The following is a 141,994-nucleotide window of genomic DNA, read 5'->3' as shown; positions in this document are numbered from 1 at the left end:
ACCACTTAAGAGTCAAGATTTCACCAGCAATAACATCTGACTATATTTATTTATTCATTTATTGGTGCTGGGCATGGAACCCCAGGGCCACATTCAGGCTAGCAAAGAGCTGTACCTCTGGGCTGCACCCCAAGCCCTGCAGTTCCTAGAATTCAATATCTCTGTTTTACTTTCATTCCCTTTATAATATGGTCACATTCTATCGAGGCAAGTAATACTAGTTTTCAATTTACCATAGCAATACGAAGTGGTCTGTAAAGAGGAATTAACTTCTATATGAAAAATGATTCAATATAAATAAATCATTAAATAAACAATCGTGCTGGTTGCTATCAAATATGGCAAAAATCATATGAGAACAAGGGCTAGGAAACACCGGTCAGTACCTTCCCCGTTCCTCAGATCACCTGTCCTCTGCAGCCCAACCCCAGAGCTCCTTCTGACCCCGTGAACAATCCAAGAAAGCTCTGTGGCCAGTGCCTCCCAGCCCCCTCCTGTGACCACCTGTCTGAGTCCCTAACTCACCCAGAACTGAAGCAAGCTCCTGAGACAAACCCAAGCCCACGCCCCCCAGGACGAGTGTCCCTTATACCTCTTTGTGCCCCCCTCAGATTTGGTCTCCTTATGTGACCTCATTACTCTGTCTCCTGTGTCCCCCTACAGGCCTGGTGTCCCTGAAAACCCGCCGGGTGTCTTCCATATAATGGGTGCTCCTCTGGCAGTTGGCCAACTCTGGTTGGATTTGGACATTAAAATGGGTTGGCATAACCAGGGGGACAAGCTGAGGTGGGAGGGAGCCACCTAAAAGGCAGACCATGCACTAGGGGGTGACATCAAATGAGCTGTTGTTCCCGGGTAGGTGGATGTTTGAGTGGAGGTATTAAGACCCCAAGTGGCTGGAATTGTGTCCCTTGGGGAGAGCAGTGTAAATTCCCTCTCTGGGGTCTGAGAGTCAGCACGTGATCATCACTGATCACCGTGTCCAGCCACTGGGGGGGCACTGAGCAGAGCCAGGCTCAGCTAATCCTGCTCCTGAGGTCACCACCAGCCCCATTTCAACATGGAGTCAGTACCTACGGAAGTGAATGGAGTCTCTGGCTGGAAAGGAAGTGGCTTCCTGGTCCCTGCTCCTGCCTTTTGAAAGTCGATATTTATTTGCAAGATGTTGTCCCCTTTTTCCAATTCTAAGTCTGTTCCTAAGACCTGGGGAAAGCACTGTGGGGATTATGTTCTTTCTGGAACTTGCTGTGGCCCAACAATTTCCCTTATTGAGTCTCTCCTTTTTCAAGTCAATGGTTATTTTTAAATACGTCTGTTTCAACAAATATTAACTGAACGACCTCTCCAGTGTGGAATTTGAGAGCCAGGCTGTGAATCAGACTGGCTGGCTTCAAGTCCCACTTCTGCCATCTGCCGTGTCCACGTCCCTAAGGCTGATATTGCCATAGCCGCTGAGTGGGGATAGCAACAGCGGCTGCCCCAGAGGGGCGTGAGTGGTGCTCAGCTGAGCTCTCTGTGGAGGTGCTAGATGGACAAGGAGAAAGGTGACGATGATGATGGCATGTGTCATGCACCATGGTAGGTTCTGGGGACACCAACAGCAGTGAACTCTGGCTTGGTCAGATGTAGCAGGCGGTGGTGGAATAGAGAGTGGGCAGTACAGTGAGGAATCCGTCCCCTGGTGTGTGTTCATAGGAGGGCAAGTCTGCAGCAGGAGCCCCCCAGCCTCTCAGGAAAGGAGGTGTGACCTGCAGATGTCCTGTCCTCGGCATGCTTCTCCTGTCCTCTGCTACGATTGGGGTTTGGAATGTTCCAGGTGAGCAACTTCCTCTGCCACATGCTCCCCCCCATGACATTCAGCCTCACTGGGGCCCAGAAACAATGGAGTCAGCCGGCCATGGACTGAAACCTCTGAAAATGTGAGTCTCTCTGCTAAGCTGATTTCTATAAAGGATTCCGTCACAGCAATGGAAAGCTGACTCCCAGCCCCTCCACGCATGAAGCCTGCCTGGCTCGCTGTGGCTCCCCAGCCCCACCTGTGGCCAGGTGGCTCAGTGTGTCTATTGCAGGGTCCATGTAGTAAGAAGCCCTCTGTGGCTGCACATCTTGTATCAGTCCTTTAATAACACGTTTTCAGCTTTAAAGCCATCAATTTGTTCTCTGTCTTTCCAGTTCCCTGTCTATTAGGTATGTGGCCTCCAAAATGGCATATGATAATCCTGGTCTCCTGGTATTTGTGCTGTATGTTGTCAAGACCATTGACACAGGGCAAAAATTATGGCACATCACTTCTGAGTGTATGCACTCCCCACCCCCATTGCGCCCCGCCCCCCCCGCCCCCCCCCAGCCATTGATCTCTGGGGAAGTCAGCTCCCATGTTGTGAGCTGGCCTCTGCAGGAGCCCAGGTGGGTTTCCTCCAACAGCCAAGTGTGCTTAGGAGCAAATATTTAAGCTTCCATTGAGCTCTGAGTTGACTGCAGCCCTGGTTGACACCTCATCTGCAACCTCATAAGAGACCCTGCCTCATAGTCACCCAGCTAATCCATGCCCAGATTCCTGACCCTCAGAACCTGCACGACAATTAATATTTATTGTTGTTGTTTGAAGTTGCCCAATTTGGGGACCATCTCTTGTGCAACAACAGATAACAACAACAAAAAAAAAACCAGTATCTTTTCTATTACATCCGCACTTCCAAGGGGAGACAGGGGTGTTATTGATCGGCTTTCCACAAATCCCACGCATGATTCAAGCAGAGGTGTAACAGCTAGTGGATTCCACAGGAGAAAATAGCACAGGGTGTCTGAGCAGCCCTGAGTGTGAATCCTGCCCCTGCCGATCCCACCTCCAGCATGGCCATGGCTGAGTCACTGAGCCTCTCAAGCCCAGGAAAAGGGGATAATGTAAGGCTGTCCTAAGGATGAAAGGAAATCGTGCTTGTGGGGGGCCTGAGGCAAGCCCACCTCACAGGACCTCTGTTAGCGTGAATTACGCCAACCTTATCATGAAGTCACAGAGGTGTTGCGGGGGGACATGACGTGGGGGGACGGGAGGACCTTGGTTCTGAGAGCTAAGTGGGATATGTTTACAAAATTGCAAATGCAGATTTGCCTTTTGGAAGTCACCCTAAATCTCGTGTTGATTTCAACAAAGTGAGCTCACATACAGCAGCTCTGTTCACAGATTTGGTTGAAGGGCATTTGGGACAACGGGTCCCTTTCAGAATGGGCCTTTTTAATTTTTCTCCCAGGATGGACAGAGTCTGATTATTTTATCAAGAGCTCCCCACCACCACCCCACAAGTGACACGTCCCCGACAGACATTCAGGCGCTTGAAAGCAAGCGTAATGCCCCAGTGTGGAGTTTACTTGGCTAATTTTAAACCCCTGGGCATCCATCATGTACTTAGCTCCAAATTATATGGTGGACCTGGGCTTGCTTTTCTTAGGCTTCATCTGTGCAGCAGGTAAATAAAACCTCCCTGTCTGTGAAGGAAACATGACAGGTCTTATGAGGCCTCCGCGTCTCCATCCTCCTCTGGCAGGGCTGCAAGTCACCTGTGTAGGCAGCTGTCATCCAGCTATGGGGCAGTCTGACAGTCCTGGGATCATGAAGGGACCCAGGACAAATAATAGTCCAGGTTAATGGAGGCCACCAAACCGGGAGATAGCCTCTGGGTAAATCATTGCAAAGCCAGCCTGCTCGCTCTTCAGCCTTTGGAAATAATGGCTTAGGGGCTTAATGCAATGCCCATTTCGGCCACGAGGGGGCAGCAGGGGAGCACTCCGCCGGCCGGGCCGGGGCCAGGCAGGGACGGTTTGGCATTTTCCTGCCTGTCCCCCAGGAAGACGCCTGGAGACAGGACAAATATAGAGTAAACAATTGTCGGAGCCTGCAATTTGGGTGCCACAGCTTCAGATGTCAGCTTCTTCTCTTTGTGACTTCTTGTTTTTTTAACATCTAATGAGAGGGAAAGGCGCTGGTGTTTGGAAATAGAAATCTCCTTTTTCAGGTCAAGGTCTAGGCTCAGATTTGCCTGCTTGGAGCGGCGCCCTGTTCCTTCTCACACGAATTAATAAACGTGTTCGCTCACATGACAATAATGATGGAGCCTCCACCCCTATGTGCCAGGCGCTCTGTGGGCCACTGGAGGGCCAAGGGCACCTGGTGGAGTGGGGAGGAGGTGCTCCCAGGGCCTTGGGGAGGAACTGGGTGGGTGGGACTGAGTGGGCAAGGTGAAGGTCCCTGGGCACTTCAGAGCCCAGGGCAGAGGGGAGGGCATGAGTGGAGGCTCTCCGGCTGCAGGCAGCCCAGGCCTGTCCACCTCTACTGCTGTCACCAGGGCCAAAGCCACTATCACCTGGGCATTCTCACCCGGCCCCCTGCTTCTCCTCAGACCCCCTTAAATATCTGTCTTGGTGACAGCTGGCTCTTTGAAAATGTTAATCAAATCAAGTCTGTCCCTTATGTAAACCCCCTCTGTGGTTTCCCATCCCCCCCCCCTCCTGGGCTCCCAAACTCAGCCTCCTCTTCCTCTCCTGGACACACCATGTTCTGACAGCCTCTCATGCCCTTTGCCTTCCAGGCACCCTGTCTTCTTTTTAACTCCAGAAATTTTCTGCCTCAGGGCTCTCAGATCACTCTTCATTCTACCAGGGCCTGCTTCTCCCGCAGGAGCCCACGCAGTCCCATGGACCCTCAGCGTAGGAGGGCGCCTCGTGGGCTTCAATCTCTGAAGGCGCCATCTTGAAGCGCTCAGTAGATCTGGACTGAGGCCCCATGTTTTCGTTTTGCTCTGGGTCCTGTGAATCGTGTCGTGGGTCCTGCCTCTGCACAAACCCTCTGTTCTCTGCAGGTCTGGGTCCTTCAGGTCTCCTCCACTCAAACCTCACCTTCTCAGAGAGACTCTGTGTGGACACCTGGCCAAAGGAGCCCTTTGGTCTCCCTTTGGAGTTGTTCTATCTCCTAATGAAGCCACCCCTGTGAGAAATGGCCTTGTCCTTTAGCTCTCTGCTGTCTGCCCCCTCTTGTCTGCCCATGACGGTGTCCCCATTCAAAGCCCAGAACTGCCCCCTGCCCCTGTTGTGCAGGTACCTGAGCTGAGTGGAGGAGACAGAACGAGGGAGGAGGGAGGGCTGAGACTGAGCCGCAGGGGCCTGTGAGCCCTGGGCCTGCAGCTCACCCTCTGTGGCAGCTGCCCTCCCTGAGCGCACCCCACAGCTAATTCCTTGTCCCTGGTACTCTCAGCAGATTCCTTCTGGGATCTGCATGTGGGTCATGAATCTTTTTGCGTGTTTGTTTGTTTTCTTGGTTTGCGGTGCTGGGGCTTGAACCCACGGTCCGCCTGCACATGCCAGGCAAGCGCTTTGCCATTGAGCTACATCCTGCCTTTCTTCAGTTTTTCTTTGAAACAGGTTTCCAGGATGTTGCCAAGACTGGCCTTGAACTTGTGATTCCCCCTCCTGCCTCAGCCTCCTGAAGCCACCAATTCTAAAGTTTCCTATCCCAGTTGGCTGATGGCTAGAACAAACATCAGCAGCCACCTGGAGACTGGTTGGCATCAGCGTCAGTAACATGTGGGGACAAAGGAGAAACGAGTCAGAGTGATCTCTCTCTCTCTCTCTGTATTTATGGTGCTGAGGATGCAGCTCAGGGCTGTGCACATGCCAGGCAAGTACTCCACCACTGAGCTGCACCCCCAACCCCATCAGAGTAATTATCTGGTTTGGGGAATGGGGCCTCTTTATCCTCTAGGGGACAACAGAGCTGGGCACTCTTTAGTCTCACCATGTTGCCTAGACTGGTCCTGAACTCTTGGGCTTGGGACTCCTGGGCTTGGGGCTCCTACTCGGCCTCCTGAGCAGCAGGGACTGCAGGGGCACCCAGCTCTTCCCTTTTCTCAGCACCCGTGTGCAGACTCGGGCTCCCCCATTCCATGCCAGCATCTGTCTGTCTGTCCTCTTAGGTAGCACAGACCTTCCTGCCACGGATGAGCTGTGAAATTCTAGACCAGAACCAGAAGGAGCGAATTCCTGATCCATGGTTGATCCCACCCAAGTCCCCAAAGCCAGAGAAGAAATGCCTGGCATTTGCCCTCCCCCTGGGAAATGGCCCTGCTAAGAGGCCGTCCTGGGGGCAGGGAGCAGGCTCCACAGAGGCAGGGCTGATCCTGGCTTCCTGAGTCTCTCTCTGGAGCTTCATGAGGATGGAGTTGGGCTTGTTACTGACTAAGCATTCGCAGGATCATCTCCAGGTTGGAGTGGCCCCGGGCAGGGCCCTTGAAGGGCGTCTGGAGTCGCACAGCTGCTGCCCCGAGTCTGTTTTGCTAACAGATGAGGTTTCTTCTGAAATTTCTCCAGCGCAGAAAAAAATAGCTCGGTTAAGCCTCTGGCTTCGGAGACCAAGGGTTCAACCTGCGTTGCTTCGGAGTGTTCAGTTAAAATGTGACTTGATCATATCCACGCTGCTGCTTGTGGCTGACTTCCCAGGGCTACAGGGCAGGGCCGTCTCCCTCCTGGTCACGAGGAGGCTCTTATCCAATTTATTCAAGAAGACCTTTTTGACCATCCAGCTGTAACAAGCCCAGTGGGAGGCCCACCTCGGGGGGGGGACTGAGTGAGGAGAATACTTGCTGTCCAGTGTCAGGCAGAACTGGGCATGTGTGTGTGACTCCCTGTATCTACCACCAATTCGTGGGAGTGTTGCTACTAATTTCATTTGATAGCAGAGGAATTTGAGTCCTAGAGACAGGTGGAGCCACAGGCTGAGTCACCCAGTTCAGAGGTGGCTTGTGCCCCAAGGATGTGTGTGTTGGAAGATTGACCTTCAGGGTAGGAGTGTTGCTGGGGACCTTGAAGAGATGGAACCTAATGAGAGGTCAATGGAGACGTACCCTTGGAGGGACTAAGGCCATTCTTAGGGGACCCTGGAGTTGGTTCTTTTGAAAGAATTGTTATGGAAGAACAAATCTAGCAGCCACATCCAGGTCTCTTTGACTTCCTGTCTGTTGATGTGATCGCTTGCTCGGGTGACCTCCTGCCATGGCAATACCATCACTTTGAGGTCTTCCGTGGAGTCAAGCTGATATGGTGCATGCCCTGAACCTCCAAAATTGTGAGCTTAATAAACTTCTTTTCTTTTTAAGTATGCAGCCTCGGGTATTTCATTACAATAATGAAATACTTAATATATATAATGGATTAATATACCTAGCTAATAAATGCATCACTAGGACTGGACCCGTCCAACTCCAGTGCCCAAGTTCATGAGCATCACCCATCAGCCCCTTAAACACTTTTCTGAGACAGGAAGAAAGATAGTGACCTAAATCTTGGACTTTCCCTGCAGACTCAAGTAGGGTCCAATAGCCACAGTGAAAACAAACCACCTTATACTACCTATCTTGTCTTTGGAGGAATTTCCCCATTTGCTCTACCCAACCGAGAACCTGACATTGAATACTTTTTCTGGCATAGACTTGGCGGGGGTGTTGCCTGGAGATGGACAGGTTGTATACCACTTGCTTATCTGCTTAGTCAATTTTCTGTTGGCGTAACAACACCTGAGACTGGATCATTTAGACAGAGTAGTTTCTTTGGCTCATGTTTCTGGAGGCTGGAGGCCAAGACCATGGCACTGACTTCTTCTTGGCTTCCGGTGAGGGCCTTCTTGCTGCATTATAACTGGCAGAGGCGCAAGAGGGCAGGAGCAAAAGAAAGCCAAGGAGGCTCAACTTGCTTTTATAACAAACCACTGGGGCAAGAATGGCACCTCCCATGAGGCACCAGGTTCCAACACTGCTGCCTTGGGAATCCAGGTCTCAACACACAAGTTTTTGGGGGACACATTAAACCGTAGCACACGCTGTTCACATAAACCCCCCCATGCGAGGGCTAATTGCACTCCTGTATGCAGTGGCCCTCAGCTGGTATTCATTGCCTTAGTGAAGTCGTTCAAAATAAAGGGAGTGAGAGGGTGAAATGAACTGGAGAAAGGCGGAGAAAGATGATCAAGAATAAGTACAACCAGGCTAGATGTGGTTCAGTCAATGCCAACAGTAGGAAAGAAAACAACTTGTATTCGTTAGCTGTTGCTGCATAACAAACGACCCCCTCCCCAATTTAGTAGCTTAAAGCCACAAACATTTATTATCTCATAGATTTTGTGGCTCAGGAATTCTGGAGCTGCTCAGCTGGGTGGTTCTGGTTCAGGCTCTCTCTTGAGACCACAGTTCAGATGTCAGATGGGGTTGCAATTGTCTGGGGTAGAGAACCTGCATCCAAACTCACTCATGGTTGTTGGGCGGGGCCTCGGTTTCTCACTGTGGGTGGAGCTCTCAGCTCTATGCATATGGGTTTCTCCACAGACTGTCAGGTGTTTTTACCACATAGGAGCTGACTTCTCCCAGAGGGAGGAATTTGAGAGAGAGAAGAGAATGAGAGTGAGTGCCCAAGATAGAAGTTGCAGTCTTTTTATGACCTAGCACCAGAGATGACATACCTATGCTATTGGTTCAGGGACCACCCCAGCACAGTGGAAGAGGGGACTACACAGGGTGTGAATACCAGAAGCAGGGACCATCTTGGAAGTTGGATACTACCCAATACCCAACAAGAACACTAACATCCTTAGAAAATAAAATTTCATAGCCAGTGCCTGGATCCACCATCTTGGTTTTCTAAAGTCTTCAGGCCCTCCAGGAATTTCAGCCAGTGAACTCTCTCCTTCCTGATAGTTGACTGAGCCATCATGGATAAGTTCAACCAGGCCATATGTGGTTCAATCAATAGGGAAAAAAAAAACAACTTGTATTTGTTGGTTATTGCTGCATAACAAATTAACCCTTCCCCAATTTAGCAGCTTAAAGCTGCAAACATTTATTATCTTGGCTCTTGGTTCTTTCTAGATTGGCTTTGAGCAGTTGGACTTTGGTCTTATCTCCTCTTTTTTCTTAGCCAAACTCACAGATTTCATGCATGGGATGGACCTGAGGTCTGAACACCAAAATAAGCGAAGGCTTCTCATCCTCTTATGAGGCCTCTGAGAGAAGAACCTGCTAGAAACCAGGCCTTCCTTCTTCATCTAGCAAGTGATGTAGTTGTGTTTGGGTTTGTTGTTAGCTGGGCTTCTTATGTAAGATCCTTAAACCAGCAGCTATGAAGAAGTTTAAACCTAGAGCCACTTGAGTCTGGGTTCAAAATCCAGCTTTGACACCTCAAGGTCATGAGCATGGGAAAGCTAGGTCACTTATTTCCCTAACTTGCATTTTTAAAAAAAGTGAGATAATATCTAAGTCCCAGGATTGAGGAAAGAGTTCAATTAGATGCCACGTGAAAATGGTAGCCTGGTGGCCCCAAACTTAGAAGTCACCCAGTCAATGGTCATTAGCACTGAAACTATTGTACCACATAAAGAAACAACCTGAGTGCTTCGATTCCATGTTTTTCAATTTTTTTTTTCAGAATGTGAATTTTTAATATAAGAAAATGCTCAGTTTCAGCTATAAAAATGATAATGTTAAAAGATGTGCTGCAGCCTGAGCTGAGGTTTTATGACAGCCCAGAGCCTGAGAAGATTCTGAGGACCCATTTTTGCAAGGAAAGTAATGGGGGGGAAAATGATGGAGCTATAAAAATTCCAATTTGCAGTTAACTTTTCAGGAACACATTTTGTCCCAAAAGTGAGGGGCAGGTGCATCCCAGATGAGATGAAAAAGCCCCTTCACCCCCTCTCGGTTCATTCATTCCTTCATAATCGGGCAATTGGTATTTTTTTGGCCAAATAACTGCCTGTCTGCAGGTGTGATCTCTTAGAAACGATTGCCTCGGACTTCTTGTCTGAGGTTCTCATCTGCCCCGTGCTCGCTCATTAAAGGCACATTCTTATTTTCAAGGCAGCAATTTGACCCACCCCCACTCCCCCTTCCAATATGCATTGTCATTCTGTGCGGAGGAATCCATCCCTGAGTTCCACACTTCAGGATATTGAAAGTCTCTACAACTCCAAGGCAAGTGTCACCCATCGACAGCTCCCGAATAACTAATCAGGATAGGGAAATGGAGCGTCACAAGGCAGAGCTCATTTTCTGCTACAACAGGGCTCGGGATTAAGCTAAAAGGTCCCGTTCACCTTCTCTTGCATTTGAGGGTTGAGGGTAGACCAGATACCCAAGAGGACTCTGCCTGTAAGGCCTGGGAACGGGGTGGTGAGTGGGTCATTAGGTGCCACTTCCAATGAGCCATACCCCCTCAAAGGTGATGAAATCCACCTCTGCTGAAGTCATTTGCTTCTTAGAGGTCAGACTGCTGGCCTCCTCTTAGACACTGGAGAGACTCCAAATTCAGCCTCTCCAATCTGATTCGAGAGGCCCACATTCTTCTTTCTCCGTTAAGCCCCATGGTGACTAACGACATTTCCACGGGGAGCCGCCTTGTCAAGATCACAGCTCAGGGGCTGCTAAGAACCAACCAGGACTCAGGCCTGAAGCTCAAAATCTGGCTTCTCATTTCCTGTCTCCCCTCCTAAGCACCTGATTCAAGACCTTATGTGTACACAGCAAGTGCTCAATAAATGCTAACTGACTGACATGGTTTTTGCACATATAATTAGCTGGTTTTGCTCCATCGAGTTCTGTCCTTGGGTGATTTGAGGCCTGCCCAGGCCCCGCTCACTTTTCCCTCTGCCTCCGGTCACGTCAGAGGCCCAGCTGCTGCTAGAGAGAGCTAGTCGAGGACCCCAGGAGAGGCCATGGAGCTTGGCCTCCTTCCAAGCTCCAATAAACTTACCGAATTTCAAGAAGGGCCAGGGGAGAGCCTGGCATGAAGCCGAAGGTGGAGGTTTGGGGAAGCAGGCAGAGCTGTGGGCACAGGGACCAAACTGACTCCAGCTAACGCCTCTTCCTATGGTGTGTCCCCCAGAGGCTCATGCACTGGAAAGCTCGGTCCCCATAAGGCAATGGTGAGACTGTGGCAATTTCAGGAGGTGAGTTCTAGTGGAAGGTAAGTAGGCTCCGACCTCAGGAGGAGGACTAAGTCTGTCCCCTGGGAGTAGATCAGGTGTCTTCTGTGTTTGCTTGCACATGTGCCCCTCCAGACATGCCAAGTTCCCTTTTTGCTTCTCTGCCACATTATAATGCAGCCAGGAGTTGCCTGCCAAAATGCTAGCACCATGCTGTGTGGACTCTACAGCTGCCAAAATCATGAGCCAAGTGAACCTCTTTACTCTGTATTTCCCAGCCTCAGGTATCCTGTTACAGCAACACGAAACAGACTAATACACCTCTCACTGAGGCTTCTTTGAGGAGCATATTAGCCTCTTTGTGTGGAGGAAGGGCTAGAAAGAGATGGAGATTCGTTTGCCCAAGTTCCACAACTAGCAGGTGATGGAGTTAGGAATGAGACCAGGTCTACCTGACTCCCTGAGCCCAAGGCATCAGCCATTTCAGGAATTCTGGGCCTGGTCATGAGGTGATCTCCAGAGAAGAGGCAGCAGAGGCCTGCTTCCTGAGACATTCTGGATTCAATTTCTGATACCAAGAGCAGAGTGTAAGCTCCTAGTTATTCATGTCTTCTTTATTTGTCTCCTTTTGCTGTGAATTAGAAGTTAGGGAGGGGAAAGACTGTAATGGCTTGCTTTGCATCTCTGGTGTGTTTTCTCCATCACTTTGGGGTATCCAACGATGCAGTTGCCCTGTGACACTACCTACCTGGAGGTGGAGGCAAGTGCCACAGGGCTCGGAGAAGACTGCCCCACTCCAGGTTCCCCTCAGGAGTCTCTGACCACCCTTGCTTCCGACCCACGGGTTATGCAGCTGGGTTTCCCATGGCCCCTCCCCAGGGGTGGTGATTGGCTAGAACGGCTCTCGGAAGTCAGGAGAACATCTCACAGGTTGTTATGAAGGATGCAACCTGGGGCAGCCCAATGGAAGCCCTGTACAGGGCAGGTGGGAGTCCTGGGGACAGGGGCAGGGCCTCTGGGCCCTCCCAGCTAGTCTGCCCCCATGGTCTGGAACTCTGAATCTCATGATTCAAGACGTGTACAGACCCAATCCCAGCCTCCCTCCCTCCTCTGGAGGCCAGTGGGGTGGTGGGGCGTGGGGAGTCCTGAGGGTCCCCATCCTCTACCTGCTTGTTAGGGAACCCACCCTCAGCCACCTCCTTGCATTCTACAAGCTCAGAGCTGACCTAAGGGGCTCTTTATGAATCACAGAAGACTCTCCTGTCCCTCGGGCACTTCCAGGGGTTTGCAGAGCTCTGTGCCAGGAACCAGGAGCAAAGGGCCAATGAACCTTTGTGGTCCTACAGAATCCAAGGTGACCCTTTCAGCCCTCTGCCAGGGCAGCGCACACCTCAGGTGTCCCCAGAACTTCTAATAAAGACACTCAGCTTGACAGCAGAGGACACAGCAGCTCTGAGACTGAGGGCAGAGCAGAACTGGCCACCAGGAAAACTGTGGAGTCCAGCGAAGCTGCTGCTTCTCCGTCCTTGCTCTGGTTATTTTCCCAGGTGCAAGACCCAAAGCCTGACTCCGGCTTCCACAGAGTTTCAGCAAAAGTGGGACTTGATTGGCTCGTGGAGGGGTGAAGTCTCAGAGACCACATGTCATGGTTCCTCCCGGTTCTCACTCTGCCTCTCACCAGTTTGTTCCAGGGCTCCGCGCTGGTTCAGGGCCCTCCATGCACACAGGTGGTGCTTAATAAATACTCACCATGGTCACAAAATGGCCTTGGAGGCTGCAAGCACGATACCCTCACACCATGCATCTCAGTGGAAGATAGGGATGCTTCTCAGTGTCCGGAGCCTCATGAAACAGCTTCTTGCAATTCTTAGAGCAGCTTGGGTCACGTGCTGGGGTCAGAAGTGACCCCCAAGAGAGGAGGTGGGTCTGTGTAAGAAAAAGTCACGCGTATAAAAAGTGGTAAGGAAGGCTTTGCTCAGGCCCATGGCAACAGGCACAGGGACTACCCTGAGGGCTTTTGCAGAGAGGAGGCAGATTGCCTTCATCCTAACACAACAGGAGATGACAGAAAGGAACCTCAGGGGTGGGGGTGGGGGGGACTCTGGCTGAACTGACCTCGCAGGATTCCTGCCAAAGGCAGACCAGGGTAGCTAGATGCCACCTGGGCAATTTGAACCTGGTCAGATGTCAAGGGTTGGGGGGTTCTGGCTAAAACTGGGCTCTTGAGGGCACGCCCAGGACAGGGTCTACCTGAGAGCCCAGAGGAGCCCAACTGGAGTGTGGTCACCTGAGGAAAGGGGCCAGAGGAGGGCAGAGCAGAACTGGCCACCAGGAAAACTGTGGGGGTGCTGGGGAGACAGTCGAAGTGCCCACATGGGGATGGGATCGGGGACCCTAAACTGAAGGCGGAGGTGTTTCCTCTGGTTGAAGGTGGCCCCTTGCATCAATGTTGCAAGATGGGACCTTCGAGGGGTGATAGGGTACAAGGGGGCCCCCCATGACAATGGACTCGTGCCACATCACCCTGATAAGAGGATGGGCTGGGCCCTTACACACACACCCCCACACACACACGTGTGCTGTCTTGTCCTTCCATCTTCCAGCATGGGATGTCACAGCAAGAAGGCCCTCACAGATGCTGGCCCCTTTCTTTTAGACTTTCCAATCCCCAGAACTGTACGAAATAACCTCTGTGATTTCTAAATTACACAACCTCAGATATTCTGTTACAGCAGCCCCAAACGGACTGAGACAAAGCTCAACTCCTTGAACTGCTAGGTGGCAAATTTATGTGGGTTTGTTTAATCCCTGGACCCAGTACAGCCACTTAGTAAAGATTCCTCAGGAAGCATCCCTAGGTGTCACCCAGCCCAAGAGCCTCATTTGAGAGATGAGATAAAGACAAGAGAGGTTAGTGATTTGTTCAAAATGACAAAACGAGTTAGAGGCTGCACCAGCCCCAGGACAGATCTGCTGAGTTCAGGGCATAGTCGTCTGCTCAGAGCTATAGATGGTGACAGCCGGCCGGGTGCCGGAGCCCACAGTTGCCCACCTCTAGGAGCCCGTCAGCACACGTCAAGAATTCCACTTATCTGTTGATAAGCACAGTCCTTATAAAAAAATTAAATCATGTAACTTACGATTAAGGTATATTTAAAACAAAGGCAATCAGGCAATCATGAATGTTCATAATAGCTATGAGTAACAGCCAAAAGGTGGAGATGGCCCAAATGCCCAGCTACCAATGAACAATGGTGGGATAATATTCAGCCATAAGAGGAGGTAAGGGCTTGGGTTGTAGCTCAGTGTAGAGCACTTGCCCAGCATGTTTGAGACATTGGGTTCAGTCCTCAGCACCACATAAAAATAAATAAATCTAAACAGCTAAAAATATTTTTTAAAAATTAAAAAAAAAAGTTTAGCCGGGCAAGGTGGCACATGCCTGTAATCTCAGCAACTCGGGAGGCTGAGGAAGGAGGATCGAGAGTTCAAAGCCAGCCTCAGCAAAAGCAAGGTGCTAAGCAACTTGGTGAGACCCTTGTCTCTAAATAAAATACAAAATAGAGCTGGAGATGTGGCTCAGTGGTCGAGTGCCCCTGAGTTCAATCCCTGGTACCTGCCCCGAAAAAAAAAAAATTCTTAAAAAGTTTGAAAAAGGAGGTGAGGTGCTAGGCCACGCTGGTGGAGGGATGGACTCTGAAAGCATTTTCAGTAGAAGAAGCCAGACAGGAAAGGCTACAAATTATGTGGTTCTGTTTATATGAACTATCCAGAATAGGCAAATCTGTAGAGATAGAAAGCATATCAGTGTTTCCCAGGGGGAAAAGAGGCTGAAAGTGACCACTTAATGACCAGGGGTGTCCATTCTGAGTGATGAAAAGTCTGTGGCCATGATTACACAACATTGTAAATGGACTTATAGACACCAAGTTGTAGACATTAAAATAGCTTAAAATAAAAGGTAATAAAAACTCAAGGCTCATCGTTTCTTGGTTATTTTAATAATTTTAATATTCTTCTCTCTCTCTCTCTCTTTCTTTCTGGGCACTGGGAATGGAATCCAGGAATGCTCTACCACCGAACCACAGCCCCAGACCTTTTGATTTTTTATTTAGAAGCAGGATCTCAGTAAGTTGCTTAGGGTCTTGCTAAGTTGCTAAAGCTGGCCTCGAACCTGTGATCCTGCTGTCTCAGCCTCCCCAGTCACTGGGATTACGGGCATGAACCACTGCGCCCAGCTTAGCATTGTCTATACTCTTGAGGTTGTTTAGATTTGTTGTCTAAGTATGGTAGAAATTATGTAAAATAGTGAGCCATTGTACATCACTTCCTAACTCCAGCTCAGCGACACCATGTTAGGAGCTTGAAATTAGCCAAGGTGGGGATATTTACACACAGATACTGGAAAACACTTCAGGGCATACACTCCCCACCCCCTCATTCTCTCTGTTTCTCTCTCTCTCTCTCTCTCTCTTTCTCTCTCCACACACACACACACACACACACATACACACACACACACTCTTAAAAATTGTATAGATTTGAGAAAGTGATGGAGACAATGTTAATAATGCAGGTTAATCTGAAAAGGTGGGTTGTATTGTAGCAAATACACTATGATTTGTACCAAAAAATTAAAGGAATATTTTAGCACTTAAAGACTGTTATTTGATTCAGCAGAAAAGTTGCTTACATTAGTAATGAACTCCCAACCTACATTTTTCTTGCTTCTTCGCTCATGCAGATGAGGAGATCGATCAGCACTCATGGAACTACACTCACAAGCCAACCAAGGCAGCACCTCCTGGCTGAGTCAGATAGTGATCAGGACTCCCTTGCAGCCCGCTGGGCCAAGACATGGTCGAAAATCAACCCGAGGTGGAACATAGACATGATTTCTGCAAAAAAATCAAGAACATTCTTTGAGAATCCATTGGCAATATGAAAATTCCAGTCAAGAGTATTGTATAATTTATAATTATTTTGAAATTGTGTTATATGTCTGCAGAATCTACACACACACACACACACACACACACACACACACACGAGCCTGAGAACACTTATCAGCACGTTGCTGGTGGCATCACATTTCTAGACCTGATAGGGCTTGACCTAAATGGGTACTTGTGTCAACGATTCCCCCCAAAGTGACAATCCGACTAGAACTATCACTCGTCACTGTCAAGCCTTAGGAACAGGATGTTGGCAATGCTGAGAGCAAAAAGCACTGGTGCTTTATGGAAAAGCAGGTTCCATTAATTTCCATCGGCCAGAGGAAATGAATTCATTTCCACTCCGAGGACCAGCCTGCAGTGTAGTCTTCAGATCTCAGAAATAATCAGGGAACCCAGTTGCTGGATGTTTAGATGAATGAACAAAATAATCCTCACACTTGGTCAGCATAGATCGCAGAAAAACCACTCGGTGCCCGCATCACCTCCAGTCTCCTGGTTGCTCATCAAGGAAGCTCATAATCTTCCAGGTAAGTGATTTGGTGGGATCTACACAAAAGCCCCAGTATAAAGTGACCCCTTCCGGCCCCGTGGAGCTCTCCTTAGGCCACCCCAGGTGGAGGACAGCAAAAGACGGCATGTCCTGCTTTTCTGACCTTGCCTTCTGGGGTGAAGGACAACCTTGTCTAGTCCTCAGTGGATGGGGAGGGGATTTCAGGATGGTGAAGCACTTTAGAACTTCCCAGAAGCTTTGCAGATTATCCAGCCTAATCCTTACAGCCAATCTAAAAAGAATTTTAGAATATCGAAATCAAATTAGAATATTGAGATATTCTACAGGGCATGGGGAAGCTGAGGCTCTGAGCAGGCAGACTAATTGGTCTAGCCTCATACAACTTTAGGAAAAATCAATTTGCACTCCAGCCAGAAAACAAGCAAGGGCCAACTAACCAGTACAAGGAGGAGGGAAGCAGGGCTAAAAATTTGCTAACCACAATGGCTAGTGGGAAAATAGGACGATTATAGTCGTATGCTCTGCTGGAAGCTACGTGAATGTGCTTGCTCTCTCTCTCTCCCTCTCTCTCTCCAAAGATCCTCTTGTGCTGTACTCACCTTCTCTGACCTTGTGAGACAGTCCAATGCCTACAGGGTGGGAGGAGGCCAGGTGGGTGACGTGGCCCGGTGACAGCTACTCTGCAAGGTTATTGAAACAAGTGCCGTGGAACTGGGACAAGTGACCAGATGACTTCGAGGACTACGAGTCACCAATGGGGGTGTGGCAAAGGCATGAAGGAGCTGGACAGAGGAGTGATTCACATCCAGGGCAGGATGGGGCCGGAAGGCACGCAATGAAAACTGTGGCTTATTTATTTCTGGAATTTTCCTTGCAACACCTTCAGACCAGGGTTGAATTTGAGTCCCTAAAACGATGGGAAGCTAAACTGAACGAGGGGGTGACCACTGTAGCTTAGAAAAGAAAATGTAGGCTAGGTGGATGGGACCCAGAGGGAGGCACGAGCCTGGGGGGATACATAGCATTCCTCATGCCTATCTGGCCCCGAGTCGACTGAGAAATAAGAGGAGAGAGGGCTGGACTGTCTTTGTTGCTGAGAAAGCCCACGTGGGGGAAGGGCAAACGTACAACCAGAGCAGAAGTGGACAGGTGCACCTGCCCAGGTAGTGGCAGAGCTGGGCTGGCCTGGGTTGCCAACTCCTAGGGTAGAGCCGCCTCTGCAGAGCTGGCCCTGAGGACCACAGCCCCCAGGGGAAGTGCGGAGGTGGCTGCCCTGTGAGGACTCAGCTCCCCACGTTGCTCTGCTTCCCCGGGAGGAATGTGGGAAAGGCCAGGAGCCCCTTCCCCAGAGCAGGAGCGTTGTCACCGCAGAACCCAGGCTCTTTGAGGGTGCGTCTGGCGGCCTTGGCCTGGCCGCTGTGTGCTTGTGTCTGACTTAGAAGGTGACAAGCGCCCCTTCACCCAGGGGCTAAGGGCAAGTGCACGTCTTCTGCTTTTTCTCCTCCATGGTCCTGGGACAGCTCTGTCTGTCCCAGCCCAGATTCCAGGCCTTTGAGATACCAAATGGGGTCAATGATCAGAGAAGTGCAGGACACAGGACAGGAAAGGACAGGGAAGGTGAGTGGAATGAGGCTTCAAGGAGGGCCATGGTGCCCGGTGCAGCCATGCAGACCAAGGGAAACTGAAGAGAACCAGGGAGAGCCGCAGAGATTGGCAGAGCTGTTGTGGCCTGTGGCTAAGATCTCCTTTAATGTTATTCAAGAAGCACCAGCAAGCATAGAATTTATTATTTAATGACTTGATGTTTCAAGATGGCATTTCTTTGAACTTGACACCATAGAGACTCTTTGCATGTATTACCAGCTAATAACTGGGGTACCCACGATAGTAGGACAACAGGACTTCTTCACTGGGCACCTATACTGTGCCGGGAGCTGTGCTGGGGACGGGGGCTGAAAGCAAGTCACCATCCAGCCCTCACAGGGCTGGAGATAAGCACGTTAGCAGACACCCCTAGCTCAGTGAGGCAGGGTGCACCAGGCGAGCACCAGGCACTTGGAGACCGCAGGTGGGACACGATTAGAGCAGGAGAGAGTCCCACGTGGAGACCCAGCAGGGCAGAGGCCCGGAGGACTCGCCTGTTCCAGAGTGGGAGAGAAGGTGGCTGGAGAAGAAAGCAAAGGCCACATCTGGACACGGAAGCCCTCCACCCCTGCTCATGCTCACTCCGAGGGCAGAGGTGAGTTTTTAGAAGTTTTTACTTCAATTTCAGTCTGTAAAGCAAATTGGGGCTGTGCCACCTGTAAGGTTTTGCCCAGAGGTATTCATTCATTCATTCATTCATTCATTCATTCATTCATTCATTCATTCCTGAGCTGGGAATCAAACCCAGGGCCTTACACATGCCGCGCAGGTGGTCTGCCCCTGAGCTACACTGCCAGGCTGCCACCTGTAAGGTTTTGTAAATGGCTGATTTTTCAATGAATCATGTAACTCTTCATGTTACCAGTCTTTTGAAACAAAATTTCTTTTTTCTTCTCTCTTCTTCTTCTTTGTTTCTTTGTTGTTTTTAGGGCTGAACCCAGGGACACTGAACACAGAATCACATTCCCAGCCATTTTTATTTTTTGAGACAGAGTCTCACTAGGATGCTGAGGCTGGCTTTGAACTTGCAATCCTCCTGCCTCAGCCTCCTGAGTCACTGGGATTAAAGGTGTGCACCACGGTGCCTCACCCTAGTATTGATTTTAAAGGTTAATGAGTCTTTCTTAAATGTTCATAGCCCAATTCATTTCATACTGTTAGACCTCTATGCTTTTATGAATGCAGTTCCCTATTTCTGGAATATATTTGCTCTATCAGGAAGAGATTCTCCATCTACTTGAATTCCTATTCATTATTCAAAACCCTGTCAATCATCACCTGTTTTGTGATACCTTCTCCTGACCATCTCATCCAGATAGAATTATGCATTCTTTATGCCACTGGATTTTGTATATACTTTTTTTTTCATTGCTTCACAAGTTATTTGTGTGTGTGTGTCTGCCTACCACACTAGCTACTTGTCTGAGAGAACCATCTAAGTTAAGTTGTTTCATTATCACAATTCCCTGGCCCAGAAGAGCTTAATAGAGTATATATACATTTTTTAAAACTGAACTGAAAATTTCCAAGTCTCAAGTTCTTTTCTCATTGAAAAGAGATGGCAGGACCTGCCCTAGCAGCTTTAAAATATTTTTTAAAAATGAGAATGAAATAACCAGTAAATAAAAATACTCCAACAGAAGGCAGGAGGGACTCCAGGAAGGTCAAGGCCAGCACAGCCCTGCTTGGCCAGAGCCCCCTGCTGCTCGGCTGGATGTAAGGTGACCTTATTTGGTTCATGAAGTGTCCCAGGCTCTCCTAAGCCTTTGGCATGGGCACGGTGTGCACACCGGTGTGATTGGGGTCAGCTAGAGACAGTGCCTCGGAGCTGGTGGCATGGTGCAGACATGCGACCCCGTCTCTCCCAGCTGGGCCCCGTTGTTTTTCTCCCCTGCACTTTCCGCTCCCTGACAGCATCCAACAAACAGCACCCACTTGCCTGTGCTGCTACCCTGGCCAAGGCGCTGGCTGCCACCCAAGTCCAACCTCCTGGCAGGTTCCCTGGGCCCCCTTGAAATGAGACGTGGCCGAGGGCCTAGGTTTGTATGCACAGAAAGGAAACAGATGTGCCTCCAGGCCTAGGCTGTAGCATGCCGGTGCGGCCCCTGCTGGCTCCCTCCTGCTTCCTGCTGCCCCCTGGGATGCAGGTGACGACAGTGTCCTGGCTGCTTTGCAGAGCAATGAGGTGGAGGGAACCTGGGTCCTCCACATGACCATGTGGGGATCAGGGCTGCCTAAGCTGGGACACATACCTTGAGTTTCCTCTCAGCAAGGAAATCCACTTCCACGTCCTTTAATTCAATAAACTCTGGGGGTCTCTTTGTTATAGCAGCCAGCCTCACCCTGACTGACATCCATGAATGCTTCATGACAAGCGTTCTCTGTCCTTTTCATTCATTGTAGTGTGTCCTAGGATAATACCTGGCTCCTAGGAGGTGCTCAGACTAATACTGCATTTGCAAATGGAGCCAGAGGCCCATATTGGAATCCCTGACAAGCTGTGTGCACCTCCGTGTCCTCACCTGTCACACGGGGCTAACAACTGGACCTACCTTTTGGATTACCGAGATGAAGGTGCTATGCATAAAGCTCACAGGGCAGAGCCAGCCACATCAGTCATCAATAAGTCTTAGACACTATTATAATTATTTTTTATTACTGCATAAATATTGAGGGTTTTGCAGCCTTTGGGGTCTTCAGTAATGCTGAAATGATTTTTTTAGCAAATTAGAAGAACTTCAGGTTAGAAGGGTTGGAAGGAGATCAATGGAACAGAGAAAGGGGGTTGGGGGACGAGGGAGGAAGGACAGGAAGGGGAGCAACAGGGGAATGAAAATGACCAAAGAACACTGTGTACATGTGTGAAGAGCCCACTGTGAATTTCATCACTACCTACAGCTATAAAACACTAATTTTTTAAAAAGCTATAAATAAATAGAGAGGAGACCAGTAGAGAGGACAAGAAGGATGGGGTGAGGGGGAGGAAAGAGGAAGCGCTGCAGACTTAAGTGAAGCAAATCACCCCCCATGCATGTGTGGTTGCCAGAATGAACCCCAACATTGTGCATGACCACGAGGCACTAATAAAAACATCAGAAAGAGAGAAAGACGTCCAGACTGCGGGGACAGTAACCGCCACAGCTCCTGCCATTGGCTGGTAGAGATAACGGGGCTTCTCCCAGGAGTTGTCTGTTCCATGAACTCAGTGTGATGGCTTTCGGAAACACATGCAAATGTATGCAAATCACATGCAAATACACACAAAAATAGCCCCCTGTTTGCCTCCGCATTTACTAGAAAGAATTTGGGTGGCTTTATGCTATTCCACCCTCCATCAGATCAGGTTTTCTTTCTGCTGTCTCAGAAAGACGCACCTGGAAGGGGAGAGGTGTGCCCGTGGGTGTGTGCAGTTCTGTGACCCGGGTGGGGAGGGCAGAGGAGGCTCGTGAGGACACTTAAATATACTCAGCAATCAGATGTGACAAATCCAAAACCAACTGCCAAACGCCAGCTGGAGGCCCTACCTCTGATCAGCTGCCATCGAATTCTCCCTTCACCCCATGACCGGCAGCGAGACCACGAAGGGAGGCTGTCCAGTGATCTGGAGTACTTGGCCGGAGGTGGGGTGATCCGATGGCTCGGCAGCATAATTACAGAACCTGGACCCCTTCAGTTCAGTCTTTAAGTACTTGGTCAGTGATCATTTCAGATGGCGGGATCATTTGTTCACATGCGTGGTTACTCACTCACTCACTCATTCCCAGATGTCAAGATAGAGAAGACTCCATCTTTGCTCAGGAGGACTTCTTCCTGCTGTCCTTGCTCTTGAGGACCCCTTCTTCTCACCCTGGTGCTCAGTAATGACCCAGTGGTGGAGACCCACGTGCAGTCTCTAAGCATCACCCCCGCAGGCAGAGGCAGTCGAAGGAGCCTGGGCAAGGAGACACACAGAGGACGAGGGATTCGCTGCACCTGGGCAGGTCAAGGCCATAGGGAAGAACGTATGGTGTCTTCAAGGGTGAGCAGGAGCCTGCCAGGTGGACCAGCAGAAGGAACGCTGTGTTCCAGGCGACAGAAGCATGAAGCCATTCGGCCACGTGCTGCGAGATCTGATTTGGGAAATACGGTCAATGGTGTCGAGATGTACCTTTCCCCAGTTCATCCCACCCCAGCTTGCCGACTCCTGCAGATGCCTGTGACGTTTATTAGCCCACGGCACTTGTTTGGCAGTTGCCATATAGAGCAAGTCCTTGAATTGTTTGTCGCCTGCTCTGCAAGCTTGGCTCTTCAAGGAGGTTGTGAGTCACCTGAGAACGGAGCCTGTCTATGCTATCTTGGTGCCCAGGGACCCAGCCCAGTGCCTTCCTTCGGAATATTAAGCAGGTAAAGGATGTTGTTGCGAGAGGTGTCCACGTGGAGGAAAATGCTCCCACTTTCAGGATGCTACTATTTCCTGAGCACTATCCAGTGTTGTGCCAAATGCAGATTTGTACATTATTGTCTTGTTCGGTCCCACAATAGTTACCAAGCAGACAAGAGTCCTCATTTGACAGATGGAGCAGCAGAGGCCCAGAGAGCTTGCCTGGCTTGCAGAAGAGGAGCCGTCCAGAAGTGACGGGACGAGGCTCTGAGCGCAGGCCGAGTGGTCGGACCGATGCTCTGAGCTCCTGCTCTACCCACATTTCCTGCTCCTGTTCCCGTGCGCTTGGTTAAACAGCGTGCCCGTGAGTTTACAGACCGACTCGTGCACCCTGACCGGTGAGCAACCCCTGGTTGTTCTTCTCATGGCTCCTTCCTAAGCCAGGGCTCCTGAGCTTGGGGCTCGGCCTATTCCATACCTAGCATGTCACTTATTTTCCAGAAAGGAGAATAAAGGGGACCAGGGGATTGTTCAGGGTAATTCTGGAAGGACACCTTGGAGGAGACCAAGTTTCCTGAAGCCACCTTGGAAGGTGGTGCGAGGGAAGCCAGGAGGGGGTGTGTCTGACGGGAGACAGGGGAGGGGTAAAATCATTCGTGTGTGCTGTCTGCTTTCTGGGGAGTAAGAGGACCTAGACACGGGTTTGGAGGACCTCTCGGCTCCCAGGCAACTGCAGGGACCCAGCTGTAGCACTCTGTGCTCCCTGCATGAACCTCTTGCTTTCCATAGGACTGGAGCCAAGGCCACCTCTGGGGGGATGAAGGCCCTTGTCTCACTAGAAGAGGTAAATGAGGATCTCCAGGCGAGACACCTATCGGAGGCTGCTGCACACCTGGGAGCTAATGGGGAAGCATTATTTGCAGGTGGCAATGAGTCAATAAAATGAACATTCTTCAGTGTCTTTTAAGTTTGGGGATTGATTCTAGGAACTGGGATCAAGTATTGGTCTTGGGGGAAGGTAGGCTGAATAAGCTCAGAACCAGGTCAGCAAGGTCATGTCAGGTGGTGATGTAAAAATACTTTGGAAAAACAAATAAACAAGCAAATAAAGACCCAAGGAAATATAAGAAGTCAGGGAAAGCCAGTCAGAGGGGCTGACATTTGGGCTGAGAAACTCCAAAAGACCAAATGGTGCCAACCATACAGAAAGGTAGTCCAGACAGAGGGCACAGCAAGGACAAAGATTCTGCAGTGGGGACAAACACAGAGAATCAGAAAGACCAAAGTGGTTGGAGGGTGGTGAACCACAGGGAAAAGGGTCCAAGATGGGTGGGAAAGGCATGTAGGGCCACACCACATGGGGTTTGGTGGGATTTTATTCCAAATGCTTTGATGTATTAGTGAGCTACTGCTGTGTAACAAATCACCACATCCCTAATTTAGCAATTTAAAACAAAACACTTTTTTTTTTTTTTTAGTCTAATAGTCTCTGTGGTCAGGAATGTGGGCAGTCCTTCTCTGGGTCATTTACTTAAGGGTGTTTCACAGGGTGCAGTCCCAGCATTGGCTGGCCTGCAGACATCCCAAGTTCAGCCAGGGAAGACTCCACTTCAAGCTCCCGTGGTTATTGGTAGGATTCAGTTACTTGCAGGCCATTGATCAGACACTACCCTTACTTCTTGCCATGTCAGCCACTCCAACGTGACAGCGTGCTTCATGAACTGTGCAAGCCGAGGAGGTGACAGAACCTGCTAGCAGGGTTGAAGTCACCATCTTTTGTAACTTTATCACAAAAATGACATCCATCACCTTTGACATAATCTATTGGTTAAAAGCAAGTCACAGGTCCCACCCCCACTCAAGGAACCCCTGGCGGTCGGATCACCAGGAGCATTTTAAAAGTCTGTGTGACACAGGCCATTGGAGGTGTCTGAGAAGGGAGGTGACATGATCTGTCCTATATTTCAATGGGTCACCTCAGCCTCCTTGGGCACTAGGTGTGTGAGGGGGGCTGGGCAAGAGTGGAAGGCAGATGGCCAGTTAGGGGTTCCTGGGAGAGATGACACTGGATTGAAGGGAGGAGGTGACAGTGGAGAGGCAGAGAAGTCAGAAGAAAGAGCTGGGGATGACACCAGGGCCCGCTGAGACGTGCCTCCTGCCTGGGGGACGATGGTGCCTTGGACTCTTGTGTTTCTCCTCGACAGAGAGGGTGGCAGTATCCTCATTCTCCTCCAGCCCTCCTGAGGCCATACATTTGCTGGATGGCTGGCCAGCTCCGGAGGACCAGCCCATGAGCAGAGAACAGATGTCTCCTTGTGCCAGGTCAAGTGACTGACCCCAAATCCTCATTCTCATTAACCTGCACATGCTCGGACCAAAGCCAGTGGGCAAGGGGGAGGGAGGCCACTCACCTGCACCTGTGCTCACAAAGTCCAAGGAACTGGACAGGCTCAAGGGGGTGGGGTATGTATGTACCCGCTCCCATGCACGCAGGTGTATGTATGTGTCTGTCTCAGGTGGGCTGCAGTTGGAGTGGGGAATCGTCCAGCGCAGAGAGTCATCAAAACTGACCTGAGAATCTTAGGGCATCACTAACAAGTTCCAGAGTCAAGACTTTTCAATTGACATAAAGTCTTTATCTACTATACCTATCAAGATGAACCATTACTTGTTCACCATTTGTAATATGACTACATGGGACAACCTTACTGCTAAACATCTGATTGACATCTCATTTTATTCTCATAAGAGCCCCGTGAAGTTGACACTCAATTTGTTCCATTTCCTACTTAAGAAAACTGAGGCTTAGAAAGTTAAGTAACTTGCTCAAGGTGATGTATCACAGATCTGACCCTGGACTGTCTGACTCCATTGAAATCCATGTTCTCAATGGCTGCTATTGTCTCCCTGCCTCTGGTTTAGGTTGGTGGAAGATTAATTTCCTGGTTGCATAGAGGAAATCAGGTGGGTGCCACTTGCTACAGGGACTGGATTAGCTCTGACCAGAGCAAGGGGCAGGTGGTGCCCCCTGGTGGTAGTGGTAAGGAAGGACCAGTGGGTGGTAGCTTCAGTTTGCCCTTTTAGTGAGACACAGCTGTGTCCCAGGGAGCACAGAGCGGGTTCCATAGAGTCCAGCTGCCCCAGGCAAAGGGCTAGAGTGTGTCTCCTTTCCCAGGGCCCTGGGGATGTCCTCGTGCCTCCTGCCCAGGCAGCCAGGCACTGATCAGAAGTGATTCACACCAGTAACCCAAATGACATCACCAAACGCCACATTCTTATTCAAACCCAGGCTTTGCACCTCAGTTCTGACTCCTGCACATAGCACACTGGCATCACCTCAGTTACAACTCAGGGCCTCTGACTTTGGCTAATTTAGAAGTCATTGCTGGACTGTGTTTGCTACCAGGGTCCAGGTTTGTGGGGAAGGGGTATGTGCAGTGGCTGGAATTTCCTGGGGACCACCATGCCAAGGTGCCACCCCATGGGGAATCAGATAGGGTGGGGAGTAAGGCAAGATAGGAGGTGCCCTGAAGCTCAAGGAGCATGGCAGGGCCACAAGGGTTCTGGGGAGGGGCTTGGGAAGGTATGAAACCAGATTTTTAAAACATTAGGACAGCTAGGTGTCAGAGCCTGAGTTAGAACAAACTCTGGTTTGTTGCCTCTGAGCACAAAACAGAAGCAGAGCTAGCAAGGGGAGTCTCTGAGAGGTTCCAGTGGCTTCTCCTGCAGTGTCTGTCCTCCAGTCCTAAGAGCCCCCCACCCCCACCTGGGGAGGGTGCAGGGTGAGTGGGTGCGTGGCGCAGGTGGGGACTCTCAGTGCCTGTGTTCTATTTCAAGCTCCTAACACTGACTCATAGTGTGACCTTGCTGAGGTCATGGCTCTGTGTTTCTTGGGAGGGGGGCCGCAGGGGGATCAGAGGTGACAAAGTTTGCCTTTTCCCCAGGGATGGGAGTCCTAGACTATGGGGGACCTCCTGCTTCCCATGAGCCCCAGCTATGTCTGGTCCTACTGATAAAATTTAAAAAAATGTAGATTTGGATCCAAGGGATGGGGGGGGCACTCAAAGCCAAAAGCAAGTCGTCCCTGCCATTGTAAGAGGCGTGGCCACTCTTAGATGATGTTTCTCCCATGTTATATGAAGCACAGTCCCATACAAATAATTCCCCGCATGGGGAATTAACATCACTGCAAGGGGAGAAGGGAAGCCTTTTCTCCCTCACTTCAAGAGGAGGGACTTAAAGCAGTGGGTGGAATTGCAGAATCCTTTCATTACCAGGAGCCCCCTTTTACTATTTTGCTACCCCTCGACACCCCCCACCACCACCTGCTAGGCCCTCATTGACAAAATGCTCTGCATTTATTAGGTAGAAATTCGTGGTTTTCATTCATCAAACTCACTCATGAGTGACAGTTAAAGTTTCTGCCCAGCACAGAAGAACTAGTGCTATCTCGGAACTCTCTGCCAAGAATGACAGTGTCGACGCTGAATGACCTCTTCCTAGGTAAAAGACCAATGTTTCACCAGACTTCCTGAAATTTCGAAGAGGTCATCTCCAACAGACCCAGGCTAGGAAGCCCCCAGAAAGACTCTGGCTTGTGGTGGGGTCAGGATCAGACCTGAAGCTCAAGGAGCATGGCGGGGCTCATAGGCTAGTCCTTCAGCCAAGCAGCCCACTTGGCAGGGAGGCCTGTGTGCACCCTGAGACCCAGGTGCATAGGAGCATCAGTGCAAGATGGCAGCGCAACCAAATGCAGGCATCATGAAGCAATGGTGCTCAGGGCTCAGACCAGGAATGGGGCCCCTCAGTACTGGGCAGAGCATTCTGAACCAAGCCTGAGGTTGGAAAAGTACAATAGATCATTTGAAGGTGCTTCTGCAAGAAGAGTGGGGGTGAGGAGGGGCTCTTCTGCTACCCATTTGCACTGTGTGTGACTCTTGAAAACGGAATCACTGAATCTCACACCTGCTCAGGAGCATTCAGATCAGTCTTCCCAATGCTCCTTTTCAAGAGAGTGAGACCAGAGATGGAAGCCCAACCCTCCCAGCTGGGGTCCATAAAGGCATGCTGGGACCCTGGAAGAGTGGGAACATAGGGGACACCGGAGGTCCAGCTTGATAGCCTGGGTATAAGCAGGGGAAGAGCTTATGGACTCTGAGCACGTCAAAGCTCCCAGGGTGCCTCCTCCTCCTCTGGACTCCTGCAAACATTCTTCTCTTGGAGCCCTTGGCTCCATCCCAGAGGCTCAATTGTTTGATCCCAGGGCTCAGAGGCGTCAACAGCCTGTACCTTTGGAAAAAGACTGGGGGCTTAGCTCTGTGGTTTCAGAATCTCAGGCTCCACCAATCCCTAGCAGGGCCAGGGGCCTGGGCAGGGGCTCTGGGAGCCTGTTGCCCCCACAGCTGTTCCCTGGGCTATTTTGGTCCCCGGGGAGCTTGTCAATTCCAGGGTATTTGGACCAAAATAGCTGATAGCAGGACCATCCCCTGATGGCTCTGTGTGGACCTCCCCACGGGAAAGTTTGTAAAGTGGGTGTGGGGTAGCCAAGAGGGAACTCTCTGACAATGTCTGAGGTCCTCTCAGCCTTTGGACAGCCCTGGTCACCCACCTACCCGTCAAAGCTTGGGGTTGGTGGCAGAGGGAGGGAATAAAAATTTCTGAACATGGTTTCTTGGCTCCCTAGTCCTCCCACAGCCAGCTAGATACATAGCATCCTTTCCCATTTCACAGAAGGGGCTAACCGGGTTCAAAGAGGTGGGTTCACTGGTCCCACGCCACACAGTCTTGGACCTTGGGCCACCATGCCTCTTGTTAGACCCTCAGCGGATCCGTGCCGGCTGGATGCCAGTTCTATCACGAAGCTCAGGCCAGTATGGAAAGTGCTGACTGGTCCTGGCTGCCCTTGGGGCCACCGCGGGGGCCCTGGCAACCCAGGCTTCCCTCACTTCGCCTCACCGAGATGGGTCAACTGGAGGTGGGAGGAGGGAAGCCCTGTCACCCGGCAGCCCCTGGCGCGGCCCAGATAGCCTGTGGGGATTGTCCCGGGCGCAAAGCGAGAGTGTACCAGGTCACGCTCCCTTTGGCGAGCGGGCTGGCGAGCAGAGACCGCGCTTTGGCACCAGGCGGGCACTGGGGTGCGGGGCGCATGCCCCAGACAAGCCCTATGGAAGCCGCTCTCGGGCTCAGGAACTGAACTTAGGCGTCGAGTGCCGCTGGCCAAGTCTTACTTCCCGGCCCGAGTTGGGGCCCGCGCTGGCGACAGCCGCGAGGCTACCCCGCAGCTCCCACCTCCCCCGGGATTTTCCAGCGGGTTAATTTCCTGTGCCGGTAAATCCTTTTGCGAGCGCCTGGCTGCTCCCTCCCCGCCGCTCCCTCCCGCATCCTGCCGCCGTGACTCCCCCAGCCGGTCAGCGCCGCCGCGCTCCGTCGCCCCCGCGCGCCCGGGCGCACGCCCTCCCCGCCCGCCGCCCTCCGGCTCCCGGCGCCCTGCAGCCGGGGCCCTGCTGCGCGGCCACGCGCCAGGGCTCCCCAGAGAGTCGCGTCCGTGTCGCCGCGGCCGGCCCCGTCCCTGGGCCATGCGCCCCCCCGCCGCCCCCCGCCGCCCCGCCGCGGCGCTCGGACTCTGCAGCCTCCTGCTGCTGCTCGGGCCCGGGCACGCGTGCCCCGCGGGCTGCGCCTGCACCGACCCGCACACGGTGGACTGCCGCGATCGCGGGCTGCCCAGCGTGCCCGACCCCTTTCCCCTGGACGTGCGCAAGCTGCTGGTGGCCGGCAACCGCATCCAGCAGATCCCCGAGGACTTCTTCATCTTCTACGGCGACCTGGTCTACCTGGACTTCAGGAACAACTCGCTGCGCTCGCTGGAGGAGGGCACGTTCAGCGGCTCCGCCAAGCTCGCGTTCCTGGACCTCAGCTACAACAACCTGACCCAGCTGGGCGCCGGCGCCTTCCGCTCGGCCGGGAGGCTGGTCAAGCTGAGCCTGGCCAACAACAACCTGGCCGGCGTGCACGAGGCCGCCTTCGAGACCCTGGAGTCGCTGCAGGTGCTGGAGCTCAACGACAACAACCTTCGCCGCCTCAGCGTGGCGGTTCTGGACGCGCTGCCGGCGCTGCGCACCCTGCGCCTGGACGGGAACCCCTGGCTCTGCGACTGTGACTTTGCCCATCTCTTTTCCTGGATCCAGGAGAACGCGTCCAAGTTGCCCAAAGGTGAGCTGGGCAGGCTGGGCGGGCGGGAGCGGGAGCAGGAGGAGGCCACCGCAGCCGGGATTCCTGCCCGCCGGGGGGCTGAACCCGGAAGAGGAGTCTGGGGGCTCATCAGCAAGGGGCGAGGGCGAGTGGGTCTGGAGAGAGGAACTTTCCCTGATCTCTACTGGGAAAGGGGAGAGGCACACACAGGAGGGGGCTGGAGCTTCTTGACCCAGGTGCTTGTTTTTCTTTTCTTCATCAACTCACTTTCCCAAGTTTGGGACCCGCCAATTCTCCTGCCAGGTCTGTGCCCCTCTTGGTCAGATCAACTCACCAGGCCCAGGACAGCTGGGTTCCAGTTGTTTGTGGGTCCTTCCTAAGTGGAAAGCTCTCCCTCTGTGGGAAACAGCACATTCCCAGCACCTTGGAGAAGAGCCACCAGTTCTAAAGGCTGCTCAGCCTCCTTGGAGCCTAAGCGGGTGGGGTGTCTCTGCTTCCCAGCTCCAATTTGCTGCTCTGTCTAAAAGGGGAGCGGAGTATTCCTGGGGAGGAATACAGGCAGCGTCAGCCAGTCATGCAGTAATGATTTATGGGTTTGTGGTTTTTTCAGCCCAGATGTGAAAAAGCCGAACAAAAATGTCACAGCTTGTTGGATCCCCTGCTCTCCTGGTGACCCTTCCAGGGCCGACCTGTATGTACCTACTCACTTGGATGTACATACCAGGAATACAGGGTGCCCAGAGTTTAGGGGGTTTGGGAAGGTCGGGGGAGGGACACTAGGGCAGCGCTGAGGAGGGACGCCAGCATCCACGGGGGCAGACGTCCTCACGCTGGATGGATTCCAGCTTGTGAGCATCGTGCCCACAGTGACCTCTGAGCCAGATCTCGCCTCTCACCTTGCCTCCAAGGCTTTAGAGGACTGGGGACTAGCACCGTAAGGCACATGTTTTAAAAGGCGATATAGGTGCAGACTTGGCTGCAGTATACCTTTTATTCCATTTACTGAGAACTCAGAGATGCTGCTCACCTGGATGCAAAGTTCCTGGGTTCACCTGTTCGTTCTGCACTGCCATTGGCACACCTGGGTATTGGGTGGCCATTCCCCAGTAGGCCCCCCCAGCTGACATTTCACTCTGGGCTGGCTCTACCACATACACAGATCCTGAAAAGATCTGCTCTGTGAGGTACAGAGTCCCCAGCTTTAAACTTGTCCTGTGCTCCTGCCTCGCTCCCCTGATCCACCAGAAGGCTGTGCTGGTGACAGGAGTGGGCTGTGGGGCTCGCTGGGATGGGGGCACACCGTGGTGCTGGTTGCCCTGGCCCTTCCGTTTGGTGGGCTGGCCTCGTCTGCCCCATTGCTGCTCTGGTTGGTAGAACAGGCTCCCACTCTTCCAGAGCAGGGCGAGTGCTGGGGCAGAGGTGTCAGGGTCAGTTCTGCTGAGGGCGGCCGGGTCCTTGAACAGTCCACTTACTCTTTCTGTGCATCAGTCTCCTCATCTCTAGAGCCTCCTCATCTCTGGAGATCTCCACAGAGCCTTGGATTTGAGTCTGAAGTCATGGGTTCGAGTCCTGGCTTAAAATCTGGGCTAGTCGTGGTAGTCCCTAGCTTGTTTGGGTCTCACCTTGCTTATGGGTGACGCTGTGTGGTCCATCTGGCCGAGTAGCTGGCAGCATCCAAACCAGGTAGTGTGGGAGAAGGTGGAGTGATGGGAATGGGAACAGGCCCTCCCCCAGTGTCTGTCATTCAGGGCATAAAACAGACACGAGGGGCTACATGGGCTGGGGAGAAGGAAGGAGAGGCTCTGGACAGGGCAGGCTGGGGGAGGACTGGTCTCATTCAATCAGGATGGATAGAGGCCGTGTGAGGGCACCTCCAGGACACGGCGGCAAGAGTGGCTGTGGGTCCTCCTGCCCTCATTGTGTAGCCAGAGCAGTGTCCTGACCCTGAAAACCAGAGGCCGGGTGGGTGGTGGAGGAACTGGCACAGGCCTTAAAGGGAGAGACCCGAGTTCAGGTCTGGACTCAGAGGTATAATCCTGGGTGAGGATATAATCCCCGACCTCTCTCAGCCTCAGTTTTCCTCCCTCTTAATTCAGAATGTAGTGACGACATTCTCCTCCTGCCTGCTGTGAGGTCTGAACAGACCAGCTGGGCAAGGGCTCAGCAGTGCCCAGCACCCAGTGGTGGCCCCGGGGGGGCCCCCATCACCCCTTCCTTCCTGCAGGTACACTGCTTCTTAAATACTTTAAAAACATTTGTATCAACTCATGATAGTTGTGTGTATCTGTGGGTACCCCGTGATAACGTAACACACAAGGCATAGTGGTCCTATCAGGATGATTAGCCTTTCCATCTTGAGCACTTATCATTTCTTTGTTCCGGGAAACTTTGAATTCCTCTCTGCTAGTTCTTTATGAAATATATAGTAGGAGCTGGGGAGGTAGCTCAGTGGTAGAGTGCTCCCCTAGCATGTGTAAGGCCCTGGGTTCGATCCTCAGCGCCACATAAACATAAATAAACAAAATAAAGGTATTTAAAAAAGTGAATTACTTAATAAAATATACAGTAGGTGGTTGCATACTCTGGCCACCCCCTGTGCTGTGGAACGCTAGAACTTACCTTTGGACAACTGCATGATGGTGCCCCCTATCCCTGCAGCCCCTGCCCAGCCTGCACTTTTCCCAGAGGCCAAGGTCGAGGGTGGGATCCCTGCCTCTGGCACTGATCTGTACACCATTCTTCTTACTAGACGCATGGCCTTTTTGTGCTCTCAGGTCACAAAAAAATTCTCATCTGTGAAATGGGGATGATAGGGTCGCTCTTCCCGGGGCTATTGGGAAGGTTGGGAGGGTGTTATTTACCTATGAAGTGCTTGCAACAGCAGCTGGTGCCGCCCGTGCTGTCTGCTGTAACTGGGAGGCCCAGAAAAGTGGTGTGTGTGACTTACCCAAGATCTCACAGAGCCGGGGGGATGCACAGATTCTCCCCCCCCCCATGTCCTCCTGGCTCCCAGCCCTGCCATGCTGACCACCCACTTTCAGCCAAAGAAAATCAGCCTTCACAGGGGACAAGCTCCACTTTCTATGCTCTGCATCTTCCAGGGGAGGGATTTCAAAGAAAGAGCAAAGAGGATCCTGTCCTCTCGCCTCCCCTGCACCCTCCTCCCCCAGAGAAGCAGGAGGGAGCCGGCGCTTTCTCCCTGTGACCTTGACTAGCTCTGACAGTTGCAAAAATGTGTTCTTCTGCCAGGTAAGCCTCCCCTTGTGGCCACAGCACCGAGGGGGAGCATTTGGCCACAGAGCAAACCGGGGAGGAAGGGAAGGGCTTGGCAAGACCCTCTGGTCCCCTCTGCCCAGGCTGCGGCAAGGCAGAGTCAGAGTCCGAGGTGTGGGAAGGAACTGCCCTCCTGGAGGGAAGAGGCTCAGCGAGGCCGGTGTGCCCAAGTGCCAGTTAGCAAACCCCAACACAGCCTCGAAACAAAAACCCAGGACGCCCGATGGATGTTGAATTCCAGATAAACAACAAGCGATATTTTAATATAAACGTATCCCGTGCAAAATTTGGGGCAGACGGATACAAAAAATTATCTGTTGTTTTTCTGGAACTCGACATTAAAGGGAGCGTCCTTCACTTTACCGAGCAGCTCTGCCACCCGGCCCTCTGGGTGTCCGTCACGTGGCAGGGTACAAATGCTGCCTCTGTGACCACAGCAGCCCTCCCTGGCAGGTTCCTTCGTCCACAGTTCACCCAATAAGGGGAAGTGGCCTCACAAGGCCCCGTGGTCAGGGGCTGAGATGGGCTTGGACTCCAGGGTGTCCAGCCCTGGGCCTGGCCTTTCTCATAGATGTGGGAAGGGAGAGCGCGACCATCCCCAGCGCGTTTGCTCCCCTGTCCTCAGCTCCCCAGAGTGACAGTGGGCTGCCTCCTCTTTCCAGCCCCAGCTCTATGCCTGGTCTGATGGTTCTCCCGTGAGGTAGCGGGGTCCCAAGCCGTTCGGGGGCACTGGTCCCCAAGGGGACAGTGATGATCTCTCTTTAAGCAGAAAGGGCTCTAGACCTGGAGGCAGGAGTCCTTGGAAATCACTCGGGTGACCTGCCAGGGGACAGAGGGAAGGGTGGGGAGTTCTGGAGGAGACCAGGAGGCAGCAGGGATGACACTCACCGGTATGGTGCTCTTTGAGGCTGTCCCTTTACGGCAGCCCAGCAAGTGGGAAGGCGGCAAAGACACAAAGAACTGGCGCTCCAGGGTGGTTCTCAGAGCATCCACCTGGGTGAGAACCCCCTGAGCGCTTGGTTAAAATGCAGATTCCCGGGCTGAGGCTGGAGACCTGCAGGTGAACATGCCCCCACCGCCCGCGTTTCCTACGCACACACAAGCCTGAGACCTGCTCTCGCAGTGGGAAGGGCTAGTTGCTGGGTCTCTGGCTCTGCACTTCACTAGCTGTGTGACTTTGTGTAAGTTGCCAGCTGTCTCTGAGCCTCAGATTTTTCTTTTGCATTCAAATGAGTAATAGGAGGATTGGGAGGTGCGTTCCAAATCGAACACTATGTGGTTTGAAAGGGATATTATCCTGGTCCACTGGGGAGTTGGGGCCTGGGAAGGCCAGGGACCCTCTGAAGACCCCTCTGCTGGAATTCGGAAGGCTGTGGTCTCTTGTTGTGGGGAAGCAGGCGTAGCTTCTAGACCAGCTGGGACTCAGAGCTGACTGTCCAGACATGGAGGGACTTTCCCTACGCTGTCCCCAGCCTTGGTCCTGGAGCCACAGGGGGAAAAGGCCCCTAGGCTTGAGAAGTGGTAGCTGGTGGGCGTGGGGCTCCATGTGCTTTGGCTTTGAAAGTGGGTGAAGTAGGGGACATGCCCACTCCAGGCCTGAGAGAGGGGGACTGGATTCACCCAGGTGCCCTTCCCAGCCCTTGGTGGCTGGTGGGTCACAGCCTACAGCACCAGGGAAGAGATGTGAAGGGTCTTTCACCCTGTGACCTTGACACATGGAGGTGCAGTGCAGGCTTGGGAGGGGGACCTGGGCAGAACTAACAGGGCCACACGTCATGCTCTGTCTCTGCTGGCCCTGACCAGTGGGACAGCCTCCCCACAAAGATCCGCCCTCAGCATCAGGTCATTCAGGGGCTGGGGCCACACTAGACACTCCCTCTGGGCAGTCATTTCAGGCAGGACACACCTAGAGTCACAAAGTCACTAGCCCCACCTGTTTACCTGGCTTGACTTGCGGCTGGCTGGGGGACCCACCCCCATCTCCTAGCACCTGCTTCCCAGGGCCAGAGCTGTCACATGGGTGGGGATTTCTTGTCACTGACAAAAGGAACTGTTTCTCAGCCAAGGAGACAAAGCCTGCCCTCTCCTGAAGGTCACACTGGTACTTTCTCCTTAGTGACCCCCAAGGCACTCTATTTCTTCTTCTAAGAAATAAAAGCAATTTTCGCTTCCAGATTATAAAAATAACTGGCATCTGTAATCAAACTGGGGAATTGTAAGGAAATATCATGAAGAAAATAAAAACAAAAAAATGAAAACTCAGAATCCCATCACTAATCAAGTTCTACAGTTTTCTTCTTATGCTCATAGGTATTTTAAAGCCAATTGATATTAGACTGCACATGTTCATACTTTTTTCTCTCATTGAGTTGAAATGAAAGAACTCTCGTTATAGTTCTTTGGATTTATTTCTTTGTTTGTTTATATATTTTTGGTGCTGGGGATTGAACCAGGTCCCCATGCACACTAGGCAAGCACTCTACCGCTGGGCTACATCCACAGCTCTGAAATTCAACCCCAAGAGCCCAGAGGCGAGGTTGTTTCACAGCGACACTAAACCTGCCTGCTGTGGTTAGCCAGGCAGGTTGTTCCCATGTATTTTTGTATGTAAACAGCGCAGAGCTGGGGCTCCTTATGCATGTAACTAACTTTCAGCTGTTTCTTTGGATGGAAACAGAGGGTGATGGTTCAGGCCTTTTTAAAGCTGTAGATACATTTTTGCTTGGAGAGACCATTAGCAGAGAGTCTAGGTCTCAGGAGGCTGGTCCTTAGCAGTCCTTTTGAGGAATGTTTACATTGGACACTGAAGTTCAGAGGGCAGAGTGAGTGCACCTGTCATCACAGCTACTGAGAGACTAAGGCAGGAGAATCGCAAGTTCAAGGCCAATCTGGGCAACTTAGTAAGACTCTCTCAAAGTACAATTTTAGTGTTGCTTAATGGTGGGGCATTTGCCTAGCAACGCATGAGGTCCTGGGTTCAAATGCTAGCTCTGGAAAAAGAGGTTCCAGTGCTCAGAGTTCCCAGGCCCAGGACAGGAGGAGCAAGGAGCTCAGAAAAGGCCGAAGAAGGACCCCCGGGAGAACTCCTTAGAAAACACTAGAGGAAGAGACCCTCACCTCCCCCGGCTCTCTCGAGCTGTCTGCGTCCATGCACGCGGCTCCTGGAACACAAGTGTCTGCAGCAGGTGCAGTGACTTACAGTAAGTGGAGCCCAGAACTGAGGTCTGGAGCCCAAATGGCTTGACCTGTTATTGTTCTAAATGTTCCCCCAGGGGCTGGGGCTGGGGCTGGGGCTGGGGCTCAGTGGTAGGGCACTTGCCTAGCATGTGTGAGGCACTGGGTTCGATTCTAAGCACCGTATGTAAATAAATAAATAAAACAAAGGTCCATCAGCAACAACAAAGTAATTTTTTAAAAAAGTTCCCCCATTGGATAACAGCACAAAGACATCTCCTGGTCACTTTAACCTGCATTACTGTTTGGCCCCGTGGACACTGCATATGTCTTTTTATTTTATTTTATTATTATTATTTGGTACCAGGGACTGAACCCAGAAGTGCTTTACCACTGAGGCACATGCTCAGCCCTTTTTATGTTTTATTTCGAGACAGGGTCTCACCCAGTTGCTTAGGGTCTTGCTGAGTTGCTGAGGCTGGCCTTGAACTTTTGATCCTCCTGCCTCAGCCTCCTGAGTTGCTGGGGTGACAGGTGTGCGCCACGGCGCCCGGCAACGCTCTGTGTGTGTTTATATCCCTAAGGAATCGTGTTCCCGCGCAGGGTTGGTTGAGGTCTCAGTTGCTCTTGCCAGTGGCCTCTCCCCTGCCTGTCACCTGTTTGTACATGTCCTGTGTGTCACAGGCTGCCGCGTTTTCAAATTGTCTCCGAGAGGTGAGTCACCGGAGTGTCACCTTTCTTGCCTCTATTGGTGTCCAGGGGTTGGCATCAGCTTCTACGGGCACTGTGTCTGAGTTCCGGTGGAAAGCCACCTGCAGACACGACCTGAGGTGACCCCGGTGAGCCTGCCCGGTGCCCTCTGGAGAGGGCCTTTGAGTCCCGCTACTCTGCTCCCAAACCCCGGATGGTTCTAAAAAGGTTGCCTCTGTCATGTCACTCCGTCACTTAACTCCAAGGGACATCTTGTTGTTGAACAGCATGGGACGGTGGATGGACAGCCCCAGGGACACCCCGTGGGGGATTTTGCCAGTGGACTCAGATCCCAGAGGGTCTAGGCCTTCCAGCCACGTGGCCGTCTGGTCACTGCTGTCCCCCGTCTTGTGGTCTCCAGAGTGTTCCGGGAGATGAGGCGGCTGACGTGTCTTTTCAGCCTTCAGGTGGGCAGTGGCCGTCAGGATGCGTGGGGACTCCATGCTGTGGAGGCCGGGGGTAGTGAAGGGTCCATGCATCAAACTGTGTCCTGGACGCGACTAGCAAGAGAACGCAGCCGCCTCCTGTGCTGCCCCTGGAGCTGCTGACTGCTGCGCCCCCGGGTTCCTGCTCCCCTCCCCTCCCCTCCCTTGGATCGCGCTCTTCTGATCCTCTTACCTCCCCCTCTCTGGGCTCCAGGCTGGGCCAGGAGTCCGTCCCGTCCCGTGTGATCCTGGGTCCTGTTCTGCCTCTAGGTCCTCTGCTTGACCGGCAGGCCGTGTCTGGCTCTCTTTGTGTTTTAGAACAAACGCACTCCTCCTCCCTCCTGGCCACCAGAGCCCTCCTCTGTCCCTGGAGCAAGCCAAGCCCCAGCCTCTGGGCTCCTTCCCCCTCTGCCTGGTGACATGTAGCTCCAGGTTGTCCCATCACCAGGTCTGCAGCTGGCTTCACGCCCCCCCCCAGAGGCCATCCCTCACCACCTGACATCCCTCTGTCACCTGTCCTTGGTGCATTCATCATGACGCTGAGGTTGGCATGATCTATGGAAAGGGAGGCTCCTAGAGACGAGCAGCTTGTGAGCCCGGCCTGGGTAGACGGTGGACGGTGGGATGAGGAGAGGTGGCTGCACGGTCCTGGGGGCCTTCCTGGCACAGGCTGGCACAATTCTGGCCAGCAGAGCATGTCCAGGCCTCCTTCAGCAAGGGCAGGGGCTGGGGAAGCAGCTCCCCTGGCTTCTTTCGTGGGTCTGTGACCCTGGTCACATCCTGTGGCCTCCCTGAGCCTCGGGCCTCCACAGTGAAGGACAGACGGGCCAGTTGCTTCTGCCCCGCTGCCAGCACTTTGCTGGCCAATGAAGGAACGCTGGGGGTGGCAGCTGGGGATGTGTGGTCCTGTCTGTAGCAGCGGCGGAGGCTGGAGGGGGCACGGGACACCCAGGGCATGGATCAATAGCCGGTGAGCCCCGCCGAGTCAGACACCTTTGCTTCTCAAACAGAAACGGGAACCAACCTCAGGGGTGCGAGCAGACGGAAGGACGTTTGTCGGCTGCAGACGTGCCACCAGGAACCTTGGTCCTGAACAGCAGTGCCCAGGGAGTCCTGGGACTGAGGCTGGGGTCCCCCCCTCTGCTGTCCAGTCTTATAGTCTTCTCTTTATCCACGGATGGGCTTTCTCTGCTTTCCTGTCCCCTTGGCAAAAACTGTACCTTCCGTCGCTGCCACCCCGCTCCACTCACGTGGGGAGCTGAGGCCGGACGAGGCTGTTCTCCTGGGACCTGTGGGAGGCTCTGTCTGGCCCCCTCCTGGAGCCGTCCCTCTCCTGGTCCATCCTACTTGGGGAATGGATGGGGTGACATTGTCCATGATGGTCCCCAGGAGCTTTTCAGTCACTGGGGTATGGGATGGGGTGTAGGGAGTGGCACTGAGAAGGGAGTCTGAGCAGGCCACTCCCGAGGTGTCCGGGCCACAGCTGGGCTTCCAGTGAATGGACAGATAAGTTCTCTGACACTCCTGGGCCCAGTGTCCCTTTAGTCAGATGCAGGATCATGATTTTGAGCCCTTTGAATCCGATTGGTCCCTCAGAACTGCCTCTTAGTCTAAGAGGCTCCTAGCTCTCTCAGCGTCCAGACTCCCTGCCCTTGACCTTTGTCCCATGACCAGCGCGGAGCAGGGAGGGGTGGAATGCTGGGGAGCTCCTCTGCGGGCAGCTCAGAGCTGCTGGGTGGTGTGGTGTACAGCAGGAGACACTCCTCCCCGTGGGCACCCAGACATTGGGATTTAAAAGGCACTTATGCCCAAATCCCATGGCATTTGTAGGTCTGTACGCAGCCCTGGTCTCCTGACCTCCAGGGCACGAGTCTGCGTAGAATTGCGGACACGGCTGCGGGACGTCTGGGAAGAAGGTTGAGGCCCCTTTGAGTCACAGCTTGTGAGTAGGCACCTGAGCTCCGTGGCTGGTAGGAGGCAGCAGCTACTCTTTGCATTTGGAGAGTAAACATTTTAGGTCTTTCTGAAAATTGGTGTTTAGTTGTCAAAAATAGGGGCTTGGAAGAGTGTGGTCCCCGTCTCCAGCTGTCTGAGGGGCGGTCACTGAACACAGGAGACTTGTGAGTGGCTTAGAAGACTCACCTGTGGTTGGAACTGCAGGCTGTCAGGACTCTGTCATGGGGCTGCTAAGGGAGGTGACCGCCACTGGAGGCGCTCCCGCAGGGGCCTGGTGACCACCGTTCAGAGTAGCTACAGAGTGCCTATGGGGGAGGTTCCCCAGGAGGCTCCAGTCCTGGTTCTGACCTTCTGGGGTCCCGTGGTTCTATCCTGGTCCTGCTGGCTGAAGGGGCGGGGCCTGCAGAGGCTCTGGGGGCTGGACCTGCCTGACGCCCGGGACAAGGGCTCCCCTCCCGCTTTCCTCCCCTCAACACGAAGCCCTTAAGCCCTGCAGCTGAGAAGAAATGAAGCCACCTGCCTTTGTCCAGCTCAGGTCTCTCTTTACTCACACCCAGCCCCTGTGGGGAACCAGGTCACCTGCCGGCCACCAGAATGGGTTTCTAAATGTGGACCATGAACATCCAGTTCACGTCCAGCTGCCCCGGGGCCAGGACACTGACCCCCAGTGGCCCTCCCTGTGGGCCCATGGGACCCGGGCTTCCAGACATACCAGGGCTGTCCCACGGCCAGTGCCACCAGGCTCCTTCATTCATTCATGGATATTTGTCCTGCTTCTGCCTTGTCAGGGAGGCCGGAGTTCTGTGGAGCAGGGAGGCTCCAGGGCCTTTGTCACGTCCATTCTGCAGCCTGTCCAGTCTCATTTCAGGAACTAGAGTCCCTTAGGGGCAAGCCCACCCCTAGGGTCCATAGCACCGGCTTTCGGCTCAGAGCCAGGCTTGGCCATTGTGCCTCTGCATGGGAACCCGGCCCTGGGGGTTGTCAGCCAAAGGTGACCTGAACGCAGTAGCGGAAACCGAGCAGACTAACCCCCCGCCCCCCCACCCACCCAAGCAAACGCAGCGCCAGGTGCTCAGGACACTGTAGTGAATCTGACCACAGCTCTGCCCTCTTGGAGCGAACATTCCAGAAGATTCAGAAAAGCTAAGACTGTATGTAGGGTTATCTCATCTACCCTGCTTCATTTTTAGGTAGGAAACCATGGTTCAGAGACTAAGTCACTTGCCCAAAGCCACAAAGCAAACTAGGGAAAAGCCAAGACCAGATCCTAGCCACCCCCCCCCCCCATTTCCAGGTGAACATTAGTTCCCTTATCTTGCATGGTGGCCATTAAAGGGGTCATAGCACAGTGGCTGAGAGCACGAGTTTGGGATTTAGGTTCATCACAGTTTCAATCCAGCTTCTTTAGTTGCTGGCTGTGTGAGCCTGGGTAGACTGCTTAACTTCTCTGTGCCTCAGCTTTCTCATGAATAAAACATGGATGATAATATGTGTATTGTGAGGGTCAAAGAGAGAATCCCTGGAAAGTGCCTGGCACGGTGTCTGTCACACAGGAGGCAGGTGTTGAGTGCCTCGCTGTCATTACCATGGCAGTCAGTCAGTCCACACCTCCACAGCCACTCAGGGGACCAGACACTCACTGTGAGCCAGTGTCTCAATGTGGCGTCCCCAAAAGTGAAGGGAACTGAGAGTGGACACCTGGCTCCAGGGTACAGCTCTGCCACCGGCTCTCTGTGTGAAGTCCTTTGGCTGCTGGAACAAGTCACCATGAACAGAGGAGGTTAAAATGACCACTCAGTGGCCTTGCAGGACTGGGATGTGGACGGCCACGCAGGTCTGTCAGGCTCAAATCAAACCCTCTGTGTCTGTTCACCTTTCCTGGCCTCTAGAGGCTGTCCCCGTCCTGCAGCCGCGTCCCTGTGACCTCTCCTTTGCTGACTCTGACTGCCTGGCACCGTCTCCTAGGGACCCTGTGACAATCAGCCCCCCGGGTGACCCAGGATGGTCTCCTTCTCGAGATCCTAATAGTGACACATTCGCAGGTCCCAGGAGTGGGCTGTGGGCATCTTGGGGGCTGGTTCTGTCTGCCGAGGGAAGTCGCCTCCCTTCAGTTTTCCCACCTGTGAACCCAGAGGGGACACAAGGCTTGGGTCCCCTCCCCGCACAGCCTCCCAGGGTCCCCCTGCCATCAGCTCCCCCACAGAACCTCAGCTCTGGAACCGGTGGCCGTGGGGTCCTACCGCCAGGACCCGCCCAGACCTGCCCCTTGGTCTTGCCCAGAAGAAGGAGGTTGCTCCGAGCTGTCCCCGAGCTGCTCAGGACACGGGAACTCAGGGCCCAGGGGGACGGGCGTGCTCACGGGAAGGTGGCCCTGGAGTGCTGGGGGCAGGCCGCAGTGACGGGCACTGCTCAGCCCCAGGAGGAGGGCACTGGGGGGAGCCTCCGGGGGACAGGGGAGGGGGTGGGAGGGGGAGGTGGCAGCGCCGAGTGTCTTTTTTTTTTGCTTTTTGGTGCTGGATGTGGAACCCAGGGCCTCGGCCCTGCTAGGCCAGCTCTCTGCCCTGAGCGTCCGCCCGCCCCGCGTGCCATCTTTTATGATCAGATAGGGTGGATCTGCTGTGCGTCGGCTTGTCCACATCTTGAGATCTCCTGGGTCTAGAACGTCAGGGGCACAAACACAGCCACCCACGTCCTGCGTGTGCTGGGGAGAGTGCATGGGTTGCTGGGTCATCACAGGGCTTTCAGAACAAGTTTTTTTTTCATTAAAAAAATAACACTGGACACTATCCCTTATACCTGTAATCCCAGCGACTCGGGAGGCTGAAGCAGGAGGATCACAAGTTCAAAGCCAGCTTCAGCAACTTAGCAAGGCCTTAAACAACTTAGCAAGACCCTGTCTCAAAAAAAAAAAATAAAATAAAATAAAAAGACTAGACTACTGGGCACAATGACACATGCCTATAATCCTAGCAACTCAGGAGGCTGAGGCAGGAGGTTTGCAAGTTCAAAGCCAGCCTCAGCAACTCAGTGACCCTAAGCAGCTTAGTGAGACCCTGTCTCAAAATTAAAATAAATAAATAAATAAATAAAAGGGGCTGGTTTATGTATAGCTAATAAGAACAAATTTAATTTTTTTTTAAAAAAGGGGCTTGGGATGTGGCTCAGTGGTTAAGCCCCTGGGTTCAATCCCTAGTACCCCATGAGACCGGGTCTGTACTTGGAATGGAATATTACCTAGCCCTAAAGAGGAAGGAGATCCTGCCACATGCTCTGATGTGGATGGATCCTCAGGACATTGGCTGAGTGTAGTAAGCCAGTCACAAAAGGACAAGTCGTGTAGGGCTCCACCTTTATGAAGTCCCTAAAGTGGTCCCATTCATAGAAATAGAAAGTAGACTGGTGGCTGCAGGGCTTAGGAGAGGGGAGGAGGCCTGGTTGTTTAAGGGGGACAGAGCTTGAGTCTGGGGGATGGAAAGCGCACAGTGGTGCATGCCAGGAATCCCAGCAGCTTGGGAGGCTGAGGCAGGAGGATCATTTGAGCCCAGGAGTTCAAGGCTAGCCTGGGTGACCCAGGGAGCCGCTGGTTCAAGGGGAAGAAAAAGAAAAGACAAGAAAGAGCCTGGCTGTGTCTCCTTCCCAGCAGGCTGCAGTCGGCCGGCTCCTCCTCGTGGGGCTCCCCGTGCATCTGTGCTGTCACCCACATCCCCGGCTTCTGTCCCTTGGATTCTAGCAGCATCCACCCAAAGTGTCACTAGACATTAACAAACGTCCCCCGAGGGGCAGTCACTGCAGTTCAGAACCACTGCTCCACGTGGTCGTAGAGGGTCCTGAAGGAGCTGGTGACTGGGAGGGATCTGACACAGTCCTGATCTGGGACAGCATCAGGGGAGGGGGCCGCAGTCCCACACACCCCCTCCACCCTAGGTACCCGGCCTGTCTTCTCTCCAGCATACCAGCAAGCCCTCCTCTGCGGACAAGCTGGGGACATTAGGTGATTGGAAGGGCAGAGCTGTGTCTGAGCCCTCTGATGGCCACCAGGACCCCTGGGAGCCACCAGACTCCCAAGCTGCCTCAGAGTTCCCCATACCAGCCTTGCCAGAAGGTTCCCTGCCACAAGGTCCCTATAGTCACTTGGCACAGGTTGGCACCCTACTCAGCCCAGTCCCCCACGCAGGGAGATTGGCAGTGGTCAGGATGGAGGGGTCAGGTGCGGCCTGGACTTACAGTGGACCAGGTGGTGGTGGCGTGACAGAGACCACCTAGTGGTGGCGGTGGACCTGGGGAGGTGGACAACATGGCGGTGGTGGCAGTGAGGGTCAGGGTGGTGGCTTTGATGGTGATGTTGGTGGCAATTCCAGAGAATCCCACTTTAGCCCTCGTGACTGTCCCGGCTCAGACCCTGCCGGGGCGAAGACACACGAGGACACCCACATGGGGTCTCCCGGGCTTGGGGTAGGACTGAGGTCAGGGTGGGGGCCAGGCTTCAGGGCTGGTCCGAATACCCTGGGCAGGGCCCAGGCTGCCACAGCCCCTCTGTCTGCAGAGCAGGGCGAGTGGGGCGAGCCCTTGACCCGATGCTGCGGAGATGGCCTCCTCTTCATGAAATCAGCTTATTACTTAATCAGCCCAAGTGTCTGCCGGCTGAGATGGGGAGGGTGATTGGGAATTTTCCTCCCGTGAGGCGGCGGATATTTAATGAAAGTGACGGTGGAGAACAAAGGTCAGCACTATCGGAAATTAGAGGCAGCCTTCCCTGGCACCCCCACCCCCAAGCAGGAGCAGGAGTCTCCTTGTGCAGGATTCCTCTGCAGCACGAAGCGGCTGCTGCTGCAGCCACAGCACACACACCTTCTCCAGTTGCTCAGACTGGATTTAGAAGCTGGTGCCTGGAAAGAACACGAAACAGGGAATCAGGGATCTGTGCTCCGGTCCAGCTGCCAGGTGACCTTGGACAAATTCCCTGACTGCTCTGGGCCTCTCTGTAAAAACAAAAACAAACAAAACCAAAAACAGAAAGGCAGGCAGGGAGGGTGGGGAAGGGGGTTTCACCTGCACAGGCTGCGTCACTTTGGCCAAGGGAGCGGCAGGCAGAAGATGTGATTGGGAGGTGTAAACTCCTGCCAAGAGCAGGAACTAGTGTCCAGGGGTCCCAGGAGAAGAATCCTTCTTCCAGGATGAGCCCACCGTTCCTGGGAGTGGGCAGTGGAGGAAGGGCCTGGGTCAACACACTCCCTGCCCAAGCCCTTCTTGCCACCAGGCCCTTCTCACACCTGGGGAAGACTTGCCAAGGTCACAGCACAGGTCTCCAGCAGGCAGTTCACAGAAATAACCCATGAAGCTGGGGACAGTGGCACACACCTGTAATCCCAGTGACTCAGGAGGCTGAGGCAGGAGGATTGCAAGTTCAAGGCCAGCCTCAGCAACTTAGTAAGACCCTGTCTCAAAATAAAACATAAAAAGTTCTGGGGATAGGACTCAGTGGTTAAGCCCCTGCTGGGTTCAATCCCTGGTTCCAAAAAAAACTGGTCTTTTGTTGCATGGCAAGGTGCTCTCCGTGTGGTCCGGCACAGTGGCGGAAGCTCTTTCTCCTTGCAGATTTTTGGAGACGTACGCTCAGAAACAAACCTAGAAGGGCACAGAGCAGCTTGTTAACCGCGTGTTCATGGGCTTCTTTTATCCCCTTTCTGCTTTCTCGGTGTGGGGACAGCCTTTGCCACACATGTTTAAGGACACCAGTGCTTACCGGGGGCTGCTGTTGGTCAGGGTGGGACTGTCCCAGGAGCGCAGCTCAGGGAAAGGCCCCGAGATCTCCCTGGCCGCAGGCTGCTCGTTGGCGAGGGGCCGGTCGGGGCGCAAGAGATTAATCTCAATCTACCATCTGCTGTGTCACCATCTATTTATGGAGGGTGGCAGTTCGTCAGCCTCTCAGCTCAGGTGTCAGCTGCGGGGACAAGTCATCAGTCAAGGGGAGCGAGCCTGGCCGGGGGTGACAGGCAGGACCCTCGCAGGGGTGAGGCCCCATCTCCCCTGAGTGTGCCCTGGCGGAGAAGCTGGGTGGTTCTAAAGGGAGGGAGCCGTGGGCCTGTCCTGCCTGGGCCTGGGCCAGACGGAGCCCACTGTGGCTCTGGTGGATGTGGGCTGGAGGGGGACCCATGTGAAGGCCGAGGTGGGGAGCTGAGCCCACTAGGGGGGCCTGCCATGGGGCTGTTGCCCAGGAGGGGAGGCGGGCCGAGCTGCCTCATTCCCACTGCCTCCCAGGACCCTCAAGCCACTATGCACGGGGCTAGGACAGCTGGGCAGCGTTAGGTGATTTGGGGCAGAGGGACAGAGAGTGACAGGACAGGGGTCCAGCTTGTCCTTGAACTCCTCTGAAGTCTAGGCAGCAGCTCGAGCCACAGGAAGCCGGAGGACGTCAGGCAATTTGCAGAACGGACGAGGCTGGAGCCGGAGGCGCAGAACAGAACCAGGTGGCTCAGGGGGCCCAGGAAACAGATCCCCCTGGAGAGCTCTCTGGGGTGTGGCTGAATGGGCCCCGCCAGGGCTGCATCCAGTGCACCCGCGATTCTGTCCTGACACAAGAGATGCAGGTCCCCGGCTGGCCACGGCCAGGAAAGGGCTGTGTGCTATATGAAGGTTGCCTCAAAACATGCTCAATGGGGAGAGTGGTGACTGTCCCCAAGGGACACCTCCCAGTGAGGAGAGATGGAGGGTGAGAAGCCAAATGGTCAGGGGGGGACTATCACATAGATGTCCCTTGTAGCGGGGTGAATTGGGTGTCCCCCAGAAAGATTCACTCGGGTTTTAACTTCTGGCACCCGAGACACCCGCGAAGGTGACCTTATTTGGAAAGTCTTTGCAGATGTAATTAAAGTGAAGAATCTGGAGAGGAGCTCATCCCGGGCTCAGGGAAGGGCTGCTGAAATCCAGCAACAGATGGCCTCTAAGAGGAAGGCTGGGGGAGATTCGAAAGAGAGAAAAGAAGGCCATGCAGAGCCGAGCGGCGGCAGAGGCGGGCGGTGAGGCCACGAGCCAAGGACCGTCTGGGGCACCAGGAGGTGGAGGAGGCGGGGATCTAGCTCTGCTGACAGCTCCATTCCAATTTCAGGACTCTGGCCTACAGAGGCCTTAGGCCACCGGCTTGTGACAATTTGTTACCTAAGAATCAAATAGAACCTTCAGAAAAACCCGTTAGTGCTCCGGGTGCTGTGAGCCAGGGCCACCACCGGGGGCAGCATGGTCCAAACCAGCTCTGCCAGGTGAGGATGCTGCCCGTCCTGCTGCAATCCGGTGACCCCTGGGTCCTGCCTCCCGGAATAACTTGAGCAAGCAGGGGAGAGAGGCTTCCGGCCATTATTCCAAGTGGACAAGTTTAAGTAAGGAACACACCTGTTCCATCCCTTTATCTGTGACCCAGGGTCCCCCATAGTGCCAGCTGCAGAGTTTATTTTGCAAATTGCAGGGACAAAGGCAGCTCAGAGAGGCGGGGACATGAGGAGGCTGCAGGAGGGTCAGGTGCTTTGTTCCCATCCACCCGCCTCCAAAGAGCAAGGAGAATTCCCACCTCCCAGGAGGGAAAGGCGTCCTCCTCCTCCTGCTGACCAAGCTGGGGAAGAGCTTCTCTCCTCAAAGGAGGAGACCCGTCTGCAGGGAAGGTGGCCTGGGGAGTCACGTGCTCTGAGCCTGTCTTTATTTGTAGGTTCATTCACAAACACTGTTTGCGAGCTCTAAGTCCCGGAATGCAGCAGGGGGGTGAGGTGACATTTGAGTGGGACTTGAAGGGAGGTGGGACCTAAACACATGCAGGGATGTGGGTGGCACCGGTGGCGTGGAAAATAAAGCCAGGTTGGGGGTGGGGATGGAGAACAAGGGGAGGTCAGGAGAGTGGCTGCTTTAGATGGGGGAGAGGAGGCCTAGTCCATAAGGTGACATATGAACAGAGACCTGAAGAAAGCGGGGTGCACCCAGGCACAGTGGTACACACCAGTAATCCCAGCAACTCGGGAGGCTGAGGCAAGAGGATCACAAGTTTGAGGCCAGCACGGGCAACTAAAAACCAAAAACGGCTGAGGATATAGCTCCGTGGTGGGGAGCCCTGATACGTAAAATAAAATAAAATAGTGTGTCAGGTGAGGGAGCAGGTACAAAGGCCCTGAGGCAGTCCTCTGATTGTGGAGTTTGAGGAACAGCAAACAAGGTGACATGGAGGGGTTTGGGGATGGAGGTGGGGATTGTGGATTTCATTTTGAGAGGAGGGATGGGGAGCCCCCGGGGGTTTGGTGTTGAGCAGAGGGTGACAAGGATGTAGGTTTCTCTGTAAAAGATCCATTTCCCAGGGGAAATTGGGGCAGTCTCCAAGATAGAGGCTGGAAGGCAGCTGGAGGCTCTTACAGTCCTCCCCAGGAGAGGGTCCGGTGGCTCACCCCCCTTTTCCTGAATCCCAGCTTCTCCTTCATTCATTCATTTTTCAGTTCTTAGATTCAGAGAGGGGGCTGTTATCAATTGCTCTTATTTTTTTTTCACAAATTATCTGCAATAAATAGGAGGGTACCTCGCACCTGGGATGAGCTTCCATGAAGAAGGCAAGAAATCATAAAAAAATGGTGGTTCCCAATGTCTTTTCCACTAAGAACCCATGGTATCAGTGGGTCTCAATCCCAGGTCTGAAAGAGCTTTCCACAAACCAACTGCAGGGTTGGCAGCTAGCCGGGAGCCGGCCACGGGCGGGCGGTGCTGCTGACACACCAGGCCTCACCCACACTCCGGCCCACCTCCAGCTCCCAGCAGGAAGGCCGCCCAGGATCCTGTCACCTGGGCTGCTTGACTTGATCTGGATTTTCTCATTCCTGCAGCGTACCCTGACTGCTGGGAGACCCAGGCCCCCCGGGAGAGGGGGTCAGACTTGGAGGAGGTCTGTCAAGGGAAGGGGGAGCCCGGGAGCCACCTGGACAGGCTTCCCAGAGGAGGTGTTCTCTGAGCTGAGCGCTAAACATGAGTTCACACTTTCTCTGTAAAGGACCAGGTAGTCACTACTTAGGGTATGTGCCTTGTCACAGCTATTCTACTCGGCTGTTGGCGGTGAAAAGCAGCCACAAGGAACCCACCCAACCTGGCTGTGCACCAAGAAGGTTATTTACAAAACTTGGGGAGAGGGGCAGGAAGGAGGATGTGTCTATGGGCTGTTCTTTGTTGTCGTTGGTTTGTTTTCCAGATATCTTTGTTTTATCAACAAATAACAGTGTCTATTTCTAGGAAACAATGTGACATTTGATCTATGTGTACTTCGCACAGCTGAAGAGGTGGCTTGGGGAAGGGCAAGGAAAGTTAAGCAGGGACACTCCAGGGACCCCCGCACCCCATGCGGACAGCCTCAGGGCCTCCAAGCCTCCCACCTCTCCTCCCAGCTCCTCCTCTCCCGTGCCACCCTCCTCTTCTATCTGGGAGTGTGTCTGCCCAGGTCCTGCCACCTTTGCTGTTGGAGGCCAGGGTGACTGTGCCTCCCGCCTTGCTCCCTCCCTCCCTCCTGCTCTTACCTCTCCTTCTCTCTCTCCCTCCTTCATGGCGCCCAAAAGGAAGACGCACCTGTGTGTGTGATGCATGAACGCAGGGAACCGCCCAGTAACCCACATCTACTCAGTGTCCACGAGCAGCCGGCCACAGACCCGGGTCTTACCACGGCAGACACGTGGCTCATCCCACGTTTCTGGAGGCTGCAACCCGAGATCAGGATGCCGGCAAAGCGGGGCCCCGGGGAAAGCTCTCTTCCTGGTTTGCAGAAGGTTGGCTTCTCAGTGTGTCCTCCCATGGCAGAGAGACAGACAGACAGACACACAGAAAGACAGAGGAAGAGAAAGGGACAGACAGAGGGACAGCTCTGTGCCTGTCCTCATGGGGGCTCTAACCTCATCATGGGGTCCCCCCCTCCTGCCTCATGTAACCCTAGGCACTTCCCAAAGGCCAGTCCCCCAACACCATCACTTTGGGGGTCAGGGCTTCCACCTATGGGTCTTGGGGGGACACAAATTGTGACATCGTGAAATACATTTTTTATCTTACTCCTCATTTCCTGGCACACAACCCCTAAAATCTGTGGCATCTCTGAAGCCAGAGATTCTTTTTCGATGCTAATGGTAGCTGCAGGATGGGGACTGGTCCCTGGGAAAAGTCCAGGGTTGGAACTTTGAGTCCCATCCCCCAGCCCCTGGGGAGAGGAGAGGGGCTGAAGGTCAAGTTGATCGCCAGTGGCCAATGCTTTAATCCATCTCGGCCTCCGAGATGAAGCCACCACAAAGCCCCAAAGGTCAGGGTTCAGGTAACGGAACAGGTGAGGGCTCTGGAGAGGGTGCCCCCACCTCCCTCCCCGCATCTCTGCATCTGCATCCTTCGTCAAACCCTTTATAGTGAGCGGGTAAATCAGTTTCCTGAGTTCTCAAGCAAATTAGTCCAGCTAGAGGAGGGGGTTCTGGGAGCCCCAGTTCCCAGCCAGTCTGTGGGCAGCACAGGGAGAGCAACCCGGCCTTGAGCTGGCACCGGAGTCAGGGCCGACCTGGGCACCAAGCCTCAACCCTGGGACCTGCTGCCGCCTCCGGGAAGGTAGCGTCAGAACTGAACTGGGTTTGAGGACAGGCCAGCTGATGTCCACTGCAGAATCACAGCCTGCTGGCCGGGAGAAGCCCCTGAGTGTCCCAGGTCACAGAAGCCTTTTGTAATGGTGCAGAGAGAGCGGGAAAAGTTCATTTTCCCCTGTACATAAGCATTCAGTCCCTGAGAGCCACCTGCTTAGCAGAGCGGTCAGTTTCAAGCAGGGAGCTTTGTCTGCTCCCATCAAGGGACACTGGCACTCTGGTTGGGGCTGCTGTGGCATCTGGGGGGTAAGGGGCAGGGATGCTGCTAAGCTTCCTGCAGTGCATGGGACAGTGCCCCCAGACCAAGATGCCTCCTGCCCTCAAGGTTAGCAGTGGGGGGTCAAGCAACCCAAGATCCTGCAGGAGAGCAGGAGGAGACCCCAGCGTCAGAGACCCCAGCTCCAGAGTTCTGCAGTCAGTCTGGGCGCCTTTGCAGATGGCTCTAGGAGCTGCCCCCTGCCCCCCTCTGCTGGGCCATCTACTGGGTGACTCTCTTTGTCCAGCTCATCTTATTTCTCTGCCCTTTGTGAGCCACAGAAAGCCATTAAGTCAGTGCATCTTATCACGATAGCCACACAGGGCACCGGCCCGGCCGGCTGGTCCCCATGGGGGGTGGGGGCTTACGTGGCATTTTCTGAACAGGCCCTTTTCTCCCAGCCACAGAGAATGTGAGGTGACATTTCGAAAACCGTCGCTTTGTAAAAATGCCAAGACGGATCTCAAGCCACAGGGAACACTGTGGAAATCAGAGGGGACTCCAGGAGTCCAAGGCCAGCTCAAGTCGGAGCCCAAGAGTGGGTGCCCCGGGCTTTGAGGCTGCTCACGGAGGAGGAGGATTTCCAGGAAGATCCCCCAGCTAAATCATGACCTGATATGAGCGGAGGCTGCAAGGGATCTCCCGCTCTAGCACTTGCCAGGGCCTCACGCCTCCCACTGCATCTGACCTCCTGGCACCCCTGGCTAGGGTGGGCTGTTAGGAGGGAGGCGACTGGTTTCCCTGGTTTCCATTGAGGAAACCAGTGTCTCCAAGGGACCCCCAACACACTGCCTCAGGGCTCGTCTGTGTTATTCAGAAACATTTAAAATGCTCTTGTATGTACTTTTGTATACCTCTGAGGGTCTCCTTCCATTTCCATGCATTTTCCCTTCTCTCTCCCTTTCCCTCCCACCTCTCATCCCTGTTTAATGTTAATCTTCTTCTCATGCTCTTCGACCCTACTCTGTTCTTAGCTACTCTCCTTATATCAAAGAAGACATTTGACATTTGTTTTTTAGGGATTGGCTAGCTTCACTTAGCATAATCTGCTCTAATGCCATCCATTTCCCTCAAATTGTGAAATATGATATATCAAGAACTATGTAATGTTTTGAACAGCCAACAATAAAAAAAAAAAAAAAAAAATGCTCTGAAGTAGGCTTACGATGGGTTTCTTTTTCTTTTTCTGCTTTTTCCTTTTGGTACTGGGGATGGAACCCAGGGGGTCTCTACCACGGGCCACGTCCCCAGCCCTTTTTATTTTTTATTGTGAGACGGGTTCTCACTAAGTTACCGAGGGCCTCCCTAATCTGCTGGGGCTGACCTCGAACTTGTGATCCTCCTGCCTTAGTCTCCCGTGTTGCTGTGATGACAGGCGGGCTCCGCAGTACCTGGATAAGTTTGGCTGCTTTAAGGAAAAGAAAGAGGCTTGACATGGCAAAGCACCTTTGGGTTCAGTACCTTAGTACCCAAAATTAAACATTTTAAAAAGGCCTGGAGGGGTAACTCAGTGGTAAAGTGCTCCTGGGTTAAAAAAAGAAAAAGAAACACTCAAAAGCTGTAGCCAGGGGCTGGGGATGTGGCTCAAGCGGTAGCGCGCTCGCCTGGCATGCGTGTGGCCCGGGTTCGATCCTCAGCACCACATACAAACAAAGATGTTGTGTCCGCTGAAAACTAAAAAAAAAAAACAAAAAAAAAAACTATATATTAAAAAAATTCTCTCTCTCTCTCTCTCTCTCTCTCTCTCTTTCTCTTTCTCTCTTAAAAAAAAAAAAAAAAAAGCTGTAGCCAGGTATAAGCCAGGGAAGCCCACAGAGGTCTGGTCCACCTAATCCTTGGGTCTATAAAGCAGGCACTGATTCAGGGAGGAGAGAGTGCAGTCGGGTTGCTAGGCAACAGTTCCCATGGCGAGAGGGCAGCATCGGTGGGTGGGCTGTGGATCACACAAGAAATGGACAAGGACAGACACGCACCCTTCATCTTGTGCTTCTGAGCTAGAGGAAGAACGACACACCAAGAAGAATCCCAAGGTGGTCACCGGGGCTCCAGGCAATTAAAAGGGCAGCTCTCTGCAGGGTACAAGCTGGTGACGAGCAAGGTGGGAAGGTTTCATCTTGACTTTCAGATATGCTGGGAACCGGGTGAGGGTCAGCTCTGTGAAACTGGAAAGCTCTGAAAAACAGCTAGAGAAGTTCTTCCCGAGAGTTGGGAGGTAGTGAGGAAGGCGGGTGAGTTAATGTCAGGATGATGTCCTCACATCTCTCTGGCTACTTCCACTGCAGAAGTGGACCTTACCCTCCAAGGGTAAGCGTGGGCCTCCAGAGCCGAGTGCCAGGCCCAGATCCTCATTTTGCCGCTTCCACTATGAAGCCCTGTTGCCAAAGAAAGTCCTGCCAGCATACGGTCCTTTAGTTTTCTCATAAATGGGCCTCGTGCATTACTGTGAGAATTGAGTTAATAGATAGGTAGCATCAAGATTGAGATTTTTTTCTTTTTCCATGTTTTGGCAGTCCTGGGTTTGATGAACAGAGCCCCCCAACTCCACAAGCAAATGTCATAGGACCTGAACTAGAAATAGAGACTGGTGAAGTGCTGAGCCACTAAGGGTTACTTGTTACCAAGCACATTCTACCCATCCTGACTAATGCATGCATAGTATGAACTATGTACCAATGCAAGGCGTCATGAATCCTAGGCAAGCACTCCACTAATGAGCTATGTCCCCACCCTGTCCCCTATACATAGAACCATATCTGCAGGTAGTAAGCGTAATGAAACTGTTACAACTGCTCTATTTGTTTATCCTTCCTCTTCTAGATTAGAACCAAGCTCTGAGCTCTTTGTGCATTCTAATATCACATGTTCTCTTATACCTGAGGTCTGCAGAATCACAGCAGTCATTTGGGTTGGTACATAGTTCATTTTGTGCATGTGTCAGTCAGGATGGGTAGAATGTGCTTGGTAACAAGTGGCCCTCTAGTGGCTCAGCATTTCGTAGCCTGTATCTCTAGTTCATGTCCACTGAGGTTTGGTGGTCAAATGGGGGCTCTGTTCATAATATTCACTCAGAGGACTTGGCAGTCAGAGGCTTCATCTCAATACAGGTCCATTTCCCAGCTCAGCTCATACTAAATTCTCCTTTCTCATTCTGCTGGCTACGCTGTGATTCTCAGATGCTGAGCCCTGTCCCAGGCTTTCTGCTTAGAATGATCTCCCGGCTGGTTCCTCCTTACCCTTTAGACTGTTCCTCCTGACCTCCCCATCTACAGAGTCCTTTCTCCCACTCACCCTCGACTGCTTCACCTTGGTGTTACATCCTAACAGTTTAATGTATTTCTTGATCTACTCCCTTGTCATCTAAATTGCAAGCTGAAGCCAGGCGGTGACACAGGCCTGTAATCCCAGCTACTTGGGATGCTGAGGTTGAAGGTTTGCAAGTTCAAGGTCAGGCTGGGCAATGCAGCAAGACCCCATCTATAAACAAACAAACAAATAAATAAGGCACAAGAAGGCCAAAGTTTTGTTTTGTTCTCTGCTGCAGCCCCAGGACCTAGCACAAAGTAAGTACTCAAAATTTTTTTTGGTTGAATGATTGAATGAGTATCTGTCTTCTCCTGTTAGAGTTTACACCCTTGGGTGGTAGGGTCCTTATTTTCCTTGCTTGTCATCAATTCCTTGGCACAGGCAGAATCCTCAACACATTTGTTGAATCAATAAATAAGTGCTTAGAGAGCCACCTGTCACGGTGCTCGGTGTCTGTGCCTCGGGCAGGTCACCCATTAGGCTCATCTAAGTTGAGGGTAGGGACAGACTTCACCTGCCTGCCACTCTGACCGCCTCCTACTTCACTGATGGCAGACGGGGGGACCCCAAGAGAAACAGCTCACCAAAACGGGGGAGTCATCACAGATGTCTCTAAACATGCTATGAACCCTTTACCCATCACCAGGTGGCTTCCTGATGGCAGCCCTGGGGAGGAAGTGCCAGAGTCTTTTGTTCCCACCCTGCCCTCTCTTCCTGGCTTCTCTCCCTTTCTCTTCCTTTTGGAGGCATAGTGGCTCCAGAGCCAGGTTTCTTGGGTTTGAATCGGGGCTCAGCCATTTACTAGCTGTCCCACTTTGAGTAGTGACTTCACCTGTCTGAGCCCATTCCCCATCTGAAAAGTGGGGCTGATATCGACAAGGCCTTTCTACGGAGTTGTTGTAAGGATTAAATGAGTTCATCTAAGTCAGGTGCTCAGAACAGAGCTTGGGTGAGTCCTATGGAGCGATCCTTGTGGAGATGGTGGTTATTATTAGCAAGCCCTTACTCAGCATGGGCTCCGTCTTTAACATTTTTCTAGACTGGAGGGTTTGAGGCTTCTTCTTAAATTAGTCAAACACTCAAGTGAAATCCTACAGTCAACCCAATACAGAAAGCAGAGTTCAAGAGGCCTCCTCTGGTCATATCACTGGTGGGCTCAGGCCCCTTCCTTGGATGTTTGGATAGTGAAGCTTCTCAAAGTTGCCTCTGGCCACAACAGAATCCCCCAGTTATTAGAAAATGCAGAGTGGGCTGGCGCAGTGGTGCTTCCCTGAAATCCCAGCGGCTCAGAAGGCTGAGGCAGGAGGACCGGGAGTTCAAAGCCAGCCTCAGTAATTTAGCAAGGCCCTGTCTCTCAGTAAAATGTAAACAAAAGGGCCGCGGATGTGCCTCAGTGACTAAGCACCTCTAGTTTCAATGCCCAGTACTAAAAAAAAAAAAAAAAAAAAAATGCAGAGTAGCCCCCCCCCACCCCCCCCACCCCCGCCCCCAGGACCTCCTGGATGGATCCCCTGGGGAGCCTGCATCCAAGCACAGTCTTCTGGTGACTCTTCAGCCCATGAAGCTTCACTCAAGTTCCAAGTACCAAATACTCCATCTGGGTGTGGTGGCACATGCCTGTTGTCCCAGTGATTCCCTGAGGAGACTGAGGCAGGAGAATCCTAAGTTCAAGGCCAGCCTCGGCAGCTTATGAAACCTAACTCAGTGGAGGATTGCCACAGTCTGGTTGGGCAAAATAACTGGGAGGTGACAAGCAACTTGAAGGTTGAAGCAGGAACTGAGCGGGAACTCAAGGTAGCAGGCACCCAAGGTAGCCGGAGCCAATTTATTATGGAACAGCAGAGGTATATATACCTAACTGATTACACACAGCTTGACTCAATTAGAATCATCCAGATACAGCAATCAGCCAATAAGGAATCTCCACCATCTTAATGGCTCCGTGGCGTTGCCTCACAAACCACTCCTCCTGGCAAACTGCCAGGCGCCATCTTGACTTGATTTGTGGTCCCCACAGTGGATGACAACCTTGGGTTCAGTCCCCAGTACAAAACAAAAGTACCAGATGCCACAGGAAAGCCCCCTCCAGCTGCCTCCTCTTCCTCCCCTCTCCTGTGTTGGGGTGGTGGGGCTTTACACGGTGGCAAGCCTCTCTTCCTGTCTGCCCTGAGGATGGTGGAGAGGAGCCTGGCATCCAGTGGGGGGATGGCCCTGAAGCCTGGAGGGTCCTGCCACCGGGTGGGCACTGAAAGGAAAGTGACCACAACACTCGGAGCGACCAAGAGATCTTTTTGCAGCAGTGCAACAGAGGAGAAAAGAGAGAAAGAGAAAGAAAGAGAGAGAGAGAGAGAGAGAGAGAGAGAGAGAGAGAGAGAGAGAGGAGAGAGGAGAGAGCATGCATGCAAGGGAGACAGAGAGATCAAGAAGAGAGACAGAGCAAGAGAGCAAGAGAGAGAGGGGCCTGGCAGGAGGGAGTTTTTATAGCCCAAATCTAATGGGGCCTCTGGGTCTGCAAGCTGCCTTGTTGGCACAATGGGGGGTTGAGTGTTCAGCCTTGAGCAGGGTTGAATGTTCAGACTTGATGCAAACAGGTGATAAAGGACCAGACAGAAGGAGGTTTGAATGCATGGGCCATCCTGCAGCTAACATTTGTTGGCCTGCCCTGAAGATAACATAGTTCAGCCTGTCCTGCACCTAACATTCCTCCCTTTTTGTTTTTCTAAGTGACATGGGGGACATCGTAAAGTCCTCTAGCTACTTCCTGCTTAATGGTGGGCAGCGTGGAACCCAGGAGGAAAAGTGGAGGAATGTTCAGGGGACAGGTCTGAGAACACCAGGGCAGCCAAAAATAACACTCAGTGGCTATAGATAACTACTTTGGTGGGGGTAAAGTCCATAAAAGTTCCTTGAAGCCACAAGTCGTCGATGGCATCAAACCAGTCATGAATGGAGGAGATTCTTGGTATCAGCCATTGGTCCTGTAGCAGGGACTCTAGGAAGTATTGGAGGTGGCTTGGTTGAATCCAGTAATGTTAAGGGTGACAGCCTGATTGCAGCCAGTGGAAGGGCAATTGCCTTGACCCATAAACTGAGAGTGGGTGGTGTCATCCTGGTGCCATGTTACTTGGATGTAGAAGCGGCATCTGTGGTTTGAGATAAAAACTTGACAGAGAATAATGATTAGTAGAAGAAGAGGGTTGGTGAGAAATTTTGAGTTTCGTGGTCGTGGTGGAAGTCCAGGACTGGAAATTTGGAACAGTTGCCTTATTTAAGGCAGGAGACATAGTACCAGGGAGAGTGGCCCAAAAGCTTGGCCACCATTGGGGTAGTATCTATTACTGTATGGGGTCCTGTCCATTGAGGTTCCAATGATTGAGAATGCAGTTCCTGAAGTAAGACTGAGTCACCCAGTTGAAGAGGGTCCAATTCAGTTTGTGGTTGTGCTGGGATTGAGGCAATGAATGGAACAGGAAGGCACTGGTCTGTGTGTTCACTTAGGAGTTTGCATAGAAGTGTGAGATTAGGCAGGTAGGACACAAGGGGAGGAGGAGCGATTGGAAAACGTTGGTTGATTAAGAAAGGGCACCCATAGAATTGCTCAAAGGGGCTAAGGCCTGAGGGGGTCCTTGGGGCTGCCTGATTCAGGTGAGGGCCAAAGACAGGAAAGTGGGCCAGAAGAGCCTAAGTTCAATAGCAAGTTTAGTGAGATGATCCCTGAGAATGCCATTAGGCTCTCAACCTTATCCAAGGATTGGGGTTGGTAGGAGATGTGGAGCCTCCATGTGATGTTGAGGCCTTTGGAGACTAGTAGAACAACCTGAGAAGTGAAGGCCAGACTGTTGTCTGACTGGATGGAGGTGGGAAGTTTGAACCTGGGAATGATCTGCTCAATGAGGATGGAGGCAACAGTGTTAGCAGTTTCCCTGGATGTAGGGAAGGCTTCTATCCAACCTGAAAAAGTATCAACCAAAGTAAGTAGGTAGTGAAGCTTTTTGTGCCTAGGCATGTGAGTGAAGTTGATCTACCAGTCTTTGCCTGGCTAGTGGCTCCTCATCTGAGGTGTGGGGAGTCTAGGTTTGATGCTTCCTTGTGAGGATACTGTAGAGCAGACAGAATAAGCAGAGTGGACCTGCTGGAGAGTAGTTCTCATTCCTATGAAGTGAAAGAGGGGTTGTGAAAACTGGAAAAAGGGGTTAGAGAGGGTTTTAGGTGGGGGCAGAGTCTCTGGAGCTAGAGGAGTTGGTCATGAGTCGTAGGTCTCTGTCTTGGGCATCAGGGCTGGTAGTCTTAAAGAAGTAATTGATTGACTGACTGGTTGGTGAAGTTGTGTATCTGATCTTGCAGGAACTTCTGTAGGCAATTTAATAGACATGGTTCTATTAGGAGAAACATAAAGAGGACTAATAGGGGTTCTGTGAGGGGGAGGAGTCAAGGTCATACTTGACTGAACATCCCCCATGGAGCCTGTTGGCCTAGTTGCTGTCTCCTCTTTTCTAGCTGTTCTTGTCCTTCAATACTCCCAGGAATGACTGTGTTTTGGCTTAACTGTTTTTGGTAGGTGTTTAAGATCAAGCTGGTCAAAATTGACTTTGTTTTTATCTATTGTTAAGAGTCAGCTGAGTTCCCATAGGGGTCGCTCATGGGGGAACTTGAGAGCAGCTTCTTAGTTCTGCTAGTGCCATTTGCACCAGGATGGGTCCAGGTCTTGCTTGACCATGTGGCTTCCCTTGAAAGCATCAGGGATGTCTCCCTTCTCCGGTGACCCTCCTATTTACAGTAAGTGCACGGATTGGCTTTTCATTCTCCAGTGGTCTCATTAATCTCCCTGATCAGGAGGTTATTTGGCCCAGAGTTGCAAAGCTCTTTAGAGGAGTTCCCTGCTCCCTGGATTCAGATTGACTCAGAGGGTAAGAGCGAAATATTAGTTTTCTTGGCCATTTTAATTTAACTTTAAATCTTGATCATAAACATCCAGCATAAGTCAGTTTCACCTTAAATTAAGAGTACTGGGCTTTACCTGAAGTCTGGCCTACTTTGGAGTCATTCTGACATATAGTAAGATGGAAGGCAGAGCCTTATCTCAGGTAAGGCTAAGATTTATAAATCTTAGGTAAAGTGTTCTATTATTGAGCTGATCTTTGTTTTTAAATATCATTTTATAAAAGTTTACATATATTGTTGCTTGAGGTCACATGAATACTAATACAATATGATATTACATTTAAATTGTACCCAGTGTATAGAACTTCATATTAATCTTATTGATAACAGGTCCAGTTATACAACATTAAATGATATAAATAAATCTCCAATATGTTATTTTTATAAGTCTAAAATTACCATGCAACCTTTTGGAGAACACCAGCTTGATATAATTTTTTTTTAAAGCTTCTATCTTAAAGACTTAAATACCTGGAAAATATGAAGACATTTAATACACAAAGAAGAGTAATAGTACCACAATTACATTGATGTTTTATATTAATCAAGTTTAGCTCTTAAAGAAATAACATATTACAATATTGCAAAATAACAGTTGTTGTTTAACCATAGTTGTATACACAGACCTTCTATAGCACTTAATTACATCTATATAGCCAACGTACACAGACCTTCTTCATCACTTGCTTAAACCCTCTTATTTACTTAATAGACTCTCTTATCCAGAAACACATTTTCCTTCTATTAAATCCATACCTAGAACCTTCTAATTTCTCTTTCCTATCTGTTAACTCCTTCTTTATTCACACTTTGAAACAATCCTTGTAAATTTCTGAATTTAGGCAAATTATTCCATTTTAATAAGAGATATTTTGTTATTTGCAGCACACAATCAATCACATCTGTTGACCATTTCATGAAAACATGAACAATGTTTAAGTATATAGAATTATACTGTTGTAGGGACGGACAAGGCAAGGCACCTAAGATAGCACCGAAGATAGGGAAACAGTCCTATTTGGTTGCAACCGGATTCAGAGGGCACTGCTTCTGTTGTAATCAATTAATCCCCTGAACCCCAAGTTTAAGTAGTTTCAGAATTTTGTACCCAACATGTAAGGGGAGGGGCTCAGAAGTTCAGAGTCTGCAGAAGTTCACAAAAAGCAGTTTTTTTTTTTTTATTTTTTTAAAAATTTTTTGTGGGGCTGGAGATGTGGCTCAAGCGGTAGCGCGCTCGCCTGGCATGCGTGCGGCCTGGGTTCGATCCTCAGCACCACATGCAAACAAAGATGTTGTGTCCGCCGAGAACTAAAAAATAAATATTAAAAATTCTCTCTCTCTCTCTCTCTCTTTAAAAAAAAAAAATTTTTTTTGTTCTGGGCAAGTTAACTTTTCAAGGACACTTGGGAGGGGAGAGCTTTTTCTTCCCTTTCTTTCCTCCCCCTGACAGCTGTTACCATGGAGCCCAGTTGGTAACTTCCTTATCTTAGAAATGTAGCCATCTCTGTGAAGCCCCAGCTCAAGGCCAGAGGTCTTGTTCACATATTTTGTGAAAAACTAGTAAGGGGGTGTTTAGCTTTTGGAGTGCTGATTTTTCCAAGCAGTGGCCAAGTAAAACAGGGCAATATGAAAAGAGGAAGTTTATCTATGTTAAACTCTTTTGTAGAGATTTTTTTTTGCTGAAAGTCCTAAAATCAGCCATGGTGAAGATTTCTGGAGAAGGTCAGTTAAGACTTTTCTGGTAGGGAGGGGGCAGGCAGGAAGGTGGGGCTGAGAGCAGCTCCAGTGGATCTGAGAATGAGGAAGGAGAGATGTAAAAGAATAGGATTTTCCCTAGCAAGGAAAACTTGAGCAGAAGAACAGGATGGGAGTGAATATCTCAAAAAGCCTGTAAGGGACTTTAATTTTTAGTAACCTGTTTTCAGTGATGACAAAGCACCTTTAAAGGCCATTTTCACCAGATCTGGTTTGAGCTTTGGGTTAGCTGGTAAAAGACCTGGTGGGACCCTGTGTGGGTGCTGACAGAAGAGAGGAGTGAGTGGGTGGAGGGGTACCTTCAGTACCTGCTACCTCAGTAAGGGGCAATGGTCTGAGAACCAACCGAGGTTTGGGTTTTTGATCTAGTAATTGGAGGGGAGAAATCAGGTTGCTGAGGTGGGGGTGACTGCGGAGGGGCTGGGGCAGAAGGTTGAGGGTGAGGACCTTTTTGAGCCAGGTGATAGAGTGGAGGTTTCTCAGCAAGGTCAAAAGAAGTGGATGAGTCCAGAGGAGGAGAAGATTGGGGATCAGTGGTTGTGGGTGTTGGTTTGTAGGCTAGAAAAATTTGCAGAGGTTTGCAAGAGGTGCAGAGAGCAGGATTGGATCGGAGCAAGAAGAAAGCCTGTGCATAAGCCATCTTTACCCATTTTTCGAATGCTCACAGTAATTGTAGAGATCCCTTAGAATGGAGGGATCCAGGGACCCAAAAGGGGGCCATCTGTTTTGGTTGTTTAAGGGATAAGTGGGCCAGGCCTGGGTGCTATATTTGATCATTTTTTTGGGTTTGATGTCTGGTGTCAAGGAGAGGGATTTGAGGTTATCCAAGAGGCATTGTAGGGGAGAGTCGACCAGCAGAGAAAACACATTACCCATGTTGCAAATGTAGTATAAGGAGGAGGGAAGGGGATGCAAACGTAGTATAGGGGAGAAGGAAGGAGATGCAAAGATAGTATAAGAGAGAAGGAGGAAACTGATTTATTGGCAAAAGGGGCATCCCCGCTAGAGCCAAAAATCAGGAGTGCCTTAGTGGCAGGTTCGAGCTGCAGGGTTTGGTCGTCACCGAATCCTGACAGTCGAGGCTCTCGTTCTGGACGGAGCCAGAGCCATGGGAGACCTTGGCCAAGGCTTTTCGGGACCCCTCCTGGAGAGGCCGGAGACTCCCAGGGCCAGAAAGAGGGGAAAGAGAGAGACAGGGGAAGAGAGAGGAAGGGGAGGGTAAGTGTCTCTCTAGCGGCAGAGTCTTGAAGGTGAGAGGACTAGGACTTTATGAGAGCCACCGAAACCATGAAGGTCTAGGTGGGGTGATGTTCAGTTCTCTGTTGTGTGTCTCTGGAGATTACAGAGTCCTTTGAGGAAGACCTACAAAGCCTATGCTGGTAAACTACCAGCTGGGAAGGGAAGGGAATAAGTTTGAACCTAGGAGTCTATTCTGCCCTAGGAAGGAGTCCCTGAGGGCCACCGTGGCCTTGAAGGCTGTGGTGGGGTGTTTTTCTCCCCGCAGGTGGGCAAAGAGATTTGCCGGACAATCAACGGTCAAATTCTCTTGACACCACCATTGGGTTTAGGACTCCAGGGAGGGGAAACTCACCGGCATCAATGAAAGAAAAGTGACCACAACACTCGGAGCGACCAAGAGATCTTTTTGCAGCAGTGCAACAGAGGAGAAAAGAGAGAAAGAGAAAGAGAGAGAGAGAGAGAGAGACAGAGAGACAGAGAGAGGGAGGAGAGAGAGCAGACAGCATGCTTGCAAGGGAGACAGAGAGATCAAGAAGAGAGACAGAGCAAGAGCAAGAGAGAGAGGGGCCCGGCAGGAGGGAGTTTTTATAGCCCAAATCTAATGGGGCCTCTGGGTCTGCAAGCTGCCTTGTTGGCCCAAGGGGGGATTAAGTGTTCAGCCTTGAGCAGGGTTGAATGTTCAGACTTGAGGCAAACAGGTGATAAAGGACCAGACAGAAGGAGGTATGAGTGCGTGGGCCATCCTGCAGCTAACATTTGTTGGCCTGCCCTGAAGATAACATAGTTCAGCCTGTCCTGCACCTAACAGGCCCTGCTCCCAGTCCCTGCACCTGATGCCACCTCCTGCTCCCCGCCATGGCTGGCTGTGACCCGGTCTAGAGAGGTTCCCAGCCCTAAGTGGAGTGTAGCGCCCCCCATGCCACCCTAACTCCAAACCCAAACGGCCCCTAACCCTCTAAGAGCCCAGGAAGAGCCCCTGTCCTGATTCTCCCCACGATGGTGACTCTGAGGTCTAGAGAAGTCCCAGTTCTGCTCGGTCCAGCTCCTGTCCCCTTGTGTCTGGGGTGGGGCGGGACTCCCGCTGGGCAGGGCTGAGGCTGACCCTCTGGCCACCTACTCTCCACAGGCCTGGACGAAATCCAGTGCTCGCTGCCCCCGGAGAACCGCAGGGTGGCGCTGCGGCAGCTGTCGGAGGCCAGCTTCAGCGAGTGCAAGTTCAGCCTGTCGCTCACCGACCTGTTCATCATCATCTTCTCGGGCGTGGCGGTCTCCATCGCGGCCATCATCTCCAGCTTCTTCCTGGCCACCGTCGTGCAGTGCTTCCAGAGATGCGCCCCCAACAAGGACGCGGAGGACGAGGACGAGGACGAGGACGACTGAGCCCCCTGCTTGGGCCTGTCCCTTGCCAAACCCCAGCCGGCTGCGCCTCTCGGAGAGGGAGGGGAAAGCGCTGAAGACAGGGAGGCACCGGCCACCCTCCGTGAACAGAACAGAGTCTCCTTGGCGGCGAAGGGGACTGGGGCGCCCGCTGGCCCCGCCCATCGCAGCGCTCAGAAGCCCGGGGAGCTTGGGTGGGTCGCTCCTGAGCAGGGCCGACTCTCGGTGCAGGCTGCGGGGCCGGGGAGGATCCAGCCGGGGTCTCTGCAGGAGATGCCAAGACGCATCTTCCAGCCCTTCTTTCTGGGCCGGAGCTGTGCTTGGAGACCAGGATCAACCTCTTCCCCCCAAGGCCGGGAAGCTGCCCAGGCAGGGCCTCCAGTTCAGAGCCTCCTCCACGGAAGCAGGATTCTCTCCATATAATAGGCCTCAGCAGCCTTGGGATGTTGTATGGAGAACAAATCAATCTATGTGCAATAGACCTTTGTGACCCCCCCCCCCCACTTCCCTGTGTGGATTCCTCATCCCCAGGGTGGGTGAAGCCCTTGGGATGTCGTGAGGGTGGGACTCTCCTGATCGCCCTCAGAGTAGAGATGCCAGAGAACCCCTCACTCCCTCAGGAGGTAGGACACAGCCAGAAACCAGCCATCCATGAACCAGGAATCGGAGCTCAATCCTGACACCCCCATCTCCCAATTCCAGCTCCCAGAACTGTGGGAAATAAATGTGTTGTTTATAAATCACCCCGGTGTGGTGTTCTCTTATAGTGGCCCAAGCAGACTAAGAGACTGCGTTCAGCTAAGGTGGAACAAAGTGTATGCCTGTAATCCCAGTTCCTCAGGAGGCTGAGGAAGAAGGATCACAAGTGAGGCCAGCCTCAGCAACCCTGTCTTAAAAAAGGGAGGTGGAGCTGGGCATGCAGCTCAGTGTTAAAGTGCCCTGAGTTCAATCCCTGGGTCCTTGAAAAATTAATTTTTAAAAATGGTTATCAAGGAAAGAAATGAGAACTGGCCACAGGGCGTTCACTGCTGTTGTTTTGGTAAGTCACTGGAAAAACCTTCATTGGTATAACACAACCCCCAACCCTCTTCCTGAGAGGCAGCAACTTGCAGAGGAGGGACAGTCAGTTGTCTCTTTGGAGTCACGATGCTCCCCTTCCCCCAGCCCCTCCTGAGTCCTCCTCAGCCTGTCCCACTGGGCCATTCTACAGGCCCTGACTCGTCCTCTCTGGAACTTTTGGAAAACTTTTCTTGTAGTGGGCTGTGACAGGCAGCGATTTTCAGGATTTGGAACACAGCACTTCGGTTGGAGACCATGTGAGAGGTTGTGTGTCCCGGGGTTGATGCAAGACATCACATGAGCAGCATTGGACGGGCTGCGACAGAATCTTGGATGGAAGGCTCTCAAGAAGGTCCTGGGATATTTGGGGAAGACATTTCTCCTTTGTTACTCATAATAGATATCTTTTTATTTTCTCTTTGCAGCACTGAGGATTGAATACAGGAATGCTCTACCACCGACCTACATCCACACCCCTTTTTAAGGTTCTAAGTTGCTGAGTTTGACCTCTAACTTGTGATCCTCCTGCCTCAGCCTCCTGAGGAGCTGGGATTACAAGTCTGCACCAATGTGCCCAGCTTCATAATATATCTGCTATATTTCCTTTATCTCTCTATTTTTGCTTCCATTAGTAATTATTGAGTGATTGCTAAATGCCAGATACTGCTTTAATTAAGAAAGACAGTCCTACTCTCTTTGGAAGGCCTTATATTTTTATGGGTAGGACATAGGACCAGCAAGGAGCCAAAAGTATCATTGCATGTAGAGAAACTCTCCACAAAGAAAATCAATGAACTTCTGTGATAGAGAGTAACTTGGGAGCTGCTCTAGAGCAGGTAGAGGGCATATTCTTCAGGGGTCTCTGAGGAGTAGAGAAACAGAGTCAATAGGAGGTGTAAAAGAGATTTACTATAAGAGATTGGTTACATAGCTGTGGAGGCTGAGGAGCAGGAGCCGTGGCTGGTGAGCTGGAAGCCAATGGTGACATTCGATCCAAGGGTAGGAGAACCCTAGCTCAGCAGTCAGGGAGACAGAGAGCAAATGGCCCCTTTCTCAACCTTCTTGTTCTCTTCAGGTCCTCAGTGGAATGGATGGTGTCCAATACATGAGGGAAGGTCATCTAAGTCATTCTACCTGTTCCAATGTCAATCTCATCCAGAAACACCCTCAGTGGACATACAGAACTAACCAAATATCTGGGCACCCTGTAGCCCAGTCAAACTGACATATAAAACTAGTATTCCTGTGATTGGTAGTCTTCAAACCGGGTTCTGACTCCCTCCTCTCTCCCCTCCCTCCCTCTCTCCCTCCTTTCTTCCTCTTCTTCCACTCTCCTTCCCTACCCTTCTTTACCCTCATCAACCTTGAGGAGACTCCCGGTCCTGCATTATGGTCGCCAGCAGAGATCCTTGGCTCAGAGGGGCTGTCTTCTCACAGTCCCTGGGCAGGTAGAGAAGTGAGCAGCCTCCTCCTGGTCTCCATGGTTACCTCAGCACCTTAGGGAGCTGCCAAGTGGGCTCTGATGTCGGGGAAGGTGGCACTTCTGTTGAGAAAACCATGTAGGCACCCGGAAACTGGTCATCCCGAGCCATGAGATGCTGCTAGAGTTTCTGTCTGAAAGCTCCAGCCGACACTTACACCCTGATGGGAATGGAGGCTCCTGGGGGAAGGTTTTCACTCAGGACAGAGGGAGGCTCCACTCACATTGGGCCATGCAGGGAGGGGAGAAGACTCCAGAAGAGCTCAGTGGGAGGAGTTCAGAAGCTGGGAGTCAGACACTACTTAATGTCATCACCTCTCGGTCACCTGCTGCTCACAGCCTGACCACATACTCAGCCAGGCTTGTGTGGAGCAGCTGCCATCACCTGTTCCCCATCCCCAGGAGCACCACTCTCTGGGTCACAGCTGCAGGCTTGAACCCTTCTCGGCCCCGTTGAAGAATGTGTTTCTCCCAGAATCCTCCGGAGGTGGTGCCCAGGCTATGGACATGGCGCTAGGCCCTGTTCTAATGGGTTCTGGAGGATGAAGTTCCCACCCTGTCTCCTCTAGTCTTTCAACCTGCCTCCCGAGGGTCATGGTACCAGCCCTGTGCAGCAGTCCCTGAAGGGGTTCATGAGTGAGGCAGGGACAGTACTTTCCACATCCCACAGTTTTAGCATGAACATTATTCTGGGGGGAAAAAGAGGGGTTTTCACATAATGCTCAGGGAAACCATTACTTCCTGGATATAAAATTCCTTTGAAAAACTGGGAACAAGCCATGTGCGGTGGTGCACGCCTGTCATCCCAGCAGCTCAGGAGGCTGAGGCAGGAGGATGGCAAGTTCAAGGCCAGCCTCAGCAGCTTAGCAAGACCCTGTCTCAAAAAAAAAAAAAAAAAAAAAAAAAAAACTAAAAGAACTGGGGACGAGGCTCAGTGGTATTCCCTTGGGTTCCATCCCCACTACCACAAAAAATAAATGCATATTTTTTTCCTTATGCCAGTGTCTAAATATGTTTTAATATTGTCACTAGAAATTACCATTTTTCTTTTTGTGAGTTATATCTAATCACGATAAACTGGGGCAATAAACGGGGTGCGTGGTGATTTACCTTTTACACATGGGTGTAGTTTTGAAAAGCTGGTTTGCTCTTCTCTGTAGAGTTCCTGATAACGTGGCTTCTTCCCAGCACATGGAGTAGCCTCATGGAGATGCCTAGTAGTGATTTGTGCAAAGAAAAGAGCCAAACAAAGCACACCTGTTCCTATCACGAAGGATCAAAAGTTCAAGGCCAGTCTCAGCAATTTAGGGAAACCCTATCTCAGAATAAAAAAATAAAAAGGACTGGGGACATGGCTCAGTGGTAAAGCACCCCTGAGTTCAATGCCCAGCTTAAAAAAAAAGAGTGTCTTTTTTCCTGTCTTCTCATTTAAACTTTGCAACTTGCCTTGTAGGGAAGGCTTCAGATGTAGAACACGGTGACATGGGGCCATACATGGTGCCCCCACTTAATGCCACTTAACGATGTAGCCTGGGGTAAATTCTGATTGTTTTTCTACTTGCACTCTAGAGTTTTATCCATGAACATTTCCTTTATACGTATTGGAAGTTACCACTTGTAGGAACCGTCAGACCATTTAACATTTAACATTTTCTCCTTGGTTTTTTGGGCTTTTCTGCTTTAAAACATATATACCACTATTTATATCTTGTTAACTGAGGGAATTTTGAATCTCTTTTAATAGAACTGCATTCAGTTAATGGTTTTATAGAAATTAACTTTTGTTTAGGCAACTACTGGTGCAGATATTGTACTGAATTTTGACATTTTTGATTTTTGTAATAACAACGGGCACAGACAGATAAAATGTCAAGTGAAAAAAAAAACAATGTTCTAAGAGTGTATTAATATTTTGTCTTAAAACTATTTTTATTACAGCTGGGTGGTGTGGCACTTGCCTGTGATTCCAGCTACTCAGAAGGCTGAGGCAGGAGGATTCCAAGTTCAAGGCCAGCCTCAGCAACTTAGCGAGACCCTGTCTCAAAATAAAAATTAAGGGCTGGTGAGACTGGGATTGTGGTTCAGTGGTAGAATGCTTGCCTAGCATGGATGAGGCACTGGATTCAATCCTCAGCACCGCATTAAAAAATACATACATAAAATAAAGGTATTGTGTCCATCTACAACTGTGTGTGTGTGTGTGTGTGAGTATACACATATATGTGTATATGTATGTATGTATATATATGAGCTGGGGCTGTAGCTCAGTAGAAGAGCACCCCTGCGTCCTATCCCCAGCCCCAAACACCAACAAATTGAATAAAAATCTCTCAAAGTCAAAAAATATTTTTTACTAAGATAGCCACCATCTCTGTACCTTGGCTATAAACTCCTTTTTAGCGGCCTCAAGGTTTAAGTGACTCATTATTTGCATAAGTGATCTGTTCAAACCCTGTGCAGTGATCTGAGAAGGAAACCCCTTTGGGTCTTCTTTTCTTTTTCTTTTTTCTTTGTGGTGCTGGGGTAGAACCCGGGGCTCTGCATGTGAGGCCAGCGCTCTACCCCTGAGCCACATCTGCAGGCCCCTGTGGGTGTCACCTGCCTGCAACCAACAAGGTAGCTTTGTTCTTAAGTCCCCAGGCTAATAAACACACGTCCAAACTTTAAATGTTTTTCCTTGGAAAAAAGAGAGTTTAAAAAGGAGAAAGACCACTGTTCTCTGCTGTTTGCAGATGGGATCATTTTTTTTTTAATGAACATACCTTCCCAGGGTGTGACTTATATTTTGGCCCTGGAAAAATACTATGTCCTTTTTTGGGAAATCCTCACACCCACAGTTGGGACCATTTGCTGCGCACGCTTTGCTCCGAGTCCCGTTGGAAGCCGAGCCAGGAGCTGGTTTTCCAAGAACCATCCCTTCAGCATCCGGCACAGACCACCGTGCTCAGGCCCCCTCGGCCTCTGAATGGAATCCCACCGCGGAGCGAATGAATGTCAGCTGTCTCCACAGCAGCTCCCAGGGAGTGACCAGCCGGTCCTCACAGCCAAGTGGCCTTGGTGGGCTGCAGATCCTCTTGGAGCCAGGAGCCCTCCTTGGGGGGTCAGTGACCCTGACTTCTTGGCAGAATCGGAAGAGCCCCGTGCAGCAAGGGGTGCACCCTGCCCGCCGACTGTCTTCCCTGCCCTTGTCCCTGAGAGTCCCAGAGTGCCTTCTGGGGAAGCAGAGCAGAGTCCCAGAGTTAGTCTGCAGACCAGCCTCTGGCTTCTCCATTTCGTAGCTGTCCCCAGCCCTGCTGTGGTGGCCTAAGGACCCAGCTTCCCCTCTGCACTCAGAATCTGGATGAATGTTGGAGCTGCTTCCACACATGCGACCCACCCACCCCCAGAGCCCACTTGCCTAGGAAGGCAAATGAGGACACCTGAACACCTAAATAATGTCCTGGCCACCGTCACCCTTCCTGCCTGAATGCAAGAGTCCCCCTGGCCCAGGCTGCAACCCTCAGGTGATAGGTGGGGACAGGGAGACTTCCTCTTGAGAAGGCCAGTCTGATGGCATCCATCGAGAGGCCACCATGTCTGCTCAGCTTGGCCCAGGACAGCATGGCGGCCAGTGGCGCTGCCTGGCCCCTTGGGGGACCACCTCAGGCCATTCCTGCCTGCCCAGGAGCTTGATCGGGAAGTGCCTGTTTCTGGAGGTGCTCACACACTGAGCTTCCTTTCAGCCCCCAGCACACGACAGGGCCACCCTGCCTGTCCCAGAAATGCGAACCATGCCCGCTGCCGGGGACCAGGCCTAGTCCCATGGACAGGCTGAGGACCAGCCCTCTAATGTCTGCCTCCAGTGTCTTCCCTGGACTCTAAGACCTCCCCTTCCTCAGGCTCCCTCCACTCGTGTTTAGAAACTTGAGCAGCTTCCCTGGGGCAGGGCTGCCACTGCCCAGCCACAGCAGCCGCGGCCCCGGAGCAGGCGCAGGATGGACGTCGAGGAAGCTGGAAAGTCCTAGGGCTCCTGGGAGGCTGTGGACTCGGCACACACCCGAGCCTTCACCTCGGAGGTGAGAAAGGCAAGGACCTCCTCAGGGGCTCTATGGTGGCCCCATGGGACAGGTCCCTTCCTCCCTGTGAATCCTCTGTCCCCACAGATGAGGCCAGAGCTAAGGTTGTCACTCGTCATTAAATAACAACCTTGGCCCAGGCCCCTCAACTGTGGCCCAAAGAGATGGACACAGGGTTCCCAGGTCAAGAGCTACAGCAAGTGACCAGGCTGGAGGGCGAGTCCCTGGGAGTGGGGAGGCGGGGCAGAGTGCAGCTGGTCCACAGCGGAGCCCACTGTGCTGGACTTTCAGAAGCACCGCAGCTGTCTAGCTGGACATCTGGGGAAGCTTTGAAGTAGACCCTTGTTCATAGAGACCCCAGGGGATGCCTGCAACCACAGAGGGTGCCCAACCCCACTTATTCCATGTGTTCCCTGCACATACGCACCTATGGTAAACCTTAATTTATAAATTAGTCACAGTGCCCAGCACAGTGGCCACACATCTATAATCCAAACTACTCAGGGGGTTGAGGCAGGAGGATCACCCCTGCAAGGCCAGCCTGGGCAACTTGGTGAGACCCTGTCTCAAAATCAAATAAAAAGGGCTGGGGATATGGCTCAGTGGAGTGCTTTCCTAGCATGGGTGAGGCCCTTGATTCAATTTCCAGAACTGTAAATAAATAAATAAATTAGACACAATAAGAGGTCAGCAATACTCCTAATAAAATATAATAAGTCTAGCATTATACTACAATAGAATTTATTTAGCCAGGTGTGCTGGTGCACGCCTGTAATCCAGAGATTCAGGAGGCTGAGGCAGGAGGATCACAAGTTTGAGGACAGCCTCAGCAACTTAGCGAAGCCCCCTAAGCAACTTAGCAAAATCCTGTCTCAAAAGAAAAAATAAAAAGGGCTGGGGATTAGGCTCAGTGGTAAAGCCAGATTTTGTACTAGCAATCCCCAGTACAAAATAAACAAACAAACAAATGAGTAAATGTTATTAAAACTCGTGAAGTGTTTATCTCAGGAATTTTCCATTTAATGTTGCCAGAGTATGGTTGACTACAGCTAACTGAAACCATAGAAGGTGAAGGACTGGTGGGGGGAATATTGTACCCAAGGGTTAGGATGCTAGAGTCACAAAATATTCAAGCAGAGCAGAGTATCTCCACTCTACCTGAGCACCTGGGGCACTTGAGTGGGGCCTGCTGCTCACCCCAGTGGCCCTTAGCCCATGATGCTGTCCTGAGGTCCTAATGTAAGGGTCCGGCGAAGCATCGGAGAAAGAGACCACCAAGTGACCACTCATGCAATTGGCAGAAGGGGATTTATTGAACCAGCATGCTGGGGCTCCATGCCCACTCAAGAAGGGAGAACAGCCCAGAGCCCTGAGCAGGGGCTGAGCACTGCTTAAGTACACTTTTTGGGGAGGGCGGGGATTTTACATACATCACAGTCTCCTTTAACAAATCATCATACACCGCGGGAAAATCAAACAACAATTCTTAGACTTGATTAGTACATACATTGGCGGGAACAGGTCAGGCTGGAGTGATAGGTCATTCCTAAGGAGGGGGTTACATTCAAACTGATTGGTCCAGGCCCTGCAATGCCTACGTGACAAGCTACACAGGGTCTTGAATGCTATAAATCAACTAAATAGCCAGTAGGGCATTGTCTTAACTGCCTCAGGAATTTAACCCAGGCTTTGCAGTTTAGAAGCAGGTTTACAATGCCTGGTCCTTTACATTTTAACTCAGGCCTTGCAGCTTAGAAACTTTACAATGCCCGGTCTTTTACCCTTTAACTTTTACACTTTAACTTCAATTTCTTTTACCCTTACACTAAAGGGACCTGCTTCTGTCCCTCTGCCCATTATTAGCACCCTGAAGCCCCCCACCCACCTTGGGGTCCTTGCATAATTCCAGCTGGTCCCAGCCACAGGACCCTTGCTCCTGCTGTCCTCTCTATCTGGGAGGCTTTCCCTCAAGTCTTTCCTCTGTCTTGGCATCCAGATCTCCTCTCAAGGTCACCCTCTCAGAGAGGCCCTCCCTGCCAACCCCAGGCAAAGAAACCCTCCCCTGTCACCCTCTGTGATGGTTAGTTTAAGGCATCAGCTTGCCTGGGCTAAGGGCTACTCAGCGGGCTGCAACAGCGCCCTTTCTGGGGGTGTCTGGCGGAGCCTGGCCTTTCAGTTGGTGGATGGTGGCTCCTACCCAGTGAGGACAGTCCTTGTCCCATCAGCCGAGGGCCTGGACAGAACAAAAAGGCAGAGAAAAGGTGAACTCACTGGCACATTCTTCTGGAGCCAACACCCTTCTCCTGACCTTGGACGTCAGACCCCAGGTTCTCCAGCATTCTGACCCCCGAACTTGTGCTGCCAGCTCCCCTGACCCCCAGGCCTTTGGACTTGGACTGAACCACAGGCTTCCCAGTGTCTCCAACTTTCTGCACATCATGGGACATCCCAGCCTCCATGATCACCTGAGCCAGCTCCCCTAAGGAACCCCTCTGTCACCTCTCGGTCCCTCCCTCCTTCTCTCTCTCTCTCTCTCTCTCTCTCTCTCTCTCTCTCCTCTCTCTCAGGTTTGGATAAGTGGTGGGTTGTGGATGGCAGGTGGGTGGGATGAATGGATGGGTGATAAATTCCTGCCCTTTGCAAGGATTTAAAAGCTTCACATCCTGTGTGAGGCCCAGGGACAGGGAGATTCACCCTCCCTACATTAAAGGAAAACTTCCCTCTCTGCCTTACAAAGGGCACGGCCCTGAGCCTGGGGCTCTGGGAGCCGCTTATGTTTCCTTCCTTGGTAGTTGCCTGTCTCTGTCATAGCTCAGGCTGCTAGGACACCTGGCCTTCCCCCAGAGCCGTGGTCAGACTGCCACGTCATCAGGCCAGCCCCTCGCCCTTGGCACTGCTGGCCCTGGCACCAGCGCTGGATGATGAGTGATTTTCATTTGTGACCATCTGACCCCTAATTACTTCTGTTAATTACTTGGACAGGATTTCCATATAAAAGCAGCTTAAAACCTAGGGAAGTGGGAGGGGGTGTTCTTCATCTGTCCTTGTCCACCACCTGCCCCTCCAGGGAGGAGACTGGACACAGCTTAGGTTATTTTATACCCCAGAGATCGATTCTTGCAGATTCTGAGCCTGGCTGAGGTCAGCCTTTCGTCTGATGGACTCCCTCAAAGACCCGATGCTCTGCTAATCCCGTGTCTTCTAAAGTGACTGATTTGCTTGTCCAGGGGGGGATGAGTGTGATAGTGGGAAGGAGGGAGAGGGAGGGCAGAGGTCCCGGTCCACTGTGCAGTGTGGAATTAACTGCTCTTGTTACTTGTGGTCCCCCTCTCTGATTTCCACCAAGGAAAGGCCCTCCAATAGCAGCCCTGACCCTGTACAGAAGTCCACGGGGGACACAGCTGGGCCTAGGGGGGTTGCTCAGTGGTAGAGCACTCAGCAGAATGCGTGAGTTCAATCCCCAGCACTCTCCCCACAACACACACACACACACACACACACACACTCACACTCACAAGAACAATAGCCTACAGCTCCTACCACCCCTCAAACATCTCCTGACACAGGGCTACTATCTTGGCCCCTCCTCTAGTGCAGAAAAGCAGGGCACCAAAGATAGCAGGAAACAGTTTTATTTGGTGCAGCCAAGTTCAGAGGGCACAGCTTTCACTGTAATCAATTAATTTCCTGAACCCCGAGTTCAGGCATTTTCAGAACTTTATACCCAGCATGTAAGGGGAGGAGCTCAGAAGTTTACATAAAAGCAGCTTTTTCTTTCCCTGTGCTGGGCAAGTTAACCCTTCAAGGACAACACCTGAGAAGGGGAGAGCTTCTTCTCCCTTTTCTCTCCTCCCCTGCCAGCTGTTACCATGGAGCCCAGGTGGTAACTTCTCTGATCTTAAAAATGTAGACATCTCTGTGAAGCCCAGCTCAAGGCCAGAGGCCTTGTTAAAGGATTTATCTTTTTATTATCACATTTTGCATTTGCGGACACACTTCTATACTGTACTACTATACTGGATGCATGTTTGTGGAAAAGAAGTATAGGGGCCTCGAGCACCTGGGTGCTGATCTCCCCCAGGCCAGTGGCCAAGTAATAGAGCAGCAGGAAAATAGGAAGTTTACCTCCATTGAACTCTTTTGTAGAGACTCTTGCTCTTAGTTTTAAATCAATTATGGTGAAGATTTCTAGAGAAGCTTAGTTCAGGTTTTCTGTGGAGGGCGGGTGCCACTACCTACGGGTACCAGATCCTTTGGTCTGTTCTTTCCTCTCATTCCCTCCACTTTTCCTGCCTAAGCCCTCCCTGTCCTAGAGGCTTCGTACGCAAGACCAGTTCACTCATTCATTCAGGATTTGTTAAGTGGCCACCCCAGCTCAGGCTCTGGTCAGGCAGCAGGCCATCAGGCCTCCACTGTGGTGGTTTCCTGCCAGAGAAGACAAGTACAGGGGCAACCACTTGTCACAGGTATGATGACATCAGGAGGTCCCAGAGCAGGAGCCATCCCAGGGTCATGGCTCAGGGGTCAAGGAAAGAGTCGCTGGTGAGATCTGTGGAATACTCAGCAATAAGGGGTCCGTCCAAATGTCTGGAGATGGCCAGACTCCGGCAGGACTTGCAGTAGTGGGAGGCCAGGCCCAGGGGTGGTGGAGACACTGAGCACTGGGACAGCACCTGCCCCGAAGCCGACCCCCCTCAGAGCATCTACATAAAGGGCTTAGCATAGTGTCCTCTGTCCCTTTGAGATGTGTGTGAAATTCATGCCTGCACCTCAAGTGTGTCTCTGTCAAGGACTTGGGCACCAGCTCTTTGACATGTGTTCAGGAAAGGTGGGGCCTCTGCCTCCAAGCCTCACAGGAGGGTGGGACCCTAACTTCTGTCATTGCCAGCTGCAGACCCTGGGCTAATCACACTCTCCTTGGCCAATGTTGCGTGATTCTTTACTTCTCTGACTCCCCTGAGCCCTCGACCGCCCCCTCCTTTGTGCAGCCTCTAAAATGCCCAGTGGTGTGAGCTACTCAGGAGGCTGAGGCAGGAGGATCGCAAGTTCAAGGCCAGCCTGGACAACTTTTAGTGAGACCCTGCTTTAAAAACAACAACAACAACAACAACAAACCCCCCAAACCTGAGCATCCCTGGGTTAAAATCCTCAGGACTGCAAATAAAATAAAATGCCTGGTGACCTCTGCACAAGCCAGAATGGAGGTCCGCTTTTGCCCCGCAATAAAAATCTGCTTTGTCTAACTAAGCCTGTTCTTGTTTCTCTTTGATGTTGTGAGAGGGACATTGTGAAGAGAGCATGGGCTGCCCAGGCTAAGTGGGAGGGTTCGGAGCAAGGGGGCAGGGGGAGGATGTTCTAGGAGAGAATCAGGGAAACCAAGGGAGGCTCAGAAGAGCTGGAGTGGAGAGGGGAGGGGGTCGCTGGGGCCCTTGGTCCCCCCTGGCTCGGGTGTTCCTCTGCCCTGTGGGCAGCGTGTCCACGCATCCCCATGACCGCCTCTCAGGGGCACAGGGCGCCTCCTGCTTCCCTGGGGCTTCTCTTCCCTCCTGGATCTGCCCTACCAGGGTCCCACCCCCTCTCTGCTGGGCTGCTTTGGGGCTGTCCAACCCTCTCTGGAGACCAAGAGGATGCAAACCACAGGGCTTCTTCCTTCTCTTAAAAACTGGGATGTGGTCACACACCTAACGCTCATTCTTCTGTTCACCTTGGCGCTGGGGATGGAGCCCAGGACCCGGAGCTTGCTGCGCTCTCCCCGAGAGCCACTCGCCAGCCTGGAAGCTCAGCCTTCGCAACAGTGCAGCCAGGGGCCCTTAGCATCACGCAGCTGTCCCCAATGTCCAGCTTCAGAACAGTTCATCTCCATGCCCAACAGCAGTGACCCCCATGCCCCTTCCCCAACCCCTGGCAGCCACCCATCTACCTCTGTATCCACTTCCTATTCTGGACAGTTCCCAGGAGCTCTTTCCTCAGCATCCACTATGCGGAGCCCACACCTTGTTTATCCCTTCTGTGGGACCTGGACATGGGACACCTCTGCCCCTGGGCGGCTGTGAGTGGTCTGCTGAGGGCGCCCGTGGACTGGAGTGTCTCCTGAGCACGCTGTCCGTCCCCCCAGGTGAATCTGTGAGGGTGGAATCTCTGGGTCCCCTAGTGACTCCCGGAGGTGCCTCTGGGAACAAAATCTGTGCCCTTTTCCACTAGCCACAGACAAGGGTTCCGATTTCTCTGTGTGTTCAGTGGCCCTTGTTGCTGTGTTCTGCCATCTCCAGGGGTGTGAGGTGGCATGTGGTCTGGTGTGGCCTGGGGTGGTGCGAGCTGCCATGGAGCTCCCTTGGGAGCTGGGGAGAAGGCCTCATGAGCCCTTGAGCACACTCCTACCAAGGACTCTCAAGGAACTGCCACTCCTTTCTAAAGCTCCAGGGAGGGCAGGTCACCAGAGCTGCCTGGCTCCCAGGCCTGAGGCTGCCAGCTGGGCTCTTTCCATTCAAAATCTACTTGGTAAGAGGCTCCATGAGTCTTCCCGCTGTGGTGCGTCCAGCCTCCACCATCCCAGCCTCTCCTCAGTGTGGCCCTGTCCTCAACCACACCCCACAGGGGTCAGGAGGGACAGTGGGGCAAGGAGCAGGCTGGGGGCAGCAGGAGGCTGCAGGAGGGAGCTGCTCCCTCCCTCCCGGCTCTTTATACCGGTGCTGCCTCCACTGCCGGCCCCCATCCTCTACTGCAGTCCCCACTAGTGAGATGGGCACTGGCCTCCCAAGGCAGCCATGTTGCCTAGCAAGAGGAGACTTCCCCGGGTCAGGCTCTGCCCACCCCACCACCGCTGCCCAGCTTCACAGTGCACAGGGGCAGCCTTCTATGGCACTTGCCCTCAAGCCAACACAGTGTCCACCAGGCTGACACCCCTTCCCACAGGGGCGTGAAGAGAAAAAAAAAATGCCCCTGGTTTGTAGTATTTGACCGTCTCTGTGTCTTGGCCAATGTCAGGCTACCAATGTGAAGTTACAGCAGACTCAGGAAGACAGGAGCATAACTGGACTCAGCCACAGGGGGGAGCCATGTCCAGAGGCCTGTGCCCTCTCCTGGCATTCTCTCAAGCCCATGCCAGAGACTAAGGGTAGGGGTGACTGGGGTACAAAAGCCCACTCCTTGGACTTAAGGTGGGACAAGTCCTGGGAGACAGTGCGTGCTCCAGGGTCCCCCAGGGATAGGGCTGAGCCTGGACGCTCCTGGAACCCCGCTGGTATTCATTTCTTCCTCTCCTGCTTCCCTCACTCTGTTTCTGGTTTCTCCCCAGGGCTGCATCATTCTTTGTGGTGAGGCTGTCCTGGGCACCCAGCATCCCTGGCCTATGCCCACCAGATGTCAGTAGCATCCTTCCCCAGATGAGACAACCAACAATGTCTCCAAAATCTGCCCAATGTTCCCCGAGGGGAGGATTGGCCTTCACCCATGCCCCACCCTAAGACTTGAACTCTTCAACCTTGAAATAATCCCAGCTACTTGGGAGGCTGAGGAAGAAGGATTGCAAGTTCAAGGCCAGCATCAGCAATTTAGAACCTGTCTTAAGATAAAATAAAAAGGGCAGGGGATGTAGTTCTGTGGAAGAGTGTGCCTGGGTTCAACCCAGCATGCCAAAAAAGAAAAAGAAAAAAAAAAAAAACAGGTGAAGGGTTGACTTTGGGTTTACCAAAGAGAGCAGGACATATGGGTGAACACTTTATTTGAATTTATTTGATCCCCAGAATTTTATTTAGAGAAAGTATCCCACTAAGTTGATTAGGGCCTTGAAACCCACGGCATCACACTACTAGGCAAGTGCTCTACCACTGAGTTACATCCCCAGCCCTGGGAAATGAATTCTGCCAAGAATCTTGTGAGCTCAGAGTGGTGAGTAGGAAGGATGGAAATACAGGACAGAAGTAAGGGAAGAGAGGGATTTTGCCAGGAGGGCTGGGGATGCAGACTCCTCTCGGCAGTGGCGTTGGCCCTATCTTCCATGAGAACAACAGTTCTGCCCTGCTGGCCTCAGGCCTGGGGCCTTCCTCCCAGGACAGCCCTGTCTTGCAGAGAACTCTACCTGCATCTGGGAGCCTGAGTTGCCCTTAGTCCTCCTCCACTTAGTCCTTAGGCCAGTGCAGCATATTTTGGGGTAATGTGTCTTGATCCTTCAGAGCAAGCACAGACAGGGCACAGAAATAATGAACTTGAAACAGTTAATGACCTTACTAACATCATACAAGTTCAATGGATATTGCAGATACACTCAGTGCGAATTTATTGCCAATGCCTCATGGTCTTCAAGGCTGCTGTTATCAAATATGTATGTTTTCTGTCACTTTAAAATAACTTGCATTTTCTAGAACTTTCCTGTTCTGTTTGGTTTGGCTTCTTTCACTCAGTATGACTGTTTCAAGGTTCATCCTTATTACACATATTAAAAGTTCATTCTTTTTATTGCTAAGGAGCTTGTCTATTTTTCAGTGCTGGGGACGGAACCCAGGGCTTCCATCCTGCTAGGCAAGCCCCCCACCCCTGAGCCCCCCTCCTGTCCTTACTGCTGCATAGACTTGAGGGCTCTGACAGTGATCAGGTCCTTTGATCTCTCCAGGCCTGTTTCTCCAAAGGGGCAAATGGACAATGGACTCTTGAGGAAATGCTACCTGGATACCTCTGTGTCTTTCTTCCTGAGTTCAGAACTCATGGCACCAGGTGCAGCAACTGTTTACTTGTATGCTAGAGCCTGTGTGGTTTCTGCCTCAGCACCAGAAAGAAAAAAAGAAATCTGTTAGTTCCTGATTTGGAAAGTGAGTGTCGGAGTCTCCAGGATTCTGCAGCCCTCTACGTCAGGCAGGGGCCTCCGACCGCAGCCCTCCGTCAATGGGCAACTCGTGGCCTGAGCAGCCACAGGGGCTGGGAGGACAGGGTTGCGGACACAGAGAGGATCCACTGAAAGCCCAGAGTCAGCTCACCGTCAATTCTGCCCTCCCTTCCGCTGGGATCTTGAGTGAGGACTATAGATAGTGTGTGGGGTTACAGCCGAGGATGGAAGGCAACCAGAGAGCAACCCCTAGCCCAGAAAAGAAATATGTTAAAAGGAGAAGAAACAGAAACAAGAAGCATTTCCACATCTCATGGGCAGCCCTGGCCCCGAGTTTCGTTCCCAGTGGTTCCACAGCACGTCTGTTTGGGCAGGGGAGGAGACAGGTGGTGAACCTCCTTGCCCAGAGCAAGTCCTGGATAGACATGGCTGGTGAGGGTGCTCAGTGGTGGGGCAGCCCAGCATGCACAGGGCCCTGGGTTCCATCTCAGCCCTGGGATCAGGGAGGGTGGATTAAGGAAATAAGTTACAGCTGGAACCTTAGAACTTTCAAAGTAGAGAAGATGGGATGGGTGGAGGCAGCGCTGAGCCCAGACCCACGTGGCAATGTGTCCTTCCCTTGACCTAGAGAGCTACAGCTTAATGGCCACATCCCTGTACCTGCCAGGGAAGCCCTGCTGCCACTGGGAGCTCCTAGCACAGGCCAAGTACTTTCCATAGTTTTCAAATCTCCATGCCAGACTGGTCCTACTAGCTGCTTTTCCCTTGTGGACACTGGTGCTCACGAGGGAAATCATGTGCCCAGTGAGACACAGCCAGTCCAAGGGCTCTGGATCGAATGGGCAGGAAGCTTCACAGTGGTTCCCTGGCATCCACAGGACAATGACTTTTCTTTTTTCTTTTTTTGTAATGGGGATTGAACCCAGGGGTTCTCTACCACTGAGCCACATGTCCTGGCCTTTTACTTTTTTAATGAGATAGGGTCTCCCTATTGCTTAAGGCCTTGCTAATAGCTGGGGCTGGCCTTGAATTTGAGGTCCTCCTGTCTTGGTCTCCACAGTCACTGGGATTACAGGCATGTGCAACCACACCCAGCGCTCCTTATTATTATTATTTATAAGGAATTGAGCCTGGTATAAGCGAGTGAGACTGGGGCATTTGCTAATGAGCTACATCCCCAGCCCTGCACTGAGGAATAGAATATAAATATGCTGGAGTGCTGCTGAACTGGGCCCTGGAGAGGAGCCTAACACACCTGGCAGGCTGTGCTTCCTGCCCTTTGGGAGCCACTGTCATGTAGGAAGCTCAGCCCTCCTGAGACCACCAGGCTGGAAAGTGCACCCAACAGGGGGAGGCCCTGGTGAGCAACAGGCCACATACAGAGAAGACCAGAGGGCACTGTGGTACATAGCTGTAATCCCAGCAACTCAGGAGGCTGAGGCAGGAGGACCACAGGTTGCAGGCCAGCCTTAGCAAATTGAGACCCTGTGTCAAAATAAAAAAATAAGGACTGGGATGTAGCTCAGTCATAACACTATGTATTAAGCACCTGTGTAGCTAGGCAGGGGGGTCAGGTAGGGTCCACATGGATGAAGATGGCAGGTGAGTCCCTGTCTCTGGGGCTGGCCACCTATAAAAAGCAAGAATGTGCAATGTGGCCAACTGTGATCCATTCCTTCTATGGAACAACCATGGGTGGTCAACGGGGTATTCAGGGGGGGCCTCTGAGGTGATGCCAACTCAGACCTGGAGGAGGAGCCAGTCTAGTATTGGGGAATAGGGGGCATATGGGGACAGCAGAGAGCCCCCTGCCTGCCCCTTCCACAGCCAGAGCTAGTCACCACAGTGGTTGAACCCCTGCTCCAGCAGCTGCTCCTGCCTGGCAAGTAGCAGATTTTCACCCCAAGAGGGAGAGAGAGCCAGTCTGCTTGAAGGAGAGCGACCTCGGCAATATGCTGCAGATGCAGAAGGTGACAGCGCTTTGATCTTTCTCCACACTCCTCCAAATGGTGGCCTGGCCACAATTCTGTAGATCTGAGCCCCTTCAGAACACTCGTCCACTCGTTCTGGAAGCTGCAGATGCTTGGAGCAAGGAGAGAGTTATTTGATGGCAAAAAGAACAGTCGAGAAATGGTTTGGTTAAATCCACAGGAAGGGGGTCCAGGAGTGTCCTGCTTTATTGATCACACTGGGCAGATTGTCAGCAAATGACCAAATAAAAAAATCCATTTTGAGCCCCCACCAAACAGAAAACAATCCTAGTCTTGAATCCTCTTCCTCAGTTATGCCAGAAGGTAGTCTTGAACCTCCAGTGGTGTCTGAATTAGGCAACTGGAAGTCCTTTTACATAGCCTGGTCACACAGTGCAGACTAAAATTCTAAAATACCTGGGGTTTCTGTCCTCTGACCTTGGCTACCGTTGTCTGATCTTTCTGAGTTAACCTCCCCCTTCACTTCCCTGAACAAATCTGCAGGCAGCACCAGGCTTACAGGACTGCTGGTCTGTCTTGGTAGCTCAGACTTGCTTCTTGGCCCTAAGCAGAGGCACAGAAAAAAAGCAGGGCTTCAAACCCAGCAAGGAAGGTATGGCAGTTATGTCCCATGCTTCCAAAGGATTTCAAATTAGCAGCCGGGTGTGGTAGCACACACCTGTGGTCCCAGCAGCTTGGGAGACTGAGGCAGGGGGATCAAGTTCAAGGCCAGCCTCAGCAACTTAACTATGTCCTATGCAACTTGGAACCTGTCTTAAAAAGGGTTGGGGATGTGGCCTAATTGTTGAGCACCCTTTGGTTCAATACCATTCCCCCCCCCCCCACAAAAAAAAATCATATTAGTGAAAATTTAGTACATTTTTATTATGGAATAATAGATCCAAAAACCAAGTAGCATAGTAAAATGAAGGCCCTTATACCTCTCTCCTGAAGGCCAACCCTAACCCATTTTTCAGGGGTACTGGGGATTGAAGCCAGGGCATTTGACCATAGCTACATCCCAGCCCTTATTTTGAGATGGTCATCCTGAGTTGTCAAGACTGGACTCAAACTTGAAGACATACGCACACATGAATCCCATCAGAAATTTATAAGAAGCATTTCTTGAGGTTCTGGAGAACAAACTCACTCTACCTGAGCCTCACCCCCAGGCCAAGAAAGCTAATGTGTTGTGCATGTCAACAATCCCCTGCCTACCGAATTGCCACTGAGTTTCAGGCAATAAAATCTGTACGTTTGAAGTGAAGAATACAATTGTAAGAATAAATCTGGATGTCGTGGACAGGCCTGATGTCCTTCACCAGCTGAATTAGCTCATTCTGAACCTGGTCAAATTTCATGGGGTTGATCTCAGTCCAAGAATCCCCGAGGATTTCGTCAAAGATCTCCAGAGGGGCAGGGTACTTCACTTGTTCCAGCGGCAGGCTAGCGGTGTGGCTCAGCAGGTTCTTAAGAGCAGTCAGGGGGATTTGGTTCCCACAGAAACTGAAGGTTTTGAGCTGGGAACAGTGACCCAGGGCTGGTGAGATGACATTTAGCTGGGACTCTGTTATCTCACAAAACTCTAAGACCAGGGTCTCAAGGGTGTGTGCCACCTTCTCCAGCAGGACCCGGAGGGGCTCAGGACTCATACCTTTCATGGAAAAAGAGCTGAGATCCAGACACTTCAGTTGATCAGTGCTCGGACACAGGGACAGATGCTTTAAATCCTTCTCCTTGAGCGGACAATCTCTCAGCGAGAGTGTTTTCAAGGGGGTCCGACTCCTGGAGAGAAAGCAAAGAGTTACTTCTGGAGAATGAAGGCACCACGTGGATACAGTGGGAAATGGTAGGTGAGAACTGTCTAATCCCAAACCCAAGGTCGCCCTGACCTTCTGATGATGGTGGACCCCCAGGACACTGTGGGTTGCAGAATCTGCTCCTACACTCATCCATTTCAGGGTGAGCCTTTCACCACCACTTGAGTGACCAGGTGGGTCCATCATCTCTAAGGCTCCTCCCCTGACTGCCAAGCTGAAGGCCACAGCTCTGGCCACAGGAGGTCAGGGGGAGTCATGTACGAAGGACAAACCCAGGCAAGATGAAGGAAACCCACCGGGGTTGTCCACCTGTGGGGCTCACACCTTGTACCCTCCATCCCTGCTCCTCACCCTCCAGTCCAGAATCACCACCTGAGGCTCAGAGCAGCCTTCCCCAGGGGGGCATTGGGGGCGGCTCCTCTGCTCTCCGCTGGAGAGCACAGAGCTTCCCTGTCGCAAGGTGCAGGTGAGGGGGCTTCCCTCCTGCAGCGCCCTCTCCTCTACCCCTTCTCCCACCTCCTTCGCTGGACAGGCCTCCCAGGGAAGTAACCCCACCCACCCTCACTAGCTCCTGTCCCCCCAGCTGGCTTCCCTACATGGTGGCACTTCCCAGACCATGCACCCCGGTTTAGCCCTCTGCTTCTGTGTGGGTGGTGATGAGACCGTCCTTCAGGACTGAGCAGGGACCAGAACCTGAGGTCACTCGGTCACTGTCCAGCATCTCCTTCCCTGACATGGCTAGTGGCCAGGGCACAAGCCCTGTAACTGCTCGGTAAGCAAAAATGGCTTTTGCGGCAATGCGCACCCCTCGTGCTTACAGGAGGATTTTGTGCAGCATTCCGCAGAGGAAGAAGACGTTGTTCACGTAGAGCTCGTGGAGTTTGTTCACCTTCCGCAGTTGAAAGCTGTATCTATGGGAATACCACCTGTTTTTGGATCGCTTGGTGAAGACCTGCGGGCTCATGTTGGAGAAATGGAGGACTCGAAGGTTCCTCATCTTGCTCAGGATAAAACAAAAACGGAACATTATTTCCAAACTCCAGTGGTCAGCATTCACCTCCAGTTCCCGCACGTAGTAAAAGGACACAGTCCTCCGGATTGTATACTCTGAGTAGCAACCATTGACCTGGAGCTTCTTGCAGTATATACGGACCACCCTCCTTGCTTTCATCACCCACTCAGTGAGGATGTAAAGTAATCTTGGGAAGACTGTGTCCGGACAGAATTCTATGAAGATCTTCAAGCGTGGCTTCGCTGCTCTTTGGCTGCATTTCTCTCTTTCCTTTGGAGACGTGGCCTCTTGTGAGCAGGCACCCAGTGGGGCTCTGGACCACTGATTGGGGCAGTCCTGATTCATTCGAAAATCGATTGCTTTCAGTTTCCATTTCCTATGGAGAAAATGGGAAGGAGGCTCGAAAAATAGACAAAGACACGCCGGGTTCCAACCTGTGCATTAGACCCCAGTGAACCCCTTGTTCTGGGTGGCTGCTCCTCTGCTCTCTTGTTTTTCTCCATGTCCTTTCTCCTTGAATCCAGCCAGGGACCCTTCCTGTGGAGGGGGCAGGGCAGCCTCCTCCCTGGCACCACCTGGTCCACCCTTCACCCTGCCCTGCCTCCCCCCACCCCAAGTCTCTTCCTGGGCCCCCCTCACCTGGGGTGAACCTTGTTGAAAATCAGCGAGCTTAGCCCATACAGTAGAGTTCTTAAGGCCGTCAGATCTCCTGTCTTCACCAGGTAGTCCACATGCAGACAGGCCAAGGGGCAGGACAGCACCATCTTCTTTAGCATCTCCTTGTGACCCCCCATTATAGCCTCCTTGTACAACTGCAGGATGAGCACCCTGGGCAGGTACTCCAGATTGGGGATGGGCAAGTCCTTTTCACATAGTACGTTCTGTATCACCAGTTCCTGGAGTGTGGGTACGGTCTGGAAGCTCATCTTGTTGAATCTGCAGGGAACAGAGGCACCCTTTCAGGCCAAGCCTGAAAAACCCCTTCTCATCCAGCCGAGGTCCAAATCCTGGTAAGCCACAGCTCTGTGGTGGTGGGGATCAAATCCCCAGTATCCAGGTCCACCTCTGGTCCTCCCAACTCTAATCCCACTGGTTATCAAGGAGTCTGAAGGCTCACCAGTCCCCCTATGGACAGGTGACTCATCCTCACTTTTGAGATCCTGGGGAGTGAACCAAGGGCTGAATGCTTGCCAGGCAAGTGCCTTACCACTGATCCACATCCCAAACCTAAACCTCACTTAGGACCACCTTAAAGAGAATGGAAATGTCACAGGGCCAATGCCCAGCCTGGTGGCACAAGCCTGTAATTCTAGCAACTTGGGACACTGAGGCGGTAGGACTACAAGCTCAAGTCTAGCCTCAGCAACTTAACAAGACCCAAGGCCCTTGTGAGAGATCCAATCAGAATAAAAAATTCAAAGGGCTGCAATGTGGCTAAGTGGTAAAGCACCCTGAGTTCAATCCCCATTACCAAAAAATAATTTAAAAAAATGAGAACCTCAAGTTCAAGGGCAGACTGGGAAACTGAGCAAGACCTTGTCCGAGGCTCAAGATGTTGTTCAGTGGTAGCGAGCTTGCCGAGCATGTGAGACCCTGGGTTCAATTCCCTGTACCACACATGCACACACAAAACCATAAACATATGTGGACATGTACAGATGTAAATCTAGATATAGCTATAGCTTAGGAGCTGTGCTGAGGGTGGTAGCTCAGTGATATAGGAGGTTACTGAGCCCACATATAGCCTTGGGTGAGATCCCCATTGGACCCTAAAAATGAAAATCAGAACTTTTGGTTGCTGAACTTAGAGGAAGTTTCTTTGGGGTTCCTGGTTTCAGAGGTTCATTCCATGGACAGCCAGCTCCATTGCTCAAGAGGCAGAAGAACATGACCAAACAGAGCCTCAGAAAAGCTGATCAGTACCAGGCAGCCTGGAGGTGGTGGGCACGGTGCCAAGAAACTTTAACAGGGGTTCACGGGATGCTTTCATTATATCCCTTGTGGCTTTGAAACTTACATGTTTCTCCCCCCACCCCTGCATCTTCTTTTCTCTATCCTCTTTCATGATCTCCCTGATGTCCTTCCTGATCTCCCCTTCCTAATCCCATTTTCTTGAATCACCTCTATAAAAGCCCGCTGTTCCTGAGGATAGGCAGAAGCACAGGCTTTGGGACACTAGTCCCTGTTTCTTCTTTGCTACCAAAACAATAAACCTTTTTCCTTTTTCTCAATATCTTGTCATTGCTATTGGATCAGCATGGAGGATGGGGCCAAGCCTTTGGTTGCAAAAATATAAACCCAAAGACACATCCACAGGGATCTATTTCCTCCAGCTACACCCCACCTGCCTAGAGTTTATCACCCAGTTTATCATGGGTGATTAAACTCTAAATAGATGAATGTACTGATTATGGATCTTATAACCCAATCGTCTCACCCCTTTCATTAACACTAGAACCTTTGGGAGAATACATCCTATCCAAACCGTGACACCAAAATCTAGTAATAAAACATTGATATAAAATATATACATCACACATATGCGCACATATTCCTTTGTTTTGCAGTGATGGGGTTTGAACCCAGGTCCTCATACTAGGCAAGTCTTCTAACACTGAGCAACACCCTCACCCTGTTTTAAGCTCTAAAAATAAAATATCTTGTAAAACCACAATACCACAAATTCCATGAACTGTCATTTAAAGTAATATAGACTACATATGAAAATTGTCAAGACAATTCAAAATCAAATAGATAGCTCTCGCTTAACAATTTTGCACTGGGTCAGGCGCAGTGGCACACACCTGTAATCCCAGCAGCTAGGGAGGCTAAGACAGGAGGATCTTGAAAGCCAGCCTCAGCAATGGTGAGGCACTAAGCAATTCAGTGAGACCCTGTCCAAGCAACTCAGTGAGACCCTGTCTCTAAATAATATATAAAAATAGGGCTGGGGACGTGGCTCAAATGGTCAAGTGCCCCTGAGTTCAATCCTCGATGCCCAAAAAAGAAAAAAAAATCATTGGGTGCAGTGGTGCATGCTGGTAATCCCAGCAATTTAGGAGGCTGAGGCAGGAGCATCAAAAGTTTAAGGCCAGCCTTAGCAATTTAGGGAGATTCTAGGCAACTTACGGAGGCCCTGTGTCAAAAAAAAAAAAAAAAAATGTAAAAGGTGCTGGAGATGTGGCTCATTTGTTAAGCAGCCCGGAGTTCAATCCTGAGTCCACAAAAAGTCAAGTTGCAGGTCAGCCACAGCACCTTAGAAAGACGTTGACCAACTTAGGTAGATCCTGATTCAAAATAAAACACGGGTCTGTGGAGATGAGATGAGGCTCAGTGGTAAAGCATCCTTGGGTTCAATCCCTAAAGAAGCAGCAGCAGAAGTGGTGGCAACGTGGGCTGCAGTCACCAGGGCAGACTGGCTGTGGTAGACAGGGTGGCGCATCCTTAGGGGGGCTGTCACTTACCCTCTCTGCACGTCTGGATGGAATGGTCTGGCTCTCCAAGTGTCAACAGATCCAGGCAGTGACTCTTGGTCCAGGATTCTCTGGAGCCTTCTCTGGCTGGTCTGAAGCTTTTATTCCTCCTCCCCAAACCCCTCCCTTCCAATCAGAAGCTCATATCTGACTAGATTATTGAATCTCATCCAATTAATCCTGGTTGGATTTTCAGCTTATTGATTGGTTTTAGCAGATCTCCAGGCAGGAAGGGGAAGGGATTCTGGGTGGGGTGGAGATCCTCTCAGGGATTTCTTTCACAGAGTTTCATTCACAGGGTCACCCTCAGTTCTGAGCATGAGACACAAAGGACTTAATCTGATATTGGACTCAGAGAAACACCTTAAAGCTCATTGTTCAGGGGTCCGTGGCCACACTGATATTGTGAATATGTTCTAGAGTTAAAACCTCTCAGGTGTGATGGCTCACTTCTTTAATCCCATCTATGCCAGCAGCCCCAGAGGCTGAAGGAGGGCAATCCCTAAAGCAAAGAGCTCCAAGCTAGCCTGGTCAGCAGGGTGAGAACCCATCTCAGAAACAAAAACAAAAATACTTTATGAAGCCGGGCGTGGCAGCACACACCTCTAATCCCAGTAGCTCTGGAGGCTGAGGCAGGAGGATTGCAAGTTCAAGGCTGGCCTCAGCAATTTTAGTGAGGCCCTGAGCAACTCAATAAGACCCTGTCTCAAAATAAAATACAAAAAGTGGCTCAGTAGAAAAGAAATTGGAAAAGAGTTGCTAGAGACACTAAAAACCAGCCTCTACTTCAGAGCAAAGCCTGCCCAAGGAAGGGATATGGCCTTTGTCCTTGGAAAGACCCACAGAGCACTCCTAGGCACATTCCCACCCTGCTAAGTTGTTTATGTACAAATAACAGGAGAGATATGCTGAGCCAGGTGTCCCTGACTCAGTCAGGCTAGGTTGGGACCCATAGCAACCCCCTAGCAGCCACCAATCAGCATGAGACAGGGAAATACCTGGGATGCCAGATGACCCTCCCAGTAGTTTATGGTGTTGGAAAACCATGTAATTCAGCATGAACACCCCTCTTGGCTTAAACCAATCAGTTCAAATGAATCCCCTTCTTGTAGTAACCAATCACCCCTACCCAACTTGTTCCCGCCAGTGAATGTGCTAATTATGTTTTAGAGTTGTTGTTTGATTTTCCCGGGGTGTGTGATGATTTGCTAAGAGATGCTATGATGTGTGTGGGGGTCCTTGCCTTCTCCAAAGAATGTATAAAACTGCTGCAAACCCTGGGCTTCAGGCTTCTCAGCATCACCAGTTGCTGTGTGCGCGTGGAGGACTGAGCTAGCTCGCAATAAACACCTCTTTGCTGCTTACATCCTGGTCTCTGGTGGTCTTTGAGGGTCCCAAATTGGAGCATAAAAACACAACAGAGACTCCTAAAACCTCTCGCTACCCTCGAGGACAGGGAGGGAGAAGCAGTCTTTTGTTCCCTTACAAGGTAAAGGATGTTTCAGGGGGATCAGCTCAGCAAACTGGCTTGAGAATAGTGTCACCTGTAAGGGTAAAAGAAATTGAAGTTAAAGTGTAAAAGTTAAAGGGTAAAAGACGGGGTGTTGTAAAAGTTTCTAAGCTGCAAGGTCTGAGTTAAAATGTAAAGGAGGTATTGTTAGGTTTCTATGCTACCTGCAAAACCCGAAATTTCTGTAGCTGTTAAGACAATGCTTAGAACCGCCCAGTAAATATTTCCCCTGACTATTTGGTTGTTTAGGGCTCTGTGTGGTCGCACATAGTCATTGCAGGGCCTGGACCAATCAGTTTAAATGTGTACTCTCCTTAGGAATGACCTATCACTCCAGCCTGACCTGTTCCCGCTAATGAATGAACTAATCATGTTTAGGAGTTGTTGTTCAATTTTCCCGTGCCTAATGATGATTTGTTCTGATGTATACAAAGCCCTCCGCCCTCCCCAAAAAGTGTACTTAAGCAGTGCTCAGCCCCTGCTCGGGGCTCTGGGCTGCTTTCCCTTCTTGAGTGGGCACGGAGCCCCAGAATGCTGGTTCAATAAATCCCCTTTCTGCCAATTGCATGAGTGGTCACTTGGTGGTCTCTTTCTCTGACGTTTCGTGGGACCCTTACATCACCAAATATGAGCTGGGACCTGAGACCAGAGAGCAGCTTTGACTACCAGCCCTGGGAAGGCCACTTTTCCATGTCTGAAGCCACTGAGGGTGGAAGCTGTGGGTACCTCTCAGGATGTTGGGGAGCAAGAAATGTAGGTCAAAGTGTGAGTCCCTCTCATCATGGCAGCCACCACCTGGAGCCTTTCAGTGTCAGGGTTCTTCCTATAGGGGCATTTCCCAGGCAATGCTGAGCCCCACAGAGTGCCAGGGTCCTTTATCCTATAAAAGCAAAGTCTAAGGAACAATGACATTTTAAAGAGTGTTCAATAATAGCGAGGCATGGTGGTACAGGTCTGCAGTCTGAGAAACTGGGGAGGCTGAGGCAGGAGGATTGCAAGTTTGAGGCCTGCCTCAGCACTTGAATTTAGTAAGACCATCAGCAGCATATCAAGTCCAAGTTTAAAAATGAAAAGGACTGGGGAAGCCAGGCACAGTGGCACATGCCTATGATCTCAGTGGATCAGGAGGCTGAGACAGGAGGATCTTGAGTTCAAAGCCATCCCTGGCCCCTCCTTACATAGAAAATAACTTTGAAGCTATCAATCTAATTCAAACTCTCCTCTTGTTGCCTTTGGGGGGTTTTGTGGTACTGGTTTCTGTGGAACTCAGGAGTGCTCTACCTCTGAGCTATATCCCCAACACTTTTTGATTTTATTTGAGAAAACCTTCACCAAGTTTCCCAGGCTGGCCTAGAGTATGTGATCCTCCTGCCTCAGCCTCCAAAGTGGCCAGGACTACAGGGAGGTGTGCACCATCAGGCCCAGTTTTCTGTTTTATTTTGCAGTGAGCAACTCCTGTACCATAGAGCTACATCCCCACCCAATATGGGTATTTTCTTTTATTCTAATGAACACTCTTTTCTTGTTTCAGGAAAGAACGTTCCTAAAGCCATAATGTTCAATATTAAAATCTAATACATTAAAGATAAAAAAGTTTATTTGAGTAAAAAGCAATCCATGAACTGGGGAACTCCACATTGAAAGAAATTCCCTGGCCAGGTGCGATGGCACACACTCCTAATCCCAGCAACTGGGGAAGTTGAGCAGGAGGATCACAGCCTGGGCAATTTAGCAAGGCCCTAAGCAACTTAGTGAGAGCCTGTCTCAAAATAAAACAAAAAGGGCTGGGAAGGTAGCAGAGTGCTCAAGCCCCTGGGTTCAATCCATAATATCAAAAAAGAAAAAAAATATATCCTAATAAATACAATTATATTTATATATTTTTTTTATAAATGACATGATTTAACCAACTAATAAATCAATGGTGGAGGCCTGCTTATCTGATCAAAACCTCGTGTTTGTTCTTCAAGGTGTTTAAATTTGGGGTGATGCCAGGCATGGTGGCACACGCCTGTTTTCACAGAGACAGGAGAGGCTGAGGCAAGAGGATCACAAGTTCATGGGCAGCCTCAGCAACTTAATGAGGCCCTCAGCAACTTAGCAAGACCCTGTCTTAAAATAAAATATAAAAGCTGAGCATGGTGGCACACACCTGTAATCCCAGCGGCTCAGGAGGCTGAGGCAGGAGGATCGTGGGTTCAAAGCCTTCCTTAGCAACAGGAAGGATGCTGTTGCGCTAAGCAAATCAGTGAGACCCTGTCTCTAAATAAAATACAAAATAGGGCTCGGGATGTTGAATGCCCCTGAGTTCAATTCCTGGTTAAAAAAAAAAAAAAAAAAGAAAAAGAAAGAAAATTGAGGGTGGTAGTGCTTTGTTTACAGGAAAACATCACTTTTCATCAATTAGGGTACAAGTTTCTTTCTGTTGAATAGAATAAAATAAAAGAAAGCAAGAACTACTATGAGCCCAAGTTATTCACCTCAGATCACACTGCTGGAAGAGCATCCAAAGTATTATTAAAATGCTCAGGGGACCTGGGCGGAGCTCAGGAACTGTGGGTCCTTGTCACAATTTATGTCCTGAGTAAACTACAGAGAATACCTGGGTGCTCTGGTCGGCCTCTGGGGCTGGCATCCACTTTACTGCCAGTTCTGGGAATCTCTGGTGCACCCCAGTCCCCGGGCAACCCATGTGGGACCTTCCCAGAGCCAGCCCACATTGTCCACCAGAGGCACAGCCACAGTGGTGTCCTGCCAGGCGTCACAGAGCCCCTGCTGCACGTTCCTTGGAAGCATTTATTTTCTCTGCAGAGCCGCAGCCTCTGCTGCTCCTGCTGTTTCCCCCTGGATCTGCTTTTTTAAAATTGATTTTATAGCATTTCAGTCAGTTGTGCATATTTAACCTGAGTCTAGTCATAAAGAAATATCAGTCAATTGTACCTTGAGGTACAGACTCTCGTAATCCCAGCAGACTCTCTAAATAAGCTAATATTATGAAAAATTTTTGAAAATATTGAGGGAACATCTAGTTCATTCATTTTATTATTTTTTATTCTATTTTTTTATACACAATGGCAGAATGCAGTCATTCCATATTACACATATAGAGCACAATTTTTCATATCTCTGGTTGTATATAAATTATGTTCATGCCAATTTGTGTCTTCATACATGTACTTTGGATAATGATGTCCATCACATTCCACCATCCTTGCTAATCCCCTGCCCCCTCCCTTCCCCTCCCACCCCTCTGCCCTATGTAGAGTTCATCTATTCCTCCCAAACTCCCCCTCCCTACTCCACTATGAGTCTCTCACCTTATATCTCAGAAAACATTAGAATGGCCTTTGTTTTTTGGGGATTGGCTGACTTCACTTAGCATTATCTTCTCCAATGCCATCCATTTACCTGCAAATACCATGATTTTATTCTCTTTTATTGCTGAGTAAAATTTCATTGTGTATATAGGCACATTTTTTTTTTTTAATTTATTCCTGCTCCAATGCTGAGGCCTGGAGCCCTGTGCGGGGTCACAGTGCTGGTGATTTCTGTGGAAAGCAGCTGTTTAGGAGTCCTTGAACACTCTCTGTGATGCAGTATTCCAACTAGGTGAGATCTGGACCACAGACTGACAAAGAATGCTGCCTCCCTCTGGCCCACCATCTTCGTTCTCCCCACCCTTTTTATTTGTTATTTTTTTTAAAGAGAGAGAGACAGAGAGAGAGAGAGATTTTTTTTTTAATATTTATTTTTTAGTTTTCGGCGGACACAACATCTTTGTTTGTATGTGGTGCTGAGGATCAAACCCCGGGCCACATGCATGCCAGGCGAGCACACCACCACTTGAGCCACATCCCCAGCCCCTCCCCACCCTTTTTAAATGCTGGTGATGGACCCCTGTGATGCTTTACCCCACTTAACTACCTCCCCAGTCCTTTCATTTATTTTGAGACAATTTCTGGCCAAATTGCTAAGGGCCATGATAAATTGGTGAGGTCAGTCTTGAATTTCCAGTCCTCCTTCCTCAGCCTCTGATGTGGCCACTGTTCTAGGTATCTGCCACCACACTTGGCTCTAACACTGTTTTTTTTTCCCTAAGCCGCAGAGAGAGGTTTATTTGGTAAAGTAGATACAAATTCTAGGGAGAATGGTGCAATATCAAGGAAAATGCCTTTGAGGTAAAGCAAGGAATACTCACTCAAGGTGAAAAACCAGCCTCTACCTCAGAGCAAAGCCTGTCCAAGGAAGGGACTTGACCTTTGTCCTTGGAAAGACCCACAGAGCACTCCTAAGCACATTCCCACCCTGCTAAGTTGTTTATCTACAAATAACAGGAGAGATATGCTGATCCAGGTGTCCCTGACTCAGTCAGGCTAGGTGGGGACCCATAGCAACCCCCTAGCAGCCACCAATCAGCAGGAGAAAGGGAAATACCTGGGATGCCAGATGACCCTCCCAGTAGTTTATGGTGTTGGAAAACCATGTAATTCAGCATGAACATCCCTCTTGGCTTAAACCAATCAGTTCAAATGAATACCCCTTTTGTACTGACCAATCACCCCTACCCAACTTGTTCCCGACAGTGAATGTGCTAATCATGTTTTAGAGTTGTTGTTTGATTTTCCTGGGGTGTGTGATGATTTGCTAAGAGATGCTATGATGTATGTGGGGTCCCTGCCTTCTCCAAAGAATGTATAAAACTGCTGCAAACCCTGGGCTCGAGGCCTCTCAGCATCACCAGTTGCTGTGTGCATGCGGAGGACCAAGCTATCTCGCAATAAACACCTCTTTGCTGTTTACGTTGATCTTGGTCTTTGGTGGTCTTTTGGGGGTCCCGAATTCGAGCATAACAAAGGCAGAGTGCAGGCTATCTCCAGAGGGAGAGAAAATCTCTGGCACTAGTTTTATTTTTCACTGAAGAAGAAAGCTGAGGTTCAAGCATTAAATCTTTCACTTGTGTTAGTTCTGCGGAAAGTGGTGAGTTAGGGGCTTTACAGATTCCAGAAGAATCTTCAGATTCACATTTGGATTTCTTGCTGGGAGCCTGCCAGCCCTGAGACAAGCTTGAGGGTCCAAGTGCAGGTTTCTGGTATTAGCAGAACTTCTTAAGTGAAGTTCAAGATTTTTTTTTTTCCCTGACTTTGAGGTCTGGGTAAATTTGCCTTTGACAGTCAGGCAAGGTGGCTCACCCCTGTAACCCCAGCAACTCAGAGAAGCTGGCAGGAGATGGCAAGATCCAGGCTAGCCTCAGCAGCTTAGTGAGACCCTGTCTCAGAATAAAACAAGAAAAGATAAAAAGGGCAGAGATGTAGCTTGGTGACGGAGAACTCCTGAGTTCAATCCTTCATACAGGGGAGAAGGAAAGAAGGGAGGAAAGGAGGGAGAGAGAGAGGGAGAGAGGGAAGGAAGGAAGAAAGAAAGGTAGGGGGAGGAAAAGAAAGAAAAAAAAAAAGAAAGAAATGGAGGGTAGGGGAGGAGAAAGGAAGGAAGGAAGGGGGAGAAAGAAATTGCCTCTGGCAGTATACAGACCAAGATTGGTTAGGGGTTGAGAATCCATCAGGAACGCAAGATTGCTTTTTTTAATAAGTAAACATTTTTTTTTGAGAGAGAGAGAGATAATTTTAATATTTATTTATTTATTTTTATAGTTTTCAGCCGACACAACATCTTTGTTATGTGGTGCTGAGGATCCAACCTGGGCCGCACGCATGCCAGGCAAGCGTGCTACCACTTGAGCCACATCCCCAGCCCCTGCAAGATTGGCTTAACACTTGGAATAAACCTGGAGTGCAAATCTCCTTTCATATTTGAATAACAATTTCATTGATTAACCATATCAATGGAATAAAGAAAAAAAAAAAAAAAGAAATAAGACTCATCTCAATTGACACAGGGAGAAATACTTGTGTGCCAGGTATGATGGTGCATTCCTGTTAACCCCAGCTACAGGAGACTGAGGCAGGAGGACCACAGGTTCAAAATCAGCCTCAGCCACTCAGTGAGATCCTGTCTCAAAAATAAAACATAAAAAGGGCTGGGGACATGGCTCAGTGGTTAAATGCCCCTGGATTAAATCCCAAGTACACACCCACCCTGCAAAAAATATATGGGAGATTCAGAGATAAGGGAATGCTAAGAAGGTCCCCTAGGCAGGAATGAATAGGTGGCTGGGGGGGGGGGGGGAGGTGGAGAGCGAGAAAGGTTTTTCTTTCTTTTCATTTTCTTCCTTGTTTTCAATGGAAAATTGTTTCTAAATTGATAAAAATGATCTATGAGAGAGCTGCCACCGCCGTCCTTGCCAAGGGCGCAGCCAGAAGCGCGGTTCGCCATCCACCGCCTTGGTGATGAGCATAGCGAGCCCCAGGTAGTAGTTCCACGAGCTGAATTGCTGCCGGTGCGCCTGACCCTGGACACTCACGTAGCGGGCACTGGGCACGACCGCCACGGGCGCGGGGACGCGGCCACGGCGGGGCGAGCAGGGCGCCCAGGGAAAAGCCTCCATGGGCGGGCTGCTGGCTGCAGGCATCACGCCGCCTCCCCGCCGCCAGCACAGGCTGGACAGAAGGGACAAGCCTAGCCTGCCCGCCGGCCAGCAGCTTAAACAAATTTTTGGTACTAGGGATGAAACCCAGGGGTGCTCTACCACTGAGCCACATCCCTAGCCCTGAAATTTTTTCATTTTCAGACAGGTTCTCACTAAGTTGCTGAGGGCCTGGCTAACTTGCTGAGCTGCAAATGCAGCTCAGGGGTAGTGTGTTTACCTAATGGGCAGGAAGGCGGAGTTCTATTCCCACCCCAGGAAGGGGGGAATCCTTCACCTCAGTCTTTTCCCAGCTACCCTGAAGCCAGGGTTCTGTGTCCTCTGAATTCGCAGCCACATGCTAAGTTTCATCTCTAAGTGCCCAGAGGAAAGCTTTTCCTATGCACCTGACTGGGAAGGCACACAGTAGCAGCACAGCTGCTTCCTGACAGGGTCCTGGGCCATGAAACATCCAGTTGCACCAGGATAAAGGGTGCCTATCTGCAAAATAAGCTCAGGAGAAGGCACAGATCCAGATGTTCAGGGGAGGCCTAATGTCCCTCGGTATCCCCATCAGCTTAGCAGGAAGCTGGACAAACCACCAACGTGGAGAGTAGGACACTGATTGGTCTCCAGAGGGGCGGGGCACACGCTGAGCCTGGCAGAGTGCAGCAGGTGGTTCTCCAGGACTGACATGGGGAGGTACCATTGAAGCTGAACATGGTGAGCTGGGAGCAGCGGCTCAGGGAAGGTGGGTGGCATGGAGCTGCCAGCCCATGACCTCACAGTCCTGCAATTCCAGGGTCTGCAGAGTAGCTACGACCTTTCTGTAGCAGAACTTGGAGGGGCATGTGACTTCAAATGGACGTTTTTTGGAGGAAGGGGGACTGGGAATTGAACCCAGGGGTGCTCTAACACAGACCTACATCCCTAGTCCACTTCCTTTTTTATTTCAAGACAGGGTCTTGCCAAGTTGCTGAGGATCTAAGTCACTGGGGCTGGTTTGGAACTTCTGATCCTCCTGCCTCAGCTTCCTGAGCGACTAGGAGTAGAGGTGTTCGCCACCACACCTGGCTTTAAATTTTGATGCCATCAAGATCCATGTGATTCAGCTGACTGATACCCAGGCACAGATGCTTCAACTCAGATTCTAAGTACAGGGAGTTAGTAATTGAGAGGGTCTGGTGGGAAGGGTTGCCTAAGGAGACACCAGGCAGTTAGTTCTGAGGAGCAATGTCAAGGTGGGAGAAGACAAAGTGGCCCAAGCCCAAGGTCACCCTGACCCCTGATAATGGTCAACACCCAGGATTCTGTCTGTCGCAGAATCTGCTCATTCACATCACCCATTTCAGGGTAAGCCTTACACTAGGTAGGTCCACCATCTGCAAGGCCTCCATCCCTGCTGCTCACCCTCAACTTTGAATCACCACCTGAGGCTCAGAGCAGCCTTCCCCAGGGGGGCATTGGAGGTGGCTCTCTGCTCCCTGCTGGAGAGCACAGAGCTTCCCTGTTACAAGGTGCAGGTGTGGGGGCTTCCCACCTTCAGCACCCTCCCCTCTACCCTGCTTCTCACCACCTGCGCTGGACAGGCCTCCCCGGGAAGGAACCTCACACCCACCTCACTAGCTCCTCTCCCCACCACCTGGCTTCCCAGACCATGGACCCCTGTTTAGCCCTCTGCTTCTGTGTGGGTGGTGATGAGTCCATCCTTCAGGACTAAACAGGGAACCAGACCCTGAAGTCCCTCGGTCACTCTCCAGCATCTCCTTCTCTGACATCACCAGTGGCCGGGGTATAGCAAGTGCAATTTATTTGTTCATTTATGGTGCTGGGGATGGAACCTAGGGGTGCACTACCACTGAGTCACATTCCCAGCCCCCCCCTTTTTTTTTTGAGGCAGGGTCTCCCTAAATTGTTGCAGCTGGCCTTGAACTTATGATCCTCTTGCCTCAGCCTCCTGAGTTGCTGGGCTTTTAGTTCTGTGCCATTGTGTCCAGCAGCTCAGGCAACTGACCCTACCTCAAAATAAAATTATTAAAAGGACTGAGGTTGTATTTCAGTGCTAGGGAGCCTCGGGGTTCCATCCCAAGTACTGAAAGAAACATTTAAAGAGAAATTATAAAAGCTGGGTTACCAGATCATAGAGGATTTGAATCTTAGAGATGGAAGAGAAACCTCTTAATTATCTCAGTTCTGGGTTTAGGGAGACCTGGGATGTCTTGTCTTCTTCAGGTAAGAGGGAATTTCCTGCATAATCAGAGCATAACCTAAGTAATAGAGTTTTTCTTTATTTCTTTGTTTTTTTTTTTTGGGGGGGGGTGTACTGGGATTTCACTCAGAGGTACTCGACCACTGAGCCACATCCCCAGCCTTATTTTGTATTTTATTTAGAGACAGGGTCTCACTGAGTTGCTTAGTGCCTCACTTTTTGCTGAGACTGGCTTTGAACCTGCAATCCCTCTTCCTCAGCCTCCCGAGCTCTGGGATTACAGACATGTGCCACTGCTCCAGGCATAATGGATTTCTTCTGCAGAGAACTCAAGTTTATCCAAGGAGGTCTTATGGCTCTCTTTGCAACCTACTGTTAAAGGTGAAGAAAAACTATTTTAGAATCCTGTGCAGTAGGAGATCATAAAACAAATCATTTGCAAATTGAGAGGCATTTCTAGGAGATTGTATGGATGAGAGGTCTTGGCGAGATGCCTGAGAGGGGTGATGTGGGGTTTGAGGGCACACTTGTAGATTCCCAGTCTGGGTGTATTGCTTATTTTTCAGAAGGCAACAGTGTTGGCTCTGCTTATCACCTGGGTACCAGAGACAGCAGAGTGAAGGTGTCTGCTGCGAACCATTTGGAGTCTGCAAGCCTATTAGATGACAGGTGCTGGGGTTTGGAATTGCAGGAAATCTTGCATTTATAATTTTATCTATAACACCTAACTCTTGGGTATATGTCCAACCTCCCTTTAGGTTTCTTGACTGATGGGTTGTTAAATTGTACAAGGATTTAAGTTGTATTCTATGAAGTTCTCTACAGTAGTAGGGCACCCTTGGGTTCAATCCCCAACACACACACACACACACCCACACACACACATAAAGACTCAGACTATTATTCCCTGAACCTCAGCCCTTGTGGATAAAGCTGTGGTCTGTGGTCCACTATGACCTGAATAACTCAGATGGAAATCTCCTACTATCCTCAGATAAACTCCTTTGGAGAGCAGGTTAGTGTTCTCAGTTCCGTGGGCAACCACAGGCGCATTACCCCATCGAACAGCCACATGCATCGGAACGAATGGCACCCAGAGAGAAGTAAAGAATGGAGGGTATACTCAGAATGGCCGTGCACTATTGTGATGCCATGAGGTCCTAGGCTCCAGTGTCACTGATCAGCACTGATCAGCCACTGGGTTAGCTTCCTGACCTTTAAGCACACATGTCCCCATTGGTTCCAAGTCTCCTGATGGGACCAAGCCTCTGTGACCCAGGCCTCCTGCATCAGCTTTTCTGTTCCCACTCATGTTAAGTAGTGCCCTGGCATCCTGTTTCTAGTTCCCCTTGGAGAGACACTCGTGTCTTACCTTTATTTTCAAGTGCACAGGAGAACATTTCTCATATATGCATCCCACTAGGCAGGCAGCCAACAGCGACACGGACTGGAGGGCAGGTTATAGATAAACCAGTTGCCACATCTATGGCAGGGTTTAGTATAGAAAAGGACGTGCTTTGGCTCTCTCACATCCCTCAGTATCTCCATCAGCTCATCGATGAGTTGGAAAAGTCTCCCAGGGTGGATGGCACCCTGGGCATCATAGGTCTCCAGAGGGGCAGGGTACTTCTCTAGGCTCAACCGGGTCAGCCTGGAAGTGTGAAGCAGCAGGTTGCTCAGGACCGACATGGAGATGTCATTCCCATTGAAGCTCAAGACCCTGAGCTGGGAGCAGCAGCTCAGGACAGGGAGGATGGCCTGGAGCTGGGAGTTGGTGATCCCACAGTCCTGCAAGTTTAGGGTCTCAAGGGTGGCTGCAGCATTCTCTAGCAGAATTACGAGGGGCTCAGGACTGAAACTCGTCAATGTGCTGCCCCACAGCGTCAGGTGTATTAGCTGGTCGAGGTTTGGAGACCCCGACAGATCATTCCAGTCTGGATCTGAGAGCTGGCAGTTGGTTATTGAGAGGGTCTCCAGGGGCGTCTTCAGGAGCCTAAGCAAAGTTCAAGCAGTTAGTTCTGAGGAGTGATGTCAAGGTGGGAGAAGACAAATTGGCCCAACCCAAGGTCATCTTGACCTTCTGATGATGGTCTCCACCCAGGACTCTGCCTGTTGCAGAATCTGCTCATTAGTATCACCCTGTTTCATGCTGAGCCTTTCACCCCCACTTGAGTGACCAGGTGGGTCCATCATCTATAAAGCGCCCCTCCTGGCTGCCAAGCAGAAAGCCACAGCTGTAGCAGAGGGGGTCAGGGTGAGACATGCACAAATAACAAACCCAGGCAAGATGGAGCCGCGCAACCTGGGGTTGCCCTCCTGCGGGGCTCACACCCTGTACCCTCCACCCCTGCTCCTCACCCTCCAGTCCAGAATCACCACCCAGAGCTCAGAGCACCCTTCCCCAGGGGGGCATTGGAGGCGACTCCTCTGCTCCCCGCTGGAGAGCACAGAGCTTCTCTGTTGAAAGGTGCAGGTGTGGGGGCTTCCCTCCTCCAGTGCCCTCCCCTCTACCCTGCTTCTCCCCAACTTTGCTGGACAGGCCTCCCAGGGAAGGAACCTCACACCTACTCACTAGCTCCTCTCCCCGCACCGGGCTCCCCAGCAGAGTTCTGCTCCCCAGACCACGGACCCCTGTTTAGGACTCTGCTTCTCTGTGGGGGTTTAGGTGAGACCTGGCTTCAGGACAGAGTGAAACAAACACTTCATTGACTTTCTAACATCTCCATCAATGTTAAGTCACCATGGCTGGCACACAGCAGGTGCCCGCTGAAGTTTTATGTGACAAGGAGTTTGCTGTGATGTCCTAGGACAGTTCCCTCTGCTTCCTCACCTGAGCACCTGGCACAGACGGCCTTCTAGGAGGAAGACACCATCCAGGTACAGCCTCCGGAGGCTGTCCATCTTGGCAAACTGTGAGGTAATGTCATCCATCAACTGATCTCTCTCCTCCTGGGAAGCATAGGCAGACACATAGACGTGGGAGAAGAAGAGCTTCCTCAGGTTGCTCATCTGGCCCCAATAGGTGGCAAAAGTAGCCAAGGTGGACAGTCTCCAGAAACACTGCACATCCAACTGCTGGATAAAGTCCAGATCCAACCTCTCCAAGATCTTCTCGATGGTACAGACGGGCAAAGAGCACATCTGTAGCTTCTTGCAGCACAGCTGTATCAGACCCTTCCTCTCATCCACCCAGTGAAAGAGGAAGGAGAGGAATGCATTCAGGGGTCTTTGCTGTAAGCACAGGTTTACTAACACCTTCAAGGGCAGAGTGGGCCCTGTGTCTGGAGAGGCCTTCACTGTTTGCCTCTCCTTCATGACTCCTGGTGAGCAGGCATCGACCACGGCTCCAGACCATGTCCTCCAGAAGTTCCCATGAACCTTCCGCAAATCCAGCACCTGCAGTTTCCACCTCCTGCGGGGACCATAGCAGAGTCTCAGCCCTGAGGCCCCTTCCTTCACCTCTCAGCTGCTGCCCCCTGCTCCACCTCTTCCTTCTGTCTCACTTTTCTCCATCCACTTCCCTCCAATCCAGCCTGGTGCCCCCACCTGTACCAGCTGAGTGAGGGGCAGGTACAGCCTCATTCAGGGGTCAGCACAGCTGCCACAAGCACCTCCACATCTGGAAGCCCCTCCCAGGTGGGGCTCAGCATGGCCAAGGCCTCTCCACCCCTCCTTGCTGGCAGCACAGGAAGCCTGTTGAGCACACTTCAGCACCTAGTCTCCCTCCCCACAGCCATCACTTCCCTGGATGCCCAGGGCGCTCCCTTCCAGGGTCCCCCTCACCTGGGGCGATCCTGCTGGGCAGCCAGCATGTCCAGCCCATCCAGTGCCACTCGGATCATCCCCAGCTGTAGTGTATTCATCAGGGCCCCCAGGGGCAGGCGGGTGAAGGGCCAGGCCTGCACCATTTTCTTCAGGACCTCAGTGTGTCTCTGGTTTAAGGCCTCCATGAAGAGTGGTGGGAAGAGCTGTATGGGCAGGTCCTCCAGAGCTAGGATGGCCCTGGACTTGTCCTTCAGGAGGCTTCGCCCTGCCAGCTCCTGGAGTGTGGGTGGGGTCCGCTGCTCATCCTCTGGAGTCTGCATGGAAGGATCCTGAGGGATGCCCCACCGAAACACATCATTCACAGCCAAGCTCCATAGCTCTACCTTATACCCACCCCGAGGAAATCACTCAGCCAAGTGGCTGCTTTGGCAATCAATTGATCCAATTTCAGTCTTTGGGTGGCAAACCAGGCCTGGTGGTTCAGGCCTATAACCCTATGGTTTGGGAGACTGAGGCAGGAGGATCACAAATTCCAGGCCAGCCTAGAACTTAGTGAGACCACGTATCAAAATGAAAAATAAAATAGGGTTCGGGATGTAGCTCAATACTATATTGCTCCTGCGTTCAATCCCTAGCTTCAGTGAATTAATAACTAAAGTGGGTGTCATTGATTTTCATTTTTAAAATGAGCAATTTTTAAATCAATTTACTTACTTATACTTTTCTTTTTTTGGGTGATACTAGGGATTGAAGCAAGGGGTAGCTTACCACTGAGCTACACCCTTTCCCCTTTTGGTTTGTATTTATTAACTTTATGGCACAGGATTAAACTCAGGGTGCTTTGCCTCTGAGCTACATCCCCAGCCCTGTTTGTTTTTGATACCAAAGATTGAACTCTGGGTACTTAACCACTGAACCACATCCTCAGCTCTTTTTATTTTTTATATTGAGGCTGCTTAGGGCCTTGCTAATTTGCTGTGGATCAGCCTCCCAAGCCACTGGGATGACAGACACCTGTCACCACACCCGGCTCCCAACCCTGTTTTATTTTGAACAGGATCTCACAAAGTTGTCCAGATAAGTCTCAAACTCCTGATCTTCCTGCCTCAGCCTCTTGAATAGCTGGATTACAGACAGGTACCACCATGAACAGTTTAAATGTAAGCAATGTTAAAAGCCACATATAGTGTTTGAGAGCATTGGAAGTAAGAGATGGAAAAAGCTAACTCTGAGATGAGGCTCGATTGTCACATATATCTTGTACACATGACAGCATGCCACTTTGGAGCAGAGTCCTGGGAAAGAAATAGATCAGAATAGAGTGCAGCCTATGAAAAATATTGTGTGGTTCCAGAAAAAAAAAAAAAAAAAAACATTCTAAGTGAAGGCAATTAAGCCCAAGCATGAGAGTGTTAAGAAACTTTGAGGTACTGAGTGGCTGAATGAAATGCCTGTTCCAGTCCAGCCACCATTGAAGATGTTGTGTTGAATTATTTAAGAAGAGACTTGTCTTAAGACTATCAGACCCAGAGAGAAGGAAGGACAATTATGTTTGGAAAACTGCAGTAGCCATTCCTTTGAGTCCCATCTACTTTTTTGAGTCTGTTTCTCTAACTGGAATCAAAGTTACCATGAAGATGCAAAGGAAGAAGTATTTTGAAGTTAAAGGTGATAAAGAGGTGGAAATTCTTCTAAAAAAAAAAAAAAAAAGAAAAGAAAAACAGAAGGAAAGAAATTCAATGACCTAAACCAAAGCAGAAATCAAAATTATTGGGATAAAGGCAAAACTGCATTTAGAGACACGAAATGCAGACATCTGGTCCTTTGGAGAGACAGAATATGATATTCTTTTTGCCATCACAAACTACGTGTCACCATTTTTTGTTTCTTTTTTGGTATTGGGGACTGAACCCAGTGGTGCTCTAACACCAAGCTACATCTCCAGCTCCTTTTATTTTTTATTTGGAGACAGGATCTTGCTTTTTAATTGCTGAGGCTGGCCTCCAACTTGTGCTTCTCTTGCCTCAGCCTCCAGAGTTCCTGGGTTTACAGACATGTGCTACCTCTCCTAGGCTCTAGGTAACTGGGTAAGACTGGCTGAGACTAGACCCCATAGAGGTTCTGTTTTGAGTTCAGTTGCCCAAGCTGGTCTTGAACTCGTGGGCTCAAGCAATCCTCCTGCCTCAGCCTCCCGAGTAGCTGGGACTAAAGGTGTATGCCACCAGGCAGCCAGAATGGGGTCTCCATGGGGTTTGGTGACTTACCAGAGCTGGACGATTGGCAGGGAGTTCTGAATCCTAGCAGTGCCAGACAGTGACACAGGTTCCAGGCTTCTGTGCTTCTATGGCTCCTTGAAGCTTTTATGGGGTCTTTCTAATTCCCCCTCCTCTTTTCAACTCCTAGCTCCAATCAGAGTTATCTGGTTAAATAGTTGAATCTCCACCCACTTAATCCCACTGAACTTCTTCTTTTTTTTCCCCCAAACTAACTGATTTAATCAAAAGTCCATACCTGAAAGGGAATACCTGAAGAGTAGGGTCTCAATGAAGGACACATTAATTGTTCAATCTATATTATTGATTGACTTTTATTAGTATTTGACTTTTATAGTCCTGAGTGTGAGACAGGAAAGGGTTAAATCTGTTTTTGGTCTTAGGGAAAATCAACTGAATGCATCATTCTTGGGATTTCTTGGGCCATGCCCTCCTATCTGTCTCTCTCTATATACACAGAAATGATGTTTTTCGGTACTGGGGATTGAACCTTGGGACACTTTACCACTGATCTTCATCTCCAGCTCCTTGTATTTTTTTCCTGGAGACAGGGTCTCACTCAGTTGCCAAGGCTGGCCTTGAACCTGCCATCCTCTTGCCTCAGTCTCCTGAGTTACCAGGATTAGATGCATGCCCCACCATCCCAACGGGCCACATTGAATTTACACACATATGTCAGAGTTACTCAGTGTATTAATGTCACTTGGGTTTTATGTTTCCTAACATACCAGTTCATGTGCCCACTTAGGCAGGGAGAGAGGAACCCCTGAGGACATGACTGATCTTCAAAACTTGGGTCCAGAGGATTAGGCCACAGCTATAATGGGAGCAGAGCTGGGGCCTGGGCTGCTGAGGCTGCTGCGTGTGGACACTGGAACTCTGGATCACCAAGGCAGTGGGAAGTACATACAGCTATTTTTGGTGCCTGCCTGGGGCTTTGTTTTGGCGTGGTGCAGTTCTCTTGGGTGGTGGGTGTGGAAAGATTAAAATATCTGTTTTAGAAGGAGTTTAGAGGTCAGAAGGGGGAAGTAGCTACAAGAGGGACAACAGAGACCCTTCAATCTCAGTGCTGTCCTTGAGGTAAGGGAGGGAGATGCCTTCTTTGATTCCCCAAGAAAGAAAAGGGGAGTCTCCATCTAGGATCAGCACAGTCAACCTGATGGACAAGATTACCTCCAAAAAAGTGAATTAACACAGAAAGCCAGAGAGCAGGTTCACGGTCAGAACCAGGGGAAGAGAGTCTAGACAAAAATCCACTGAGAGCCAGGCATAGTGACCCACACCTGTAATTCCAGCAACTCAGGAGGCCGAGACAGGAGAATTGTGTTTGAGGCCAGCCTGGGCAGCTTAGCAAGGCCATGCCTCAAGATAAAAACCAATCAGCAATTGGGGAGCCTCAGAGTTATAAAGTTGAGCATGTTTATGCAACCTGTCAGACACAAGTGCCTATGGGAAAATGCAAAAGGGATCTTTGTTCGTGTGTGTTGGTGTTACAGCTCCAGGGATTGAATCCAGGGTGCTGTCCACGGAGTTCCACCCCTAGCCCTTTTTATCTATCTATCTATCTATCTATTTATTTATTTATTTTACCTTCAGTGAAATTTTATTCTAATTCTTTGAAAATTGACAAACCATCTCATATTGTAAAACTCAAATCACCAAAACATTTTTCTTGTTCCCCATATCTCCACTCTCTGTTGTCTCAGTTAAATGACAGTCTCTATAATGAACCTCAACTAACTAGAACTTTCTTTCTTTAAGTATCTACCCATTTAATACTTATTCTCATTAGGCCTCTATGGCAGCAGAATTCATTTTGATTCATTGTACACAATTGCAGCACAACTTTTTATTTCTCTGGTTGTACACTATGTATGTTGCAGTCATATGTGTCCCCAGCCCTTTTTAAAATTTGAGCTAGCCCTCAATAAGTTGCCAAGGCTGGCCTGGAACTCCTCATTCTCCTGCCTCAGCCTCCTGAGATGCTGGGATTACAAGTGTGCACCACCACAGCCAGATAGTTGCTCTTTTTGTTTTTGTTGATTTGGGCTGTGCCTTTTTCTTAAGTGTTTAGCAGAAATTACCCATGTTCATTTCACTTATGTTTGCAGTTGAAGCCTGCTTAGGATTATTTTTAAGACATAATGGGGGTTTTTGATGAGAAGTATTTGAAGCCCAGCCTTCAAATTTGACATGTCTTTACCTCTTTCTTGCTTTGGAGCATCTCTTGAGGCAGCTGAGCAAGAGGGTTGAAATGGCAAGGTGTCACTCTCAACTGCCACCCTTGACTTGGTGCTTGGGACTAGAGACAGGTAGATGTTTCTGCCACCCAGGTAACAATAGAGTGGCTCTCCAAAAACTGACTTTAGAAGAGACAGAAAATCCAGGACCCCAAGTAAAGTCAGGCCCATCCAGGAAGCAAAGGAAGACAGGATTTCTAAGGCCACATAAGGTGCTTTGAAACCATTATCATTGGCTGCAAGGATTCAGTAACAATGGTGGTGGCCTTGGTCCAGGATGACAGGGACCTGCTGTGTGGGTTTCTCCTCAGAGAAAAAAAATAATTATGGGCGGGACACAGTGGTGCATGCCTAAAATCTCAAATGCTCCGGAGGCAGAGGCAGGAGGATTGCAAGTTCAAAGCCAGTCTGAGCAACTTAGTGAGGCCCTAAGATTTTGCATAAGGCTGTGGTTCTGTGAGTCTTTTGTGATGGCTCCTGTTAGCAGGCAGTTGTGGTTCAGGATGCCCGCTTCCTAGCACCCTGCCAGCCCTGCTGTGTTGGAATGGTGTCATTTTGATGGAAAACTTTCACCATTAGCTTCACCTGTAAGTGCACAGGAGTGCACAGCTGATAGACATCCTCAGCAAGGACACAACCAGAGTTGGTTTCCTTGAGTTGTCTGAAACTGATGGCAGTAGTTTCGAGTGTGTATGGTTGTAGGAAAGTGTTTAAAACTCTTTAAAACCAGGAAACAAGCATGGGGACTATAAAAGGACCACTGGCCAGTGGCCTAGGGATAGGTATGCTCATGCTGCTTTCTTGCTTATTTATTTATTTTTCATACCAAAGACTGAACCCAGGGTTGCTATACCACTGGATGCCTAAAGCTCTGTCCTTGTCCCTGATAACAATCTAGTAACAAGGACACAGTTTTGAGAAAAAGGAAAAAGAATGTTTATTACTTTGCTCACAAAGGAGGAACCCAGGGGACCTGTCCTAAAGGCTGTGATTCTGCCCATCAGCAGGAACAGGTTGTTTTTAAAGAGGTGTTTCAGAGAAAATGAGATTGGAGAGAAACCAGGAAGGAGATCAGGGAAAAGAAGATCAGGGAGGAGAAGGTTAGGGAGGAGATTTAGGAAAAGCCACAAGGGATATAGTCAAAGCATCAAGGGAACCCCTGTTCTGCACTGAACCACATTCCCAAACCCCACATTTTGGAGGAACTGGGGGTTGTATGCAGGGTTGTTGGACCACTGAGCCACATCCCCAGCCCTTTTCATGTTTTAATTTCAGACAGTATCTCAGTAACTTGCCCAGGCTGTCCTTGAACTTGCAATCCTCCTGGTCAGCTCCTGACTTGGTGGACTTAGGGTGTGTGCCACCATGTCCACTACAATCCACATTTTTAACCCACCACAAATTGTGTTCAGTAAAAGAACAAAGTACCACTCATCACTTTTTATTTTTATTTTTTTTGGTACCAGGTGATGAACCCAGGGACAGTGAACTGCTGAGCCACATTTCCAGCCTTTTTTTTTCCCTTTCTTTCTTTTCATTCAATAAATACAACCTAAAGGAAAAGAATAGTTTAATTATAGAGTGTGATAGGCAATTAGGCCTCTCCTATTATTCAGTCCCCTGATTTCTGAAGCTTATTGCTTTGAGGTAACATGAAACATTGGGCTGATCCATTGAAAAATTAATAGAGACACAATTCCCTGCATTACTGAAACCTAGGCACCGAATGAACTTTACCAGCTTCATTCTTACTACTGATTTCTCAGAAATGCCCTTAGTGGCCCCAGGGGTGTAGGTCTCTCTATGCTGACACCAAGCAGATGGCAGAGCTGCGGTGCTTCTAATTCTCGAGGCTGCTCTTCCTGGTTCTTTGTGGTCTTCTGTAACTGATGTCTCTGTTTGCTTCTGCCTCTGCTCACACTTCTGTGCTACTGCGTCTCTCGTCTGGGCTCTGAGGCTGTAGGGTCTGCATCCTTGGACTCAATCAGCCGTGGATTGAACATGGTTGAAAATAAGTGCATCTGGGCTGAATGTGTAGAGACTTTTTCTTGTCATTATTCTCTAAGCAGCACATTGTAAACCGCTATGTAATGTTCCCATTTTATGCAGTGACATAAGGAAGGTTGAGGTGACTTAAAGCACACAGGAGCATGTGCATAGGTTAGGTCCATAGCAGGAGGAACCCCCGGGCAGTTACAAAGCATGGGGATTCTTCAGCGTGCTCCCCAACAACCAATGGGTCTTTGAAGAAATCAAAATGAAAGTGTAAAATGCCTGCAGACCAATGAACAGGGCCACACAAGATATTCAAACCTGTGGACACAACAAAAGTAATTCTAAGTGGGAAGTTTCCAGCAAGAAATACCTACATTAGGAAAAAATCTCAAATAAATGGCCCAGTACTGCATGTCAAGGGACTGGAAAATATATGCATGGACTATGCCCCCAATTAGTAAAATTGGGAGAAGATATGAGTTAATTAATCTTTACAAGTAGCTGGATTCCAGACATGTGTCACTCCAACCAGGTTTTCCTACTTGTTATTGTCTTGGGGACCAGGCATTGCACCCAAGGTTGCTTTGCCACTGAGCCACACCCTCAGGGGGGATTTTGAGACTGGGTCTTGTAACCTTGCTTACAGCCTCACTAAATTGATGAAGCTGGCTTTGAACTCACCACCCTCCTGCCTCAGCCTCTTGGGCTGCTGGGACTACAGCTGAGCACCACCAAGCCGGCTTTTGCAGTTGTTTTTGGAAAAGAATCTTTGAGGACATCAATTTTACATACCTGTGCAGACCAATTAAAGTATGCATTCCATTTTTTTTCATGTGGGTTTTGGTTCTTTCTTTTTGAATATTTCTACCAGGTGGACAGATCTATTCCAATTAAACCTTCCCAATATGGTCACACCATTTTTGGACTTATTTATTTGTTTACTTATTTCTGTGATGCCTTGATGGAACCCAGGCCCTTCCACATGCTAGCAAGTGCTCTACCACTGAGTGATTCCCCAGCTCCTTGAATTAGCTTTGATGAAGTTCACTCATTTCTCTAGAAAAGCATAGATTCTGGGTTCCTAGACTGTACAGGTGAACTTGGCCAGTGTTCCAGAAGTGGTTCTACACTGTTTTGATGCAGATGCACAAAGGACTCTGCATCTTTCAGTAGCTACTCCAAGTGTTATAGTTAAAGCATCATCCCGGGTTTCACAGATTGACTTCTAGACCACTCACTTATAATTGAATCAAGGCTTTATTGAAGCACACAGATGGCAACTGACCAAACATAAAGCTGTTCCCCTGATCAGTCCCAAACAATTGCAAGGTTGCTCCTTATAAGCCTGAAAACCACAAAAGGGGTATTTGGGTTCCAGCCAATGCAAGCAAGCCAAGTTACAGAAGCGGGAAAGTGCAGTCAGGTAGAGGGATGCTCAGCCAATCACAATTAGCCCAGTCACCCCAGTTACAGAAACAGAGTCCCGTTCCCCTAGTTACAGAAACAATGCCCCATTAGGTAGTTCTGTGTTCTTAAAGGTTTCTATAGCCAAAAGAAAAGAACATCTTGCCCTGGTCATGACTTTCTACTTGGCATGGTTGTTTTACAAAATGGAATCACAAAACAATATGGAGTCACTTTGGCTGGACTATCACACAAGGAGTAGAACCCAGTCCCATCTGCCTGACCCAGCCACCCTTACACACCCGATCCTGTTTGTCATGACATCCTACATTTGTGTGCTGTCTCACAGCACAAATGAACCTAGAGTCCAAAATGAGCAGCTCAAAGAGAGGTGAGTGCTTTATCCCCAGGGCTCTGGGAAGACCAAGAGCCCTCACAACCCTTCCAGTGTTCAAGGGGTCTGGAGACACCAAAATATCTTCAAGTCCCTTTTTAGTCATGATAATTCTTAAAAGAACAAATGATGACAGATCTCATTATGCATATCTTTGGCTTTATTTGAACCCAGAGTCCAGCAGCAGTGCAGAACAAATGCCGCTCAGAACCTTCCTCCCGCCACGTGTGCAAGTTAGACTTAGAGCCACAAAAAAGGAACTTCCATGAAGAGGGGGTGAGGCACATAGTTCACTGTTTCGGGCACAGATGAGCTGGTGTGCATGGCCCAGAGTCTGATACCAGTTCCAAGAGTGAGCTGCAGTCTGCTTACACATCCAAGTGGGTTCCAGTTCACTATGTGTCGAGAGTTATTCAAGCCATAATTAAAACACGTCCATTGGCAGCTTTAGAACACCTCAAATGAAGACTGGGGGGACCTCGTTCTCATCCTTGGATGGGAAGCTAAGGCTAAGGTCACTGCACAACCCAATCAGCCCAGTCCTCAGCATAGGGAAGTGTTAGGGGAAAGTCTGTCAGTTATGTGCAACCCCCGCCCCACTAGAGCTTGTAATTTATTCAGTTTCATTTGGAAATATTTGCAAGTTTTATCTACCTATATGATTCTACTATTTTGAATACCTTCAATGGGCACCAATAGTTTGAGGACAGACTACTTAGGTGGATGACAGGCAACGTTTGGTGAGACCCAGAGGCTCTGATCAAAGTACAGCATGGACACCTCCTGCAGGCACTGGGAGCCTAACACTGGGGCCTGTCATATGCACAGATGCCGTTGCCCAGCGCATCCAGATTCAGGGACCTGAGGTTTCTGAGTCTACATGAAAATCCATGAGGAAGGGGCAGCATTGAATGTCTGGGTGGCACTGAGGTCCCTGAGAAGAGGTTTTCTTGCCTTGGCTCATGTTCAGTGCCTACATAGAATGTTCCAGGCCACCTGTGTGCACCTGCATGTGTTAAGACACAGAGTAGCCACACATCATGACCAGATTTCAGTTTGATCCCTTGACTTCCTGGGGCTGAACCTCATTGTTCAGCAAGTACCTAGGGCCGTCTTTCTCCATCAGCACCTGGAAAATCCCAAGGTTTCATCAGAAAGCCAGGTAAATCCATCACAGAGGACATCAGAAGACTAACCTTGAGATTCCCTTCATTTCTGACTATTTATGGACCAGCCATGAAACACAGTAGCTTCTTCCTGTGCCCATCAAGCCTGAATCCCATTCTAGAAATCCAGGTCCCTATGTATGTCTCTATGAAGACACATGTCCTGAAGGTCCTATCCTCAGGGGGCTTCCCTCCAATGGAGCCCCCTGCTGCACCTTCCTTTCCCATCCACACCTCAGGCAGTGTCTGAAATGGTGGGCTCTGAGTTCCATCTAAGTTGACCTTACATCCTGGTTATACCTCCAATTGCCTAGAAGTATGCTTTTGAAACACACCCAACTAGGCAGCTGTTGGACAGGAACAGTGAAGGAGGCCCTGTTTGTAGAGGAACATGCTACCACATTGAGGACATGGGACAGTACAGAACACAAGGACCTTTGGCTGCCTAAAGTCCCTCACTTTTGCTGTGAGCTCAGCACAGAGTTGGGAACATCTCCCTGGGTGGATGGCACCCTGGGCATCATAGCTCTCTAGAGGGGCAGGGTACAGCTCTATGCTCAACTGGCTCAGCCTGGCAGTGTGAAGCAGCAGGTCCCTTAAGGCTGACATGGAGATGCGGTTCCCATGGAAGCTCAAAACCCTGATCTGGGAGCAGCGGCTCAGGACTGGCAGCAGGGCCTGGAGCTGGGAGTCAGTCATCCTGCAAGTTTCCAAGTCCAGGCTCTTCAGGGTGGCTGCAACAGTCTCCAGCAGAATTTTGAGGGGCTCTGGACTGAAATTGGTCAGTTTTATGCCCCTCAGTTCCAGGTGTTTGAGCTGTCTGGTGTTTGGAAATCGGGAAAGATAATTCCAGTCAGAATCTGACAGCCGGCAGTTGGTTATTGAGAGAGTCTTCAGGGGGGTCTTCGGGTGCCTAAGGAGAAACCAGACAGTTAGTTCTGAGGAACAATGTCAAGGTGGGAGAAGACAAGTCCAACCTGGAACTGAGATACAATCAACCCATGGGAAAGAATGGTGTATCCCTGAAGCTTCAGGAGAAAAGATCTTCATCACAACTGGGATATATAAATGGTGTCAAATCAACAGGTAGAAACTTGTGTCAAATCCTGATGAAGGGGAGCCAGGGGGCCATGGTGGGAAGGTCCCTGAGAAGCACTGCCTGGCAGCAGGAACTATCACAAACCAGTCAGCCAGAGCCTCAGCTGTGCATAAAATCTACCCCAACCTGTACCCCCATGTTTTCTAGGAGGACACTTGGCCAGTCGCTGCCTGTTGTCCTTGAACTGAGGCCACCCTTGGTACTGAATCTGTGGAGCCAGTGAGAATTGATTCAAAGCTGCCTTTGACACCCTGTCTCCCTTTGCCTCCTGGATGGGGCTCTGACTCATCTTTGTTCTTGTTCTTGTTCTTTGGAGAGCCACTGTCTGTTGTGACTTAGGTTGACAGTAACATCTACCTGCCTCCTGCACCAAGTCAAGGGTGGTAAGAGAAGGCAGGGCTTTGGCGTGAAGTCACCCTTTCAGCTGGCTACACACAGACAAATGACAGAGAAATTTAGAATTCAGTCAGAGACTAGACTTCAAATGTGGTGCAACCTAAAAAGCAATGAGGTCTCTGAAATAGCCTTAGCCCTACTTCACTGCACACATAGGAGATTAAATGTGGGTCATTTGTGGTAAGTCATTATGTGAAACAGAAACCAAAGATCATCTCAGCCAACAGTAAGTATCCAACTGTGATGTGAGCAAGGATGTTTTCCAAGAGATACCCAAGAAGACCATCATGGTTTATATGCTGTGTCTCCCAACAGCTCACCTGTGAGACAATGGTTTTGGAGGAGACATGATTGGTTTATAGACCCTATCTCCAAATAAAAGCAAAAAACATAAAGGGCAGGGGATGTGATTCAGTGGTAGAGAACCAATAGGTTCAATCCCGGTACAGACAGGCAAACAGGAGGAGTCTTGCCCTAAGTCTACAAAACTAATTCCACCCTCCTTGTCTGCTCTTCCTCTCTGAGTGTGCCCAGATTTGCTGCAAGGTAACTCGAAACTTGTGTGGCTGTAGTAAACACGGTTTCCATTCTGTGGTCTTCATGGATGACAATACTGTTTTCAAAAAGCTGTTTTTACTATGGAATTTTTGGAAAAAAATTTGAAATAATTTTGATATGGCCAAAGATCCCTTTGAAAGATATTTTCAGGTATTGTTTTTTCTTAGGCATTCAGTGCTTTTCTGTCTCACAGGAGGAACAGGAGGGTCACATATGGACAAAATTGAGTCCATGGTTAGAGTTCATGGAGGGACGCATCCCTGACTCTCACAGTCTCCCTGATTCTGTGCTACTGCATGAGCATGAGCATCGGATTCGATCAATCAATCTGGAGGAACAAAATCCGATCAGGATTAAATGGGTGGAGACTGGAGAACCTGATCAGATACTGCTTTCTGATTGGATGCCAGTCAATCAGATGGAGGTGGGGGCGTGGTCAGAAAGGTCCATAAAAGCTTCTGTGGAGCCAGAGAGAAACACAAGAGTCCTGGAGCCCAAGAAGAACCAACCTGGCCTGCTGAGGCTCCTAGAACCCTGCACACCTGGACAGATCCAGTAAGTCCCTCACCGCCCTGAGCACCACCCCATTCCCACCTCACCTGTAAGGATTCAGGAACAATTTGGTTCCTGTCTTTTCTCATGAACAAATTTAGAACGTAGATTTTGCCTCTCAGTGTAGTTTTACCTTGATCCTGAACTCTAGGATTTCTACTTTGTTTTATGTCACTTTCATTTTTCTTTCTTTCTTTCTTTGGTATGGGCTATTGAACCCAGGGGCACTCAATCACTGAGCCACCTCCCCAGCCCTATTTTGTGCTGTATTTAGAGACAGGGTCTCACTGAGTTGCTTGGAGCCTGCTCTTACTGAGGCTGACTTTGATCGCATCATCCCCCTGTCTGAGTCTCTTGAGACCCTGGGATTACAGGCTTGTGCATGCACGCCCCACACTTTTTCTTTTTCTCAATTGTTGTTTTCTAAAGTTTATATGGACAATAGAATTTATTTATCCATTTATTTATTTGGTGGTATGGTGATTGAACCAGGGCCTTGTGCATGTGAGGCAAGCACTCTATCGACAGAGGTATGTCCCCAGCCCAACTCTTAATAAATTTTACCTGCTGCTGAGGATCAAGCCCAGTGCCTCACATGTCCTAGGAAAGTGCTCTTCCACTGAGCTCCAGGCAAAGCCAATTTAAAATTACTTAAGCAAGGAAGTGAATTGCAAGCCTATTTCATTCTAATTGATTGGAATTATATTTCCTGATAATAAAAATGTTTATTTTGTGTGCCCTTAAAATTATACTGTTTTGTTGGGCGTGGTGGCACACACCTGTAATCCCAACACCTCCAGAGTTTGAGGAGGCCAGAGAATTAGAGTTCAAAGCCAGCCACAGCAGCAGGAGGTGCTGAACAAATCAGTGAGACCCTGTCTCCAACTAAAATACAAAATATGGCTGGGGGCAGTGAATTACTGGTTGAGTGTCCTGAATTTAATCCCTAATATTGCCTCATCCCCCAAATTATACATTAAAGATTATGTAGTTTTGTAATTTTATAATTTGTTTAAACAAATAAACAAAAAGCTTCAAACTATCTCATGGAACACTTCACAGACTCTGTTCTTCTGATCTCTTTGTTCTCTTGACCTCCCCCCTAAGGTGGCAGAATCTCACATGTGTAACAGATATCCATGAGACTCTGTTGTAATTTCCAAGTGTTTTATAATATGGGCACATGCTTTATAATTGCCCATTTAATTTTTTGAAATTAAAAATAACATCACCCATGAGAGGGCAACTCCTTTCTGAGCCTCTGTAGTTGTTGAAACTGAGGAGCCTACTGCATTAAGTCACATGACACTCCAATTCCCATTTTATAAGGACAAAGGCTTTCCCCCATTAAGGTTGGGGTGAGTTTTAGACTCACCAGTACCCCCTTCCCAGTGGCTGGCAATGGATGGGATAGTGGCCTTTTCTCTGGACCATTTTCCTGGATCCTTCTTCTTTCAGACTCCCCAGGATGCGCATCCAGTCCCCACCCACGCTGCTGGAGCTGGCAAGGCGCAGTCTGCTGAGCGACAAGTCCAGGGCCATCCTGGATCTGGAGGACCTGCCCATAGAGCTCTTCCCACCACTCTTTGTGGAGGCCTTCAGCAGGGGACACACTGAGGTCCTGAAGAAAATGGTGCAGACCTGGCCCTTCACCTGCCTGCCCCTGGGGGCCCTGATGAGGCAGCCACAGCCTGACATGCTCCGAGTGGCACTGGATGGGCTGGACATGCTGCTTGCCCAGCAGGATCGCCCCAGGTGAGGGGGACCCAGGTGGCCTGGAAGGGAGCACCCTCGGTGCCAGGGAAGGGATGGGTATAGGCAGGGAGAGTGGGTGCTGAAGTGTGCTCCACAGGCTTCCTGTGCTGCCAGCAAGGAGGGGTGGAGAGGATTTGGCCATGCTGATCCCCATCTGGGAAAGGCTTCCAGATGTGGTGGTGCTTGAGGCAGCTGTGCTGACCCCTGAATGAGGCTGTAACTGCCCCTGCCTCAGACTGTACAAGTGGGGACACCAGGCTGGATTGGAGGGAAGTGGGTGGAGAAAAGTGAGACAGAAGGAAGAGATGGAGCAGGGAGCAGCAGCTGAGAGGGGAAAGAAGGGGCCTCAGGGCTGAGACTCTGCTGTGGTCCCCGCAGGAGGTGGAAACTGCAGGTGCTGGATTTGCGGATGGTTCCACGGAACTTCTGGAGGACGTGGTCTGGAGCCGTGGTCGATGCCTGCTCACCAGAGGACATTAAGAATAATCGAACATTGAAACTTGATCCAGCAATGGCAGCTAAGCTGCCCTTGAAGATATTCATAGACTTGTGCCTCACAGAAGGGCCCACTTATTCCTATGGGTCACACAGAGAAGGGACAGGCTGCACCTGTGCTGCAGTAGGCTGAAGATCTTATGGAAACCCACCCGCCACACCAGGAAGGTCCTGAGACTGTTGCAGCTGCACTCTGTCCAGAAGGTGGAAGTGCACTGCACCTGGGTGCACTCCACCTTGGCTGCTTGTGCTCCTTTCTTGGGCCAGATGAGGAACCTGAGGAAGCTGCTTGTCTCAGAGGTCCGCCTGCCTGCCCACACCTCCCCAGAGGAGCAGGAGTGGCTGCTCTCTCAGCTCACCTCGCAGTTCCTCAGGATGGACTGCCTGAGGAAGTTCTATGTGGATGCTGTCCTCCTCCTCGAGGGCCACCTGGAGCAGGTGCTAGGGTGAGTAAGGGGGATGAGCCTCCTCTGCAGACCAGTATCAGTAAATATGATAGGGCACCTACTGTGTGCTAGCCACTGACACTCTCATGGTGAACAAGGCACTGGAAGGTAAATAACCCATCATCTGTTCCTGTTGTATCCTGAAGCTCCATCTCCTAACCTGTATTAGAGCAAAGGGCTAAACCAGGGTTCATGGTCTGGGAAGTGACATCATGCTGGGAAGCCAGCTGATGTGGACAGGAGCTAGTGAGGTGGGTGTGAGGTTCCTTCCCTGGGAGCCCTGTCCAGCGACAGGGGTACAAAGCAGGGTAGAGGTGAGGACTTTGAAGGAGGGAAGCCCCCACACCTGTACCTGTTCAACAAGGAAGCCCTGTCGTCCTCCATCTGGGAGCAGAGGAGCCCACTTCTAATGCCCTCCTGGGGAAGGCAGGTCTGAGCTCCCGGTGATGACTCAGGGGTTGTGAGTGAAGAGCAGGGAGTGAGACCTTGCTGAGGGGACAGGGAGTGAGCCCTGCAGGGGCTAACCCCAGGGTGTTTGGACACATCTTTCCTGGATTTGTCTTTGGCACATGACTCTTCCCGACTTCCTGGGGCTAGATTTGTGGCTTTCTGCTTGTCATTGAGGGTGACATTCATAGAGATGGAGGACCCACCTGGTCACACAAGTAGTGGTAAAAGTTTTAGGTTGAATTGGAGTGACCTGAATGAGCAGATTCTACAAAATGTCAACCATGTTCAGATGGTCACAGTGACCTTGGGTTTGGGCCAATTTGTCTTCTCCCTCAGAACTAACTGCCTGGTTCCTCCTTAGGCACCTGAAGACCCCCCTGGAGACCCTCTCGATAACCAAGTGCCCGCTCTCAGATTCCGAGTGGAATTATCTCTCCCGCTGCCCAAACACCAGCCAGCTCAGACGCCTGGATCTGAGATACATCAAACTGACCAATTTCAGTCCAGAGCCCCTCAAAATTCTGCTGGAGACTGTGGCAGCCACCCTGAACAGGTTGGACTTGGAAGCCTGTGAGATCACGGACTCCCAGCTCCAAGCCATCCTGCCTGCCCTGAGCCGCTGCTCTCAGCTCAGGATCTCGTGCCTTTTCTGGAATCGCATCTCCATGTCGGTCCTCAGGGACCTGCTCTGTCACACTGCCAGGCTGAGCCAGTTGAGCATAGAGCTATACCCTGCCCCTCTGGAGAGCTATGATGCCCAGGGTGCCATCCACCAAGAGAGATGTTCCCAACTCTGTGCTGAGCTCACAGCACTATTGAAGGACTTTAGGCAGCCCAAGGTCCTTGTGTTCTGTACTGTCCCATGTCCTCAATGTGGCAGCATGTTCCTCTACAACCAGGGCCTCAATCACTGTTTCTGTCCAACAACTGCCTAGTCTAGTTGGGTGTGCATAAAAAGCTGCCCTCTACGCAATTGGATGTATAACCAGGATGTAGAGGGATCATGAAGGAAACTCAGAGCCCAGCATTTCAGACACTGCCTGAAGTGTGGATGGGGAAAGGAATCAGATGCTGGGGGCTACATTGGAAGGAAGCCCCTGAAGATTGGACCTTCTGTATAGAGCCATATGTGTCTGTATAGAGTCATCACAAGGGGCCTGGATTTTTAGAATGGGATTTAGGCTTCATGCACACATGAAGAAACTCTTTTGATTCATGGGTGGTGCATAAATAAATAGTCTGAAATGAACGGAATCTCAAGATTAGTCCTCTGACATCTTCCATGATGGTTTTACCCAGTTTTCTGATTTTGACACTGGAATTCTCCAGGGGCTGATGGAGAAACACCACCAAGTACTTGGTGATCAATGAGGTTCATTCCCAGAAACTCAAAGCATCCAACTGAAATCAGGTCATTATCTGGCTACACTGTGGCATAATCCATGTAGGGGAACACAGGAGGCCTGGAGCATTCTAAGTGGACAGTAAAATTTCAAAACGCCCTTCTTAGGCGACCTCAGTGCCACCCAGACACTCAAGGTTCGCCCATCCTTGTGGGTCTCCACAGACCTAGAAACTTGGCGTCTTGGTCTTTGGATGCAATGAGAATAAAATAGGGTCTCTGGGCCTCACAAAACCTTGCCTGTCATCCTGCTACAAAGTCTTTCCTGAAACAATATAGTCATGGCCAATGAAACCATCCAAATTAGCTTTCATTAAAATAGTAGAATTGTATAGGTAGATGACACTTGCAAATATGTCTAAATTAAACTTTATAAATTACCACCTTCTGGTGGGGGAGAAGGCTGCTCATAACTGACAGATCTTCCCCTAACACTTCCCATCTCTCCCTACCCAGGGACACAAGGCTTTCAATCAGCAGATGATCAGAGGATGAGTAAGGATGAGGTGGCTGTGGGCAAATGGGTGGCCCTGCCTGTGCTGCCTGGTCCTAGATCAAGGTCCCCTAAATGACGACTCCTGCTGAGGACTCAGGCTGATGGGATTATGCAGTGACCTTAGCCTTAGCTTCCCATCCAAGGAGGAGAAGGAGGTCCACCCAATCTTCTTTTGAGTTATCCTAAAGCTGCCTGTGTACGTGTTCTAATTTGGGCCTGAAGGCTTCTCCATACACAGTGAACTAGAACCCAGTTGGATATGTAAGCAGACTGCAGCTCACTCTTGGAACAGGTAGCAGAGTCCAGGTCCTACACAGCCAGCCCATCTGTCCCCCACACAGGGATCTGTGTGCCTCACCCTTCTTTATGACGCTTCCTTTCCTCTGGCTCTGTGTCTAACTTGCATGTGTGGAGGGTGGGGTGGGGAGTTCTGAACAGCATTCATTCTGCTCTGCTGCTGTATTCTAAGATCAAATGAAGGCAAGGAAGATCTGCAATATGAGATGTGTCATCACTGGTTGTTTTATGTGTTTTTATGACCAAAAAGGGACTTAAAGATATTCTGGTGTGTCCAGACTCCTTGGATTGTATAAGGACTGAGAGCTGCATGTGTCCCCACACAGCCCTAGGGATAAGGCACCCAGACTGCTCTTTGTATTCCTCACCTTTTGACTCTAGGTTCACATGATGCTCTTTTACATATCTCTTGTAGCTTTGAATCTCACATTTTTCTCCCCCCAAATCTTCTTCATTACCTCTCCTCCATGATCTTCTCCTTCCTAGTTTCTCCTTTCTAATGTCATTTTCTCTGAAACTGCTCTTTTAAAAAACCTGTTCCTGCTGATGGGCAGAAACACAGCCTTTGTAACAGGAGTTCCCTCATTTCCTCTTTTGCTAGCAAATTAACAAATATTCTTTTTCTTTTTTCTGAAAAATGTGTACTGCTTATAAGGGTTGGCATCAGGGAGACTGAGCTTTTAGCAACCAGTGGTATAGCTCCCTTGGGTTCAATCTCCAATACTAAAAATAAATAATCAAGCAAGCAAGCAGGATCAGCATACCTTTCCCCAGGCCATTGGCAATTATTTCTGTTATAGTCACCATGCTTGCCTTCCAAGCTTTAAAGGGTTTTAAACATGTTAGGTTCAGGACAGGCTGACAGCGTAAGCTGTCTGCAGGGCATGCCAAACAAAGTTAGATGCAGGGTGACCTGGCCACTCCAACCCTTCTGTCTTGTTTTTTATCACCTGTTTGCATCAAGCCCAAACGCCCAAGCCCCTGTTCAAGGCTGAACACTTTACACCCCTGCTCAAGGCTGAACACTCAACCCCCCTTGTGCCACCAAGGCAGCTTGCAGACCCAGAGACCCCATTAGATTTGGGCTCTAAAACTTCCTTCCTGCCAGACCCCTCTCTCTTGCTCTTGCTCTATTGCTCTTGCTCTCTCTTTCTTCTCTTGCTTTTGCTCTCAATTGCTCTCTTTTTCTTTTCTTTCTTTTCTCCTCTGTTGCACTGCTGCAATAAAGATCTCTTGTTCGCTCCAAGTGTTGTGGTCACTTTCCTTTCAAAACACATTCCTACAACCACACACTCCAAACTACTGCCATCAGTTTCAGACAACTCAAGGAATCCAACACTGGTTGTGTCCTTGCTGAGGATGTTGATCAGCTGTGAACAACTGTGTACTTACAGGTGAAGCTAATGGTGAATGTTTTCCATCAAAATGACACCATTCCAACACAGCAGGGCTGGCAGGCTGCTAGGAAGTGGGCATCCTGGACCACAACTGCCTGCTAACCAGAGCCATAACAAAAGACTCACAGAACCACAGCCTTATGCAAAATCCACCACAAATTGTACATAAAAAATATTTTTCTTTCTTTAAAATTTTTTAGGTACCAGGGATTGAACCCTGGGTTCCTATACCACTGAAGCACATCCCCAACCCTTTCTTATTTTTTATTTGGCATCAGGATCTCAGTCAGATTCTTAGGCCCTCAATAAGTTGCTCAGGCTGGCTTTGAACTTGCAATCCTCCTGCCTCCACCTCCTGAGTCTCTGGAATTACACACATGCACCACTGCATCCTTCACAAAATTATATTTTTATGAAGACACCGTTCTCAGCAGCTGCTTGTCATCCTGGACCAAGGCCACCCTTGTTACTGCATTGTTGCAGCCAATGATAATGGTTTCAAAGCACCTTATGTGGCCTTTGAAATCCTGTCTTCCTTTGCCTCCTGGATGGGCCTGACTCTCTTTGCTTGAGTATCATGCATTCCCTATCCCTTCTAAAGTCAGTGTTTGGAGAGCCACTCTCTATTGTTACCTGTGTGGCAGAAACATCTACCTGTCTCTAGGTCCAAGGACCAAGTCAAGGGTGGCACCTGAGAGTGACACCTTGCCATTTCAACCTTCTTGCTCAGCTGCCTCAAGAGATGCCCCAAAGCAAGAAAAAGGCAAGACAAGTCAAATTTGAAGGCTGGGCTTCAAATATTACTCAGCTTAAACCACCATCTAGGTTTTAAAAATAATCCTAAGCCTGTTTCAACTGCAAACATAAGTGAAACAAATATGGGTGATTTCTTAAGAAAAAGAAAAAGGCACAGCCCAAACCAACAAAAACAAACCAAAAGGACTCTCTGGGTGTAATCACAGCCACTCATGAGGCTGAGGCAGGAGGATGACAAGCTCCAGGCCAGCCTGTGTAAGATAGCAAGGCCTATCTCAAATTTTAAAAAGGGATGTGCCATGTGTGACTGCACATATGGTGCGATGCAACATCGTGTATAACAAGAGAAAGGAAAAGTTGTGCTACAATTGTGTACAGTGAATCAAAATGCATTCTGCTGTGATATTTGCCTAATTAGAAAGATAGATAGATAGATAGATAGATAGATAGATAGATAGATAGATGATAGATAGATAATGAATGAAAAATGTTCTAGTTACTTGAAGTTCATTATAGAGACTGTCATTTACTGAGATGACTGAAGAGAGTGGAGATATGGAGAATGGGAAAGAATGTTTTGGTGATTTGAGTTTTACAATATGATATCAATTTTCAACGAATTAGAATAAAACTGCACTGAAGCTAAAAATAATAATAAATAAAAAGAGCTAGGGGTGGAGCTCGGTGGACAGCACCCTGGATTCAATCCCTGGAGCTGCAACACCAACACACACCAACAAAGATCCCTTTTGCATTTTCCTATAGGCACTTGCGTCTTACAGTTTGCCTGAATGTGCTCAACTTTTTAACTCGGATGCTCCCCAATTGCTAACTGGCTGTTACTCAAACTCTCTCCTTTCATTATGCTACAGAGAATTCCCTTATGGGCTCAAGAGACATAGAAACTGATTAAGGTTGATGCAGCCTGGGAAATATCCCAAGTTGGGGAGAACTCAAAAGGCTCCAGATGACAGCCACCATGGATACAGGGACATATACCTTTGGCCCTGTTTCTATCTGTTGTGTCCCTAAGAGCCCACCGTTCACTCCTGGTGTTCACTCAGGTCTATCTTTCCTTCCTTCCTTCCTTCCTGTCTCAGTACAGGGGATGGAACCCAGGATCTCTAGGTGAGTGCTCTACCACTGAGCTCCATGCCAGTCCTTTTCATTTTTTATGTTGAGACACAGTCTGGCTAAGCTGCCCAGGCTGGCCTCGAGAGCACAATCATTTTGCTTCAGCCTCCTGAGTTGCTGCAATTACAGGAGTGGGAAACCTGGATCTCTGTGGTTTTTATCTAGTAAACCTATATATGTTGTTTGTTTTTCTTTTGTTTTGTTTGCATGGACAATGAACCCCCAAGAATGATAAATTCCATTTTTCTTCCTTAATACCAGAAACAGTTTAAGACCCTTATTGGAGACTAAAGGCAGAAGTGTCTCAAGCAGCCGCAAGACAGTGGACTTCCACCAGGCAGTACCAGGACATTCTCAAAAACTATACTGTGTCTGACATGTCAGTGGATATTAAGAAACAGGCCAGGCCAGGCCTGGTGGGGGAATGCCTGTAATCCCAGCAGCTGGGGAGGCTGAGGCATGAGAATGGCAAGTTCAAGGCCAGCCTGGGAACTTATAAAGACCCTCAGCAACCCAGGGAGATCCTGGCTTAAAATACAAAATAAAAAGTGATGGGAGGTAAATCCCCAGTAAAAGATAGATGTCGAAAGAGAAGTAAAGGTCTGGGTATCAGTGACTGGAACAACATGTTTCTTGATTGTTAACAACTTTGTTGGCCTCTAGGGCTTGGGATCAACTGGTGGGCAAACTGGCCACAATGACTGAGATGGCTGTGATCATGTCTAGCTCTATCCCTATGCTATGGTTTGGTGCAATTTATCCCTCAAAGCTTCAGGTAATGGAGATTTGTGTGTTCTAAGAAAGGAATGGTTCTCCTGGGATGCTGAGGCCATCCTTCTGAGAGTTGTTTACAAGCCTGACCCTGAGCCCCGGGTTGTTCTTTGGCTTCCTCCCACAGGCCAAACCAAGGGGGCTTCCTGATTGGGGTCTTGTATCTTTCTGAACTGTGAGCTAAATAAATCTCTTTTTAAAAAAAAGCCTGTCTCAGGTATTTCATGACAGTAACAGAAAATGGACTAGAGTACCAATCATCTGAAGGGATTCTTTTGTAGGAGAAATTTTACCTTAGGTAGGAATCTCTAAATTGGAAAATTCACTTAATAATAGTTTAGCAACTGTTACAAACAGTTTGAACGCTTTGAATTGCCTACTAGCAGTGCAGTCTGAGAGGGATTGGGCCTCAGGCAGACTCCACAAGGGAAGTGATCTCTTTATCCTGCTGTTCTTCAGGAAGGAGTTTGTGCCCTAAGTAGTGAAAAGTGATGTTTCTGATAAAAATCTAAAAGTTTTTAAAGAAGAAATGGGTGCTTTTCATGAGATGAGAACAAGCTCCACCATTGACTTATTAAGTTGGATAAATCTTGGTTCCTGGGAATCTTCATCCAGAGGAATTTTGCAGTCCGAGTCTATTATTCTCCTCATATGTATGGTGCTTCTCCTTGGTGTGATGCAACCTCTCGAAGGTGTTAAATGCTCTATGGCCAGGTACCATGGTGCATACCTATAATCCCAGCAACATGGAGGTTGAGACAGGAGATTTGAAGGTTTCAAGCCAGACTGGACAACCTAGAGAGACCCTGCCTCAAAATTAAAATAAAATAAAATAAAATAAAGGCTGGGGTATTGCTGAGTACTAAAGTGTCCCAGGTTCAATCCTCAGTACTACACACACACACACACACACACACACACACACACACACACACATATATATATATATATACTAGATCAAGCAGCCACATGCATGCCAAATGATTGCCATCAGATTCAGACAACTCAAGGGAGCCAACGGTGACCGTGTAATGGCTGAGGATATTCCATGACCACAGTGTCCCTGCTGATGATGCTACTGTGAAACTCTGCAGAAACAAAATGAATTTATTTGTATCAAAACCTAATAAAAGTGGAGGCAGGAAGCCATGCAAGAGAAGGTCCTTAAGTTTGATATTTTGATCAAAGGAACTTTCAGGAGGTCTCTGCCAAAACCACATAAACACACACACACACACACACACAAACACACACACACACTGCTTCCAAACCCCTGACTTTCCAAACGAGATCATCAGTTTTTATCTTGGCTCCCAAGAGATTAGTAAAACACAGAATGGGACCTGCAAACTCCAAGGAATGCCAGGAGAGCCTTTCTTCTGCACTCCAACTGAGATTATTAAGGTTCATTCTTAAGCATATTTGGGAATTGGTGGACAAATGATACCAAAGATAATTCAAAACGGTGATAGCTTTCATGTGGAATGTTCCAGATGAACAACCGCCAAATAGTTGCACTCTAACAAGTACATTTTAAGCCAGGTGGGATGAGCCAGACATGTAATTCCACCTTCTCAGAAGGCTGAGGCAGGAGGATGGCAAGATTCATGCCAGACGTGGCAATTTGGCAAACCTGTTTCAAAATAAAACAAAATGGACTGGGAGTGTGGCTTAGTGGCAGAGTGCCCCTGGTTCAATGTTCAGTCCTAGAGCTGTGGGGAGTAACCTTTTACTATTTATTGATTGATTGATCCTAGGAATTTAACCCAGGGGCACTTGACCACTGAGCCACATCCCCAGCCCTACTTTGTATTTTATTTAGAGACAGGGTCTCCCTGAGTTGCTTAGTGCCTCACCTTTGCTGAGGCTGGCTTTGAACTCTCAGTCTTCCTGTCTCAGCCTTCCTAGCTTCAGGTTGATTTTAAGAAGGTCTCTGATTACTTGGAAAAAGAAAAACGGAGTCATCTCTGTTAAAATTTGAATTATTGTTTCCTATGACACAACTTTCTATATTAGCTTTCAAAATCTTTCAGCACTTTTGCTAAATTACTTATCTTTCATAATGATCTAGGCCCTTACATTCATTAAGTGCTTTAAACCTTTTGAGATTATTGACTAACTTCTCTAGGGTCAGATTGTACATTGTCACTTGACCTTGAGCTAACATTGGGATGTTCCACAGGGCTCCAGAATTTCTCAAGGTAATTCTAGAAGAAAGACATTAGGGGCAATTAGCCTAATTTGTGAGATGGGAAGCCCTGTCAAATAAGACAGGAATAACCTTGTTCAAGTTATATTTATTTGGCTCTTTTATTAATATTTGCTTCAAAATTCCACTAAATTCATAAAAATTCTCATATGTTTTCAGACATACTTCAGGAAACTATATTACAATGTATGCCAATCAAATCACCTTGTTAATAGCTGGTTAAAGAAAATTCTCAACATATATTTAAGCATGGGTATTCTAAGTGTTTATCAGAAAGTATAATCATTCAGATTTTTTCCATAAAAGTAACTATAATCAGCTTCATGCAAAAAAGTTTTTTTAAAAAAGAAAGGAATGAAAAAGAAGAAAAACAACTCTAAATAGTGTACTTGAACACAGGTTTCTGATTTTTTTTTGTTTTCTTATTTATTTATCCATATATTTATTTATACTTTTCATGCAAGGGTGCAAATCCAGGTTCTTCTGAATGCTAGGCAAATGCTCTACCTTTTAAAATTTTAATTCAAAATAGGGTGTGGTGGTGCACACTTGTAATCCCATCTACTTAGGATGCTAAGGCATGAGGATCTCAAATTTGACCCCAATCTGAGCAATTTCGTGAGAACCTGTCTCAATAAATAAATAAATAAATAAATAAATGGGCTGGGGATGTAGCTGAGTGTTAAACCCTCCCTAGGTTTAATCCCCAATGCTAGAGAAAATTAAAACTAAATAAAATCACCACCTAAATATTTTTTAAATGAACACCTAAACAATAAACTTTCTGCCAAAGTCCAGCTCCCAACAGAAAATCAGAGGCCTGGACCTGGAGATGAGAGAGCCAATGCCTATTGAATAGAAAAAAAATTGATTTTAATAGTGATTTCCAGGTAGAGGGAGCCTGAGAGCCACTCCCTGAAAACCCACCTATTGCTCAAATGTGGCTCAATGGGTCTCTATGTTGATTCCTAGTCATCCAATAATTCCCCCCAGTGGGGACTGAACCAACCAGAACAAGTTCATCCTGGCACTGAGATAGAATAAAACCCTAACCAAAGAATGGATGATTCAAGATGCTTCAGGAGAAAAGATCTTCATCACACGAGGGACACATAAATGGCATCTAAATCAACAGGGAGTAACATGTGTCAAATCCTGATGAGGGGGAGCGAGGGTTCTTCAAGGAGAAGGTCAGTGGGCAGCACTGCCTCATGCAACAACTATCACAAACCAGTCAGCCACAACCTCAGCTGTGCATAAACCTACCCCAACCTGTACCCCCATGTTTTCTAGGAGGACACCTGGCCAGTCGCTGCCTGTTGTCCTTGAACTGAGGCCACCCTTGGTACTGAATCTGTGGAGCCAGTGATAATTGATTCAAAGCTGCCTTTGACACCCTATCTCCCTTTGCCTCCTGGATGGGGCTCTGACTCATCTTTCTTTGGGTGTCCTGCCTTCCTGCACTATTATGTCTGACTACCCTTGTTCTTTGGAGAGCCACTGTCTGTTGTGACTCAGGTTGACAGAAACATCTACCTGCCTCCTGCACCAAGTCAAGGTTGGTAAGAGAAGGCAGGGCTGTGGCGTGAAGTCACCCTTTCAGCTGGTGACACACAGACAAATGGCAGAGAGATTTAGAATTCAATTGAGAGACTAGATTTCAATTGTTGTGGAGCCTAAAAAGCAATAATGGTTTAGATTCTGTGTCTCCCAATAGCTCACATGTGACAATGTTTTCGAGGAGAAATGATTGGTTTAGAGCCTTCACCTACTCAGTGAATCAATCCCTGATGGGATTTAGTGATAAGTGGGGATGGGTAGAGTGTGGCTGGAGGAAGCTGATCATTGGGGGTGTGAATATGGGTGTATATTTTGTATCTGGCAAGGGGCCATCTCTCTCTCTCTCTGCTTTCTAATCATGTGAGCCACTTCCCTCTGCCACACTCTTCCACCATGATGTTCAGCCTCACCTTGAAGGTGAGGTCACAAGCAATAGAGCCTGCAGTCTTCGAATTGAGACCTCTGAAACCATGAGTCCCTAAATAAACTTTTCCTCCTCTGTAGTTGTTGGGGTTGGGTGTTGTAGTGATAGCGTGAAAAAGCTGACTAACACAAAGACAGAAAAACAAAGCAGAAATGCAATTCTCTAACTGCCACCAATCAAACCATTCCTTCTACATCTTCCCTGTAAGTCCTCCACTCACATGGCTCATCATCCAAGCACTCCCTCTCTTTCTGTCCTCAATTCCTGAATTATGTTTTTTAGACTCTTCATATTTTCCTCTGTCTGTGTACTTCTCACAGCCCAAAGGGCCCTGGAAACTCCCTGGGAGATGTGCCCTGGTGGGTCCCTGATTCTGAGGGAAGGCTCTCAGGTGGTGATTTTGCTGAAGTCGGGGACACCTGATATCCAAACCTGTGTCTTTCTGTCCAACATTCCAACTTGCCCACAGTTTCCACCTTCTGTGGATTTCAATTTTTCCATCTGGTGGCGCATGGCAGCCCATGCCTGTGATCCCAGTGACTCTGGAACTGAGGTAGGAGGATGGGAAGTTTGAGGCCAGCCTCAGAAACTTAGTGAGGACCTAAGCAATTTTGTGAGACCCTGTCTTAAAATCCAAAAAAAAAAAAAAAAATGGGAGAAGGTCTAGGATGTGGCTCAGTGGTAGAGCACCAATGGGTTCAATCCCCAGTTCAAACAGACAAACAGGACAAGTCTTCCCCCAAGTCTAGAAGACTGATTTCACCCTTGTTATCTATTCTTCCTCCTGAGTGGCCCTGATCTACTGCAAGGTAATGTCACGCCTATGTGACTGTTGGACACCTGGTTTCCATCTGTTTTCTTCGTGGATGATGCTAGTATCTTCAAAAAGCTGTTTTACTAAGGAATCTTTAGGAAATATTTTTTAAAAAATATTTTGGATATGGCAAAGATATCACAATGATATTTGGGGGGTTTTGTTTTTTCTTACTGTAGGGATTCAGTGCTTTTCTGTCTTCCAGGCAGGAACACGAGAGTCACATATGGGCAAAATTCAGTCCACCGTGTGGAGTGCATGGATGGAGGCAACCCTGGCCCTCACTCTCCCTGATTCTGCCCTCCTGCAAAAACATGGGATTCAATCAATTAATCTGGAGAAAGAAAATCCGATCAGGATTACGTGGGTGGAGATTGGGGGAATGTTATTAGATACTGCTTTCTGATTGGATACTAGTCAAAAGGTGGAGGTGGGGGCGTGGTCTGGGAGGTCCATAAATGCTTCTGCGGAGCCAGAGGAGAAACACAAGAGTCCTGGAGCCCAAGGAGAACCATCACCACATGCTGAGGCTTCGAGCACCCCGCACAACTGGACAGATCCCGTAAGTCCCACACCGCCTTGGGCACCACCACATCACTTCCTCACATGTGCGGATTCAGGAACAATTTTCTGTTTTTCCTCATGAACCAATTTAGGACTTAGGGTTTGCTTCTCAGTGTGGTTTTGCCTTCATCCTGAACATTAAGATTTCCAGTTTAGTTTATGTCTCTTTCAATTTTCATTATTTCTTCCTTTTTTTTTTTTTGGTTCCAGGGATTGAACTCAGAGACACTCAACCACTGAGCCACACCCCAGCCCTATTTCATATTTTATTTATAGCCAGGATCTCACTAGATTGCTTAGCGCCTCTCTTGCTGAGGCTAGTTTTGCATGCATGATCCTCCTGTCTCAGTCTCCGGAGCCCCTGGGATTATAGGCTTGTGCAGGCATGTCCCGCATTTAAAACAAAATAAATAAATAAAAATAAGTTTACATGGACTGCATTTTTTTCTCTATTTATTTGGAAGTGCTGGTGATTGAAACCAGGGCCTGGTGCATATGAGGCAAGCATATACCAACTGACTTAATCCCCAGCCCACCATTTATTAATTTTTATGTGCTGCTGAGGATCAAACCCAGTGCTTCACATGTCCTAAGCAACTGCTCTTCCACTGAGCTCCAGCCCCACCCACTTTAAAAGTACTTAAGTAGATTGCAATCCTATTTCAATCTAATTGATTATAATTCTATTTTCTTTTTTTAAGGAAGATTTATTTATTTATTTGTATTTAATATGTATTTTTTTAGATTTAGGTAGACATAATATCTTTATTTTTTATTTTTATGTGGTGTTGAGGATGGAACCCAGTGCTCTATGCATGCTAGGCCAGTGCACTACTGCTTCAGCCATATCCCCAGCCCTGGATTTCTATTTTCTGATAATAAAAATATTTATATTGTGCATCCTTAAAGTTATACTTTTTGCTGTGCTTGGTGGCACATGCCTATAATCCCAGCAATTTAGAAGGTTGAGGAAGCAGAAGGATTAGTGATCAAAGTCAGCCACATCAACACCAGGTGCTAAACAACTCAGTGAGACCATGTCTCCAACTAAATGCAAAATAGGGTTGAAGAAATGGTTCAGTGGTTGAATGCCCTGAGTTCAATCCCCAATACTATCCCTCCAAAACATGATACTTTATGGCCTATGTGTTTTGTAATTTTATAATTTGTTTAAACATATTAAACAAAAACCTTAAAACCATATTATGTAACAATTCACAGACTGTATTCTAATTCATTTTGTCTCTTCACTCCCCATAAGATGGCAGAATCTCACATGGGTAACAGATATCCTTGTGACTCTGCTGTAATTTCCAATCTTTTATAATATGGGTACATACTTTAGAATTGCATATTTAATTTTTTTAAAGTTATAAGTAACATCATCCATTTGAGGGCTAGTCCTTTCCCAGCTATGGTAGTTGTTGAAACTGAGGAGCCTACTGCGTTATGACACTTCACTTACCAATTTATAAGGACAAAATAATAATCAAAGGCTTTCCCCCATTACGGGTGATGTGAGCTTTTAGACTCCCCAGTACCCCCTTACCAGTGGCTGCACATGTATGAGATAGTTGCCTTTACCCTGGACCATTTTTCAGGTTCCTTCTTCTTTCAGACTCCCCAGGATGAGCACCCAGTCCCCACCCACGCTGCTGGAGCTGTCAGGGCACAGCCTGCTGAGCAACAAGTCCAGGGCCATCCTGGATCTGGAGGACCTGCCCATAGAGCTCTTCCCACCACTCTTTGTGGAGGCCTTCAGCAGGGGACACACTGAGGTGCTGAAGAAAATGGTGCAGGCCTGGCCCTTTACCTGCCTGCCCCTGGGGGCCCTGATGAGAAAGCCACAGCCGGAGATGCTCCAAGTGGCACTGGATGGGCTGGACATGCTGCTTGCCCAGCAGGATCACCCCAGGTGAGGGGGACCCAGGTGACCTGGAAGCACCCCGGGGACCAAGGAAGTGATGGCTGTGGGTGGAGAGACTGGGTGCTGAAGAGTGCCACCAGAGAGGTTTTGGAGAGGCCTTGCCCATGCTGAGCCCCATCTGGGAACATGACCCAGATGTGGAGGGTGCTTGTGGCAGCTGCGGTGATCCCTGAAGAGGGCTGAATCTGCCCCTCCCTCAGCTGCTACAGGTCAGGTCAGCAGCCTGTATTGGAGGGAAGTGGGTGGAGAAAAGCAAGACAGAAGAAAGAGGTGGGGCAGGGGGCAGCAGCTGAGAGGGGAAGGAAGGGGCCTGAGGGTTGAGACTCTGCTGTCCTTTCTGCAGGAGGTGGAAACTGCAAGTCTGGATTTGCAGTATGTTCACCACAACTTCTGGAGAACGTGGTCCTGGATCTAGAGCCATGGTCGATGCCCGCTCACCAGAGGTCATGAAGAAAAATCGAACATTGAAACATGGTCCAGCAATGGCAGCTAAGCCACCCTTGAAGGTTTTCATAGACTTGAGCCTCACAAAAAGGCCCCTGGATGAATTCCTGACCCACTTGTTCCCTTGGGTCACACAGAGAAGGGACAGGCTGCACCTGAAACCCATCGGCCACACCAGAAAGGCCCTGAGACTGCTGCAGCTGGAAACTGTCCAGAAGGTGGAAGTGCACTGCACCTGGGCACCCTCCACGTTGGCTGCTTGTGCTCCTTTCTTGGGCCAGATGAGGAACCTGAGGAAACTGAGGTCTCCCAGTTCCGTGTGCCTGCCCACATCTCCCCAGAGGAGCAGGAGTGGCTGCTCACCCAGATCACCTCGCAGTTCCTCAGGATGCAGTGCCTGTGGAAGTTCTGTGTGGATGCTGTCCTCTTCCTCAAGAGCCACTTGGAGCAGGTACTGGGGTGAGTAAGGGGGGTAAGGATCCTCTGCAGACCAGTATCAGTAAATATGAAAGGGCACCTACTGTGTGCCAGCCACTGATACTCTCATGGTGAACAAGACACTTGAAGGTAAATAACACCTCATCTGTTCCTTTTGTATCTGAAGCTCCATCTCCTAACCTGTGTTAGAGCAAAGGGCTAAACCAGGGTCCATGGTCTGGGAAGCATAACTCTGCCTGGAAGCCAGCTTGGGGGGAGATAGGAGCTAGTGAGGGTGGGTGAGGTTCCTTCCCTGGAAGGCCTGTCCAGCGAAGGAGGTGAGAGATGGGTAGAGGAGAGGACGCTGGAGGAGGGAAGCCCCCTCACCTGCACCTTGCAACAGGGAAGCTCTGTGCTCTCTAGCGGGGAGCAGAGGAGCTGCCTCTAATTCCCCCCTGGGGAAGGCTGCTCTGAGCCTCAGGTGGTGATTCTGGAGTTGAGGATGAGGAGCAGGGATGGAGGTTACAGGGTGTGAGCCCCACAGGTGGACAACCCCGGTGGGTTTATTTCATCTTGTCTGGGTTTGTCCTTCATACATGACTCCCCTGACCTCCTGAGGTCAGAGCTGTGGCCTTCGGCTTGTCAGTGAGGGGGGGGTGGCTTAGAGATGATGGACCCACCTGGTCACTCAAGTGGTGGTGAAAGGCTCACCCTGAAATTCGGTGATGTGTACAAGCAGATTCTGCAACCCGCAGTGTCCTGGGGGTCCACCATCATCAGAAGGACAGGGTGACCTTGGGTTTGGGATTAGACAGTTTTCATCTACCATTTCCCACTATATCCACTTGGTGCCTTCATTCTCCAGAAGTAACTCTTTGCTTTCTCTCCAGGAGTCAGACCCCCTTGAAAACACTCTTGCTGAGAGGTTGTCCGCTCAAGGAGAAGGATTTAAAGCATCTGTCCATGTGTCCGAGCACTGATCAACTGAAGTGTCTGGATCTCAACTCTTTTTCCATGAAAGATATGAGTCCTGAGCCCCTCCGGGCCCTGCTGGAGAAGGTGGCACACACTCTTGAGACCCTGGTCTTAGAGTTTTGTGAGATAACAGAGTCCGAGCTAAATGCCATCTATTCAGCCCTGGGTCACTGTTCCCAGCTCAAAACCTTCAGTTTCTGTGGGAACCAAATCCCCCTGACTGCTCTTAAGAACCTGCTGAGCCACACCGCTAGCCTGCTGCTGGAACAAGTGAAGTACCCTTCCCTTCTGGAGAGCTTTGATGAAATCCTCTGGGGTTTTTGGACTGAGATCAACCCCATGAAATTTGACCAGGTTCGGAAGGAGCTGATGCAGCTGGTGAAGGACATCAGGCCTGTCCACGACATCCAGATTTATTCTTACAATTGTATTCTTCATTTCAAGCATACAGATTTTATTGCCTGAAACCCAGTGGCAATTCGGTAGGCAGGGGATTGTTGACATGCACAACACATTAGCTATCTTGGCCTGGGGGTGAGGCTCAGGTAGAGTGTGCCCTGCAGGCATGAGGCTGTGAGTTTGACCTCCAGAACCTCAAGAAATGCTTCTTATAAATTTCTGATGTGGTTCATGTGTGCATATGTCTTCAAGTTTGAGTCCAGTCTTGACAACTCAGGATGACCGTCTCAAAATAAGGGCTGGGATGTAGCTATGGTCAAATGCCCTGGCTTCAATCCCCAGTACCCCTGAAAAATGGGTTAGGGTTGGCCTTCAGGAGAGAGGTATAAGGGCCTTCATTTTAATATGCTACTTGGTTTTTGGATCTATTATTCCATAATAAAAATGTACTAAATTTTCACTAATATGATTTTTGTGTGTGTGTGTGTGGGCGGTGGTATTGAACCAAAGGGTGCTCAACAATTAGGCCACATCCCCAACCCTTTTTAAGACAGGTTCCAAGTTGCATAGGACATAGTTAAGTTGCTGAGGCTGGCCTTGAACTTGATCCCCCTGCCTCAGTCTCCCAAGCTGCTGGGACCACAGGTGTGTGCTACCACACCCGGCTGCTAATTTGAAATCCTTTGGAAGCATGGGACATAACTGCCATACCTTCCTTGCTGGGTTTGAAGCCCTGCTTTTTTTCTGTGCCTCTGCTTAGGACCAAGAAGCAAGTCTGAGCTACCAAGACAGACCAGCAGTCCTGTAAGCCTGGTGCTGCCTGCAGATTTGTTCAGGGAAGTGAAGGGGGAGGTTAACTCATAAAGATCAGACAATGGTAGCCAAGGTCAGAGGACAGAAACCCCAGGTACTTTAGAATTTTAGTCTGCACTGTGTGACCAGGCTATGTAAAAGGACTTCCAATTGCCTAATTCAGACACCACTGGAGGTTCAAGACTACCTTCTGGCATAACTGAGGAAGAGGATTCAAAACTAGGATTGTTTTCTGTTTGGTGGGGGCTCAAAATGGATTTTTTTATTTGGTCATTTGCTGACAATCTGCCCAGTGTGATCAATAAAGCAGGACACTCCTGGACCCCCTTCCTGTGGATTTAACCAAACCATTTCTCGACTGTTCTTTTTGCCATCAAATAACTCTCTCCTTGCTCCAAGCATCTGCAGCTTCCAGAAGGAGTGGACGAGTGTTCCGAAGGGGCTCAGATCTGTAGAATTGTGGCCAGGCCGCCATTTGGGAGGAGTGTCCAGAAAGATCAAAATGCTGTCACCTTCTGCAGCCACAGCATGTTCCCGAGGTCACTCTGCTTCAAGCAGACTGGCTCTCTTTCCCTCTTGGGGTGAAAATCTGCTACTTGCCAGGCAGGAGCAGCTGCTGGAGCAGGGGTTCAACTGCTGTGATGACTGGCTCTGGCTGTGGAAGGGGCAGGCAGTGGGCTCTCTGCTGTCCCCATATGCCCCCTACTCCCCAATACTAGACTGACTCCTCCTCCAGGTCTCAGATGGCATCACTTCTGAGGCCCTCTCCGAACACCTCATCGTCCACACCATGGTTGTTCCATAGAAGGAATGGATCACAGTTGGCCACATTGCACATTCTTGCTTCTTATAGGTGGCCAGCCCCAGAGACAGGGACTCACCTGCCATCTTCATCCATGTGAATCCTACCTGACTCCCCTGCCTAGCTACACAGGTGCTTAATATATAGTGTTATGACTGAGCTACATCCCAGTCCTTATTTTTTTTATTTTGAAACAGGGTTTCAAGTTGCTAAGCCTGGCCTGCAACCTGTGATCCTCCTGCCTCAGCCTCCTGAGTTGCTGGGATTACAGCTATGTACCACAGTGCCCTCTGGTCTTCTCTGAATGTGGCCTGTTGCTTATCAGGGCCTCCCCCTGTTGGGTGCACTTTTCAGCCTGGTGGTCTCAGGAGGGCTGAGCTTCCTACATGACAGTGGCTCCCAAAGGGCAGGAAGCACAGCCTGCCAGGTGTTAGACTCCTCTCCAGGACCCAGTTCAGCAGCACTCTGGCATATTCATATTCTATTCCTCAGAGCAGGGCTGGGGATGTAGCTCATTGGCGAATACCCCAGTCTCAATCCTTTATAGCAGGCTCAATCCCTTTTAAATAAATAAATAAATAAATAAATAAATAATAATAATAAGGAGCGCTGGGTGTGGTTGCACATACCTGTAATCCCAGTGACTGTGGAGGCCAAGACAGGAGGATCTCAGGTTTAAGGCCACTTGGGACACTTTGTTACTGAGCTACACCCCCAACACATTTTATATTTTTACTTGAGACAGGGTCTGACTATATTGCCCAGGCTGGCTTGGAATCTCCGATCCTCCTGTCTCAGCCTTCCAAGTTACTGGGATTGTAAGTGTGCACCTCAGTACCTGGCCATAGAGCATTTAAACCCCTCAAGAGATTACATTGCACCAGGGAGCAAGTGCCATAACTTAAAGGAGAATAATAGCGTCAGACTGCAAAATTCCTCTGGATGAATGTTATACCAATACCGAGCCCTCAAATAACTCTCAGACCACACATTGCCATTCCAATTAAGCCTTTTTTGGTGGCCAGCAGCAGACACTCTACTCTCTAAAAGTGAGATGGTCAGAGTAGCACACCACATTCAGTCATGCCTCATATTTAAGCCAAAAACCACAAAAGGGAGATTTGGGGGTCTAGCCAATGTAAGCAAGCACATTGAGTATGAAAAGAAGAGCAGTGCACTATAATTTTATTGATGTATTTATATTAACCAAGTTTTAGATTCTGTAAGGTGGAACAATGTTCTAAAATAACAGTTGCTGTTTCACCAGAGATGTACAAATTTCATTTGTCCAGTTAGTTGCTCCAGAGAATAAAACTTCACAGACACATGTAATTAATATTTTAAGAAGTGTTTTTCATTTTAATATGTAAATCAAACTTTTATTTATAACAGCACATTAATATTTGCTCTTACATGTATAAACAACTTAGTTATAAAGAAACATTGTAATATTTATCCTTTATTTATAGATGTTTATATTACTTACTTAGACCCTATTGTTTACTTAGATGTATTATAATTATATTTTACCACACAAAGACATTTTTACCTGGAAACACGTTTTTTACTAAATATATTTTTATATTTAGAACATTTTAATAATTTTTAATACATACATCCCTCTTTTTGTTTATACCTTAAAATAACTCTTATCAATTTCTGAATTTAGATAAATTAATCCATTTTAATAAGAGGAAATATATTTACAGTACTCTAATTGAAATGCAGTTGAAACCTCTTGACTTTTTGTATATAGAATTATACCCGCTGGGACTTTTAATTTTTAGTAACCTTGTTTTTGTGATAACATAAAGTAATTTTAATTTTTTTAAATTTACCTATATATGAAAACAACAACAGTGCTTAAATATTTTGCCTTATGGAATTTAAGGATTTAAGATTATTTGATATTACATTTAACAGTTAACAGTTAAACTTTGTAAACCAATCAGATGTCTCTAACAATCACATGCATGATTAATTTCATATAGGTCAGATTTAATTTACATTTTATTAAAAAAGGGTATAAGACAAGTGCATTGAATACAATTTGTTATTTTTTCCCTTGGAAGAAAAATCCTAGAGATAATGGATATTAGACACTTTATAGACATTAACGTTTTATTAACAACCATTTGACCACCTAGAAAAAAATCTGTAACTTGTTTAAGTTGCATTAGTAACTTTAAAGACATTTTTACCTTTATTTATTTACCCAATTTCAATTGAACCTTTTAAATCATATGAAGCAAAGGTATTTGGATCCATTTCTTAAATTTTAATTTATGAGCCCATATGTCAATTTTTAGTACTAAATATATGTAGACACAGCAATACATGTAGACGGACAGTACTCCGGTGCCCCTACACAAAACAGACAAACAAAAGCCTTCTAGGTTTTTTATTAAAAAACTATCAGATTGAGAGTTAACCCTTGTTATTTGGCTTTAGAACAAAGCAGAATGTAATCAGAAAAACATATTAGCCTAGGCGTCTCTTTGTGCCAACACCAAGCAGATGGAAGGGCCGTGGTGCTTCTAATTCTCAAGGCTGCTCTTCCTAGTTCTGTGGTCATCTTCTGTAACTGATGTCTCTGTTCGCTTCTGCCTCTGCTCACATTTCTGTGCTACTGCATCTCTCATCTGGGCTCTGAGGCTGTAGGCCTTGGATTGAACATGGTTGAAAATAAGTGCATCTGTGCTGAATGTGTAGAGACTTTTTTCATGTAATTATTCTCTACACAGCACAGTGTAAACAGCTATGTAATGTTCCCATTGTATTAAATGTTATAAGGAACCTCGTGATGGTTTAAAGCACATGGGAGGATGTGCATAGGTTATATGCAAACACTGCATCATTTACACCTGACCTTGAACATGTGCAGATTTTGGTATACAAATGGGGTGTGGGGGGGTCCTGGAATCAATTCATTGTGGATAGTGAGTGAAGACTGTCTTGGCCTTGGGCTAGGGAGTATAATTTTCACATATGTGTTTACTCTCTATGTCACTTGAACCCTACATATTTTCACACATCAATAATCATTTGTTTTCTGGTGGGTACTAGGGATTGAACTCAGGGGCACTTGACCATAGATGCACATCCTAGCACTATGGTGTATATATTTTAGAGACAGGGTCTCCCTGATGAGCTTAGTGCCTTGCCATTGCTGAGGCTGGGTTTGAACCCCTGATCCTCCTATCTCAGCCTCCTGAGCCACTGGGATTACAGGCATGTGCCACTGTGACTTGCAACCATGGTTCTTAGTATCAAAAACCTAACCCAGGTACATTTAAGCAGAGAGAACAACTGTAAGCATGTTGCAAAGCCCACAAGTTTACTGTTGGGACAATGCTGTGGAAGTGGGCAGGGACCAAGGGAAGCTGGCTAGTGTTGGGATGGGCAAAGGTGTGACATTTGCAGTGGAGGGGAGAAATAAATCATATTCACACACTAATGCTTTTTTCAATGCTTTATTCACTCAAATCACTCAATAGAACTTCAATGTATAGGTTCTTAATCAAGAAAATGATAATCCTTAATCCTGGGCACTGCAATACAAATAATCAATTCAAAACTAAAAATTCTGAGTTAACTCTGAGCACAGCAAACACTTAATCATATCAGACTCATTACAGACATTCCCTCTGCATGCTCAGCTCAAGTGCCAGGTTTAGAGTGTCAAGTCTTAGGGTTGACGTCCAGCAGATGCTCACTCGCTCAGATGGCAGTAATCAGGTCAGGAACCAATGGAGGCTTCTCCTGGGCTGGATGTGACAGCTGGTTGAGGAGACAGTCTTAAGAGGAAGTCGCCATTCTCACCAGGGTCGAGATGGGGCTGTAGAGTCTGAGAGTGGTGAGGACGATGCAGAGGATCAGGCAGATGATAAGAGGTGGGACATCAGCGCTGGACCTCATCGGGCTCTCCAGCATGTGGCCATGAGTGCAGCTGGCTGAATGTCTGTTCACTTGCTCCATCATTTCTACTAAATGTTGGGGCTCTGCTCACCCTTTCAGGCCCTATCAGCTATTAACTTGTTTCTTAGTGACATCTTACATTCTGAGGTCATGACCTCTGGTTCGACAGTTTCTGTCCTGACCTCTCACCTCTGACTCCCATCAAGGTGCAGGCAAATGGCCGTGACTTCACTTTGAGTTTTAACTGGGTTGTGAAAAGAGACTTGTCTTTATCAGCTGTGCCTGATTCATACTAGAGGGCTCTGGAGGTTGTGCCTGGTGGACCTCCAGGTTCATTTTCAACTGGAATTACTTAGGCTGAGGCCATTCTTAGGTTAAGGCTATCCTTACAGCCAGCCTGGACCACAGCTTGGACCCCCCACAGACACCCTGATTAGGACCTGCTGCCAGGTGACAGCACAATTGGGGCACAGGCCACACCTTAGGCATTAACCCCAAACCACATCAGGAGGCAGAAAAATACAATTGACTTTTTCATTCCTATCAAGTGATGGTGGACCCTGCCTCACTTGGAGACTCCCATGTTGGGTGGGGAATTGCTTGACACAGGAAGGGCTTTCATTCAGAGGCCAACTAAACTACACCTCAGCTGCAAACAAAAACTAACATGTATTCCCTATCTATATATGTATGTATGCACCATCTCTAACCTATTCTATGACCCCTGAAGTGTCCTGCTTGCCTCCCTCGCCAGAGTTCTTCAGAGTTCAGAGAAGGGGAACGTGATGGAGATGTACAGGAACAGACCTCTGCACATATTTATGTGTGAATATCCATTTTTAACTCTCCCAGTCTCTCCTACCACTCCAGCCAGTTCTGTAGCACTAAGGGCCAGTGTGGGTGGCCACCTGTGAGCCATTTGCATAGTCTCTACTCAGCCTTGAAGCCAAGGAGATTTCGGTGTTGCTTTGCAAGTCATTTCATGGCTTATTACAGAAGCACATGACCTCAGTCTTCCCTCAGTTACAGAGACTGCTCTGTGGCTCTGGGTTTGGGTGTTACCTGTCAAGCTGGGACAACCCACTCATTGCTTTATTTGGTGAAGCATATTCTATGGAAAAGTCTTTGTGTATCCCCCATGGGGAAAAAAAAACATTCTCTCTCTCTCTCTCTCTCTCTCTCTCTCTCTCTCTCTCTCTTTCTCTCTCTCCTTCCAGTGTGGAAGCAGCACTCTTAATATCTAAGAGCTGGCCCACACTTGCATTTCAAAATTATTTCTGTGTTGTGTAATTTCTTGCTGTATCTCACAGCCAGCTTTTTGCAGGAAGGGAACACAGCATATCTTGCCAGTGCAGGCCACAGACAGGAGTACAGGCTTCCTACTCTGCCACCAAGGAGGGGTGGAGAGGCCTTGGCCATGCTGAGCCCCATCTGGGAGGGGCTTCTGGATGTGGAGGTGCTTGTGGCAGCTGTGGTGACCCATGAAGGAGGCTGCACCTGCTTCTAACTCAGCTGGTACAGGTGGGGGCCAGGCACAATTGGAGGGAAGTGGGTGGAGAAAAGTGAGACAGAAGGAAGAGGTGGAGCACGGAGCAGCAGCTTAGAGGGGAAGGAAGGGGCCTCAGGGCTGAGACTCTGCTGTCCTCCCCGCAGGAGGTGGAAACTACAGGTTCTGGATTTGCGGAATGTTCGCCACAACTTCTGGAGGATGTGGTCTGGAGCCATGGTCGATGCCTGCTCACCAGAGGCCATGAAGAAGAATCGAAAATTGAAACATGCTCCAGCAATGGCAGCTAAGCCGCCTTTGAATGTAGTCATAGAATTGTGCTTCACAGTAAGGCCCCTGGACAAATTCCAGGCCCACTTGTTCCTGTGGGTCACACAGAGAAGGGACATGGTACACCTGTGTTGCAGTAGGCTGAAGATCTTTGGGAAACCCACCCGCCACACCAGGAAGGTCCTGAGACTACTGCAGCTGGACTCTGTCCAGAAGGTGGGAGTACACTGCACCTAGGCGCCCTCCACCTTGGCTGCTTGTGCTCCTTTCTTGGGCCAGATGAGGAACCTGAGGATGCTGCTTGTCTCCCAGGTCCGCGTGCCTGCCCACACCTCCCCAGAGGAGTAGGAGCCGCTGCTCGCCCAGCTCACCTCGAAGTTCCTCAGGATGGACTGCCTGCGGAAGTTCTGTGTGGATGCTGTCCTCCTTCATGAGGGCCATCTGGAGCAGGTGCTGAGGTGAGTAAGGGGGGAGAGCATCCTCCGCAGGCCAGTATCAGTAAATATGAAAGGGCACCTACTGTGTGGCAGCCACAGGAGGACAGGGGACAGGAGCTAGTGAGGTGGGTGAGGTTCCTTTTCTGGGAGGCCTATCCAGTGAAGGTGGTGGGAGACGGGGTAGAGGAGAGGGCACTGGAGGAGGGAAGCCCCCTCACCTGCACCTTGCAATAGGGGAGCTCTGTGCTCTCCAGTGGGGAGCAGAGGAGCTGCTTCTAATGCCCCCCTGGGGAAGGCTGCTCTGAGCCTCAGGTGGTGATTCCGGGGTTGAGGGTGAGGAGCAGGGATGGAGGGTACAGGGTGTGAGCCTCACAGGTGGACAATTCCAGTGGGTTTCCTTCATCTTGCTTGGGTTTATCCTTTGTAGATGACTCCCCCTAAAACTTCTGTGGACAGAGCTGTGCCCTTCTGCTTTGCAGTGAGGAAGGGAGCCATAGAGATGTGCACCCATCTGTTCACAGGAGTGATGGTGAACCTCGCCCTGACATGGGGGTGATGTGAATGACCAGATTCTGCAAAAGGCAGAATTGCCTTTTGACACTGCTCCTCAGAACTAACTGTCTGGTTTCTCCTTAGGCACCTGAAGACCCCCCTGTAGACTCACTCAATAACCAACTGCCGGATGTCAGATTCCGACTGGAATTATCTTTCCTGATTTCCAAACACCAGAAAGCTCAGACACCTGGAACTGAGGGGCATCAAACTGACCAATTTGAGTCCAGAGTACCTCAAAATTCTCCTGGAGACTGTTGCACCAACCCTGAAGAGCCTGGACTTGGAAACTTGCAGGATCACTGACTCCCAGCTCCAGGCCCTCCTGCCTGTCCTGAGCTGCTGCTCCCAGCTCAGGGTTTTGAGCTTCCATGGAAACCGCATCTCAATGTCAGCCCTGAGGGACCTGCTGCTTCACACTTCCAGGCTGAGCCAGTTGAGCATAGAGCTGTAACCTGCCCCTCTGGAGAGCTATGATGCCCAGGGTGCCATCCACCCAGGGAGATGTTCTCAACACTGTGCCGATCTCACAGCAATAGTGAGGGACTTTAGGCAGCCAAAGGTCCTTGTGTTCTGTAGTGTTCCTTGTCATCGTTGTGGCTACAAGTTTATGTATAAAGAGGGCCTCCTTCACTGCTCGTGTCCAACAGCTGCCTAGTTAGGTGTGTTTTAAAAGCATACTTCTAGGCAATTGGAGGTATAACCAGGATGTAGGGTCACCTTAGATGGAACACAGATCCCACCATTTCAGACACTGCCTGAGGTGTGGATGGGAAAGGAAAGTGCAGCAGGGGCCTCCATTGGAGGGAAGCCCCCTGAGGATAGGACCTTCAGGACATGTGTCTTCATAGAGACATACATAGGGACCTGGATATCTAGAATGGGATTCAGGCTTGATGGGCACAGGAAGAAGCTATTGTGTTTCATGGCTGGTCCATAAATAGTCAGAAATGAACGGAATCTCAAGGTTAGTCTTCTGACGTCCTCTGTGATGGATTTACCTGGCTTTCTGATGAAACCTTGGGATTCTCCAGGTGCTGATGGAGAAAGATGGCCCTGGGTGCTTGGTGAACAATGAGGTTCAGCCCCAGGAAGTCAAGGGATCAAACTGAAATCTGGTCATGATGTGTGGCTACTCTGTGGCTTAATACATGCGGGTGCACACAGGTGTCCTGGAACATTCTACGTAGGCACTGAACATGAGCCAAGGCAAGGAAACCTCTTCTCAGGGGACCTCAGTGCCACCCAGACATTCAACACTGCCTCTTCCTTGAGGATCTTCATGTAGACCCAGAAACCTCAGGTCTCTGTCTCTGGATGCTCTGGGCAAGGGCATCTGTGCATACGACAGGCCCCAGTGTCCGGCTCCCAGTGCCTGCAGGAGATGTCCATGCTGTACTTTGATCAGAGCCTCTGGGTCTCACCAAACGTTGCCTGTCATCCACCTAGGTAGTCTGTCCTCAAACTATTGGTGCCCATTGAAGGTATTCAAATTCTCTTTCAGCAAAATAGTAGAATCATATAGGTAGATAACACTTGCAAATATTTCAAAATTAAACTGAATAAAAGCTCTGGTGGGGCGGGGGTTGCACATAACTGACAGACCTTCCCCTAACACTTCGCTCCACTGAGCACTGGGCTGTTGGGGTTGTGCAGCGACCTTAGCCTTAGGTTCCCATCCAAGGATGAGAATGAGGTCCCCCCAGTCTTCATTTGCGGTGTTCTAAAGCTGCCTGTGAACACGTTTTAATTATGGCTTGAATAACTCTCCACACATAGTGAACTGGAACCCACTTGGATGTGTAAGCAGACTGCAGCTCACTCTTGGATCTGGTAGCAGAGTCTGGGCCATGCACACCAGCTCATCTGTCCCCCAAACAGTGAACAGCCTCACCCCCTCTTCATGGAAGTTCCTTTTCTGTGGCTCTAAGACTAACTTGCACACGTGGCGGGAGGAAGGTTCTGAGCGGCATTTGTTCTGCACTGCTGCTGGACTCTAGATTCAAATAAAGCCAAAGATCTGCAAAATGAGATCTGTCATCATTTGATCTTTTAAGAGTTATCATGACTAAAAAGGGACTTGAAGATATTCTGGTGTCTCCAAAC

General features: G+C 49.8%; 3 protein-coding genes across 3 annotated transcripts; 1 reads left to right on the top strand and 2 right to left on the bottom strand.

The window, feature by feature from the left end:
• The first annotated feature begins 29,005 nt into the window (after positions 1-29,005).
• Lrrc38 (leucine rich repeat containing 38) lies at positions 29,006-62,692 on the top strand. The gene is made up of 2 exons (XM_071618682.1): positions 29,006-29,639; positions 62,439-62,692. The coding sequence occupies exons 1-2, from the start codon at positions 29,006-29,008 to the stop codon at positions 62,690-62,692; spliced, it is 888 nt and encodes a 295-aa protein (XP_071474783.1).
• Positions 62,693-81,306: 18,614 nt separating this feature from the next.
• On the bottom strand, positions 81,307-84,968 carry LOC139707364 (PRAME family member 12-like). Its single transcript, XM_071618578.1, has 4 exons — positions 84,937-84,968; positions 83,543-83,839; positions 82,710-83,279; positions 81,307-81,856 (listed from the first exon to the last, which is right to left on the bottom strand). Exons 1-4 carry the CDS (start codon positions 84,966-84,968, stop codon positions 81,307-81,309), a joined length of 1,449 nt encoding a protein of 482 aa, XP_071474679.1.
• A 13,066-nt stretch (positions 84,969-98,034) lies between these two features.
• On the bottom strand, positions 98,035-111,696 carry LOC139707363 (PRAME family member 12-like). The gene is made up of 5 exons (XM_071618577.1): positions 111,668-111,696; positions 110,312-110,765; positions 100,399-100,694; positions 99,446-100,027; positions 98,035-98,608 (listed from the first exon to the last, which is right to left on the bottom strand). The coding sequence occupies exons 1-5, from the start codon at positions 111,694-111,696 to the stop codon at positions 98,035-98,037; spliced, it is 1,935 nt and encodes a 644-aa protein (XP_071474678.1).
• Positions 111,697-141,994: the final 30,298 nt, after the last annotated feature.

The sequence above is a fragment of the Marmota flaviventris genome, chromosome 10, assembly GCF_047511675.1.
Source record: "Marmota flaviventris isolate mMarFla1 chromosome 10, mMarFla1.hap1, whole genome shotgun sequence".
NCBI lineage: Eukaryota > Metazoa > Chordata > Mammalia > Rodentia > Sciuridae > Marmota > Marmota flaviventris.
The sequence above is the reverse complement of the archived record's forward strand: the minus strand, read 5'-3'. Positions and strand labels throughout refer to the sequence as shown.

Bases quoted from the DNA above. Each gene is read 5' to 3' on its own strand.
- Lrrc38 (XM_071618682.1), top strand. From the start codon at position 29,006: ATGCGCCCCCCCGCCGCCCCCCGCCGCCCCGCCGCGGCGCTCGGACTC. The intron at 29,640-62,438 runs GTGAGCTGGGCA...TACTCTCCACAG, and splicing joins CGCGTCCAAGTTGCCCAAAG to GCCTGGACGAAATCCAGTGC.
- LOC139707364 (XM_071618578.1), bottom strand. From the start codon at position 84,968: ATGAAAGAGGATAGAGAAAAGAAGATGCAGGG. The intron at 83,840-84,936 runs GTGGGGGGAGAA...TGTTCCCTGCAG, and splicing joins AGAGAAAAGAAGATGCAGGG to ATTCAACAAGATGAGCTTCC. The intron at 83,280-83,542 runs GTGAGGGGGGCC...TTTTCTCCATAG, and splicing joins TTCAACAAGGTTCACCCCAG to GAAATGGAAACTGAAAGCAA.
- LOC139707363 (XM_071618577.1), bottom strand. From the start codon at position 111,696: ATGTCTCCTCCAAAACCATTGTCTCACAG. The intron at 100,028-100,398 runs GTGAGGGGGACC...TGGTCCCCGCAG, and splicing joins GCCCAGCAGGATCGCCCCAG to GAGGTGGAAACTGCAGGTGC. The intron at 98,609-99,445 runs GTGAGGAAGCAG...AACTTTGCTTAG, and splicing joins CGTCTGTGCCAGGTGCTCAG to GCTCCTGAAGACGCCCCTGG.